Consider the following 144,179-nt stretch of genomic DNA (forward strand, 5'->3'; position numbering starts at 1 on the left):
GTGCCGGGAACCGAGAGGGGGCTGCCAGCCGAGATGGATTACTGGGCTGCCTGAGCCATGGACTTCTATTTCTTTTCCTGAGATACGGTACCCCAGACTGGGCAAAGGGGGGAAGGAAGGACTGTGTGTGTTTGTGGGTGTTTTAAGGGACTTTGGGATTTTGATGAAGACATTAGGTCACTACTTTAAGTCTGTATAGCATTAAATAAACATTTCCTTTCTTTTTCACGAATCTCTTGCATTGAGAGATGTCTTTCTTCTGGTGGCGGATATAACGAACCTGGGGGGTTCCTTTCGGGTAATAGTACATTGCCCTTGGCCCCGCCTTGTTGTTCTGTAACATTTTGACCCAGCAATTCTACTGCTAGGATTATATCCTAAGAACCCTGAAATACCAGTCCAAAAGAACCGATGCAATTCATAGTAGCACAATTTACAATAGCCAAGTGCTGGAAGCAACCTAAGTGCCCATCAGTAAATGAATGGGTCAAAAAAAACTATGGTACATTTACACAATGGAATTCTATGCAGCAGAAAGAAAGAAGGAGCTCCTACCCTTTGTGACAGCATGGATAGAACTGGAGAGCATTATGATAAGTGAAATAAGCCAGGTGGTGAAAGACAAATACCATATGATCTCACCTTTAACAGGAACCTAATCAACAAAATTAACAAGCAAGCAAAATATGACCAAAGACACTGAAATTGAGAATAGGCTGACAGTGACCAGAGGGGAGGGGATTATAGGGGAAAAGGGTGAAGGGTTGGCAGGAACAAGTATAAAGGACACGTGGACAATAACAGGGAGGGGTGGGGGAAAAGGCAGAAAACTGTACTTGAACAACAATAAAAAATGTAAAAAAAAAAGAAATATAAAATTTGGAAGAACACGAGCACCCCTATGTTCATTGCCGTGTTATTTACAATTGCCAAGATTGGGAAGCTGCAGAGGTGCCCATCAGTAGATGAGTGGATAAAACAAGTATGGGACATTTACACAATGGAATTATACTCAGCCATAAAAAGCAAGAAAACTTTACCCTTTGCAACAGTATGGGTGGCCTTGGAGAACATTGTGCTAAGTGAGATAAACCAGTCAGAGAAAGACAAATATATGATTTCACTCCTATGTGGAATCTAATGAACAAACTCAGCTAACAAGCAAAGCACAGACAGACTCGGAGATGGAGAGCAGAGGACAGCCAGGGGGTGGGGGGTGGTTAGGAGGTGGAGTGGTTGGTTCAGCAAAAAGGAAAAAGTACATGGACAACAGCTGGCAGAGAGGGGATATAAGGGGACTAAATGGTAATGAAAAAAATACAATAAAGATAAAACTTAAAAAAATGTAGTGCTTGTGCTGCCTGTGATTCTGGCTGTGATTGATTTGCGATTGATCTGAGAAGGTTTCACAAAAGTGCTAGACTGGAGGGCACTAGCAAGGGCTTATGCACGTGGACAGGATTCGAACAGGAAGACTGCATTTAAAAAATGGGGTCAAACTATAAGCGGAGCTGACTCAGCTCTGTAAGGCTGATGGTTCACATTTTCTCTGCAGCAAGGAGGCTAAATTAGTGATTTTAAAAGACCTTTCCCAAACACTACTGGGCTTAAATAAAGGAACTAAGGGGGCGATAGAATTTGTAAGCAGGTTTTTTACATGATAAAGGAACCTGGAAGATCCACACCATGGATCAAGCACTTGTAAGTCATTGAAAGCCAAATTTCTGAGCTCTGTGAAAACAACAATACTCGAGAAAAAAAAATGTACATTTGATTTAATACAAGTCTAAAAAATACACGACACAAGCTAACACTAGATACGTTTCAAAACCACTCTTTGCTGGATCAACTGGGGGGAAAAGAAAGAAAAGATACCAGCGTTTGACATTTTAAAATTGCTGTTTCGATGCACACTAGTCAAAGGCTACCAGACTGCTCTACCCTCTGAGAACAATTTGTTCAGTTAGAAATTAGAAGTGTTTGGGCCAATGAATCTAAATTTATTTTGTAGTAGTCATTTTTCTTAATGGAAGTGTTTTCCAGATGTTGCCCAAGTCTAGTCGTCTGGGCTCCCTTCCAAGAAATGAGGAAAGTTTGATTTCATAGGCTGTCACTGTTGGTTTTGTCTAACCTTTGGACTAATTGGTTCATCTCAATGTATTTGCACTGATATATAAGACTTCCAGGATATTGGAGAAATTCATCTATCCTTTTACGGGTAAGTGTCAAAGTTAACTTGCTTCATGGAAGTAAATGTGTTTTCGATTCAGTAGAGGGAAAACCTTATTAAAGGTATTTGAAAAAGATTTATACGGACAGCAGTTAGGAAGTTTTGAAAAAAGTTCACATTTATGCAATGCACCTGTTGGAAGCTTGTAAATTTATATTGAGAGTTAAGGGAGAGTTGGAACTCTAACTCCTGTGTTTGTTAAATTAAATTTTACTGAAGCTGGCTATTTTTTTTCCCCAAGACAGGATTTAAACTTTGCACCGTAAGTATGGGTTTTAATTTGAATAGAGTTTCAAGATAAGTTTGTATTCTATTGCGGGGGGCAATTCTAAAGAATTGTAATGTTCCATAACGTGACTGAGATAGTGGCTTGATTTTTTTTGCATAAGATTCAACCCAATGGTCAAATATGTACTATAGAATTAAAACTGATTACTTGTGAAAGTCTATTTTTCAAGAAGAGGATGGCTTTATCTTTAAATTGCATTTTAAAATTACTGAAACGCTATATGCAGCCCAGACATAAACGAGTGGTGAGATAAAAGAATAGTTTTCTGATACTTTTTTTTTTCGTTTCAGCAAAGGCTTGGTACCTGAGAACAACCATGGAATGGAAGATGCTTCCCGTGTGCTTGCTGCTGCTTTCTGTTTTCTTGGTTCAGCAAGTGTCTTCTCAAGGTACCTTAACTGTCAAAAAGAGTTTTATTCCACAGCCATTGCTGATCACTCAGTTCTGACTTTTTTTATGGCAACAAAAGAAATAGATTTCTAAAAATGTCTATTTGCTTAAGTTTAACGCAGAATGAAAACTTGTAATTATGTAAAACATATGGATGATATTTACAAGCATTTTGAAATTCTCAAGTTTTTCCCTGGATTACAACATTTTTCAAGATGTTTTGAGCTTTCCTATAGGATGTTTTTGTACTCGTTATTCCCATGTTGTCCCGAAAGTTAAAAAATAGGCAGATGTTGCTGGAAAGACACAATATTACCAGATAAATTGATAAGAACAATATTTAAATAGCATATAATTCTTATCCATGTGTTCACAAAGAACTCTAATCTCTTACATAAAGTAAATTAGTGATAAATAACTTACTTTGGCATAATGTAGATATAGATATCATGTTGCAGTGAACATTTGCAATGTTTGAAATGGCATTTTATTAATCTCGAAAATGCTCTCTCTTTCTTATAAGGACTGTTCATCCACAGATGGACTTACCCAGGTGGGAATGTCATTGGGTCTTAGGTGCACGGCTGTTATGGTGAAATCACATTGATAAAATAAACATTTCCAGTAAAATAATTAAAATTATTACATACCTGAGAGAACTGCTTATATAAGAAAAGATGGAAATACACGAAAGCAGATACAAATATTTCATGAGGGAGGGTGACTGTTTCGGGCACCTCCAGACCCTTCTGTGCTCTCAAAATAAAGTTACAGGGTTCCCAACACTTGGGGGCATTTCCTAATCCACCTCTCCTCTGAAACGGTGTCGGTTGTTTGCTGAAAGGATTTTGCTTTCCTTTAAGTAAGTGCATTTAAAATCAGTTGTTAAAATGAATAGTAAGAGTAGGACAGACATTCAACCCATGAAAATAAATTTTCCTGTAAAGACATTTGATTTCCTGTTCCAGAAATCTGCTAACTGGGAAAGAAGAACCTTTTGATGTTGTCTTGACTGCTTGTCTCGCCCTCTCAACCTCTTCCCATTCCCTTTTTTCTTTATATATGTATTTATACACATGCCCTATTTATGCCTTTTTCTCAGCCTCTTCCCATTCCTTTTTCTTTATATATATGTATTTATATATGTGTATTTATATACATACGCTACTGATGCCTTTTGTGTGTATTGTGTGCATACGTCTGAAACTTGTCCTAATATTTGCTGTTTTATTTGCATATTAAGACTTTAACTCTCCTGGACTCATCATTCTGAGGTATTTTTCAGCGTGTTTCCACATCTCTCTATAGATTTAAGACATTGCACCTGCCAATTTCTTTTCCAGAGATGGATTCGGTTGTTTTGAGCTTTCTTGTAGAATAATCGGTGACTGGATTTCTTCTGCTCAAGATTCAATCCAATGGTTAAATATTTACTATGGAATTCAAGCTGATCACTTTTAAAAGTCTTGTGTCAAGAAGGGGATGGCTTTATCCTTAAATTGCATTTTAAAAGTTACTTGATTTAATATAAGACATCTGTGGTCATCTCTCAGGGAGGTTTTCTAGGTGTTTTCCAAATGACTTTGAAAATATGTATGAGGATAATTATGCCTTTGTTTGGTTTTACCCAGAAAAACTCTGTTCATGACCTTTATATTCATGTCCAGATGCTATTTCAAGAGTTACCTATTTTGCATAGTCACAGCCTTGAAGGTTGTGACCATCTGACTTCCCCGACACTTAAAGAACCTGGTTACCCCCACCAATTAAAAAAATAAAAAAAGGAAGCCTAGGAAAGTTGGAGCTGGTGTAACCAGCTTTCTTTAAACTCATCATCAAAAAGAAGAGACACTATTGGTGGGGTGGGGGGGTGATGCAGACAACTGTAACTGAACAAGAATAAAATAATTTCAAAAAAATGAGAGGCACTGTGATTGGCTGGAACGGGCCTGGCTTCAGAATCATGTATAATCATGTATATACAGTTCTAGATGGGCTGTTGACTTAAATGGCCAAATAAGTTAATCATCCAAATCAGGACACTTCTGAGAGTGAAAGAAGTCAATTTGAATAATTAACAGAACTGTACTACATGTATATTGGATCTGTTCACTAGCTGGGTGCCCTTGAGCAAATTATTAAAATTTCAATGTTTCAGCTTTCCTATCTCTAAAAGAGGTAATCCTATCTCTTGACAATACTGTCATATGCATTATTCTAATGCATGATTCAGTGCCCAGCACAAAGATGCTCAAATGCTGGCAACGAACCCTCACCTTAGCAGCAGCACGCAGCTGTAGCTGGCACCCCCCTCCCAGGAGGGATGCAGAGCTATTAGTTTGACTGATTTTCCAAAGAGTGTTGCTCTTCTCAGTCTAGGAAAAGGACAAAGAGGACCTCGTAAAAGATCGGGCCAAGATCACCTGGATCTATTGCTATCATTCCCAACTTTTCCCAACAGACAGAATTCTCTCTCCCCAGACGGCTTTGTCCTCGTCAGCTCTCTCCCTTTCTGTCAAGTGGATTGGCCATGTTTACGTTATATTGTATAATTTTAGATGTGTCAAGCTGTGCAGGGAGATGTGGGGAAGGGTATTCTAGAGATACCCCCTGCAGCTGTGACTATAACTGTCAACACTACATGGAGTGCTGCCCCGATTTCAAGAGAGTCTGCACCGTGGGTAAGTCCTGAGAGCCGCTGTCCCCTCCTCTGTCATCACCGCTGTCCTCCACAGTCCCCTTGCTGTGCTGCATCCACCCTGCTTCACTTCTTTTTGCTCAAGTGCCTTTCCCTCCACTTGCCTGCCTGTTGCTGTGCGCTGTACCTCACGACGGTGTCCAAGCCGTCGGGAAGCCTGACAGTCTGTCGGCTTGCACAAGAACTTTGATCAGAGCCAAGTAAAGTCTCTTGATGTAAATAGAGAGTTAACACTCTGGCTCTAGAGTCATTAATAAGGAAACGGTAATGAGATGTAATTGCGTAGTGGTGAGGCCCTTCAGTAATTTCATCAGAAGAATACATGGACGTAAAATGATCTTGTCTAGCACTTGATGTTCTTTTTTATATTAACCTGTTTCTAATGTACCTGAAAATGGCACTTGAAAGATGAAGAATTAGTGTTTAGTGATGAGTTTCAATAAATACCCAAAGGGTCTGAATTTTCAAATGACAGTATTTCACTTGAATGTATTTTGGGCCATTCTGTTGTCAACATAGAAACATTTCATACTTACTCTGTATGTGAAAATTATCATTAAAATTGTCTCATAGTTATTTTTGCTTTAGCATTTGCTCGTGAAGGTGATAAGTATATTGTCATACAATGTGTGTGTTATGTAGGGAACCCTTTCAAACAGGCCTCGGTGGGGCTCACTCCCACCGAAGCTGTTTCTGATATGAGCTGGCCTGTCTTACACGGTCCTGCCCTGGGTTCAGCCGAAATCTTTCCACGCGACATGGTGCCCTGTTTGTCGTCATGAAGGTCTCTGCGTTATAAATAATTTTGAGCTGAACCATTGGCCCACTTGGAATTTATTGTTGTAGAATGTGAATGTTAACAAAACATCTATTACAAAGCAGTGGTATGAGGAGAGAAGATGGAGAGATTTCATACGAAGGGTGATTTATCATTGAGACATTTCCCAATTTTCCATTGTCCATTCAGGCAAATGACTCAGGTAGCATTGGGGTGTATCTTTTGAAGCCTTGAAGGGCAAGAAAAGTTTCCCTAAATCACCACGTTTCTTACTGGGGCCATCTCCACCTGGGACACCACCCATTTTCCAAATTCTCAATAGAGGCCTTAAGGAAGACACTTTTGGAGCCCTGGGCAGCTGGCAGGTGGGCATTGCGTCTCCACCCAGGGGTGTGGCCGCATGTCAATAATCCGAGATGTCTTGTTTTGCTCTGGGTAGAGCTTTCCTGTAAAGGCCGCTGCTTCGAGTCCTTTTCCCGAGGGAGGGAGTGTGACTGCGACGCAGACTGTAAGAAGTATGGCAAGTGCTGTCCGGATTACGCCGCTTTCTGCGAAGAAGGTAAGCACCCCGGGGCCAGTGAGCGCGTCTGGGCACCGCCGAGCCGTGCGCCTGCCTTACCTTCTCTGATGACGTCTAACACACAGCCCCTCCGAGGTCTTGATTTTACTAACACACAAGCTATGTCATATTAACTTTGTTTCCTGAAGATGAACTAAGAATAAAAGCCTCTTCCAACAGGGCTCCCTGGCTCTGCCAGGCTCCGGGAGTGCGGGACATTGCCGGCTGGGGCATGGAGAGAGCGCGGCCTGAGTGTAAAGGCTGCTTTCTTCAGGTGTGGGTTACAGCCACAGGGACCCACTCACGTGATGGTTTCTCGTCTCTCACCTGAGTGGTGCGGACCCCACAGATTTCCACTGTCCTTTGAGCTATCTCTGCTTTCAGCAGTAAAATTCTGTGTGTTCAAGGAGGGAATCGACACTTCCAGCTTCTTTGAACCAGTAAATGTATGACTTAGTTTAAGGCACGAAATTCACAAACCAACCTACCAAGGCTTTCTTAACTGTCCATTGTATGTCTCTTCCCACTTGTTGGCAGCTGCCCTGAGAGTCTTGTGGCAAGTGCCTGTGCGCGACAGTCCCACTGAAAATCTCCTCTGGTTCTAGGGCCTGATGGAGTACTCCGAGAGCGTAATAAACCCCTCTGAATTTTACCAAAAACCCCACAAGATTTTAAAAATATGTTTAAGCAATGGACTCCTTTCTTTCACCAAATGTTCGTTCTTAAAGCCTACTTTGTTAAAACAAGAATGTTTGTGGGAGAACGTGAAAAGAAGCATTGCTTGCATAACCTTATCATTTTATTTAAACAAGGCCACGCCTGCTGCTGCTTTCAAACGGTGGAGAAACAGAGTGGAAAACTGTTAAGCGGCAGAGCGGAGGCACATTTCTTCACCGCTCAATGTTTTCATTGGAAAGCGTTCCAAAAATAAGGGAGGCAACACCCTTGCAATCAAAAACTCAGAGTGCAGAGTTCCTGCCACTTGCAGAAGGACCCACGTGGGCGGGACGTGTTTACTCACTGCCCTGAGAGCTGTTTTGGCTAAGAACGCATGTCGGGCAGAGCATAGGTGGGGAGTGAGGATGGTTAGAAAGTGATGAAGCATTGAAGAATCTGTTGGGGAAGAAGACGCTTTATGCTACTAAGGGGCTGGTCAGATTGCCTGAGGTCAGAGGAGAACTCAGTGGAAAAAACTGAGGCGGGTAACGCTTCATGTACAGAATTCACAGGTAGCACGGGTCCCATCTGAAAATTAAACAAACAAACAACCAGAGCTTCGATGCTTTAAAAATCGTGGTGTGACTCACCACATAGCTGGCTCAAGATCGCTAGAGATCCTGCTTGTAGGCATCTGTGTATCTCAGTGTCCTAACATTTCAAGAGTGGAACAGGAATCAGATGTCCAGCTGTGAATGTGGGTGAGAAAACAGTCCAAGCGGTTACGTGTTTTGCCGAGGATCCCTAGCTAGCAGTAGGTGGCGGAAGAGTTTCTCAGACTGAGTACTTGTCGCTTCGGTTGAGAGGAGAAGGGGAGGGAGAGAGGGGCTGCGGCGATAGAGGTCTGAGACGCTCGGGCAGCGCAGCTGGATTTAGGGACGACGCTCCGCCCGCCGGGGCGTCCTTGCTGTTCTCTGCTTTCTGATCTTCAGAAGTCCTTCTTCTTTTCTTCTGGCTCTTACTGATCAAACCGTGGCTTCGCTTCCAGACGGGGAAAGAGGTGGGCGGAGGGGGGACACAGAGTTTAGAAGAAACACGGCAAACCCCCAACAGTTGTGTAACGTGGGGAAGGGCAACGAGTGTCGAGAGAGGCATGATGTGAGGCCGTGGAAGTTTCACAAGAGGGAAACATTCATGTAGACCTTCCGTAATGAAAAAATGATTGAAAGGTAAATTGACATCATTTAGTTTAGAAAAATATGAAAATAGCACAATGTAATTATATTTCCCACCCACAAGCAGTCATTATTTTGAACATCATGAGAGGCAGACCCAAGGGTGGGGTTTATAAATCATAAAGTCAAGTATTTTGAGACAGACACAGACCTCCAGGATAAACATCTCAGTTTGCAAACAAGAGCTGAAGTTCAAAGGGGATTCGCCCATTTCCCCACGGTCAGAATGGTAGAGCCTAGGACTGGAATTCTTCTGACTCCTGAGCCTTGGCTCCCTGTCATAACTTACAGCAATTCGGGAACCAATGTTTTATAGCGATGTGCCCTCAGAATTCATTGGTTTCAGTCGTTCGTTAGTGTTGGCTAAAGCCTGCCACGCTGGCGGTCACCAGCATGCCTGATGCACCACGGCTTTCGCAGTTACGTTGCTGACACGTGTGAACAGATGTTAACCCACCTGTCTTGCTTGGCCTCAGTGCATAACCCCACAACACCGCCGTCTCCAAAGACTGCGCCTCCGCCCGCGGGAGCACCTCCGCCCGTCAAATCAACCACCAAACGTTCACCCAAATCCACAGACAAGAAGAAGACTAAGAAAGTTATAGAATCAGAGGAAATAACAGAAGGTAGGAAGATGACAGGTGGAACAAAAGGAGGTTTCTGAGAATGAATAACCTGTAGGTGACGGCTTTTTTAAGACTCCTCATAGGACAGGGTCACCTTGAGTCATTAAAGGCTCATTACACTTTTTGTTTACTTGTTTGGAGTTGAAGTTTAAGCTAAAGTATAAACCCTACTCAGATATTTACTTTCCTTATTTACTGAACCCAGTAAGGGTCCATGTTAAAGTAATCATAAGAAACAAGTCTAAATGTTACCAAAAAAAAAAAAAAAGACCACGCTGCAGAATAATTAGATTCTGCTGAGACATGAGAAAGTTATGGTTCTATTTCTGGTGTCTGTGCTAAGCTCAAGTGCCTAGCTTTTAACTGACAGATTAGAAGGGCAGTAGACCATGTTACTGATAAAACCAGAACAGACTTTTATAGACCGGAAAACAGCATTTTTTTTGGTGTATTTAAGACTGGCGGTTCTTTTTTGCTTTAAATCACAATTGGTGTGATCAACCTTTTTATTTGATTTGTAGAACATTCTGTTTCTGAAAATCAAGAGTCTTCCTCCTCCTCTTCCTCTTCCTCTTCGAGTATTCGGAAATTCAAGTCTTCCAAAAACTCAGCTGCTAATAGAGAATTAAAGAAGAAACCCAAAGGTTTGAGCATTGATAAAGATCAAAGACTATATCAATGCCATAACAATAATTACCTAAAAGTATATGCGTGTGGGTAGAGTGATTTGAGGATGTTTCAGTATTTGGGCGGGGGTGGAGCGTGGGTTTATAACTTCACAGATTATTTTAGAAGACACCAATGCAACCTTATTATAGGAAATTAGTGCCAAGAAGCTCAGAAACCACTCTTTAAAGCAAAGGTTTAGAAGACGCTTAACAGAAACCGTGGATCCACAGGATGGCGCCAAAGATGACTGTGGTTCCTTCTACCCGATACCGTTTCCCTTTCTCCTTCCTCTGTCTTCCTCATGTTTTCATTTTTCTTTCCCCAGATTTCTTTTATTTAACAAACTTTTTATATACTGCGTTAACATGTTAATTTATTAAATCCTCATACACCTTCCTGGGAAAGACAATTATTATTCTCCACATTTTTACAGGTCTTATTTCCCTAATAAATTAGGTGTCACATCTGGCTGATTTTTCTGTAGTAGAAAATGTACTACAGAGTAGGCTGTTACCTCCTGAAGAGAGGTTCCCTTTGCTCTGCTTGTTGTTTTCCTGAAATTCTAAACTATATTCTCTTTCTCCAGGACAATACTGGATTTTGGATACTGGAGTTTTAAAGAATTATTCCCTGGGTGGTTGTGATTTCCCCTGAAGCCTTCTCTCTAGCTGAATAGCCAGATATTTAGTCTTTGAGTCATCCAGAGGGTCCTGCACACAATGGAAATGCAACCTGAGTCTGTTCAATGGAACCCATCTCAGCGACATGCCCCTGGGGCTCTAGTTCCTCCCTCAGGCAGCTGCTAGGGCAGATCCTGCTAAATAGGGTCCTTTTGCTGCCCCAGCATCCTAATCTCCTCCCCACACTCCCTGGGATTGGGCAGAGGAACGAGAACAGCTAACAGCCCCATGTATGGAAACCGGGCTCAGCAGGGAGCATGCAGGGGGCTGGAGCATCCTTGGATGTAGTTGTAGGGGCCACTCAGGGAACTGATGCAGAGAGTCTACGAGACGCTGGAACTAGGTTTCCAGGAGGCAGGGAGGGGCACTGAGCAACGAGGACTACAACAGTGGGGAGAGGGAAGGCCCAAGAGCTTTCATGTAAAGACACGGATATTGATCATGTTGGAATTGCAAATTTGCCACTTGTCTCCATGTGTTAACTGTATAGTTTTACTTGTCTCTTCACTCCTTATCTCCTTCACTCCCCCAGATAGCCCAATAAGATAGCTTAAGTATTTAACATTTTACAATACATTAATAGACCTGCTAGAGGTTGGCAGCCTGCCTAGAGACACAAAGCTAGTCAGCGGTGAGAATGGGATCTTCTGTTGTTATTAAAGATAGGAAAATTGCCCCCAAATAAAACGTGTATTTTTTTCCTCCGGTAAAAGATGACAAGAAACAACCTCCTAAAAAGAAACCTGCTCCAGAACCACCAGTTGGAGACGAAGCTGGGAGCGGACTGGACAACGGTGATTTCAAGCCCACCTCAACTCCGGACCTGCCTGCCACTCAGCGCAGTCAAGTCACCACAACCTCCAAGGTGACAACAGTGACAACGACAAATTCTAAACCCAGCCCGTCGCCTGACTCTGAAACATCCAAACAGACATCTTCGACAGCCAATACGGAGACAACAGTTGAAACTAAAGAGACTTCTGTAACAACTAAAGAGACTTCAACTAGTGCAAAAGAGAAAACTACTTCAGGCACAGAGACACGAAGTTCAGAAACAACATCTACTAAAGATTCGGTAGCCACAACAGTTTCTGCTAAATCTACAACCGAGGTTGAAACGACAGCCAAATCTGTTAATCCCACCACCACCCAAAAGCCTTCTCCCACCACCACCCCCAAAAAGCCTGAGCCCACCACCCCCAAGAAGCCTGCACCCACCACCCCCAAAAAGCCTGAGCCCACCACCCCCAAGAAGCCTGCACCCACCACCCCCAAAACACCTGAACCTACTACCCCCAAGGAGCCTGCACCCACCACCCCCAAAAAGCCTGAGCCCACCACCCCTAAGGCACCTGAACCCACCACCCCCAGGGAGCCTGCACCTACTACCCCCAAGGCATCTGAACCTACTACCCCCAAGAAGCCTGCACCCACCACCCCCAAGGAGCCTGCACCCACCACCCCCAAAGCTCCTGAACCTACTACCCCCAAGGAGCCTGCACCCACCACCCCCAAGGCACCAGAACCTACTACCCCTAAGAAGCCTGCACCCACCACCCCCAAGGCACCTGAACCTACTACCCCTAAGAAGCCTGAACCCACCACCCCTAAGGAGCCTGAACCCACCAGCCCCAAGGAGCCTGAACCCACCAGCCCCATGGAGCCTGAACCCACCAGCCCCAAGGAGCTGGCTCCAACTTCTCCTGAGATACCTGCTCCAACCATCTCAAAGGCCTCTACTCCTCCCACTCCTCCCAAGAATCCTGCTGCATCAACTCCTGAGTTTCCTATAGAACCCACACCAGAGGCTCTGGAAAACAGTCCCAAGGAGCCTGCTGTACCTACAACCAAGGCTCCCAAAGGAACCAAACCTGAAATGACTACCACAGTGAAGGATAAGACAACAGAAAAAGCCACGCAGACTACAACGGAAATTACAACCGCTACATCTAAGAGTACAACAGCAGATACAGCAACGCCAAAAGAAGAAAAGGCTACTGAATCCAAAAAAACTACTACAACTGTGCAGGTAACCACTACCACAACCAAGGATGCCACGACATCATCCAAAGTTACTCCTAAGGAAACAACTCCTGCTTCCAAGGTGACGATGACAACAAAAAAGACAACTACTACAACTGAAGAGTCTATGAATACACCCGAAGAAACGACGACGACATCCGAAGATACAGCTACTAATTCTAAAATAACTCCTAAACTCCCAAATCCAACTAAAGCACCCCGGACACCCACTTCTACCAAAAAGCCAAACACAACACCTACAGTGAGAAAACCGAAGCCGACACCGTCTCCTCCGAAGATGACTGCATCCACTGTGCCAACACCAAACCCCGCCTCTTCAGGGAAAGCCACGCCCCCAACCTCCACCAGCTCTCACCAAGCTCCCAACTCAGAAGCGGTGGAAGAAAATCCAAACGATGAAGATGCAGATGCTGCTGAAGAAGAAAAACCTCCTGTGATCCTCAGGCCCCAGGTGTTAACTCCTATCATCATTCCAGGCTCTGATCTCATAGTGCAAGGACCCAACCAGGCTATTGGCATCAACCCCATGCTCTCAGGTAAGGAGGATCAGTGGCTCTCATTTTTTAAGTTGGGCATGTTAACGTAGTTCTGCCAGAACCAGAATGCCCTGATTTAATATCATGTGTATCACCTAGAACCCTGAACTTGTTGTTTCACAGCTTCTCTGCAGGTAAGCAGAGAACTAATCACAGTAAGATTATTTAGTTTTTGGAAAATGGAGTCATGTCCTATTGTTAGGAACTTAACGCGTCCGTAAACAGAGAGTGCACAGAATGCCAAAAATATTTAATTGGGAGTCTATCCTTAAAAGAAAGTACAATGCAAAGCAAAAATCTGCAGTGTTGTTGTTTTCCAAACCAAGTCCAAAGGGCAATCAGAAGAGGAAAATGGAACGTTATGCTGAGATCAGGAAAATAGTGTACTTGAAGATTAGTTAACATAGCCTATTCCAATTCTTCACTCCTTTTTAAAGCTTTTATTTATTTTTAGAGAGAGAGAGGAAGAGAGGGAGAAAGAGGAGAGAAACATCAATGTGGGGTTGCCTCTAGCACACCCCCACAACCCAGGCCCCGCCGACTGGGAATTGACTGGGAATTGAACTGGTGACCCTTTGGTTTGCAAGCCGGCACTCAATCCACTGAGCCACACCAGCCAGGGCTCTCACTCATTTTTATATACTTTTTGAGTAGTATCACCTTTAAGTAAAACCAATTATGAAATATACCATTTCTCTTTCACCTGTGGAATTGACACTCCTCAAACTACATACCCTTCAAGAGCTTGGGAAGGGGTAAACAGAAGAAATGGAACTCCGGGAGGAATTGAAAAAAAAGCGAACACTTTTCTCGTTTTGTATTGACCTAACTTTTTGTTACTTTGTTTTAGATGAGACTAATTTGTGCAATGGTAAGCCAGTAGATGGACTGACGACGCTGGCCAACGGGACATTAGTTGCATTTCGAGGTGAGCTATGCGCGTACTTCTTTTTCTGCCCATCATTCTGCTCTCGGCATTTGTGAGAACCAAGCCACAGGAGACGGTGGTTTGGGTTGCGCGTTCTGAGGGAAAACCTGATTAATGATCCTATCTCTCACAACTTAGGAAAACCTGAAGGGTAATTACTAAAATGGCTGGATTAACAAAATTAGACATATTAAAGTAAGGAAGAGCTAGAAATGATACTGAGTTTTCCTACTCTTAGGAATTAAAAGGTTAATTCAAATTTTAACTTCATATCAAGTAGACGACATCAGGACTTGTTTTCCCTGCTCTCACTGTACTTGAAAACACCCCCTTGATTTTGTTGTACTCGTTTCCCCTCTTTGTGGAGGAGTCACCTGCCCTGGCTTCTTATACTTAGATTAAACCTGAAAGGTGGTCAGTCATAGGTTGTTCAGTGGAGGCTGAAACGATTTTAGTAGTCCTTTCATTGTAACTCCTTAATTCTGAACAATAAAGAAATTGGGAGAAAATTGACTTTCTCTCAGTCACAGTCAGAAGGCTCTTTTAGAGAAACTGAGAAACGAAAATATTTCCAAGGTTATGCTACATTTCAGACTTGAGAAATGGCGTACTCTCTTGAGGTGTTCAAATACTGCATTCTCTACCAGCATAGTCCGCACTGAACTTCTGGTCATATAATGCTTGTTAACCCATTCAGTGTTTTTACGATGACTAAAAATTTTTTCACTTTGGTTTCTTTTGGATAGGTTTTAGTATTCATTCGGCTTGTAGGCTGATCTATCGCTTTCAATTTTAGGTCATTATTTCTGGATGCTAAATCCATCCAGGCCACCACCTCCTCCTCGCAGGATTACTGAAGTTTGGGGCATCCCCTCCCCCATCGATACTGTTTTTACCAGGTGCAACTGTGAAGGCAAAACTTTCTTCTTTAAGGTAAGAAAAGGATCCTTCTGAGAGAAATCAGCAAACAGTTATTCTGTATTATAAAAACAAATCAGTTTAACCTCCACTTCAGAAGGGTTTTCCATATTTTAACGAACTCTTCTACCCTCAAAATTTAGTAAACCACAAGTTGGTAACATTAATGGCCAACTTATTTAAACACTGAAGTTAAAACTTTCTTCCTATACTTAAATCTAAGAATAAATTCCTCACCTTTCCCCCCAAAACTGTTAACATCATTTCCTCTTTTAAACTGTCAGGATTCTCAGTACTGGCGTTTCACCAATGATGTACAAGATCCTGGGTATCCCAAACAGATTGTAAAAGGATTTGGAGGGCTAACTGGAAAAATAGTGGCAGCTCTTTCAATACCTAAATATAAGGACAGACCTGAAGCTGTGTATTTTTTCAAGAGAGGTATGTGTTACACAATCGACATTATACAATTTTCAAGAATTGATGTGCCAGGAAAATTTTATTGACTATTTTCACTTACTACCGGGTTTACTATCAAAAGGCATCCTTAATGGCTGGGTCAAAAATTTAAAAAATAAATAAATAAATAAATAAATCGAGGGCACTAAGATGTTATTTATATCTCCCAACATGCAAACCAAAATTTCACCTGAGTTTCTGGTCCTCATACAAAGAACATCATCATTTACTTTCACACAAAGTTAAGTACACAACTGTGTGGTCTGTTGGCTTTACTCATTCGAGTATTTCAAGATGTAGTAGTCAGTTTCACAGCACCCTTGACTGATCGCTATTATTAATGTCTGTACATCCTTTATGAAAAACATTGTTTCTCCCACTTGTAAAACCTCTTTTCCATCTTTTCTTGGGGGGGAGGGATTAAAATTAATTCCATTGACGTATGATTTTCTAATACACGCCAGGTGGCAGAGTGCAGGAGTATACTTACAGACAGGAACCCAACAGAAAGTGCGCCGCCAGGGCGCCGGCCATAAACTACCCCGTGTTTGGAGAAACGACCCAGGTCAGGAGACGTCGCTTCGAGCGGGCCACTGGGCCGCAAATGCACACCATCAGGATCCAGTACACGCCCATCAGAGTCCGTTACCAAGACAGAGGTACGATTCTTCCCGTGTTAAAATTCTTACACGCAAAGTAGATGTAATAGAATTTCTTATAAAGTAAGGCTCATTAAATATAAATACTGACTGAACAACCCTAACACTTTAAGCTTATTGATGCAAAACATCAATCTGCCTCCTCATCCGCTGTGGGTAAGGAATGCAGTTTGAATGTCTGTGGATTATAATAAATACTGCTTATCGAGTATCTCTTACCAACAACATCATACACAAATCTGTAATGCTCGAAGCAGTGACCAGAGCAAGCCTTCGCACCCTGTCCGAGCGGGCGAAGCGGGAGCAGCCCGTCTGCCCGACTCTCACGGCTGCCCTCGCCACTGTCCCCACCCACAGGCTTCCTCCACGACGAGGCTAAAGTGAGCGCCCTGTGGAGAGGACTTCCCAGTGTGGTCACCTCGGCCGTAGCGCTGCCCAACATCAGGAAGCCCGACGGCTACGATTACTACGCCTTTTCTAGGGGTGAGTTAAAGTCCGAATAGCTTCCCAAAGAAGTGCTCTAATCTCTGAAATACAAATGTAATCAAAACAAGAACACCAAGTGTTGAATGGTGACTGAAGTGAGAAGTTAAACTGTACTATTTAGAAACAACATTTCACTTCTGCCATTGGTGGCACTGACTGGAGGCCCTGCTTGCCACCGTGATACTGCTCTGCATCATTACAGTCGGTAGGATCAGAGAGAAGGTCCTGAAAGTAATTTCATTAATTAAATTATATCACCTGAGGCACTTTTCTTTGAAAAATCCAGAAATCTGTTATCGTCTATGTAAATGACATCAGAATTAAAAAATAAAATGAAACCAAGCAAAATATTATTTTTAAAATTGACTTGGTTTTCTCAAATTTTCACTTTGAAAAGGAGTGTTAAACCTAGTTTTACTAAAAGGTGGTGAAAGGTTAACCTGCCAAAGGCAATTGTTTTCCTTTTCGTCAGCAAGTTCAAATGAATTAGAAACGTATCTGAGAGCAAAATGATGAACACTGCCTTTGAGTAGCATAATCAACATAATCTATTTTTAAATCCAAGTGCTTTTTCCCTTTAACCAACGACCTCCCTCTCTCTGCAGACCGACACTACAACATCGACGTGCCCCGGAGGACTGCCCGAGCCGTCACCACCCGCTCCGGGCAGACCCTGTCCAACGTCTGGTACAACTGTCCTCAGGCCGGTGAGCAAGGGAAGAGACAATGAAAGTGAAGAAGAGTGATACGTTTTGACAATGAAAACAAAAAAGGATAAATTTTGACATTGAAATACATTTTATTAATAAAGAATGTTGAGATAAGCATACCAATTTAAATACAAAAATTTTTTAAATTCAACGATCATAACACTAACACAGATTGAACAATCTTATTCACAGTTATTACAGGCTAAGGGACATTTAGTTAATATTTCCTCTATTTATTCCTCCTCTCCCTCCCATTGCATGGCTCACACCTATGAGAGAAAAGAGAAGAGTCAAACTGAACGTGTCTTTCAAGAAGCTAGCCTGAAGCTAGTATATTCACTCACCCTAGTTCATTCTCAAATGTGTTTTCAAAAATTATTAATTTAAACATTTCACATTTTCAATACAATTAGATTAATATTTTTATGACATGAATTCAATCTCTAATGGTTACATGAGAAAACATGGAGATGTTAAAATTTTACATTTTTTAAACCAGCTAAACAAAGCCACCAAGCTTTATTCTGTTATATAAACCACAATGGGCAGAGACATACCAAATGAATACATAGCACTAAAACGCTTCAGCCTTGCTAAACATCACTCTGGATTCAAGGAATAAACAAATACATAGAAGCATACATTCATTACACACCTATGGCATACATACGTGTCTACGAGACGTTTATAGATTAGTGAATGCCACATACTCAGTGCACAATTATTTAATCAATTCTTGGAACATTAAAAAAAAAGATCCAGATTGGAAGCTTAAGGATTAGAAAAGTTGTTCTGTTTACCGGCCTCCCCCATCATGTGGTCAGTATGTTAGAAATTTACCTCTCTGTCTGTTAAACTGACGACCACGGACGCCTTGCCTCAGAGTCGTCTGAAGCCTCACGCGTCGGAACGGCTTCGGCTGACTGCTGCTAGTATCTAGGATGAGAGACAGCAGACACAAGGAAGCAAGTCAAAAGGCAGAAAGCAGTGGTAATGGCAAAAACTGAATGCAGGGATGAAATGCAGAGGAGTCCATTTGTTTTCAGTACTTAAAAGTTTTTTAAGAGGGCATTTTTAACAAAAAGGATAAAAAGACAAAATTTTGTTGGAAAGAGTAAGTTCTTGACTTTTTTCATTCATTCACTCAGCGAATGTAGTATTTACCTGGGGCCTACCCACGTGCCACACATGGGCTAGGAGGTGAGGAACACAACGGAAAACAAGAACAGGAAAAAGCCAGCCCGTTACAACACACTGTACGTCGCCCTGGATGACTCTCCTTTACAGACGTGCACACTCAGTCGTCAGAAATCCGCCAGCTCTCCTTGAAACACATATCCTGAATCTGACCTCCCTTCACAACCTTAGTTCTGCCATTCTGTCTAAAACACCATCTTTACCTTGAATTACTGCAACATCTTTCACATTTTCTGCCTATTTCTGCCCACAACCCATTTTCAGTCCCTTCCCTACACAGCAGCCAAGCTGGCACTGCTAAGTCTTTAGATCAGATCAGGTCACTGCTGCTTGAAGCCCCCCGAAAGCTTCCTTTGCCATGGAAGTCAAAGCAATTACAGTGGTCTGTCTACCAGGTTTACCCTCCCCACAGCTTCTGTCACTGTAGTCTCTCTCTGCCTTACTGCAGTCCAGCCACACTGGCTTCCTTGCTGACCTTGAACAAGTGACACTCCTGCCTCATGGACTTTGTGTCTGCCACTTCTCTCGTCCTAGAACACCCTTCCCCTCGTGACTGCACAGCTTCCCTCCCGGACCTCTTTCAGGTCTTTACTTAAACGCCATTTTCTGCCCTGGCGGGTGTGGCTCAGTGGACTGAGCACGGGTTGTGGACCAAAGGGCTACTGGTCTGATTCCCAGTCAAGGCAGATGCCTGGGTTGTGGGTCAGGTCCCCAGTAGGGGCCACACGAGAGGCAGCCACACATTGATGTTTCTCTCTCTCTTTTTCTATTTCCCTTTCCCTCTCTCTAAAAATAAATAAACTTAAAAAAAAAGTTACTTTCTTAGTAGTGCTTTCAGTGAAATTGCCTGGCACATGGCTGGCACTCAAATATTTATTTACTAAATGAATAACTGCTCAGATGGGAAAGTTTTGTGTTTCATATTATCAAATAAATCTAAAGAGGCCCTAATTTCATAATATACTGTAAAACGGAACAAGAACAGTATTTTTTCATGCAAGCTCTAGTAAGAAGTTTCCAATTCTGCTGAGAAAAGACAATTCTCATGGGCCGTCAGAATAAAATTGGGGTCACAGAACTTCACTGATACTGTATTACTTATTTATTTATTTTCAGAGAGAGGGGAATAGAGGGAGGAAAAGAGGGAGAGAAACACTGATGTGTAAGAAAAACATCAGTTGGTTGCCTCTCGCACGCCCCTAACTGGGTTACTGGCCTGTAACCCAGGCATGTGCCTTGATAGGGAATCAAACTGGCAACCTTTTGGTTTGCTGGCCAGTGCTCAATCCATTCAGCCACACCAGCCAGGGCTATTACTATGCTTTTAATCCTCACCCGAGGATAAGTTTTTTTTTTTTTTTTAGTATGTTATTGATTTGAGAGAGGAAGGGAGGAAGGGAGGGATCGAGGGAGGGAGAGAGAGGAGGGGGTGGAGGGAAGGGGAGAGAGAGGGAGGGTGGGGGGAGTGGGGCAGACATCAACCTGAGAGAGAAACATCAGTCTGTTGCCTCCTGTACATGCCGACTAGGGATCGAACCTGCTACCTAGGTATGTGCCATGACCAAGAATTGAACCCGCAACCTTTAGGTGTATGGAGTGATGCTCCAACCAACTCAGCCACTTGGCCAGGGCATTAACTATATTAATAATAAATATGGTAGTTGTAATTTTTGAGCTTTACTATGTGTAAAGTATTGAGTTATGGAATTCATACACATTATTTCTAGTCTCGGCTGTGAGATTAGTTGTGAATGTCCGTATTTCCTAACGAAAGGTGCAGTGGTGTAGAGTCACCAGCTGCTGAAAGGCGGATATGAGATTGGGAAGCAGAAACGCTGGCTGACAGGTCGATGTGTCACAGAGAGGCAGCTGAGAGGGAGGAGACCCGGAGGTGGCCATGCTCCACGACTGAAAATTGTCAACAACCCAGTGTCTCTTCCATAAGACCCGGCACGGTTTGAGAATGGCCGCTATAATGATGCAACGACAATAATCGGAGTGGATGACGGTACTACGTTTCTTTGATAACACAAGTAGCCCCATCCGTGAAAACTCTGAGACGGGTAAACTGGTACGGCACGTTAAGGCGGGAGGCTCTGGAGCCCACCTCCACGAGCGCGCAGCCGCCCGTCCTCTGCCAGCCCCGAGCCCGTGCAGGAGCCCCGCACCGAGTCCCGTTTCAGCGTCTCAGCCCCCATGGCTGTAAAACGAGGATGCGTGCTCAGGGCTCCAGGCCGATGGGAGAACTGAATGAGTCAACGCACGCAAAGGGCTGAGCACAGTGCCTGAAACACAGTGAGTGCTCAACAAACGTTATCTTTAAAAAGCACTGCTGTGGAAATAATTATATTCTAGAAAAAAGACATAAAATAACCCTTTTCAAAGTTAAAATGTGGAGAGTCACTCTTTAAAACTGTTTGTCAGTAAACTCCAAACCTTTTTTAAAAGACCCCCTCCCCCCCAGATTTCATGTAGAGCCCTAATATGTAAGCCAAACATAAGTGGAGCTGCTCCGGGTTAAACAGAGGCAAGAGAGAGAAGCCGGGAGCACTACTCCTTAGCTCCCTCCCAGGGACCCACCCTCAGCCCCTCAGCACTGCCAACACAACCCAACCAATTCCCTCTGACATAAACCACGTTCCCTGCAATAAAAAAAATTTCCATTTTCAATAAAGCAATTTAAAATTCAGGAGAAAAGACCATTAAATTGTTACTGAAAAAAGTGTCTGTTGCACACAGGCTCGATGAGTAAGGCTGTGCTGTGGTCAACGGCAGGAACTGACCTGCAGAAGAGCTGGAAGGAGGGTCCTGGCTGGTGGAAGGAAGATCTGACTCGTCAGATGCCTGAACGGGCTCTTCTTCCTGCTGGCTATCAATTTCCAGGCCTGCTTCTGAACTAATACTAAGAAAGGAAAACAAAAATTCGTTAGCAAATACAGAACGAATCCTAACGTGCATCCTGCTGTTCCCACACTCTTCGATATGGTTGGGCAGTTAATGCAGACAGAGCTCTACCCCACCCGCAAACTGCAAACTCGGGGACTGGCCGCCAGAGGTGCTTTCTCAGAGGGCGGGGCAGGAAAGCGCAACACGCTTCTCCCCCCTTCCTCTTCTTACCCGTACACATCCCAAACTTTCCCCCCTCTTTTTTGTTACATATTTTCTCTTTTTGACAAGGGATGTTTATACTCATAAATATGTCATAGGGGATATATTTACCCAGATTTTGATAAATCTCAAAACCACTTTCTAGAAAAGTACAGTACTAAAATAATTCGCAACGGTCCCAACTACCGATAACAGAGCACTGACTCAGCAGGGGCTCTAGCTGTGGGTAGCACCCCGGCTCCAGTGGTAATCCACCCCTTTCCCATTCCGGAAAGCAAGTGAGGGAGAGGAGAGTACAAGACCAACTGGAATCTGTTCTAGTTTTCATTGCCTGTGAACTTCAGCACAGTCACGAGTAGCAATGCACGGGAAAGACCTCCCGCCTGACTACTGCGGGTGCTGAACAGTGCCGGCGAAGTGTGAAGCACAGAGCACGTGGGCCAAATCGGTCACCATGGTGGGCGCTCTGACTCTGAGCTTTCTCATTTGTAAGATGGAGATGACACTTCGCAGAGGTATTGTGTGGGTCAAAATGACACATACGAAGGGACCAGCATACATGGTATGGAATTAATGGCAGGTTGTCTTCTCAGCAGGGTCTACGACCTCCCTAAATTAAGTAGCACTGTGTTACAGCATAATAATAGACCTGCTTTACCCCCCGTCCATATACTAGAACTGGCCTATAATCATGCTAAGAAAACACTGCTAAATAAAATCTTTGAGCTCTACCAAGGAAATGGGGGTTCTACTTCTAGCTTTGCTTCTGACCATAAAGTAGTACAACTTTTTATTTCATTTAGAAAGAAGTAGGTTCCATCTTGAAAGTTAAACTTCTCTAATACCACTGTCCACTAGTTCTTCCCAGTAAATTACTTATTTTGGCTTAAAAAAATCCAGATGATTTGTCATGAAATACTTCCTTTGTTAAACTCTGTGTGTAACACATGTGTTTAGGCCTTGAAAATTACTAGATAATTTCTAGTTTGTAAGAAGTTCTAAATGCACACAAATAAAGGGTAAGCGAGGTTTACTGGAAAGCCCACTATTAAATGGAAAGTTGAGTCATTTCCTGATATTCCTAATTTTCAGAGAAAGACTTCTTTCTTGGGGAAAATTTCAAGCAGTTACATTAATGGAAGGACACCAGTGATTTTAAAGACATATTTTGTTCTGGAATGAGTATTTCATGCAATTTTCAGGAAGCTAACATTTGTCCTCTGTAATAACCACCTCCAAGTCCCAAAATGTTATTATACGCAAACACCAGTCTTTCAAAACGTATGGCTCGGTTTACTTGAGCAGCAGGAGGCCACTGAAAACACGGCTCACCAGGCTGTCTCCCGGCCAGAGGAAAAGGAGGGCGAAGGCCTGGCAAGTCTAAAGCGAGCAAAAATTACGGAGTGAACACTTGCCCTTCGGACTCTGCCTCCACAAATACTTCATCGCCATCGTCTCCGGCTGCCGTCTCGTTGGTTGTGGACAGCGTGCCGGTCGACGTCGTCACCATGGGGACAGACTGCGAGGCGTGCTCCGAAGCGTCAGAGGTGGTGCTCTCAGTAAAGACGTTCACTTCAGAATGAAAGACCAGAAAAGCAATGGACACTTTAACTTTGCAGTTTACCTAATTTTTAGCCATAAGATGCCTTACAAGTTTCCATTTTACCAATAAAACACACAATCCACTAATCTGCCTTCGACACCTACCTGGAGCCGCTACTTGCAGAGGAGTAGTGGGGACACTTCGGCCACCTGACTCTTCTTCGTGAGCCAGGAAGAGGGGTGTTTCATACATCCCCAAACCTAAAGACAGTTATGAGTGTTAGCGAATGACAGAAAGAACAGGGTGTCAATGTGCAAGGTACCTGAAGAAAACAATCAGCAGAGACACACAGCTCTGTTAAGGTCCACAAGTAGCACATCAAGCAAACATCAGTCCCTTAAAAATGTAAATACAATTTAAACATATCATTTAAGCTCCCTAACACTAATATAAAGTATCCTTAAACAAACAAACAAACAAACAAACAAAACCAAACCCAGCTAAAATGCTGCTCTTCGTTTTATACAAGCTAACTTTATTGAGTACCCAACTATGAGCTAGGTACTCGGTCAGAAACCACCTGTCACCCAAACCGCAAGGTATTATCAGTCCCCTTTCTGCTAAAACCAACCAACCAACCAACCAACCAACCAACCCTGAATTTCAAGAAGGTTAACTAACTGTCTGAAAGTTACAAAGCTAGTAAGTGGTGGTATTCTAAATAAAATTTAGGGCTGACTTCCAAGTCTAAAAATTTGAATTTATATGAAGTCAGCTCACAATTTCAAACTGGTAGAGGCATGCAGTGTTAGAACATCCTCAACTATCAGGCACGAAGATACACTACATGAATTAAATGAGGACTGCAGGTTAATCTTTTAGTTCAGGGCTTATTAGCTTGCATTCCATATTCACTTATAAAATGCTGTACAGCTCCCGGGAAATATAGTGGGCTATCCAGGTAGCAAGTGAAGGTTAAAAGGTAGTTAATTCCAGAAAGAGCAGGATTCATGTCCAAATAACCCACTACTATTACTTAATTTAGGGGTCACTTTATTCCACAAATTTTTAACATTTTATTTTTCTCATTTTTTAATGTTAATGAAAAATGTCTAACTAGTTTTGTGCATTTAATTAGAAATGTTAAATGTCAAACCAACAAAAAATATGTTGCATTCCTTCCAAAAACTTTATTTTTTTTATCTTTTAAATATTTTATTTATTTATCTTCAGAGAGAGGGGAAGGGAAGCAGAAAGAAGGAAAGAACATCAGTGTGTGGTTGCCTCTTGCGTGTCCCCTACTGGGGAGCTGGCCTGCAACCCAGGCATGTGCCCTGCTAGGAATTGAACCAGTAACCCTTTAGTTTGCAGGCTGGTGCTCAATCCACTAAGCCACATCAGCCAGAGCTCCTTCTAAAAACTTTAAAACATCTGGTAGTATCTGCGTATATTTACTGGTTCAGGAAATATTTCCGAGTACTAAGTGCATGTATGATGCTAAACTAGGAGCCGGAAGAGATGTAAGAGCCAGCCCTCCCACATTTTACAAATGTAAAAGCCAGTCTTTATGTTCAAAGAACTCAGAACTTTCTCGAAAAGGTTAAGATTTATATGCAATGAAATGTTTATTAAGTAGTAAATATATTATAGCTTTTCCTAAAAATCAGCATAGGAGTCATTTTATATCAACTTTTAAAATATTTATAAATGCTTACTTAAATAAAAATCACATCAGAGTAGTTTACTACCCAATACATGCAACCCCAGGAGATCTAAGCGTTTCTTTGGCAGTTTACCTCCTTGAGAGGCCAGCTGGCCGAGGTCCGAGTGGCTGGAGCTTGTCTGTGGCATGTCTTCAGGTGGCCCAAACCGGAATCTGGGAACACCAGCGACCTGTGGGGAACTGGACGAAAATTAACTTAAGATGAAATTTAAAGTCACCCTGTTTAAACCACAATGATATAAGGAATATAGAAAAAATGAGCATAAACAAAATGGGAAGGAAACAGATTGAAAATAAAGTTGATAAAGGAATTCTTACTTACATAAACATTTTCAAAATATTAGCAAAGAACTGGGTAACAATATGAATCTATTCACACTACATGTGATATATACATGTCTCACATTTCTTGAATCTGCTAGGAATCTCTACGTAGGTCTCCTGAAAGTGACACAAACTCAACAGGAGACATAACCAAGTTACAATGAGGTCACGAGACAAAACTGTCTTTTCAATGTTTAGCCAGAGACAAAGCAGATTGCTGCTCTAGCCCATTCCTTATCTGAAAGAGTTCACCAGATGACTCCCAAGGTCATGAAAAAAATCTAAGATGACCAGAAACTTGTTTTCCTGTCCTAATACCTCTATCACCCATCTTCCTGCCCACAATCCAGGATATAAAACAGCATCATTTCATTCTTTGCCCACTCCTTACCTTTCCTTCCTTAGCTAGCCAGCTGCTAATGTTTCTGGAGTGTACCTCTATGATAACCCTCGAGTATTTTCTTTTCCATTTCGACACTATTACTTTAGTTAAGGACATTCTCTTTCAGGTGGATTTTTAGACTTATCTCCATCATGTTGTGATTCTATGGGAAAATCCTGCATTCTTCTCAGCCATGCCAGAACAGTGCTGATGGGCTGGCGCTCAGAAGCTGTGTATTGGGGTGAGTCTGTTTCTGCCTGGCTGACTTTCAGCAAAGCGGGGCCAACACCGACTGGTTTACAAACTGTTAGCTGAGCGAGTTTCAAACTGGTGCTGGTGCCATGCATCACCATACTATAGAACAATCAATCTTTTCCCAGTCTGTGAAAACTTAAATTCTGATCTTCAAGTACATCCTGTGAGGCAACTAACACTTCAGCCACAATTAACCATGATTTTCACAAACGCTCTATCCTTTAAGTGGAGTGGTAGAGCACAACAATTAACACAGGTTCTGGAGCCAGACTGGTTTGAACAAAAACTGCCTCTCGTCTGGGCTGGCTGACCTCTGGCAAATTCATTAGCATCTCTGTGCTTCCTTTTCTGTAAAAGAGCAACAGCAACAGTGTCGACTATCTCACCCATTAAGATTAAATAAACTGATTCACGGACATGCTCAGTAAGTGTTGGGAATTCTTTTGCATAACTCCTGTTCCCATTAAGTCCTCCGATTCTTTCCTCCTGTTAAAATAATCACTTCACTTGTGTTAATAAACCCTATGCTTATGCTTCTGTTTTCCTAGATTATTAGGGTTATGGTAATTTGCTCATAGGCTAGCTTTCATAATAATGCCATCCACCATGATCACTGTAATTACCAACACCTTCACCAACACGCATAAAGCATTTTACTGTGTGCCAGGTAATAATCTTAAACATACTAACATAAATTACTTAATTCTCACAAGTTATAAGGTAGGAACTACTGTATCATTATTCCCATAAATAAAATGAGGGTACTCAGGAACAGAGAATCTAAATAACTTGAAACACCTAGGTTTCAAATCCAGGTATTCTGACTCTGAAGTCCATCTTCTTAATCATTATTATATTGGAAGCAACTGCATTTCATTCAGCTTTATATAATTTTTCCCAAACTACATCCTCAACCCTCCTACCCTACCTCCCAAAACTTAGTATACAGTAGAAAAGGACTCAACAATAACGAATCAATCAAATGTAAACAAATTAACAAGAAAACAGGAAGAATCTGATCAGTCACAAAATGGTCCTTTCAGTAACTTACTGAATTGCTTCGGCAAACCCATCAGTACGATGCGGCACCACCAGGGTTGGGGTACTCGGAACCGTTCTGTCTTCATCGTCAAAAAAGTGCTGCTGCTGAAACAAAAGCGGAAAATGGGAGCCGCGCAGGGTGACAGGAGGTCACACCCGCCCGCACAAACACCTGCTGAGCCAACGCACTGACTGCACGTGGGGGGTGGTGCTCACCATGCTCCCGATTCCTGGAGTCAGCTGAAGCCCACGCCCCACAGACTGCCTCCGAGTCATCTGAATCCTCTGCGTCAAGAAAGGAGTTACATTTGCTTTAAGAAATTAGACAATGAAGCAAACACTAAACATGCACAGACAGAGCTTATTATACTGGTAATAAAATAACCAAGACGTTAGCAGATGATATAAAATAATCATCAGGATATTTTCACAGAAAAAAAATCGCTACTAATCTTGAACTACAGAAATCAGTTTTAAACTGTGTCAACTTTTTAATTATACTGACTATATTAATCAGTAGATAAAAATTTCATTAACCAATAAAACAAAATGTTAACCACTATTTTATACCAATCTTTGATCATATCTTATTTCCTTGTAACTAATTTATTTAATTAGTAAGTATGCTTTTGGATCTTATGGCTTAATTATCCTTTGGAGTTCAAATAGCAGTACTAACTACAAATAAACCGTTTCTCAATTTACACAATTCTAGATTGATACATTTGGTATATTTTGCAGGATCCACATACAATCTCTCAATATTTTATATTTTCCCATAATGCAATTTCCTTCACCAGTGGTAGTTTAGCACAAGCTCTACCAATGGGCTTAAAACTCCAGACGGATTACTGATAGAGCCTTCGTACCCTCCCTCCTGCTTCTGCAAGATCTTCCGGTGAAGAGAGGTCCAAAGAGTGCTACATGTACAGGGTCACGTGCACTTCCGTTAGTTTTCAAAGTGGAAATTAACATGTGTGATTATAAAAAAATGAGACAAAAATGTCAGCAGAACAGAAAGTTTGCTTTTTTAGAACCAAACTTGTGCACCAAACGGATGGTCAGATGCTAAAATACATTTTACATAAATTAAAATCCAAGAAAATCTTTTTCCTTTTGTAACCTAGTAGAAAGTGACCAGGCTTTTTTGCTATGACTATAATCATTTCAACTTACAAACAACTTTTAGTCAGCCCTCCCTTTTTGGGGAGGAGAAATCAGAGAATAACTGCAGTTCAAAAAATTTTATAAAAATATGCCAAAATAATGAAGAGTTTGCTTAATTTCTAAAATAATATTTAATAATAATAATAATAATAATAATAATAATAATAATATCATCTAATGGAAAGGGAAACAAGATTCTCACAAGTTCATTTTTCAGAATGACCAGTACTTTTCATACCTGAACTGGTGGTCCCAACTCTTGCGGCGGGGCGTGAATGGTCAGTCTTGGGGGCAGGGGGTGTGGTGGGCGTCTGGGTGACTGCGGAGCTCGGGGGGTCTGTCTTTCAGATGCCGATGACGGCTGTTCTCTAGAAATCTCCTGGGAAAAAGATGACTCGGCAGTACCCGAATTTCCTTCACCTGTAAAAAGAAAGAAGCTTATTTTGAACCATGAAATTTACCACAAAATAACCTGGACAATCCCTAGAAGTATAAGTCTTGCCACCAGGAACGTCCGCCTCACTAATATTTCCAGAAGGAAAGTAGTGAGGCAGGGTGGACCCAGAGATGATGGGTGTGCGGCTGGCAGTAGTATGGCTTCAGGCAAGTCCCTTAACCACTTTCAGTCTACTTCTCTGACTGGTTAATGGACCAAATGTAACCCTATAAGAAAGGTTTTTCTGAAAGTATTGAAGAACCGACATAAAGCTCTTAACCTAACGCATGATAAAGTAAATATTTATTAAGTATTGGCTCATATTATTTAAATGGGCAAATTACCTAAAGGTCAAGACCACTGTAGTTATCAGTATCATTCAAACAGGGTAAGAAAATTGGGGGAAAAGCCTTATAATGATATTCTTGTATTTTGATTGTCCTAAATTTTGAATTTAATGGTTCTTCAGATGTCTGGGTCTTCTACATACACTGTAGAAACAAGAGAAGCTGTTCCCTATTTTGAAAGCTGAACAGGACACCACAGAATTTAGTAGTTTAAAACCCCGAGGTCTAAAATCAGATTCTTGCTCTGACACGTAATAGCTCTTGCTCCTTAACTAACTGAGGTTGGTAAAGTTACTTGGCTTGTTTCTGCTTCTGTTTCTCAGATTCTATACTGGTACTTAAACCTGATCATCTCCTTGAGAAAATGAACTCAGGGCAAGTGTGTGTGCTCAGGAAAAGCATTTTTATACCATTGGCAATGTACATAATCTACCCACTAACTTAATCTTATCCAGACTGCTAGGCCTATTTTCACTTGACCGTTAACAAAAAAAGAACACAACTCTCTAACAAGTATTCAATGGACATCTGTTACATGCTTTGTATCTGGGAAAAACGGTTGTGAATGCTTTCCCTCAAAATACTTAACTTTTAGAGATAACACCTACAGAAGCAACCACAGAATCAGCTCAAAATGGTCCTATCCTAACGAGACAACAGACCCAAACCGCAAGTCAGAGAGAGAATTACGCAGAGAATCTTGTCCTCCAGCTGCACCTGGAACCGAAGTCTTGCCCCTCACCCCGCCAAAACAAAGGATCGGGACATAAGCAAACTTGAACACCGGAACTCTTCAGATGCCAGGAACATGTTGTCCAGGAAGCTTTGGCGTTGATACCTCATTACCATACATGGCCAAGTTCAAGGGTCTCCCAGGCATTAAAACATGCCCCGCCAGCACCGTTTCCCCTAGTCCCTCCCTTAAAAGCCCTTAACCTAGTTCAGTGAGTAAGATGAGTATGAGGTACCATTAGGTCTCCATCTTCTTGGTTGGTGTCTTCTTGATCAATAAACCTTTCCTTACTCCGGCCTCCAATGTTTTGAGTGGCCTTTTTAAGTGCTGGCACACCGACTCTGGTTTCAAATTGTTACTCAATTTGGCAAGCCAGCGAGGAACTGGTGCTCTTGGATGGCCAACCCTGGCTGGGGCTTCCCTCTGTGAGTCCTGAACCACCACCAAGGATGCTTTGCCTTAGGGGCTCGGAAGGAGCTTTCCCCGGCAGGCGCTGGCCACCCGCTGCACACAGGCCATTTGGAATAAGAAAATGCTTTGGACTTCAGTCTACAGTTGATTTTGTTTTGGTAAGTTGTTCCATTTTGGGGGTAAGTGCACAGTCAAGAATCCTATCTCAGTACATGGGCTTCCCCTCGGGGCAAAGCCATTTTCCTTTAAACTCAGCTGGGGGGCGTCCCTCTGAGAGCAGGATCGAGATTGTTGGGCTCTACCCATTTGTTGTTTTGGGTAGACCACGTTAAAGGTACATGTGTCTCTGCGAGACCCGATGGGCTCGATTTGGAAGTAGGGTAAGTCACCCTGGGATGTACCACTGGGAGCTCCCTTCTCCTCCATTTTCCCTTGGAATAGCCAAATTGTTTTGATTTGGGGTACCCTGCTGGTGAGAGGAATAATCGTAGGATTTTTACCTGATTTTTGAACCAGTTCATTTGCATTTGTTTGAGCACTCGAATCTGAAATGTGTAACTTGTCTAGTTTATCTGAGATGTGGTCAGGAGAGCACTCAGTTGTCGGGTTTGTGTGTCATTTGTGTGTTGATCTTACTCTGTGTGTACTTTGTGCACTGGCTTGCAAGTTAAGAAGTAATACTGCATCTGTGGCCTCCTCCCCTCCCACACCTGCGTCTCCAGACATCTGGCGGCTGGTGTCTGCGCTCAGGCCCGAACCTGGCGCCGTCCTCCTCCGGGTAAAACTACCACGTTTAATTCCGGCCTTCCGGAGCCAGCCTTTGTACCTTCCGAACTTTCTGCCTTTATTGCACACACTTGCTTTCCGTTTTCTGTCGTTTGTACTTGTTGACAGGTCCACATTAAGGGACACCCTTGAAGGAGAGGATCCGTTTTACCTCTTGAGTTTTTCATGTATCTGGGCCATAAGAGCTAGTGTCTTAAAATGAAAGCTATCAAGTCTATAGGTATAGGATATTTCTACCCTGAATGGCATTGCTAATTTGTATTAAATTAGCTTGAACAAACAAGCTCTTATATAAGAATTCTCAAAAAAAGGAAGAGATTAACCCAAATGCTTTTCAGAATCACGTGATCTGGGAAAATATTTGACACTAAAGCTGGTTTTAAGTTGGTTTGGTTAATAGGCATCTCTTCAGAATCATCAGCATTAAATAATACTTTCATTCTACCTTGATTTATTAGTCAAATAAATTCATGTTATTTCTGTTGCAAAATCTGTCAGCAAGAAAGTAACTTGGTATGATAAAATTTTCATACCAAGTAAGTAATCTAAAGTTAATTGTTAGAAGCAAGTAAATTAAATAAATGTAAGTAGAATTAGAAAGTTTCTTTTAGGTTAACTCTTTGGCAATAACTACACTGTGTAAGTGTGCTTAAAATGGTTTTCTGAATCTCTTTGGTAACTTGGAACTTTAAAGTTTTGTTAGCTAAATAAATTAAATGATAGATATTCACTGAATATCTAAGTCATTACCAAATAAGAATCCTAAGAAAGTTAATCAAGTAAGTGAAGTTAACATAAAAAGAAGCTGATACAAAATGAGTTAGGTTTTCTCTCTGCTAAAAAGGACTACTGGTCTACTATACTGTGAAAAAGCTTTCTACCTAAAAAGCAAAAATTCTGTCCTATAACTTTTGTGCTATATAGTCTCAACCAGGTACTTGATTATTTAAGAAAACTGAATCTCCTGAATAGTAAGAACTAAAGTTTTGCCATATAAATTTCTGGGTTTTTTTTCTTTTTTCAAATTTCTGGAACTTTATGGGAAATTTGAAGAAGGCTCCCAAGACACACACTTTTACGACAAAGAAAAAAATGTACATACTTTTATATTATAGGCACAAAGAACAGATTATCTTCCAAAGCAAACTCATGTTGCTTGCAAGTTACAGCAACTTTCGACCAAAGAAACAGTGAGACCGGGGTGGTCACGGCTTCGGCCAGGGCCCGACCGCAGTGCTCGCGCTGTCAGGGCCGCCTGCACGCCTCCTTCTTTACACGAGCAGTTCAGGACTGCGTCGTAATTACTTATCATTCCAGCCAAACGCCCAAGCCTTTGACATATTTTGACAGACGTCCCCAAATTTAAATTGGAAATAGCCAGGACCGGGAAGTAACTGAGGTATTCCAGAAAGGCCCCCGAAGCATCTCAGGTTTGCTTTCTCTCCTTACAAAAGAGAAATACTAAACTAGGCTTATTCTGGTGTGTTAAAACCACATGGGCAGCACTGTCAAGTAGAAACTAAGCCTTCTTTTTGTTGTATTTGTGTATTATAAATGTCCCAGAAATGTACTTGAAACCTGAGATATCCTGACGCAAGAAGTCTGTGATCCAAGCTGAGGGCCACAGTAAAATGAACCGGAGTATCAAACTGTCACACAGGCAGATCAAGTCCATTCTGTCTTTGCAAAAATGACTCATTACCAGACCTTTGCCATCCTGATGTTTCTGTAACATGGCGAGTCTGTTTCCAGATCAGAGAAACTAAGATGGGTAAACAATGGCTGTAAATTAAATGAACAGTTGGGACTATGGGAAACCCCAGATGCCTGCTTGGTTAACTCGGCTCCCTGGCATTTTTCTGGTCTCTGCACACCTTCGCCCACCATGGAGCATTTCAGCTAGACTTCATTCAACTGCCACTTAATATGGGTATCAATATGTTCTTCTTTCTGTGAGTGTTTTCTGAATGAGCTGAAGCGTTCTCCTGCCACAAGGTGGGTGCCCTTACAATGGCAAAGAGATGGTTAGAAAACGTGTGTCCCACGTGGGGCAGACCTTCCCAAATGAAGCTCTCGTGACCGAGGCACTCACGTCACTGGGTGAACAACACGAACCTTGAGAGACAACCTTGCAATTATCAGGAAGATCTGGATTTGAGGAGAACAAGTTTAATTTCATAGCACTGCATGAGCTGATGAAAAGTTATAATTTTTATAATTCTTACATTTGAGATTGTTGACTTTTTAATCTTTTGGTTTCCAGATAAAAGGAAACTTGTTTAACAATGACTTCTCAATTTGGTAAATTACACTTGTGTTAGCAGAACTGAAACATTTATTTTTTTTGTCCTATTTGATCCCTCCAGAATCTAGAAACTTTTAAGGAATATTTTTATTTTCATGGCAAAGTGATTATTTGCAAAAGTTCAATAGGAATATGTTCTCTTTGCAACAGGATACAATTAGAAACTGGTTTTATTACCAATGTCTGCCTGTAATGTCATTTTTGAGAGAGTCATGCATAAACTTGGATATGACCAGAAAGCCTTAGGAATTAAGATTAATTTTGGAAGCCAATAAAAGTCCCTTGGAAAAACAGCCTGGTACCTTGTTTATATGATTCACAGGGGTCTTAGCAGGTGAGAAACTAAGGCTGTTTCTAGGAGTTGCAAAGAAAGAACCTCAGAATATGTTGGGACATCGAGAAGAGAGAAAGTCACCCAAACCTATAGGCACTGCAGGAGTCTGACAACTTGGCTTCTGAGTCTTGAGAGGCTATTTAAAGATCAAGCTGAATATTCCGTAGGACGCTTCCAGCAAAGCAGATGTAAAGAAACCTATATGGTTAATTCCTGCTGGACTTAGACAAATAGGCCAAGTTTATTGAAACCAGACTTACTCTGCAGGTAAATTAGTCTTAATTTGACTATTTTTGGTAAATATAAGGATGATTTTAGACATACTGAAATTATGTTTCAATAGGAACTACAATGTGCCTTTGTGGATATTAGATTCCAGTGCTGTCCACTGTCCCTTGAGTTTTGCTTTCTACCTGTAAACTGGCCTGGGTCCTGAATCCTTCTGGTGACCTGAAATCACCGAGAACTAAAACTGCCCTCTTTCTGAACTTTGCTGGCTCATCATGGTTTGGGTCCATACGTACATGATAACAAAAGGTACTCTTTAGTCTTTATGTCATTAGGGTACAGGTATCCTGGCCTGCTGCTGCCTCTGTCATTGCTGTGGTGTCTGCTTGGAAACTGAACACCCTGCACGCCCCCTCTAAGGCTCAGGGACCATCGTGGAAGAGGCAGGCTTAAGAGCTGAGAGGGACACAATGGGAAGCTCATCGTCCCACTTAATTGAACCTGAAATGTGCCCTATTTCTCTTAAGATTAAGGGGGATTGGAAACCACAGAAACAGCTCAAAATGGTCCTACCCTATTTAACAAAATACTGAATTGCTTTTCTGAGACAACAGACCAAAACCACAAGTCACAGATAAGCAAAAGCAGAGGAGAGAACTTTCACCTCCAGCTGTACCTGGAACCGAAGTCTGACCCCCACCCCCACCCAAGATCCGGGACATGACTGGAACTTGAGCACCTGAACCCTTTCAGATGGTAAGAGTCCCTTACCAAGGGAGACCCTGTGTGGACCACCCTGTGTCATAAACCAAGTTCCAAGGCCCTCCGACGAAAACTTGCCCCACTAGCACTTCCGCATACCTGTTCCCCTGACCCCTAAACTTAGCCCCGCGAACAAGATGGATCTGAGGTACCATTAGGTCTCCCACCTTCTCCGTTGGCATCTTCTGGATGAATAAACCTTTCCCTACTCCAAAGTCTGATGTTTGAATTTTGGCCATTCAAAGCATCAGACACAAACTTTGGTTTTGACAAGGTAAAAAATTTTCCTCTAGATCTCAACTATGTGATACACAAAAGATGCGCTTTATATCTATAAAATGCTTTGTAAATGTAAATTATTACCCAAAGTATCATTAATCAATCCCCACTTCATCTCCCTTAAAAACTGTTTTTCATTATATGGTTTTATAGTTTATTTTTCTCTTAAAAATTTGAAAACTGTCCTTATTTTCCTTAATTTGAATGAGTATATACCTTGTCCTTTAAAATACACAGGCCATATGAAAACTCAGAGACACTGTTTTCCCACTAGCCTAAATATGTAAGGTTTTCACTGTATTACTATTAATGATTTCGGCTTAGTATTACCTATAAAGCCAGGATATTATACTAGGTATCACCAATTCTTTAAAACATACTTTAAAATGATACTAAATTTTTTTTCCTATGAATTTCATAACCCTTTACTGCCTATAACATTTCAGTGGCCCTCCAGGACTCTCATCCTTTCGAAGATTTAACAAAAAACATGCTATATTGGTCAAAAAGTATTTTATTTATTGGATAATCAGACAATACTGCGCAAGTCCAATGCCCACAACTCTTGAAACGCGTGGCTTGATTAGACTCTTCCGGGTGTGACCTGCTGTCAGAAGTTCCTGACCTAGTTTTTCCACTTAATAAGGACAGCAGCAACACATGACACGGGTCATACTTTATCGCCTTCCAAATGCTCTAACCTTACAGCAGATGAGGTAGAAAAGACAGCGCAGCGAGTGCACTTTACAAAGATAAACACAGCAGACTTTAAGACAATAAAATGACAAAACTAGAACAAGAGCCAATCTTTTGCTTGCCAATTTAATAACCAAATTTTATTACCTATGTGATAATTAAATGCAATCCTAACTTAGAAAATATTACCAGAAATGTTCAATGGAAAAGACTAAAAATCTCACCACTGTTTTGAGAATCAGCAGCTCTCTGATTACTTTCACCTCCACCCATACTTTCTTCTGTCTCTGTACCCGGGTCAGTCCCGTCGCCGCCCTAGAAACAAAACACGAGCACTCAGTGCAAATAAGTTAGATGGAATCATCTTTAAAAATACTAACCGAGCCAAACCACAGTAAAAACAAACCCGAGGTATAAAAAGTTTCAGTGTGCTGAGAATACAGCCCTCTTTATACGCTTGGGGAACTGTAAGTTTTCCAAGGAAGCCCTTCAAACAAATGGTCAAAATCCTAACTGGTTACCTCGGCATCGTCAGCTTCATATCCATCATTGCCATCCGCACTGCCGGTGCCTTCGTTACTGTCGTCACCCTCGTCTCCCATCCCTGTGTCATCTTCATCGTCATCATCTTCCTCCTCCTCTTCTTCATAATCCTAGAAAAATTCCCCAGGTACAAATAAAGATCTCGGATCCAGCACTCGCGTTCTGCACATCTAGGTACCATGCTCAGACGTTTACGCGACACCCTGCCGATCAGACACAGGGCTGTCCTGCAAGTTGTCATGGGTTAGTTCAGTGGCAGCAAATTACTGTGAAGGTTACCAGAAGGAGCACAACACCAACCAATTCTGAAATTTAACTGTTCACAGGAGATCAGTCAGAAGGTTTAAAAGCACACTGTCTGGTTAAGGAAAGGACCGAAAATGCGAAGCTGTCAATACAGGATTAACTCAACTCAAACACAAAGTTTCACTTAAAATACACTTGAATTACTATGATACTTCAATTTCTTTTGAAAACAACTAGGGGACTCCATGAAAAAAAAAATCCTAGTTTATTCTATAGTTTCCAGAAACCATAGATCTTACAATTAAATCCACAGTCATTTATCAATAAGATTTAAGTTTAAGTAATCTAATAAATCCTAAAGTGCTTAGCAATCACTTAAAAAACAAACTGGGATATTCTATCCCTTTCTCAATTTCACTATAGAATATTAATTTAGGAGCTAATCAGGATAAAAGAAAGGCAAAAAACTCATTTATACTGATAAAGAATCAGAATTTATTGGCTGATACATTAGTAGTCTTGAGGATTTCAGCATTTCATCCAGGAATGTGAAAATAATGGGTGATTTCAAACCAAACTTACCTCATGATCTCCATCATTTTCATCATCATCGTCTTCTTCATCGTCACTGTCTATTACAATGACATCATCTCCTTTGCCTTGGCCATCTTGGGATGAAGTTGTCTGCTGCTCTGACTGAAGGGCTCCAAGGTCTATTTGTAAAGACTGAGAGGTTTCTTCACTGTCCTCCATGGGTGTGTAATCTCCCTGGGTGACTCCCTTTAAAAATTATTTTATAAAAGAATTATAAAAAGTGAAAATGCCTAAAAACTATCAGTAACATACCACGGACCCAAGTAAAGACTAAAGAATGCTTATGGACTACTAGCATTTTATTTTTAAAAATATGGTTTGCAAAAGCAGAATTTAAAAAACAAATAAAAGACGCTAAACTTCTGGGTTTCTTTACTGTCTTCCTAAAGAAGAATTACAGAAATATAACAAGTCACAATGTGATTCACATATGCAATTTAAAATTTTCTAGTAGCCACGTAAAAAGACAAGATACAAGTGAAATAAATCTAATAATATACTTAATAGAGATATAGAGACAAAACATTATTTCAACATATAATCAAATCTGCAATAAATCTTCAAAACCCAATGTGTACGTTACATTTACAGCATATTTCAACTCCCGGAACAGCCAGCGGGTTAAGTGACACTGCAGTAGCAGGCCAAAGTCGGGGGAAACCGCATGGACCCCGCAGCATAGAGATTCCCCCCCACATAAGAAACAGTCTGGAAAACACACTGAATAAGCTATCGTTACTGTCTTTTTACAAAGACACTTCCACCACCCCCAAACTGACTATCCTGAGCCTTCAAACCACATAAAAAAATCAGATATAAAAGTAATTCTTTGCTTAACTTATTCCCTCACAATTCCATTTTGTTAGATGCTCAAATAAACTGTGACTTTAACTTTATTTTTGGTATTCACTATATAAAAAATATCTGTTTTAGTAAGCATTCAGCAAAATCTGTTTTTTATATAAGCCAGAAACAATGTCTTCTGAACTAAATCGTTCATGAAGATTGTTTACTGTAACAGAAAAAAAGAGTAAAATCCTGATATAATTAAAAATGTGCCTCAAAGTGACACGCTTATTTCAAGAAAACCAAGACTTATCAAGAACATCTGTCTCATTGTCAGAAAATCAGAAAAGGGAACTCGTACACACTCAGTCAACAGTGCTAGACGGCAGAATGAAAAGCCAAATGGTATTTTCAAGTCTTAGACAATTTTGCCAGTCACAAGAAAAACTTTGCAGGTTTTAGTACAATTTAAACAAATCTAGCAATAAAATAGAAATTCAGATCTTATTATTTCAAAATTGTTATTATGCCCTTCAGATACTTGCTGAAAGATACATGAAAAAGAGGTCACTTAAGAGTGTTAGCTCTTCACCCTAAAGGTTTACTTATTTTCCTGTTTTTTAATCAAGGAAAACTGGATAAATTAACTTACAAAGTTAATACATCTAAGAAACTAAGTTTACCTGTAACCTATGGTTACTTATGATTAGCTTAAGATAATTCCTTGATTTTATAAAGATAAAATAATTTTAAAATAAAATAACCCTTAAAATTTATCCAGGCAGAACGCATTGTTTCAAGCTTAAGAGGACAATACATCTAGATGGTCTAAGCCCTGGCTGGTGTGGCTTAGTGGATTGAGTGCTGGCCTACAAACCAAAGGGTCACTGGTTCGATTCCCAGTCAAGGCACATTCCTGGGTTGTGGGCCAGGTCCCCAGTAGGGGCCACATGACAATCACACATTGACATTTATCTCCCTCCCTTCCCCTGTAGAAATAAATAAAATCTTAGAAAAAAAAATAGTGTTGTTTTGAGGATTAAATTAGTTAATAAGTGCAAATTTCTCAGAAACAACATGGCTTATAGTAATGAGTTCTGTGTTAACCATTAGCACTACTATATTATGAATTTTCCATTTGTGGGACAGAAGGATGGAAGGAAACTAATAAAACTTTGAGTGCCTAATATGTGATAGATACCACTTTAGGGTATTTTACAATATTAAAACTTACATTGTATTACTCCAACAGGTGAGAAAATTGAGGCTTAGAGAGAATTAACGACCTGCTTATAGTCACACAGCTTCTAAGTGGTAGAATTAGGAATGGAACCCCTGGTGCATCGTTACTTCACTTCTACTAGTTACTATGCATTTCTACTAGCGAGGCTGTCTCTAGGGAGGCTTTAATGAGAGTTCAAAGAGTGAAGAAGTGTATTCATGCATGTCCTTTCACAGATTAATGTACCGTACTTCGGTAAGGGAAGCAAAAAAAGACCAAGCATGGGTTAATACGAGACTCCAGCAGCGCTCATCCTTGCCAGTAACTGAGCGGATCATCTTTCTCATGCAAACTTTCAGCTACTAGTTTTCCATGTTAATCCATGCTAAGTATAAACAAAAGCATTTCCTTAATAAAGCTTAGAGAGCACTATACTAAGTAGGAGTAAAAGAAAGCAGAAAATGCACTGGTAATTCTAATATTTCATTAGATACAAAAGCAGCCAATTACAAGAAAGCCCAAGCAATGACTGAATTGTCAAAGCTAACTTCATTCATTAAAAGCAGCAATTTGTTACTTTAAGTATGTTTTACTTACTTCTCCAATGGAATCTTGAGAATCTTGGTTGTACACTTGAGTCTCTACCTCTCCATCAGTACTTTCTTCTGCCATAACTTCTTCCTGAATCACAACATACCAGGGGGTTAGTCATATCAGTTCATGAGATAAAGCGTTCAACTAAACTAGTTCCCCAATGAAATAAAACTCATCTGTAATTATAAAATTATACATCGCAAGTGTCCATTTATATTTACTTATAAAATATAATCACATACCTCTTCATTGATATAAAGCTATGAGCATTAGTTATGCTAATGAAATTAATTTAGTAGTCTCAATGTGTGACAGTAAAACAATTCATTATAATTTATCCTCAAAAAAAGAATAAAGGAGTACAATTTTGGTTAACCTAAGAAAAAGAGCAGGTAGCAGTTTAAAATGTCCATGAGACTATAAACTTCCTTATTCTTTGAGTTAAAAAAATGAAAGGAATTCAACAGGTTTTCTAACTATATTTTTAGAATTTAAATGGGAGCTAATTCATTTAAAGATATGCAAAGGATATAAATACTGTTGGCAACAGCAATAATACCTGGGCTGTCAGTGGAAACTTTGAAGTAAGTTAAGAGTTTTCTGGATTTGGGCCCCAAAGGCCCATTCACCTCATAACGCTGTAACTGAAGGGATATCTTATCTTAGCCCTATTGATAGAAGAAAACAAAAACAAAAACAAAAAACCACACACAGAAAGACCTTTACACACCTCAGTGCCTACAGGCGTAACACCTTTCAATTTCTTTGGAAGAGGCATTTCCACGGTATCATCCGAGACCTGGTCTGATGCTTCTATGGTGCTATCCTCTTCCTCTTCACGTGTTCGCTTCGGCAAAGAAGAACTTGGGGTAGCTGAAACTTTGAATTTAAATCTTGATTTAGCGCCTGATAATAACCTCAATTTAGGCAAAGTTAACTTTAAAAACTAAACACATTCATCCAGTCTAATACCTGGTAGAAAACAAGTATGTACAAAGAATACGTAAGATATGTATTATATCTAAGACACTACAAATGCACAGGCCTACTCCTAACTTCATTTAAAAATTCATCTTACCAGTGCCAAATACTGCTGTGGAAGTAGAAGGCCGCTCAACTGGCGAACTCTGAACCACCTCTACTATGTTTGGGGACAGCTCTTGACTGGCAGGCTCAATCTGGGGGTGACTCTGCTGAGTGGGCTGCACGAATGCTGTGGCCTGTGTCTGCTGCTGAACGGTTAAGATGGGTTGAGGGATAGAAGGCTGGACGTTAGGACTGGTGGAACGGACAGATCCACTTGTGCTCCCGAAAACTGGAACGTGCTCCACAGGCCCTTCTGACTGCATAGCTGAAAAGTAACGTAATATTTAATATGTTAAGTCTTCTATTCTTACCAAAGCTGAAACTATTGTCCCTGTTGTGTTATAGCTGACATCTTGAGTAGTTATGGGTATACATACATCTCTTACCATTCACTAGACAAAAACAGGAGGTTAATGTATTATTTATTTTTGTATTGTCTGTATAACTGATCAAGTAGCTGAATTAAATGAATATCCAAAATGGTTTTTTACCTATTACCCTATTTAACTTATATAAAATTATATAATATACATGAAATTTAGAAGATCAGAGTCAAATACGAGTTACTACGCATTATTTTGTTTCTAATAGATATAAAATGACTAGTAAAGTTTAACTGGTACATTGATATATTTAATAATCACTGTATTGAATGTAGCTGAAATAAAATATTCTGCTTTTATAGCATATACACATCATTATATATTTCTAAATATTTAAATAATTTACTAAATTCTAACATTTGTTAAGGCAAGAAGCCAAGGAAATTGCATTTAGTCAAGTTTTACTAAACATCTATCTAACCTGGTGTTGAATGAAAGGATTAAATAATGAAAATTCTTACCCTTTCAATCTAATGGAATAAAAAGGCATGTACTTAATGGAATTGTACCATGGAAACAAAGTGGAGAAAGCAATTAAAAGATCAGATAATTTCAATGAAAAAGTGATATGTGGGTTCAACCAGTGCCTCTAGTTTTCCATAGTGGATTTCATATCTTCTTAGCTGTTACAAGTGAAGATTTTGGTCCTAGAAAAATGTGCCATATACTGATAAGGGTGAATTTCCCCCCTTCTTTAGTTAAAGACCCAACAAAGAAAGAAGGGAGAAAATTTGCTGCATTAGTAAGTATCCTGGGAGGTACTCACTTGAAAATATTAACTGCCTTCTTTAATGATCACATCTGACTTTAGTTTTAGTGGAAGTGTCATTTCTCCCTAGAGTTACTGTCATCCTCCCATAACAAATCTAAACAAGCAGCCAGTCCACTCATATCTGTACTGCTTTACTTACCTTCCTGCGACTCCACTTGTGTAGTGGGCATCACTGTAGCTGTTGGGGTAGTAGTAGGGTTTGTAACAGTTGCAGGTGTAACCATGGGGCGGATACTAGCCCTGGGTGTAGACTTATTCCCAGCCATCGCTGCGGCTGTCACTTTACTTGGCGTAGAGACAACAGGGGTTGGCTTGATATTCGCTGTTGGTGGGTCTGATGTGCTGGCACTTACAGAGGGGAAAATACAAGAATAACTGAATTACATAAATGTTCTTTACAAAGTACACACACTCTGTCAAAAAACAAAGCGCATATATTTCCTGAAGTGAGTGCTTCAGACCTTACTACTTTTTTTTCCTAACATTGCTTTGGGTAGACTTTTGGCAGATTAAAACAAACAAAAACAAACAAACAGTGAATATAATTCTATGGTTTTTGTTCACTAAATATTTCAAAACTCTTACTGAAGAGGTTTTGAATTTAAGCATTAACATCTGTGCAGGAAAACTCAACTGTTGACCATTTTACCTAAGTCTCAGCCCAGCCTCTTATATTTGTATGTTTAACATCACAGGGAGAATTAGTAGCCTATCTGAGATGTCAATCACAAACTAAAAGATGGAAGGTGTTTTCTTTGTCACAAAACTCTACCTGATGGGACATACTTTCTGTAGTAGAGTACAAAGATATGTTTTCTCCCCAAAGATCTCTATATCTTCCCGAAAGTTTAAAATAAAAACGGACAGAATAGAAATGAACTAAAACTCACATTCCTCTTTCCCCAGAAGCTGGAGTTGTTTTCAACGTGATCTGTCTCTGCTGTTCTGGGACCTATAAATAAAAGAAAAACTATGGATTACTAAGCCTGTACCACAGGATTCCATCGAACAGTACCATCAAAATATGTTCACACTCTCTGTATTTCTGGTTTAGCCAAAATTCACTGTGATAAAGGCTCCCCAGTCAACAGACACCTTCAAGTAAAATGTACAGAAAGATTTGTCATTGTGACAGAATTAGCTAATCACCTTATTAGTAGGTTCTTGAGGCTCATCTCTCTGCTCAAGGTGTCTCTCTTGATGCTCCCTGAGTTCTCTTTCCAAGCGACTAATTCGACCTTCATATTGTGACTTAAGAGCAGTCATACGAACATCCAATTCATCCTTCTGCTGATCTAAGGCTCCGTTCCTTTGTTTAAGCTCCTCATTTTCTTTAGTTAGCTGATCTTTTACACCTAAAGAGGTAAACATGTGATTCTATTAATATTATAATCAAACACTGAAAATAAGGAATATTTATATACTTAATAGACATTCAAAGGTCATCAAATTCTATTCTTGAACTTTTAATAATACATTTGCAATAATTCTAATACCTGATACATCTCAACAGGTGAGGTTCTAAACATGTTTTTATTGCTCCAGTATAAATTATATTCCAACATAAAAATAGGTGACTTTTCCTAACAAAGATCAGATAAAGAATTCACCATAAACTGCAAGTCCTTTTATATGGCCTTTAATATTTCAATGTATATTATTAAATGCAAGAACATTATAAATTACACAACTTTCATTTCATACCATCTATTGCATATACTCAAAAATAAGTATTTTTTCCATCTTATTTGTTACTGAGACACTATCTTAGGGGTCATTAAAAAATTGCTCATAATAAAACCCAGCTGATTTGGCATTGTATTTACCTACTAAGCAAATGGGTAAGCAAGTTACAGTGAAGCCCAGTGTGTAGCAACACTGGGCTGCTCTGAAACCTGGCATGTTCCCTGAAGGGCTGGAGGGGCCCTCAGTGCAGTGAGGCACAGAAAAATCCCTAGGCTGGTAGGGGCCAGTGTTCTCCAGGAGTCTACAGAGGGCCTGTGGACGGTATACTGTAGACTCAAAGGACCTCCATCAAAAGGTCGCGATAGTTACGCACTAAAGGAAAAAGACAGCAGTACTCCCTATCTATTTACCACCAGTTAACAAGAAAGACTTCATATACAAGTACCACCTCATTCCTTGAAAATTAAGATTGCTCTTGTTGTGTCCACTTAAGTAAACCTAATACTTAAAACACACACTACAGAGAGATCACTTTATAATATTTACTTTTTTCTTTTCCACTTAATGTTAAGCCCACATCAATTAACTAACTTTCACGATCAAGTTTAAACCTTCAAGTATCCAGAAACTTACCAGCTAAATGTGCAATTTTTGATTTTGCTGCCACAATAGCCTTTCTGGTCTTTTCCTCCTTTTCGGTTATCTGCTGTCGGAGCTGCTCCTCCTGCGTGGTTCTGTCTTGCAGATCCTGGCGAAGTCGTGAAAGTTCGGATTGAAGCTGCACAGTCTGTTCCTGGAGATTTCTTGCTTCCGTCTCTTTTTCAGATAATGTCTTTCAAGGAAAACAAAGTATATACTATGTAAATCAATCAAATCAACATACACTGTATGCCCTGCAGACTTAAAATGTAAAGCATTATTTTGCTTGTTTCAGTGGAAGTATAAACATAAAGTGTTGATCAAACCAAGTAAGTGAACACTTGACAATGATCAGACATTACTTACAGACACGAGTTATTAAAAGTAAAAAGGATAAAATACACATTTTCATATGACAAGTGAAAATGTTAGTATTTAACATATATTTCTTTTTTAAATTCCTTTTTATCCCTGAATAGCATTTCATCCTATTTCTTTAGGCATTCACCCAGGGAAGGACTGGGACAGACACCTTCACTCTCTCTCACACTCATACCTTCTGCAGATGCTCCACTTGGCTCTCGAGCGATTTTGACTTTGTTTCAGCTTGGGTAAGGGTTTCTTTGAGCTCCTGCATTTCCTGGACTGACACATGGTGTTCCTGATGGTCTCCAGAAGACAGAGCTGAGGCCTCATTGACCTGACATAACAATAAAGAGGAATCTTAAATAACAATATCATAAATTAGCTAATATTCAAGTTTAGAATCTAAAAGTCAATAATCAAAATTATGAAGAAATAAGATTTTTAAAAGTCATCCTGTTTGTTCAGGTCCTTGGCCCATTTGCCTGATACATAAAACAGTGTGCAAATTGTGTAGATCAAAACTGTGTACCTCAAAAAATGTATTATACACACACACACAAAAAGTATACATACAATAAGGAAGTCACTTCAAAATACCTTATCTTGTTGTGCTTTGAGTTCTTCATATTGAGTCTTGTACCTACGTCCAATTTTCTTAACTTGAGTAATAGTTTTGACTTTTTCTTGGATATCAATTATTTTGGCATCTAAGTCCTTTTGAACACTTTCCTTTTCAGTTCTTACTTTATTTAACTCTTCCTTTAGACTCTGGATTAAGTTCTGGTTGTTAGTCAAAGATGCATTTGATCTAAACAAAAAAACAATCAAAGACTAAGTATATGAGATTTTCAAGTTTTAAAATCCTTTAATTTACATTTTTATTGTTGCGTTAGTAAAATTTTTATTTAAAACTCCTATAAAACTACATATACTTCAAGAGATAATTCGTCAACTTATGAACCCGCGGTCTATAAAAAGATCTTACTTGCTCATTACACATAGGTTGTACACAGCCATGGCAGAGGAGAAAAACTGAGTCACAAGCAGTCAAGTAACATGCACAATTTTACAGAGTAAGCGTCGGTACAGTTTTTAATCCACATCAGTCTGATAGCAAAATCTACACTCCATGTGACCGGGTGTTGAGTAAATGCTAGGTTTTGTAGAGCATATACAGTTGCTCTTCCTTTTAAAAACATTTTAAAAATGTAAACATCATTTTAGCTTATAAGCCATACAAAACGGGCCTGTGGGGTAGAGCTTCCAAACCCTGTACTTTAACATAAACTTAAATCAGATTACCCTGAATTAGGAATACGGGTTTAACAACTACTAACTATAACCTTAGGTACCTTTATGAATCTTAGTTTCCTAAAGCATAATGTAAATAGGGGCTATGACATGGACAAATGACATTAAATCTTTAAAAAAGTAAACCATAAACATTAATTTTAATATTCAACTTATCTTTAAAAGGACAAGCTCATCAAAAACTTGTTACTTATATACCTCACTGAAGTCTCTCAAAATAGGTTCATAAATATATTTTAACCAAAACAAAAATAGAAACCAATTTGCAAAAGTTATTTTGACTGTTCAGAAGATAAACATATTAAACTTTAGACTTGTACCAACTGAGTAGTTTTTTTTAAAAAGTAACAAAATATAGATAAGTAATTTGTATGTGAAGGCATAAAATAAACTACTCCATGCTTGGCTCCTTAAGGTAATAAAGGGAAAAGTCACATGTGAAGGCTCCAGCATTTTCTATTCTTTCTAAAATCAGGAAGGACACAGGGCGAGTCTTATAAAGAGTGGAAACAAACTTCTTTAAGATTTCACATTTCCTATACAACTCAAGGCTTTCTATGTACCTTGCAATCTCAGCTTTAAGTCTCCCAACTTCTTCAGTTAACTGTTGAATACGCTTAGTATGAACTTCCTTTTCCGAAAGGAGCTTCCGATATTCTTCTGTATCTGGATCTTTCTGTTGATTTATTAGATGCTAAAACAGCAAAAATGCATAACACCATTTTGTAAGTTTTATCAAATTACTGTGCTATAAAGTAGAAGAACATCTAATTATTTTTATATTAGGTATCTTGCATACACAGTAACAAAACACCAACTACAGGATAATTTAAGATCAAAGCTTTAATCCACTTAGTTAAAAAAGTCTAGCCAAAATGGAAAGGGAAAATAAAATGTCATTAACTATTCATTATATAGATGTGGCAGTTGTTCATATGAAAAATAATAATTGATAAATAATAATACAAGAATAAATGCTGTATCGTGTACTCCCAACTGTAAACCTACTTTTGCCCCATCCTGTGTTTTCATAGTTGCAAACAAACATTTCAGAATAGTTACAACAGAACCAAATAAAGAGACCCCAAAATCTATAAGCTTTTAATAGTAAATAAACACCTAATTTCATTAAAGTAACATTTACAAGTAAAAATGTTTCTAATATACTGTAATCTAGAAAAAAATGAAAATCCTAACTATAACTGCCTAGGAAAAGCAGAAAAATTAATGGTCTCTTAAACTCTACAGTCCTACTCAGATAACAATGGTGACCACTCAAAACCACTCATTTTTCTAGGTAGCAGGTGATGGGTGACCTGTTTTACATTTATTATTTAATTTTTGTAACATGGAAATTAGTATTATAGCCTCATTTTTACAAATGAGGAAAATTGGCTCGTAAGACTAAGGATGTCTCACGAGTCACATAACGAGTACATGGTGAGGCAGATTTTCATCCTTCTGACTGAATACACAGCTGGAGTTTCTAACCATACTATGCGATACGGTTTTGTCCCCCCTTCAAAAGGTTTCCAGGGAACAAATCTTCTCAAAGTGCTTCGATAACCTGTATAAATCCATTTTCTCATGTACACAAGTATTTCAGAGATAAAGTAAAATCCTAAATTTGTAATTAAAAGACATAAACTAGCTGTTTATGACCAAAACAAAACAAAATATGACCAAAAAATTTAAAAACTAAGTTGCATGTACATGTAACATATTAGACTTTCATGTTAAAAACAGTAATTTTCACCAGTTCTTCAAATCATTTATCCCCTTAAACTTCATCCTGTTTAAAAGAAAGATGTTTCCATGTTCAGAATGGGTTTAATCACACTGACCTGATTGCGGGCTTTCCAACGTTTGACATCTTCTTCCAACAGCTTCTTCTCTGCTTGCAGCATGCCACTCTTCTCACTGAGCTCGGCATTGGCTTCTTGTAAAGGTAAGATATCTAACTCCAGTTTCCTCACCTAAAAACAACGCCGATTCGTTTTTAACACCTGATGGATAAATCCACTTCATTTTAACAAAAATAACATGCTTCTACTCTTGACTAGTAAGTTACAAACCTTTGCTTGCATCTGTTGTAGCTCCTGCTCTAGCCTCTCCTTTTCTTCCCTTAGCATCTTATTGGTCTCCATAACCACGTTCATTGTCTCGGTTTTCTTCATCAGTTCTTCATGCTGGGCCATTGTTTTTGCAGTTACCTAAAGATTTGAAACATGGGTATACACCAACATCCAACAATAGGTGAAGACCTATCTTTTCCTACCAGTTCTAATCTTCCCTAGAGAATTTAAATGTCAACTTCTAAAACTAAAATTTTGAAAGTTTTATATGTTTATCTTTCTGTGATGCTTGCTAAGTACAAAGAGTTTAAACAAATGCAAGAAATCACAACGATGAAAGTGAAAAGGTACTGCAAACCCCACCAACAAATAACCCATTCTACCATTAGGTAAAAACAACAATCCAGATCTCTGTCTTTCTCTATCCTTTTTCTTGGTGCACTGAATTTAATAATCATTCTAACATGTTATTTTGGTCCTTCTCCAACCTTTGTTCAGAAAATCTTTCTCATTTCATTCAGTTGTTCCATCAGTTTGGCTCTGAGCACTTTTCCTGAGTATTTGTTCAATTGTAAAGAACTTTTTTCTGGTTCTCACTGAGTGTAATTATCCACCTTTTACACATGCACTTAGTAGTCCTCTAGCCATTTTTCAAAACCATGGCTCATGGTTACCACCCAACAGTGTTCACAGTGGATAAACGTTCCGTTATTTCTGACATGTGTTACTTCTTGACTTTTGTTCACTGTATGTTAAGAGCTGGTTTTTCCCCTATAACTTGTTTGTGGGCTGGGCATCTTGTAGTATTATTTGTCTTCCTATAACCCAAAAGAGCAGCAAAGGAAGCAGGAGAGATTGAGTGAATATGTAACCTTTGTTAATAACCCTGATTCTGCTGCTTTTCCTCCAAGTGAAATAGAGGGTCTGTTTATTATATCTATGATGGGACATATTTGAACTTGGATTGCTTCCTCAACATGATGTAATTCTGGAACTTTTAATTTCTTTATGAAAACATATATTCTAAAGATCTAACTTCACTTTCCTATTTCAGTGTTTTCTCTCTAGCAGTCATTCCAACTACCTATCAGTTAAAAATAGAGAAATGATTCAAGGTCTTAATTGCCTCCCTTCCAGATGTGGGGTTTTGTTACTGCAGCTCCTCAGAATGAGGTCATGCAGTAAGTTTTTGGGTGTTAGTGAGGGTTAGAGTTGAGCTTTGTTGAGACCATCCATTCATTGTAGAACCTTCTTTTCCTTTCTTTGGTTGATAGATGTTACAATTTTTTTTTTGCTCCTTTGCTGAGAAGAAATATTCTATTGCAGTCTCTGTCCACTACATTACCCTAGAATGTCCAGATGCATATATAATGACAACTACAACAATTCAGATAACTAAAATGTAAGCACTTATTATGCACCAGACATGATTCTAAATGTTTCACATGTACTAACTCAATCCCAGTTATCATCATCTCCATTTACAAATGAGGAAATTTCAGAGCAGGGAAGTTAAACAATATATCTAAAGTACACATCTAATGATATGAAGCTAGAATTTGAAACCACAATCTCATTGTGGTTTCTCACTGTGGTAATCTCATTATCACTAGCCTGTTAACACTAAACTGTATCAGTGTTTAGTAATGTTTAATGAATGGATGAGCTTAGGAAGACTACTCATTTCTAATTAAATTCTATGTCATCAGAAACTACAATCACTTTTCCACTTGATTTAACAACTGCTTTCTTAAATCTTGGACACACACCTGGACCTTCTCTCTTTCAGCGTTCAGACTGTCCTGCAGCTCCTGCAGTTCCCTCTCCAGCAGTTCCACCCTCTGCCGGTAACGCAGGCTCTCGACCTGAGCCACCTCAAACCTCGTTTCAGCAATTTCTTTCTCTCGTCGTATGAATCTGCAAGAACATATTAAGATTTTATTTGAATAAAAAAACGACAATACTTCAAAACTTGGGTAATTTTAAGGCAACAAGATCCATTCACACTTTAATAACTATGTTTACATTAATAAATAATAAGATATTTATTAGAGACGGTCGCTTTGGAAATGTGTATCTTTAAAATGATCTGAAAGGCATTTAGTTTTTCAAAGAATCCACTCAAGTTCTCACTATCAAACTCAACTTAAAGCCATTTACCTAAACTGGCATGTCTGAATGTCAGAAGCGACCACTATGTGGACGGCAGTGGGTCTGTTGGCCAGTAAGAGACAGTGTGAGCTGTATAACTAAATAGCACATAACCCCCACTTCTCTAATCTATACATTTGTCGTTAACATTTCAGTTGTCACACCACAGAAATAAAGCATTAAGAATATACTGCATTTACCTGAGAATTTCTAAAATTTGTTCTTGTGATTTTCCTTCTTCACTGAAAGATACATTCAATGGGCCTTGTACACCTTCCTTCACAGAGGCAACCACCTTGTCACTTAATTTTTCAATCTGATCATGAAGTAATCTATTCTGTTTCTCTAGATCTTCACAGCGAGACATAAACTTGGAAACTTCATCCTGTAAAAGTCAAGACTCTGTCATAACAGCAGATTTCCCCATGGATATTGAAAAGAAAAACCCAAACTTTTCAATTCTCCAGAACATTCTGTGATGATGTACAATAATACCTTTAACATTCTCTCTCTTTCCTCCCAAGAGGCTTTACATTCCAACAACTGTGACTCGGCCTTCTGGGCGGTTTCTTCCAAATGCTGCCGGACCGAGGCCATTTTGGAAACCTGCTCCTTGACGGCCTGCAGAGCTTCGACGTCAGCCGCGTGCAGCATCAGCTCCCGCTCATACTTATTCTGAGCTTCCACGGCTATTTTAGCCTGCACGCAATCACATTCCCCACACACAAGTGATTAAAACCCCGATTTATTCAGTACAAAAGAAGATGCACATTGCATTATGTAAAATAATAGAAGTGGAGACAATAAAAATGCAGCAAAATAAAATAATTAAAAGTTATGCTACTTTCTATTTGATGAAAAGAGCTGGCTCAAATGAAACTTATGAAGACTATGTAGCAATTTGGGACAGATTTTATAAAATAAAAGCTAAATATAACTCATTTATGTAAAATATATGCATACACATGCAAAAACTTAGAATGAAAATAATTTGAAAACTGTATTATAGATACATTGTCTGATTTTAATTTCCAATGTTATGCTGTTTGGCAATAAGAAAAGGACAATTCGTTTCGTCTCATTTACCTCTGAAGCATGTCCCCCTGCATCCCATTTTTAAAGCAACTGTGATATATATACATGTTATGTATATGTAGTAAGCAATAAAGATGAGACCAAATAACTGGCTATTAATATACCAATGAACTCAAAAATCAGAACATTAGTGATATTCTTAGATATTCATTTCCCATTCCACCATTTCAATAATCCCCTGAACTGTGTTTTATTATTTTTTATTCATAAAAAATATGAAAAACTTTATCACATAGGCATGTGTGGGCGTGTGAGTACACATACTTAAATAATTTCATTCTATATTTCTTAAGCTTTAAAAGAAGTGGTGTATAAAAATCTGTAACCTCAGTAATGTACTAAAAATGTTTTGCTAAGGAAATTATCTCTATCTCATCCATAATATAGTTTCATAATCAGAACTAGTAGGTTACAACAATAAAAAAGTTTGCAAATGAGAGCAAGTATACATTTACTGTCCTTCTCCTACTTTTATATTTCACCATGTATCAAGATTGTTTTGTTAATGAATATTATACTATTTATGTTTAGCCTTCCTCTACACTTTTCAACTGATCTTAGTCTAAGTTCCACAAAAGTGGAAATCGCCTTGTATTTCCACTTGTAGACCCTACGACTGCTCCCTAGGACCAAAGCTCACCTGTCGGTACTGTCAGTACAGAGAGTCAGAGACACTTACTTGCTCCTGACAGTCACGTCTGGCTTGCTGTTCGTTGCTCAAAGCCGTGCTTGCTCTCTGAAGAGCTTCTTGTACTTCATTCTGGACACTGCTGAGTGTTTTCTTTAATTCAGATAACTGAATTGAAAGAACAAGATTAAAGTCACAGTTAATTATAAACTTACTTTTAAGATACTGAAGGACAGATATTTTTTAAAACTCAATTAGACCTTCTTATAAGTAATTTAAGATAGTTACAACCTGATATAATCTGCAAACTTACAGCTCCATACTCCCTCCCTACTAATACTTGCAAAAGTCTGTTCTCAGGCAGAGGTTTGTAAAAAGCAGCACTGAGACCTACACCATAATGCAGTCTTAAATAATCAAAGGAAACTTGAATAGATTTCCAGAGCAATGTAAAACATAAAACTGAAATTGTTGGGTTTGGGTTCAATCAGTATCTGTTGAGATGAATCAAATGGTAACTAATACGCTATTTAAAAGAATTCAAGTCCGTATACACACAAAGATTTACATGGTTAGTAACATAATTTACCTGTTGTTCCATGCTCTCTATGGCTTTTCTCTTGTCATCCTGAAGTTCCTGTTTTTCCTTCTCCACTTCCATCAACTTCTTTTCCAACTGTGTCTGAAACTCAGCCGACTCTTTTAAACGAACTTCAATATTCTTACGTACTTCCTCTGTCACCTTCACCATCATCCCAACAGTAGGATACACGTATTATACACATTTAAAATTAAACAAGTACTTTCTCCAAATCTAAGCTAAATTTGAAAAGTACTAACATTGTTTGTCTTTAAAAAAAATCCATCAATAGTTGACTAATGAGTTCAAAAACATTTAAAACTATAAGCATAATTTACCTCTCAACTTGGCTATTGGCCATTTTTCTCTTTTGAAGGGAAATTTCCAATTCTCATTTCTCCCTCAATCTGCATGTCCCCTCGCCAACTCTGTCCTTTCTATGAGTGAAAGGATTCCCCCACCCCCACCTGTTTTGATTTCCATGATGCCAACTACAAAAGGATCTTTTAAAACTGTGGCCCTAGACTACTGCTATGGCCTCCCAAAATGAATTTTGTATTCTTTAATCTGCTATATTAATCTTGCTATTTAAAACAAATTATATGTATAATATGTTGGGGGGAATCATTTAATCATTTTACAAAGCATGACATTCAAAACACTTCACTTTTGGTTCTGGACCACACTTTTGATTACATGCCTCAGTACTTCACACTAGCCAAACTGTTATCCTCTTGAAGCCTTCCTGTCTTGGAAGAGGGTTCCTGCTACACAGTAACTTTCTCTGACTGTCCAAATGATACTTCCAAGACTGTACAAAAATGCCATCTATTTTACGACATTGTCCCTGGTCAGGAGACAAATACCCTCACATACCTCCCACTCACATCAACATCTGACTTGTACCTTTCCTACAGAGATCATGCCCTCCCTGGTTTTACAAATTTTGTGGGTTGTTTTAATCTTGCTGATTACACTCAAGCACTTTTTAAGAGGTAAGCAGAAGGACATCAGCTCAACTCACCCTAACCAGCGTGCCTTACACACAGCAGGCTCCTTACTAAAAGGAAATGCTAACAAGTGCATTCAAATTTTATTCAAATTGTGTATACCTGTTTTTCCTTGTTAAGGGATTCCTCTAAACTGGTAACCATGGCTCGATACTGCTCCACGTTACTAGTGCTTGTTCTGAGTCTCTCCTTCAAGTCATTCACCTGCTCTTCCATCTGCCGCAGTTGACTCAGAAGATCATCCACATCTTCCTTGTTGCTGGGCTGACCTAAGAGATTTGACATTAACATTCACATTTTAAATGATCTAAGAGACAAGTGTTATCAAAGAGTTTGTAAAACTGGGATTAAGGCTCAAATGTACAAGTACTTAACTACCTAGGAAGTATGTTTCAACCCATGCTGAATACCAAAATAAAAACAGCTATTTAGTCAGTATGTCTTAAAAAAAAAATCAAATATCTGAAATCCTCTGTTACGGATAGTAAGGATATTTCACAGAGAAAAATACAACATATTTCCACTAATCTGAGGAGGTGCTTGAGGGAATTAGCAGATTATTAACTTATTATCTAAACACCGCTTACTCTAAAACCCCGAATCTTAATCATTTAGCCCAAATCCTTGGAAAGGGGAAAAATTGCACTAGAAGTATTTCTTATCAAATGGGATCAGTAAGAGAAGACTTTTAGGTAATCATACACACACTACATACATCTATGTATTTATGTATACATCTATACATACATGTACACATCTATACATACATGTACACATACACAGGCAATTCTATCATGCTTTATATTTCTTTTCTAGTAAGAAATAACACCATATGGAAAGATTATACGGACACAAAAGCTTTGCATTTAAAATGGTATATTCCCAAAATAAACAAAATCTAATGAAACAAATCTTTTACCTGAGGCAATCAACGAGCAATACTCAGGAAGACTGCTCTGAATGACAGCAAAAAAATCAATTATTTCGTAAATGAGCCTCGCTGTTATATATTTAACAAGAACCATTATCTCAAAAGGGAGAGTTTAAAATGCAAACATTAGCCTTCAAAAGAAATGTTTTTCAAGCGTCAATAAGTGGTTTCAACAACTAGAAAACTGATAGTGCACCTTGGTCAGATGCTTGCAGAACCGCTCTGAACCTTCCGAGTCTGAAGCTCTGCTAATCTAGGCCTAAAGCTGGGCTTTACTACATGAAGTGTTTCTTATTCTCTTTGCTAGTACCCACGGAGAAAAAAGGTTAGTTATTGACAGATGTTACAAATGTTTCCAAAGAAACACTTTATTACCAGTCTAATCACTTATTTACCTTTCCCAGTTCTCTGTGAGGACTGGGAAGCAAGCTGGGCTTCCATATTACTGAGGTGCTGTTTCAATGTTGCAATTTCCTTTTGAGCATTTTTTAATAGTTCTTTTGTGTTGTTATGAAGATTCGTCTCAGTATCCAGCTGCCTCTTTGTATCTAAAAGTTGAACCTATAAGAAAAAAATACATTAACCCTACAAATACTGTTTTTAGATTCTTAAATAATTCGAGGCTCAAGTTAATCTTTTTACAGATTTTTAAAACTCTTGCCAAGATAGAGTAAGAGAAACCAGGTTCACCTTCTCATCTGAAACAACGGAACACACAAACAAAAATGGATACAACACATACAACAGTTTTACAATTACGGGTTGACAGGATACAAGAAAAGCTAGCTGTACAATTTCCCTAGCTTATCGACTTAAGAGTGTCCACAGGCTATGGCACAGGGAAAGGGAAATGAGGCAGGGGCCAGCACACCACCTGAATTGAGAAGGCAGAACTGAGAGTGCAAGAAGGCTAAATTAGCTCCAGTTCGTAAGATACGCTATTAGAGAGAACAGAGGTACACAGGTAAGAATACCCTGGTGATTTGCAGAGGATCCCTCTGGAATATTCAGCAAAACTGATCAGTTTATGCATGTGAAATTACCCCAGACAAGGTAAAGAATCATCCAGAGAGACTGGGGTGAAGAGTATCTGGCGTGCACAGAATATCAGGAATAATGTCTATTCCCAGTAGCCAGACTGAAAAAACTCACAAATCCATTGAACACTAGGGACCAGTACTCAGGAAGGTCTAAACTCAGTCATGGAGAACAATTTGTTCGAGACTGAGCACTGCTTTGGGCCTGCCTAATAAATCATAAAAAGTAACACTCAAGAAAATCAAACTTTTTCAAGTAACTTTCCCATATCCCAGAGTAAAGTTCAATATTTTCAGGAACAGAAAAATAACCATCACCCCAGTGGAGAAAACTCACAATGTATGGCACCCAATAAATATTATTAGGCATAGAAGGAGGCAAGAAGAACTTGAGTTTGTAAGAAGTCTCATCAAACATAAGACAGCCGCGTGTGCACACCCGTCTGACTGTTGACCACAAACCTACAGATGCTCCGAACCCTGACAGACTCACATCTAGGTTTCTGGTAAGCGTATGCCTTTGTTCCACCTCATTTTCCAACTTCTTTTTTAGATGAGATATCTCATGTTCCAACTTTTCTATCTGGTTACTAAGCCTTTGTTTGGTTTCTGTTTCAGATCGCTCCAGTATTCCCTATGGTAAAGAAAAGATTTTTGGTTATGTTAAAGAAAAAAGTCAAAAAAGCAATACCAATTAAAGGATATAGGGAATTATAGAATCGAAACCCATTTCTACATTAAGATCTATGACACTAAGAAAGTTATTTTGACATTTTACATATTAAAACATCTATTTAATAGGAAAAAAAGAAAAACATATTACAATAGCCATTCAGATTTCTTCAAGTTTTAAGGCACAAAATAAAAACGACAAATTTATTCTTGTAAGCAATTCAATTGCACAGCCCTTTTTAAATACAGACAGACCTGAAGATCGAAACTGCCAACTGCATGAATTTCAGGTCTTTTTCAAAAATTATTTAGAATACTGACAAATCTTAGTAAACCTCAAAATTCAATGATCATCATAATACATGACAAAAATGGCAGATAAATTTTCTAATTAAGATAACTAAGAAAATATAATGTTAAAACTATTTAAATTGTTTCTATATGTGCCTTTTTATTTAGTTACCTGAATTGTTTGCAGATTAGTTAGCAGTAAGTTTTGTCCTCTTTGTTCAGCTAACAAAGACTCTCTTTGCTGAGAGAGACGAACTTCTGACAGCTTAAGCATTTCCTTTTCCTTTTTCAAATTTTCTGCTCTTACCTTGAGGAAATTACAAAAGAAAAAAATGTTGGAAAACAATGTGTCAAATGCAATAATACAGTTATGAAATGAATATGCTCCTCCATCATTCCATATTCCTTAATGCTAATTAGAGACTATATCTTCTGTCTACGGCCATACCACCCTAAATGCGCCCGATCTTGTCTGATCTCGGAAGCTAAGCAGGGTCGGGCCTGGTTAGTACTGGATGGGAGAGACTATATCTTTTTTTATATACGAAAATAAAACTTAGTTACATGTGTTGAAATATGGAGCAAAAATAACTGGAAACACCAACAGATCAAAGAAAAAAAATCTTGCTTTTACCACAAATATTTCCAATTTCTTTGCTCTAAAAATAAGGCTTTAAAACAAGTAACAAAAATCTAAAATGTCAGAGTAAAAGAAAAACTGCAAAATTATGCTCCAGTCATACCTGCATGCTATTAAACCATGCAAGTTGTGTGAGGTAGCACGGTTACTACCTAAAGAGTGCTGACTGATGCATTTTAACTTCTTTGTCCCCCATGAAGAACGGACTCTGCGTCTCAGGGCATCTGGGAGTGTGACTGGAAGATCAATATCCTCTAAGTATTCATCTTTACATAAGTCATAAACTATCAATTATCAAACTATCTCCACCATTTTGAAAAAATGCATTCCCCAAAAAGGAACGGGAGCAAGATAAAAATAAAAGAACATAGCCGTTGGATTCAGAATACCTAGGTTTAAGTCCCAACCAACTCATATTGCATAACTGTGCCAAAACAGGCAAATTACTTAGCTTTTAGTTTGTGTTTCAACAAGTAAAATGGGGGACAACTTCACCTAGTTCAACAAAAGTTGAGAGATAACTTAATAAAAAAGCAAAATACTTCATAAAAATTAGTCATCAAAGAATTCAGTATTTAGTTGAATGTACTGTCAATTTCTGGTAGACATTTACATTCACGGTGAAATTAAAAAATATAATTCAATGCTAATAAAATTTTTAATTGTCTCTTATTAGAAATGAGCAAGAAAAACATTCATTTGTTTTTGTTACAACTACAGAAAGAATGATTTACAAATTTATTTTGAAATGGAAGACTTATAAGGAAATCTTAGTCCAGAAAAACAAACTTCTCCTTCAGTTTGAACAGAAATAGTCACTCAGCTGATACACAACTGGATATAGCTGCCCCTTCAACAACGTAGCAGTGTGGGGCACCAATCAGCCACACAGGGAGGTGGGCCCTCCACATACAGATTTCCAACCATGGATCTAACTACTGTCGACCCTTGAACAACATAGGCTTGAATGATGCGGGTTTACTTATACTGGGTTCACGTATAAGCAGATTCATGGGCAAGTGGACCTGTGCAGTTCAAACCTTGATCAAGGGCCAACTGTATTTGGAAACTATGTAATAAAAACTTATAATACACAAACCTCTCAAATTCTGTCACACCAACCAGTAAAATCAAAGTAATAACTAAAAAGTCAAATGACAAATGCAATTTATAAGGCAAGTCAGATGAGAGAAATTGGTCTCACTTCTGCAACAGCCAGCTTTTCGTTTGCTCCTCTCAGGTCTTGCGTCATTGTGTTGATGATCTGCTCCTGCTTTTGAGTCGTTGCAGTGAGCTTCTGATTTCTCTCCTGCAGGGATGTTATTTCTCGGCGATATCCTTCAACATTATCTTGTAGCATCTCATACCTTATAGAAAAGAAGGACAATTCTGTAAGACACTGCATCCTAGTTTAGTTCCTTAAAGAATTTCACATTAGCTTAATTTTAAATAATTAAGTATACTTTAAAAAGTGGCTTTGTAATGTGATACCTTTTTTCTCAACTTCAAAGTTAGCAGTTTAATTTAAACTCTAAATAAGCACAATATTTCAAGTTGAATTAACTTTTTAATCTTATTCATTTACAAGAATTTTAACCATATTGAATAATGCCAAATACAATGTTGATACACTAGACACTCACCAAAATGCAGTATCCAATTTTAGATATTTATGCAGCTAGTAACAGATTTTTGCCTTTCTATTTTCCACTATAACTCTTCATCTTATTTTCTTATGTGCTTGAAATCTTAGCAAATGGCTAGCTAGAACTATGAACGTAGGGGGAAAAGGATGCTTTTATTTTGAATATCAAACCTGAAATTATATTATAGAGGTTAACTGCCTGCCATATCCTTACAAAAACATGTAGTACAGCAAACCTCATTTCACTATGCTTTGTAGATACTGCTTTTTAAAAAAATATATTTTATTTATTTACTTCTAGAGAGAGGGGAAAGGAGAGAGAAAGAGAGGGAGAGAAACACGAAAGTGTGGTTGCCTCTCCCATGCCTCAAACTGGGGACCTGGCCTGCAACCCAGGCATGTGCCCTGACTGGAAACTGACCTGGCAACCCTTTGATTCGCAGGCCGGCACTCAATCCATTGAGCCACACCAGCCAGGGCTATAGATACTGGCTAAAGATACTGGTATAGATACAGGGCTAAAGATATTTATAGATACTGCCATAAATATAGATATTTATGAACACCAAGGCAAGACCCTCCACCATCAAAAAGATCATGAGTTGTTAAAAGGCTCAGATGATGGTTAGCACTTCTAAGAAAACGTTTTGAAATTAAGGTACATAATGTTTTAGACATAATGCACACTTAACATACTACAGAAGAGTGTATACATAGCTTTTTTATGCACTGGGAAACTAAACAATTTGTGTGACTCGCTTTATTGAGATATTCATTTCATTGCAGCAGCCTGGAACTGAACCTGTGATATCTCCGAGGTTGTGCCTGTATACACAGAATAAAATTCGCCCTACTTGTTAAGCTAACAAGTATTCAACGGATCTAACAAATAACTATGGAATGAAGTTTACTGTTACTCCTTTGTAAGTGACCAAGAAAGTGCATTTCCCCAAAATTAACTCTCTGGAAGACCTGTGTGTCTTCTACCTAAAATAGAAAGGGCTGAATAAAGGTGCTCACCTCATGCTTATCCTCTGGTGCACTTACAAAATAATTATGTCCTACAGAAACCATAGGCCTTTCACTGCCAGGAAGGAGTTCTAGCAACACTTCTTACATCAACTTCAGTTTTAAATAACTATCTGGATTGCTCAGCAATGGCCCAAGGGAATCATTAACCAATATTAGAACACAGCCCCCATAGTTTCTCATCTGGATTATGGTCCACAAAAAAGTAATACGAATGCAAATTAACCCCTGATTTTGGTTCACTGAAGACTGAAGTATGCCATTTGGACTTCATTACCTTTTTTGGATAATCTAAATGTGATCTATTTTTAACATTAAATTTATTGGGATGACACTGGCTAAGAAAACTATATAGGTTTAAGTGTACAATTCTGATACATCACCTGCATATTGTATGGCATGCCCACCACCCAAAGTTAAAAAACATGGAATGCTTCACAAATTTGCAAGTCATCCTTGTGCAGGGACCATGCTAATCTTCTCTGCATCACTCCAATTTCAGAATATGAACAAACGAAAATTTACCGTTTAGAAGCAAAATCTAGCTGTGTAGATATTTTGGTGTTCTGTGACCGCAGATCTGTGACTTGCTCCTGAAGTTTCTCGAGCTGCTCATTTTGGAGTTTTTCATTATCTGCCTTTTCCTTTTTGTAGTTCTCAAAAATTTCCTGCAACTAAGTATCAGAGAAATTTTTAGAAGATGACACTGTTATCGAAAACCTAACCCAAAATAAAGGTGGGAAGGTGGGATCTGTACCTGTTTAAGGGCGGCCTTGGCTTCTATAGCCTCTGCCGACTCAATGATAGGCACCGAAGTAGGAGTGGAAACAGTCTGTGATGTACTTGAACGTTTTGGAGTTGAAATGAGTGAAATATCGTCCAAGCTTGAAGCTTCAAAAATGTGGGAAAAAAAGATAACATTCCTTCACAAATATGGTATTGCCAAAATCAATAAACTAGACTTAAGAGATCATAGATTACAGAAATTATGAAACAAGGAATCTACTAAATAACCTATTAAAATTATTTTTGGTTTCTGATCAGATAAATCTGCAGACTAAATGTTAAAACATGACCAAATATAATCCATTGATTTTAAGATGCACTTTTCAACACTGGTCAGCATTTCTGCTTTCTTAATAAGACCTAAAACAAAAGTATGCTTTAGGATTGAAGACCTGTTATGACCAACCACATACGGTGGTCAAATACAGTGCATGTTGCTTATGTTGCAGAATCCATTCTCTAATATCCATTTCAGAAAAATTGCCCCAAATACTTGGATACCTTTAAGATAAGAGATAGAAACCTACCTTGTAAAGGAATGACAACTCCTGTTGTCTGTGACAACAAAATACGGTACATATCACGCTGACGAACTATGGAGTCAACCAGTTGCATCTGATGCTGTCGGGACCCACGGAGTTGCTCCAATTCAGTGAGGGCGCTCTCCAGTTTGAGCTGCAGCTCAGTAATCCTACAAAAAAACCCCAAGTCTATTTCACTGACATTGAGAGGCAGTTGTAATTTCTACTGTGTAACACAGACCAAGTATTTTACCATCTGTCATTAAGCATCCTATTTTTCTCTCTTACCCTTTCTTTCTTCTAAGTGACATGTGTAATAACCACTTCCAAAGCCCCACCATAAAGGACTCACACACTCATCACTGTCACCTGAAAAATCTGTCTGCAAAAATAAACCAATTCCACTCAGGCTAAACTCCAGAAGTTTTGCCTTCATAGCCACTCCTCCTCCTTTAGCACCAAACACACTAAAAAAACCAAACCAAAACAACTTTGCCTGAGTAATTCCTACGCATCTTCTCTCCGAAGTCTGGTGTGTTCTCTAAAATCTAGGCAAGGTCCTCTACCTCAAAGTTCGCATGAGCAGGTTTTTATCTATTACAGCACTGACCATGCTGAACTAAAATTATCTCCTTATCTAATTACCAAGCTCATCCACAAACTGAGCTCCCTGAGAGAAATTTTTTTTTCTTGGTATTGTTGCTCAATTCTTTCTCTCTCCCAAATCACTACATTCCCAGGCTGGCACTGCTAGGGGATACATCAGGAGTTTTCAATAAATGTTTGCTGAACAATCAAGGTAGTCCATAACTTACTTGGATGAAGTTGTTTCTTGTTCTTCTCTTTCTCTGGTCTCCCCAAGTTCCCTAAGAGCCACTAACAGACGCTGATTTTGCTGTTGAAGCTCTTCGATATTTCTGTAAGATACTAGGTGCTGGGATATTACTTCAGATGAACTGCTTATATCAGCAGAGCTTACTTCCTCATCACGAATTACATGGTTACCCCTTGCTTCCTCAAGTTCCATCAAAAGCACTCTAATCTAAAAAGAAAGTATTAATATCATCAAATACTGAAGAGCACTGGCTTTGATTCTGGAAACATTTAGAAGAAAAATTTTCAAATAAAAACATTACTTTATAAACACCATCGACTTGTATTACATTATCTTAAATGCCAAAATATCAAACATATTTTAAATATTAAGACCTAAAAATGTCTAACAAAAAAACTATTTTCATTTCTATCAAGTAGGTAATGAAGGCTGTTACTTTTACAAAGCAGCCACATTATAATTCCAGAAGCATTATTCAATTTCTGTACAACAATGCTAGTACTGTCATCCTTATGTATGTACTATCTAATGAAGCAGAAAAAGAGAGTGAAAAATAGATTTTAAACCCATTTAGACAAAAACTTAGTGTTGTTTGTGTGTGTAGACCCACAAACATAAATTAGGGTAAAATTTATGACCAAAATAGGTCTACACTTCCTGACTAGTTCAGCTAAAAAGTGGCAGAGTAATGAATATGGCATCGTTTTGTATCAGTAAAAACACAGAAAACTCATACATGTTTATATTTGCTCACGTGTTTATAAATGTAAAAAGAATGACATGAAAGAATATATAGAAGTCTGTTATTTGGTTATACCCTGGGACATGGGCAGGGGAAAGAAATTATATTTATATTTGAATTATTTCATTTATTACAACCAGTGCCTGTAATCTGAAAATTTACCAAACACGTAAGAAAAAAGGAGGGGCTATGGAAGATCAATGACTAGGGTGCCATTCTCATGGAGTAGTATTCCTAATTGACATAAATTTCCTATGTGGCAATTCTCTCTTAGATTCCTGGAAACAAATTCAAACATTACCGAGTCATCAGTTTAGGGGAAAAGAAAATAGGAAAGGAAAAAACTTCTAACCTGCTGTGAAAGATCTTTTATTTGAATTTCCATTCTCTGATTGTCTCTTTCAAGTACAGAGGAATGTTTGTTGGCTTTATCAGTGTCCTCCTGTAATCGTTGAATCTCCTATAAAATGTAAATTCAAGTTAAAATTCTGTATTTCCTTATAAGATCTATATAGATGAAACAGTAAATGAATAGAGTGCTCAAATACCATAATAATCAACTTATAAACTAAAAATATCCAATTAACATATTTCTACATAATAAATCCTAAAGAGAAATCCTTTGTAATTATTGGCTTGGCCAAAAAGTCTATTTAGTTTTTTCCGCAAAATAAAAGACACATTTTTCATTTCACTAATAACTTCACTGATTTCGGTATTTTGAGTATGTTGGCTCTCTCCTGCTATTGGCTTCTAGTGGATAGAGGCCAGGGGTGCTGCTAAACACCTTCCAGGGCATAAGACAGCCACAGCAAAGTTATTCGGCCACAATGTCAGCAGTACCAAAAAACTTTGCAAATCACTTTTGACACATCTGATCAGTCACAGTACATTTTCCATATACTGTACAAATTATATTTTGTGTTTCAGTTATGTTTTTACCTTTCTTGAAATATGAAAGAATATGCCAAAAATGTTGTGTACTTTCTTCCATCTTTAATATTAAAATGGCTGCACAAAAATTCACCAATTTTATTTTTTTTTTTAAATGAACACTAACATGACAGTTATCACAGTAGTCTAAGAAAATTGTTTCAAATGAGGTTAAAGACATTACCAGAGCCATCATACAGAAAAAACTAAACAAACATTTTTGGCCAACCCAATATGAATACATGTATTTCTTAATTATCTCAATGATTGTTCATCATAATGTTCATCACCACATAAAAACGATGGGCAACATGCCCCCTCTCTCCAACTGTCACTTACAATTTTATAGACACACCAACATGTTAAATAATCTCAAAAGTTTTGTTACTTAGACAAAAACAAAGGATAGTATTACAATGATAATCTAGTACTCTGGTTACCTGAAAATAAATACCGAATAAGTAAAAAATGTTGGGTAAGATGCATAAAAAACTTGATTTTGTAAAAAACACATTAAGAATTAATTCTAAATAATCAGTAGCAAATGTTACAAAGCTGTAAAAAACCACAAAACAACAACAAAAAACACCCAGTGACATCTGCAGTGCTCTGCCAAGTTCCGCATCACAGCACCAATAGGGATTCAGAGGCAGCTTTAAGGAGCCTCATATGAGCACAAAATACCTGAGACATTACGTGTTACTTCATATTCATACAAATTTGGCTTTATAATGTATTGTTTTCAAGTAAAAAATCTAAAAATACTATTCAAGTAAAAGACGGCTCATATTTATCCTGGCATTTTAAGTAGCGCGCTGCCCTAATGCTGTGTCTAAACCAGTTTCAAAGACAACTAGTATATGACAGAATGAAGCAAGCGAACATTCATGAGCTATTCCAATAATACAAGTCTACTGAATTCAAAACGGGATCAATTAAGACGCCTAGGAAGGAAGTTATTAGTTAGAAAACCCTAAAGCTCTCACGAATAATCATCACAGAGTCTAGACTGAAGGACATCTGGTGTACATTACGGACAGAAGATTCAGTTGTAAAAAAGAGCCACAGTAATTATTCTAACACTCTTTGACAGTTATGAAAAAATAAGGGATTGCTGGTACTGTGCCTGTACATTAGTGAAGAAGAGCTTTCCCCATCATTAATAGCTGCTTTTTCCTGATTCTTAAGCCCCTCCACCTCACTATCTACCCCCTTTAGACAGTAAGCTCCAAACAAAGCTCACCCTCCACAGTGGAGAAACTCCAATTCTAATCAGATCTAAGGGATCACTTTTCAAACCAGATGAAGAAAGGGGGTGTCACAAAGCCAATATTCTGTCAAAGCAAAACTGGCAGATGTCATTTGATTCAGGGGAGAAACAGTAAGATATATCCCGATTTAAACTGCTATCTAAATTGTAATAGTAATAGCAATAAAAGTTTAAGTTTGAGTGAAGGATACAATTTATTTGTACTAGGAAAGGAAGGGTGGGAGGGAGGGAACGAGGAAGGAAAGGAAAAAGACAGAATGAAGGAAATTCATCAGTAGAAAGGCAGATACAAACTGACTTAATTGAATTTCCTTAAAAAAAAAAAACAACAAAACATATTTAATAAATCTTAAAGATTTCTCAGTAATATTAATAGTTGTGCCCTAAAAGTAAAATTACCAGACTATAAATACTCTTATTTCATCATTATGTATTAAAAGGGAATCTTAAGAGGTAAAAGACATTTATGAATTTCCTTGGTGGTTCTGACATGTAAAGAAACAGTAACAAAATAATATATATAGCCTGGGCAATGTGGCTTGGGTGGTTGGAGCATTGTCCCATAAACCAAAAGGTTGTGGGTTCGATTCCCAGTCAGGGCACATGCCTACAGTGTGGGTTTGGTCCCTGGTTGGGGGCATGTTCGGGTGGCAACCTACGGATGTTCGTCTAGAATCAATGCCTTTTTTTTTCTCTGGAATCAATGGATATATCTTTGAGTGAGGGTTTAAAAAAATTAAAAAACAGATAATGTATATGAAGATTTGTCAGATTGTCAAATGGTATAAAAATGTTCTTCCCTAAGGTGAAACAATTCTATCATTTCTAGAAACAAGTATCACAACTTTTTTTTTACACTGTACTAGGATAGAATGGACCACCTCAATAGCTTCTAAGGCTAATATATTTCTATCACCACAATTTAGCAAACCTGTTTCCCCTCACTTTGGCAACACCATGCAGAGTTAGTGAACAAGTTTGCACCACAATGTTCGACAAAAACAAACAAAACAAAACAGTGCTGTATTTAGGAGTGCTCTATTACAAAGATAGATCTCAAGTAGCCACGTATCACCTCCTAAGGAGCCCTACAGAAACGATCCTAAGTGTTTTAGAAAACATAGAAGGTTCTCACAATTTTAGCCCAATGAAGGTAGAACATTTTGTGATTACAGGTGTCTCATAATGTAATGACACACTTTAATATGTCGAATCACTGTTTCTTACATGTTTTTCCCAGAGCCCAAATTTAGGACTGGAACTAACCTTCATAGCTTGTTCAAGCTTAACTGATAAACTTGCCACAGCTTTCTGTGCACGTTCATACTCCTCGCGCTGGCGTTTCAGAATCGGTGCTTTGGCTTCAACTTCTTTTACGATTTCATCTAAGTACTTGTTAATTCTTTTGTTCTCTAGTTTCTCCAAGAGCAACTGATCCTGAGTTTCCACATAAGCATTATACAACTGAAAGCAGAAGAGGGTTTGTTTCAAATGTAAGCATGAGAATATAAGTGTACGTATTCTATCTATCTTCATAATAAACACTGATTAGCACTTAAAAAGATGGAAATATTTACTATATGTTACACAGAACTAGGAATCAAGAAAGCCTTTCCCAGTATGACACATTAATCTTCAGATCATTTTAAGAATAATTTTTCTTAGGACTGAGTTTCACAGAGAGCTGAACACTTCTGCTGAAGGGAAAACAACAGGATGTACCACCACTCTTACCTCAGTCAGTTTCATGCCGGGTTTCACGATCTTAGCTACAGCTGCCGCAGTGGGAGACATGGCTGTGAGCTCCTCTTCGGATAGTATGGCTCCTGTGCCAACACATAGAAGTCTACTGTACTTTTTGAAAATTTCAAAATAAAGGCGCTAATGTGTTTTTCAAATAAGTGACACCTATGATACATTACATGTAAATTTCTGTGAAGATCTAAAACTGACATCAAAGAGTACTGTAACATAACTCAATTCTAAAAATCATTCAATATAGTTGAAAATATTTTGAAAAAATGACACATAAATTACATGTGACCAAATAATACTTCTGACAATACAGTAAAAATATGCATAAAGTACTAATTTTAAACTAAAAACACATTCTAATGCTATTGCTCAATGGAGTTTCCTACATCACAAATGACAGAGAAATTCTATTAGTAAAACTAAGTGAGACCCATGTAGGGAAGTGCTAGGATTTCTAGACATTAGTAAGTATCTTAATCCATACCTTTACGTTTTGTGGCAGAAAGCAGGTCATTTGCATTCTCTAGTTCTTTCTCCAATTTACCTAATTTCTCAAGCATTTCTTTTTCCATTTGTTCTTTAGATTCCTCTACCTCTAGAAGATGATCTTGAATTGCTTTATTTGCTAAAAACATTTTTAAAGACAATATTGAAATATATAGTTAAAATGCTGGCGCTTATAAAATGTAACAGAATAGTCATTTTTCCCTCCATCAGACAATACTAAATTTTAGACAGACTGCAGTTGACAGTTATCATTCACTGAAAGCTCTTGCTCTAATTATAATTCCTGAAATGTTCTGGCCTGGCAAAACTATTTCTCCTTTTGATGTCTCCTATCCCTAGGGAAAATAAGGGAACTTGAATTGTAAAAAAAAGTGCCTCTCAGTATCTCTTTGGTTTTATCTGATCTTTAGTCTAGAGCATAGGAAATAACTGAAAAAAATCACACAAAAATAAGTTACATTTAAAAATAAAAAAAGTAAGAATATAAGAGAATCAGACTTCTGGCCAAGATGGAAGTGTAGGTAGATACACTGTGCCTCTTCACACAACCAAAATAAGGACAATTTAAAACAAACAAACAAAACAACCAGTACTGACAGAAAATTGAACTGCGTGGAAGTCCAACAACCACGGAGTTGAAGTAGATACATTCACCCAGAGCGGCAGGAGAGGCGGAGGCAGGAGGGGCGAAGATGGGTGGCCAGGAGGGAGAGGGCTCGTGGCGGCTGCTGGACACTGGGTGCGCAGCACAAAGAGGAGGCAGCGTGTGGACCCAGAGCGTGCAAAGAGGCAGCTGGCGGAGGCGGTGGATTGTGGAAGGGTGTGGCGCGCAAGGCGGCTGGCTGACTAGGCAGTCACACAGCGGCAAGCAGATAAACCAGGCTAAACTGGGGAGGGAGACATACCTCGCAACCCAGGGTCCCAGTGCAGAGAAATAAAGCTTCAAAACACCTACTGAAAACGGCCACGGGGGTTGAGGTGCCGGGAGAGACTCCCAGCCTCACAGGAGAGTTCGCTGGAGAGACCCACAGGGTCCTAGAACGTAACACAAGCCCACCTACCCGGGAATCAGCACCAGAAGGGCCTAGTTTGCCTGGGGGAAGCAGCGGAAGGGACGGAAATCCGGCAGAGGGCGGAGCAAGCACCACTGTTCCCTCCCCAACCGTCCCCCACATATGGCGTCACAAACCAGCAAGGTGGGTTGCCCCACCCTGGTGAACACCTAAGGCTCCGCCCCTCACTACGGGGTGACAAGACAAAAAGCCCTAACAGCTGAACAAAACTCCAGAAAAAATTCAACTAAGTGAAGAGATAACCAACCTATCAGATGCATAGCATAGTTCAAAACACTAGTAAGCAGGATGCTCACAGAACTGGTTGAATTTGGTTGTAAATTAGATGAAAAAACAAAGGCTACGCTAAGAGAAATAAAGGAAAATGTACAGGGAAGCAATAGTGATGAAGGAAACTGGGACTCAAATCAATGGAGTGGACCAGCAGGAAGAAAGACACATCCAATCAGAAAAGAATAAAGAAACAAGAATTCAAAAAAATGAAGAGAGGCTTAGGAACCTCCAGGACAACTTTAAACATTCCAACATCTGAATTATAGGGGTACCAGAAGGGGAAGAGGAAGAGCAAGAAACTGAAAACTTATTTGAACAAAAAATGAAGGAGAACTTCCCCAATCTGGCAAAGGAAACAGACCCCCAGGAAGTCCAGGAAGCTCAGAGAGTCCCAAAGAAGTTGGACCCAAGGAGGAACACACCAAGGCACATCATAATTACATTAGCCAAGATTAAAGATAAGGAGAGTATCTGAAAAGCAGCAAGAAAAAAGGAGACAGTTACCTACAAAGGAGTTCCCATCAGACTGTCAGCTAATTTCTCAAAAGAGACCTTACAGGCAAGAAGGGGCTGGAAAGAAGTATTCCAAGTCATGAAAGGCAAGGACCTACATCCAAGATTGCTCTATCCAGCAAAGCTTTCATTTAGAATGGAAGGACAGATAAAGTGCTTTTCAGATAAGGTCAAATTAAAGGAGTTCATCATCACCAAGCCCTTATTTTATGAAATGTTAAAGGGACTTACCTAGGAAAAAGATGATAAAAAAAAAACATGTACACTAAAACGACAGCAACTCACAATAATTAACAATCACACTTAAAACAAAAAGAAACTAAGCAAACAACTAGAACAGGAACAGAACCACAGAAATGGAGATCACATGGAGGGTTATCAACAGGGGAATGGGAGGAGCACAGAGGGGGAAAAGGTACAGAGAATAAGTAGCACAGATGATAGGTAGAAAATAGACAGGGGGAGGGTAAGAACAGTATAGGAAATGTAGAAGCCAAGAACTTTAAAGTATGACACATGGACATGAACTAAAGGGGAGAAATGTGGGTGGGAGAGGGTGTGCAGGGTGGAGGGGAGTGAAGGGGGGAAATGGGACAACTGTAATAGCATAATCAATAAAATGTTTTAAAAAAAAGAAAATAGAAGACTTTAAAATACACTATTTATGATTTAAGTCAGTCTTACTCATGGATTAAGAGAGTACCCAAACTATAAACCCATATGTATTAATCAGAAGTATTTTAAAGATGGAAGAAAAGCTTTCTACTAAAGATCATATTATACATAAGGTTATTAGCTGAACAAAACAGAAAAACACTATATTTTTAAATACACTATTTGCTGAAAATCCAGAATTTTATACTAAAGTTTGTGTCCCTATATAGTTAATCTAACTTCGAAATCCAACAAGCTACAAAAAGGTAAAGGAAAAAGTACCTTCCACCTAAAAACAAAATCATCTTCCTGTAACTCAAAAGTTACCTTCTCCAGCTTCTTTCAAAAGCTTGTGTAGTTCATCCACTGCTCGGGTCAGTTCATTGCTCTTTGCCTCTGAGTCATCTGCAGCACTCTAAAATTCAATCTTAAAGTTATCAAAATGTGCAACAAAGTAACATTAGGGCACTAAAATGTGTGGTGGGGTTCCTACCTTGTACAGATTAGAGAGTTTTATGTGAGCATTTAATTCATTGTGGAATTTCTCTTCCATACTGGCCTGTTGTTCCTTGGCCTGAAACAAACAAACCGACCAATTATAGCAGACACATTTGAACTGAACTTAGAATGATTCAAACACCAAGATAAAAAAAGTACATTTTAAGCCCTGAATCGCGTAGCTCAGTGGATTGAGCGCAGGCTGCGAATCAAAGTGTAGCAGGTTCGATTCCCAGTCAGGGTACATGCCTGGGTTGCAGGCCATAACCCCCAGCAACTGCACATTGATGTCTGTCTGTCTGTCTGTCTGTCTCTCTCTCTCCCTTCCCTCTCTAAGAATAAAGAAAATCTTTAAAAAACAAAGTACATTTTTATAAAGAAATAAAATTAAAACCTTAAATTGAAATCAGTTTTCATGATAAAGATGAATTACTTTAAGGATGGATAGTAATGATTTTTTATCTAAAAGTGGAATACTTAAATAGTATTAAAATTAATGACACTCCTTTTTAGACATTACTTAGGATACAACATATAACTGTTATGTATGATTAGGTAAGTGTCCTATTTTACAGTGCCAGGAACAGTGCAAATCATAAAATGGCTTCATAAAGAAAGTTTCATAACTGCTGTAGTGTTTTTGTAAAACAGACATTTTAAAGTGGTCACTATACCTCTTTCAGTTTGGTCAACAGATCTTCTACATGCTTTTGAAGATTCTCATTTGATGTTTTCAAGCTGTTCATCTGTTCTTCCATTCTAGTAACCTAGAAAGAAAGAGTAGAGTTGGACAGGGGAGAATGCTATATTAACTGTAATTAACTTGATATGGAGTTTAGCTGTCAACTAAGCACAAAATAATTCCCCACACCCTGAAAAACATTTCATATAAAATATGGATATTTATGGATATAAAATATGGATAAATGAAAATATGGATAAATGAAAATAATAGCTCACAAGCACACATGTTTGGATTTAGTTCACAAAAACTTATCACTACTACTTAAACATGTCTTAGGAAAGATATACCATAAGATAGTAGTACTACCAAAATTCACCAAAGATTTTATCATAAATTTTATTTAAAAGTAACTGATTAATTTCCCAGGCAAACTGTTTATCAGTTATGTCTTCCATATTTGACCCTCAATCCTTCATTTATTGGTGCATGCCACTAAGTAACTGTTTAATAAACTGCCACACAAATGTAAATTGTAACTAATATGAAGATACAATTTTACTAACATACCTCCTCTTTTTTGTTTTCAAGGTTACATTTAAGCTCTAGAATCTCATTTCCTTTTTCTCTGCCAAGAGCCAGAAGTTCATCAGTTTTGGTTTTCAACTCTGTATTCAGCCACGTATTCTGATTTTGCAGTAATTCCTTTTCTTGCTCCAAACGTTTTTCTCGATACTAAAGAAATTCCCCCAAAATAACATTTATATTTATAGTAAAGGACAATATATCATTATTTAAAAGATTTTGTCTACAACCAAGGAACAGAATTTTATCTTACAATAGAAATAAGTATCTGCAAGAATTCTTAACAGAAAACACAACCAGATAAGAACAAGAAACTTAAATCACATAAGCAAGCCCTGGCTGGCATAGCTCAGTGGATTGAGCGCGGGCTGCGAACCAAAGCATCGCGGGTTTGATTCCCAGTCAGGGCACATGCCTGGGTTGCAGGCCACGGCCCCCAGCAACCACACATTGATGCCTGTCTCTGTCTGTCTGTCTCTCTTTCTCCCTCCCTTCTCTAAAAATAAATAAATAAAATCTAAAAAAAAAAAATCACATAAGCAAAACAGTTCAACTAAAACTGCCTTAATCCTTAATTCCTGACATTCAAAAACACAGCTTTAATTACCTTATAGATACTTGCCTAAATTTAATTTAGGTGAATTTTAAGCAAAAATTTTATGTTGTGCATTAGAAATTATTTGTTACTTGCCTTGACAGAAACATCAGAAGCCTGAAGTTCATCCAATTTTAACTGAAGTTCACCCTTTGTTGCATTGCTTTCTTTAAGTTTTTCAGTTAAACGTTTAACATCCTCTAGAAAGGTCAGACGAGAATTTGAAAATAATAATTATTGCTGAGAGGAACCAAACATCAAAAATGCATTATCTAGGAATATAAACATTTAATACTAAGCAAGCACCCATATTTTTTGGGCTATAAGACGCACCCCTCCCCAAATTTGGGAGGAATAATGGTTGTTAATGCTGCTGTTGAGTTCTGTTTATATTTACATTGGTGAAATACTACATCATTTATGTTATTAAATATTTTACCACATTTTTTGCTTCAAATATTTTCCCCTATTTTCCTCCTCTAAAACCTAGGTGTGTGTTATGGTCCAAAAAATATGTTAGTTTTCAATTCCTCTAATTTATTTCTGCCATACTGAATTATAATTGTTTTGAATAAATAGATGATAAAGAAGCCAAATTCCTGCACCCAAACAACAATTTAAATTACACTGGTTATTTTATTTAAATGCAGCGTCTTAAAGTTAAATATACAAAATTAACAGTAACTTTTCTGATATATAATGAAAGGTCAATTAAAATTTCACAAATGGCTTACCTGTTAAGTAAAAGGAAAAAAATGACGTATATACATATAAAGACCTTCCATTCAAAACTATCAGAATATATGTTTACTTTTATATTCCTTACATCAAGGTTTTTATGAAAAAAAAAAATCTATTAACTTTTACCTACCCATCAGCTGATCATAATCAACAAATACTTTGAAGTAACTTTTTTTCTGAGACTGGAAAAATCTAGTTAAATGTTATATAACGTAAATATTCAAAAGTTTTTCCTTTAATAGCAACAGAACTTTTCAAAACTCTTACAAAAAGTAACCAAAGGGAACTTGATACCATTAAACTGAGAAGAGTCATGTTCACCTGAATATATCAACTGTATTATACAATATAGTCTATATGTTTACACATTTTGTTCTCCTGCCTCGTGACTACTTCAGTGTATGTCTTTAAATATGGGCTTTCCTTTTAGGTTCCTATACTGAATGGTCGTGGATAGTTTATATTAGTAAAGGTTTATATATAAAATAAAGTTCAGCCTCTACAAACGAACATTTAAACTGCCAACTTGATATTATTAATACCATTGTATTAAGTATCTTTGCATGTCACCCTTGGTTCAAATCACTTCTTTGAGATGTTTTTCATTTGTGTACTTGTCTATACAGTTCTTTTAATCCTTGATAATGACTTAAAGATAAGTAAGTGGGAGAAACAATAGGCTATTACCCTGAATTGTATTCTGAACTATGATAAATAAATACCAACAGGCGTGGACAGGGAATTAATTCCTAGCATTGTCAGAAGAGAAAGGAAAAGAGCAGAGTTAGAGGCTAAAGTGCTGCTTCATACCTGTTACATATTCCAGTTCTTGAGATAGTCTCTCATTGGTCCTAATTAAGTCTCTTTTCTCAGCTTCTAATTCTTCCTTTGTCCTTGTAAATTGGCTCTGCCATACAGAGGAGTAAGCATAATACATAAATAAAAAAATCAAGCTGATTAATCAATATAGGAACTTGAATAAGAAACTGTCACTTTAGTTAATGATAGCTAAGATTTAAAGATTGTTGGTTTTCTTTATCTTATAACTCACACAGCAAAAAGTTTAAAAATTACCTATACTCTTGACATTTTTGTTCATGTTTTGGATTTTTAAAACTTATTTTTCCTCGGCTCATGAAAAAATTCCTCATGTCACTGTCATTTGGAAGTGTCCTACTCAAACATGCCATGGTTTGTTTTTTTTTTTTGAACCAATATAAATATGTATTTACACCTTGGATCAAGTTCTAGTACCCTTTCAATTTCTGTTGGAACAAGTCTATTACCCTTTCTCAATATTTTTTACATATCAAGTACCTTTCAAAAATTAAAACAAACAAACAAACAAACAAAAAACCCCAACAGAGTCTAAGGTTCAATCTGGCTAAAGATTCACGGGACACCCCTAACTGGCACAGCTCAGTGAGCTGGGCATCCTCCTGCAAGGTGAAAGGTTGCTGGTTAGATTCCTGGGCAAGCACATGCCTGTGCTGCAGGCCAGGTCCCTGGCTGGGGGGTGCATGAGAGACAACCAATCATGTTTCTCTCCCTCTCTTCCCCGTCTCTAGAAATAAACAAAATCGTTAAAAAAAAAAAAAAAGAAACAAAGAAAGAAAAAGAATCACTAGGTATAATCACTTTATTAAACAAACTGGTCAACAGCCCTCATTAATTACATTCAATTTGTTATTCATATCACTACTCTAAGGAAATGATTTCTGATGTGGATCCACCCATATCCCCAACAGTATCACAATACTTGAAATAAGGGCTAGGCAAAAGTGATCATTAAATAGATAATTTCTAAGAGGAAGGAAAGATGAAAGGCAGGTAGGTAAGGGGATGAGTGGGGGGAATGGAATTATAAATATCCTACGTCTAATTATGTGGCACTTTACTTACAAAAGGAAATCAATAAAATTAGAACTTAAGAGCTTCAAAGCTAAAAACAAGTGTTTAAAATATCAAGTACCAATATATTCTAATGAGTAAAAGAAATGTGCAATCAATAAAACATATAAATATCCAATTAAGAAATTCATGTATACATGTTTTTGTTAGTAGCTTCTCTTAATAGAACATATTTCACCTTCTCATTGACTATATAACTAATAAACAAAATCAGAATAGAAAAATTCCTCAAGTATCATGTTTACAATTAGTTTTATTCATAGGAATAACATTTACCTGAATGGCAACACTGCGATCCTGAGCAAATTCAAGTTCTTTGTTTTTCTCAGTTAGTGCCTTCAGTTGACTGTCTGGAAAAAAGGAATTTTATAATCATATACGCCAAGGCTTAAAACTTGCAATGACAGGTTTTATCCAACTGCCACCCATACACACTTTAAAATTAAAAATCGGAGTCTTAGAAAGGCTAGGTTATACTACATGTATTCCACATTCACAAATACACCCCCAAATTTACTATATTTCTTGACCAAATTTTAAGATATGCTATCCTGTCTCCAAAATTGCACTTGTGATAATTCTAGCGAACATTTATGGTAAAAAGCATATGCAATTATGAATTTTCTTAAGCAATGACATCTTCCAAGTCAGCTATAAAAAAAGAGTCAATTATATTTATAAACAAGGAAACTGAGTTTAAAAATATCAAGAAATAACATTTAAACTACATAAAATGTACACAGAATCACGATAATACTATATTTGCAATTCAGCTTATTTATCACTCCAATATCCACTTATAATGGGCTCTCTCTCCTTATATAGTTTCTCTTCTGAACAGGTAATTAGGAAACAGTATACTTTCTAAAGCTTTCTTCCATTAAGACTCACCTGTATTACATGCTAGCAATTGAATGGGTAAAGACGTTATCACTTACTATACTTCCAGTCTTAAGTTCTATTTGAACAACTAGCTGATCAAAAGAAAAAACCCTGCTAAATTCTTCTAAATTTTCTCTTTTGTTTCAAGGTTCTTTACTGCTTCCAAACTTACTGCTTCCAAACTTACAGACCCAGAATGATAAACCAAAAAAATACAAATGTAACTGCACAGGTCAGATTTCCGTGTAGGTTTATCCCCAACTTCCCCTCCCTGTCACTTTTCCAGATCTCACGCAAGCAGCTGCAGTCGAGTCATTTTTCTGAAATTCTTTACCATCACTACTGTACAGACCATGTCGATTATGCCAAGGCAACACAACATATAGATAATAAACGTGATCTAACTACTCGGTATTTATGCCCTTATTAACACATATCCATACCATACCATTTATATGTACATCAAATGTTTTAAAAATGAGTTGTGCCAAAATTAGCTGGAAAAAAGTTATGACCCAAACAGCCAATGAACATGAACCTGGTTAAGAAAGAAAGTTGGAAGTTTTTAACCATTCTCGTTATTACCTTTCTTAATTCCCAAATTAAAATCTAGCTGCATCTACTAACAAGTATGCCCCTATTCTACACAGGTCTTCCCTGACATTTGCTTTCTTCTGCTGTGGACAAAGTAACCAATACATATCCTCCACCCACAAAATGTCAGATCCTATGTACCTCCTAGGACTTAATGGTGTAAAAAAACTAATTAAGAAGGAAATAAGCTACTCTTTTTTGCCTGAATTAGGGTGAAATAGGAAATATCCTGGGATTAATAAATATTTATAAAAATTATAACCGAGAGTTAAAACACAAATAAAGGTAATGGAACTAATAGATTTTAAACTTTCAACACAACAACATAAAAACAAGTCACTCTCTTTACCTTTTCAGGTGTACGATTGCTTTAATTTTTTCAAAAAGCTTTCTACCATTCAGGCACTGTTATGAGTTAAACGTGGCAAAAGTGTGTTAAAAAACAGCACTGAGTTAAAACCCAGACCTCCTGACCATTAAACTTCTGTGTTCTTTTACAGTCTTTACCAGGAATGAAAAATCAAAATATTAACATACATGAAAACGATGATACTTGATCAACATTTTTGTATCAGTAAGTAAATGTTTCCAAAGCACACAAATGTGTCTGAAGAGTGTAATCCTCCAAATATTATAAAGATGTCATTAAATACTTACTGAGCTTCTCCAGCTCAAGCCGCAAGCTTTGGCACTCTCGGGTTTCACTCACAAGTCTCTCCTGACTGTGGGACAGCCTCTTCTCAATCTCAAAGTACTGTTGTTCTACAGGACAGCGGAGAAAAAAAATAAAATCAAACACAAATCTTAGCATAAAGCAACCAAGAAAGCTTTATTAAATGGAGAAAAACCATGTTTAAATTAAAAGCTGCTTTGCTTTAGAGACTTGTAATAGTCAAAATAATACCTAAAAATATTAAATGACTAAATTTATGTAAGAACAAATGTGTTAAGGTACCATGGGAAGGGGCTTGAGTATGTACTGTTCAGCACAGTATCACACCCTCAGACGCTACTCAATATTGTCTCAATAAATGTTGAATATAGCACACTGAATGCAGTGTACTATAGTCACTTTTGGGACTCAGAAAATTAACTTGCAACATAAATCTTGCTTCATAATGACATTTTCGGAAGTAAAAATATATTCAAACTTTTCAATCGACTTAGCAAAGACAAGCCCCAATGCCCCCCAAACAACTGGTAAACCAAGGCACACAACAGGAAGTTAGTATTTTGCTCATGGTAATTGCTATGCTCATCTTTTATGAAGGATGTTCAAGCCAATATTGTATCTTTTCTAAATTTGAGGGTCTACTACAGGTATTAATAATAGTTGTTAACATATTTTCTATTAAATTCCAACTTGAGAGGCAAGTCCGATATAGTCAACTTATTCACTGCACGTGCACTTTGTAGCCAACGCCCTCCTGAGCACCTCTTCATTTCTGTGAACTTCTATCTCGTCTCGTTCGTTACCGGACCAAGCGACACACGCCCAAAACAAGTGCACAGACGGTCAATTTGACAAGGTCTCGGAATGCCGGTGAGCAGACGGCAGAGCGGAAATCACCCTTATTTCACATGCAACTTACACACAGGCTACTCCAGGCTTAGATAGGGGTTGCGGACTCTCTTCAGTCCCGTGTAAATAGACCCAAATCTTCCCAATTCCTTATTACGAGACTACCCTAATTACAAGGAAAACGGACCCAAATGTGGATTCAGACTCACAATAACAAACGAACAGAAAGGCTCCTTCGCATCAAACTCTGAGAGAAGTAGGAAGGACAAGGGCTAGGGTGCCCACGGTACCGAGCAAGCGATGCTGCCAGTGAAATCGGGGACAGGGCGAGCCTTGAAGGGGAAAAGACCAGCCACGGCTGCGGACTCGGGCCCAGAACTAAGGGCGGGAAGTGGGTCGTACTCACCGCTCTCCACCTTAAATTTCTCGTGCCGCCCCTTCAGGCCATCGATCTCGGACTGTTGGTCGGCCAGGAACTTTTCGAGTTTGTTCTGGACGGACTTAGGCAGCTTGTTCAGTTCCGATCGCTCCAGAACTTGCTGCAACACAGCCGCCATGTCGGTCGGGCCGGGGGCCACAGCGGCAGCGGCCGAGGGAGCAGAAACGGAGAAGAAAGGCGGAGGCCAGGAGGACCCCGAAGCCTGGCCTGCCACCTCTGCCACCTCGCTCGCGGGCTCCCGCGCGCCTGCTCGCCGGAGACTCCCGCGGCGGGACCCTGGGAAGCCGAGTCTCGGATTAGCGGCGGCAACGGTAGCGCCTCGACGCCGGGACCCGGGTGCGCGCGCAGCCGCTGGAAGCTGTGCACCCTGGGAGTACGAGTTCAGAGGAGGCCTGTAACGCGGACTGGCACTCGGATTTCCGGTTCCCCCTACCCCAACATCCGCTTCAAGCCTCGCAGGATTCTGGGAAATGTATTTTTTTTCCTCAATGGCCCCGGTGAACCCAATCGCGCAGAGCCGCTTCAGCTTCCTCCTTTCTCCCCGCCCCTTGGCGCTCCGAGCCCGGCCGCGTGACCGCTGTCCGCGCGGTGGCGCCCTAGAGTACTCGTCAGCCCACGTCCCTCCCCGAAAAGCAGGGCAACCTTACCGTCTAAGCTTCGGGATGCCATGGGGAGTCCTCTTTGGCGGCTTCTAGACACTGAGCCACTAGAGGGCATTGGTCCCGGCAGGGCCGGACCGCAGGCACCGGGCTCACGCCAAGATCTCAACGGTGCCCGGAAGGGGGCGGGGTGGCGACCGCAGTGGCTTTGGCCGAGGCGCTGCGGTGAAGGCAGGGGGGCAACTGGCGTCATCAAGCCGCGCCATCCGACTCGGAGGGAGACCCTGGGTTTGGAGTGGGAAGTGAGGTGTGGGAAGTCCGTCGCTTTCTGATGAATTCATTGGCCGCTGGAGACTGGTACTTGAACCCTAAACTCACTTCTCAGGTGGGTCTGTAGACCACGCGTGCAGGTGAGTCAGCTTAAAGGTGTTTGTAATTCGTGTGTGTGTGTGTGTGAAGGTTGTGTGTGTGTGCACTTGGACACAGCTTTCTCTTTGAAGGAAGAAAGAGACTGGAGAAACATATGGGCAGACACTACGGTCCAACTCCAATCAAATAAATGGCAAACTCACCTTATTTGAAATGGTTATTTAGATGCTGTGTGTGTGTGGACCAGTGATATGTAACAGGAATTTAAGGAGCCTGGTTCATTTGTAATTAAGAAGGTTTTTGAAAGAAGCCAGGACAAGTTTGAACTCACAGAATCATGAAATTACATAGGTTTTCAGACCTGTTCTGATCCAAGATCTTTATTTTGTAAACTAGGTAGTCAGAGTGCAGGGAAATTGCATGGCCTTGTCACAGTGTTTGGACAGCTTGCAGAGTTTCTGCGGACGCACCGCATTTCAGGAAGAACTGAACTGCGTAAGGCAGGGGTGTCCAACTCGCGCCCGTGGTCTGCATATAGCCCAGGGTGGCTATGAATGTGGCCCAACACGAAGTCGTGAATTTACTTAAAACATGATGAGGTGTTTGTGTGTGTGTGTGTGTGTGTGTGTGTGTGTATATGATTAGGTGTCGCAGTATATTTAATGTGTGGCCCAAAGACGTCAAAAGTTTGGACACCCCTGGAAAGAAAGATCTACCTTTTTAGTAGTGCACTTTGTAAAATAAGGTTTGTTACATTTAAAAGTTTTAGAGGAACATTAGGGGGGAAAATCTGACATTCAACCAGATTTTAACACCCAGTACATTTTCATCTTCTTATTGCATTCAGCTTCTTATACATTATCATGGCTGGTAGGTGACACCTTGGAAGAAATATGATTAGAAAGTTACATACCATAACTTTGTGTTCACTGTCACTGCTGTTTTCTGCAAGGATTAGGAAGTTTTAGGCCAGAAGAACAGGGGTAGAAGAGTGTGATGAAGCAGAGGAAAATTTAATACACAGAAATGCACACAGACCTTAAGGCACTACTAAAAGTCGGAAGCTCTTCCCTGTATAGAGGCATTAATGATTTGGACAGATGGTACTGTCTAGACTCAAATCTAAACAAAAATGGTGTGCAAACCCAACTTGTTTGCACAGTTGTCAGAAAAGAGGTAGGAAGTAATTTAATGCCTTTTGAGGCAAAGCTGAACAGGCTCTTTGGAAAAAAACAAAACAGCATCCAGTAGGCCCTTTCAAACTGGAACCAATTCCCTGGGCTTCGGTGTTAGACAACGCAAAACCATGGCAAGCGGCAGTTTCCTGGTGTCGGACCTGCCGCCCCAGCACGTCCGCAGTCACCTTGACTGTGCTGCACTGAGACTGAAATCATTCGTAGAACTCAGATGACTCTCATCTCCACTCACAATGCTGCATCTGTGTTCCTACAGTCTTACAGCTTCTACAACATGTTTGAATATCATCTCTTTACATTTCTGTCTCCCACAGTGAGTGTGAACTCCTCGAGATCATCATTCATTACTGCCTAGCTCTTTTAGTTGGTACCTGTGGTTTCTAGCTGCAGAAAATCAAATCGAAGGAACATGAGCCAGTAGGAGGAATACACGGGTCCTCATCCGCAGTCAGGAGTTACCCTTTGGTATGGTTTAGTGGGGAGGCTGGGTATGATTCCTCAGCACGAGCATAGTTTTTGGGGGGTAGGTTCCTGTTTCAGAACACAGCACATTTTTATTGACACAACTTCCAGGATTTGGAATGAAGCCTAGATTCGAATTTGCTCCGTGATACAAGTCTCTTGGCTCCTTTGCTTTGTGTTTTTCAACTCCAAAGTCAGAACATAGAATTACATTAAAGGAAATCTAGAAGAAAGTGGTTCAATAGTAAGGTTTTGGTCAAAATAATTATTTGGTAAGAAATGGATTTTCGTCACTTTTTTCCTCACAAACTAGTATCTTTGCAGCATCACTTCAAGAAGTCTTTGAAGAGGAGTGTTATAATGTCTTGACTTTTTATTCAGAATTTTTTGTTGGTTTTGAAGGATTTTATGTTTGTTTTATCCCTTCAATTTCATTGTTATTCAAATATTGTTGCCCTCCCCTGCTTATGTTAGTCATATTAAGTTATTTTATAAGTCAATATGCCTGTTGTACACAAGAGTTACAAAATAGATGAGCACACTAGTTAAGGGTGTGAATTCTAGAAACAGACTGAGTTTAAATCTCAGCTCAATCCCTTCCCAGCCTTGTCACTTGGGCAAGTTACATTACCTTCCTTTGTTTCAGTAAAAGTTATTTCTAACTACTAAGAAGTTATTTCTAACAGACGTTTGCTATTATTGCACGGCTGTTTGTCTATGACCTTTTGTTGTGCAGTGAGTTCCTCAGGAGCAGAGATCAAGTATTATCTTTGTACCATCCCACTAGGCACACAGTTTCTAGCATGTAGTGAGCAGTTCTTCCTTGTGTGCTTATCGAGTAGATGAGTTTCATTCTTCTCACCTCCCAGTGAGGAGATTAGAAGTTACATCTCTGTTGGAGGAATGAGTGTGCTGAGGCTCAGCCATAGATTATCAACGATAACTAAGGAGCCGTCCATCTGAAATGAGAAGTCAAGTATACTGACTGCTAATTTAGGGTCCTCTCCCTGGTCCTCGGTGTGTAAGTAATTCTCATCTCGTATCAGCTCTGATTAGTAGTCATGTACTGCAGCACTGTGTTGAGAATTCCGAAGCTGCATTTGAACTTTGCAGGTAAGAAGACCCTATTTAAGAAGCAATCACTGCAAGTTTTGTGATAGCATCGAAGTAGTACCACTTCGCTATACTCCCTCCACGAGGAAAACATTGAAAGTTATATTTTTTCCCTAAAAATACTATGTGTGTGTTTTTTGTAATTTAGGAGATTGAATTAGTTATCAATAATGGGAAGAACCTACATCGTAGAAGAGACTGTTGGCCAGTATCTTTCAAACCTGAATCTCCAAGGGAAGTCTTTTGTCTCCGGTCTTTTAATAGGACAGGTATGTGTCTTTTACTGTGTATTTACTGACAGAACAAATTACCTGTTTATTTAAAGTTGAAATAGAAAGAAAGTCGATATGCGCTGTTGAACAGTAAACTCAAGGCTGGGGGACGGAGGGGCAGACTGCAGAAGGAAACTTAAAGTGGGTTTTCAAGGAAGATGTGGGGCAGCGGTGGGGCCGGCCCAGTCCAGGTGTGCTCAGGGCAGCGCACGTTCTCTTCCGACTGCAAGAATGATTCATGATGTGAAAACCCCGAAGTTAGAATTTTTACTGCCCACATTATTTGTATTTGTGCGCGTGTGTGTGTGTGTTTCCAAGTGTATCGTACTCCCTTCTAATCTGTATTAATTCCTGGTTATGCCGTTTTTTTACGGAAGTAGCTTTTGACAGTTTCATTCCCGTGCCAGTTTGTCTGAACTCAGACTGGTGCAAGAGTGGTCATATACTTTGTTCCACAGTGTAACACCTACCTCGTGGACTTTAAAATGTTGATTCAAAAGAGAGCGTGGGGGGGGTGAAATTTGAATATTAGTCATTTCTATTTTCCTCATAGAGCTAAGCCTTAAAAATCAACACACAATGGAACAGAGATTTGAACAGTTACTTTAAAAAGCATGAGCACCAACTGATGTAATAAGCAAGGAGGACTGGACAGCAATACAAATTAACAGCAACGACGACAAAAAGAGTTACATAGACAAACTGCCTAGAGCGCACTTAGGCCCAAGGACTTGGTTTTGAGGCTTGGTAGCAAATAAAGCTCTACTGTGACAATTTTCTTTCTGGACATTTATTTTCTCACGATGCCGTAGAACATTCAAACTGCATAATTAACTTTGCTTGTTTTGATTCTATCCACATTCCCAAGCTACCTCCTTTTGTACTTGGATGCCCCGTGTTACCTACTTATAAAGAAAGCACTGTCCAGAGGACTCACGTCGCCACAGGCCTTCGTGGTCACAAATCTGATTCCGTAGCCTGTAAGACAGAGGGCAGACCCTGCACAGGTCACCCAGGGGTGCCGTCCGGTGAGGCCTCTCACTAGAGGGCCGGCTTGCCTCTCTTGGCAACAGTCTGAACTTTTTCATTCAGGATTGTCAGTATCTAATATAGGGCTCTTTTTGCTAGGAACTTTTTATGTAAGGCTTTTCACTTCCTGTCATTTAAAAAAAATGTAAAGGAAGAAGCGCTGTAGAGGCAGATGGGATCTGTAAAGATAAAGGGCCAGAGAGAAACCACCCCCTCCGAACCTGCCCCACCCCCACCCCACGCGCGCAGACTCCTCACAGACCAGTCCCCCGAGGTCCAGGACAGTCCGTGCGGCCTCTCTTCTGGCTGCCTTTTCATCCCTTCCACCGTTCTGCACGCTTTCCCTTCCTCCTCACTCCGGGGCTCCCCACTGTCCTCTCCTTCCCCTCCAGCCTGTCTGTGTCCTGCTCCTCCTGTCATTTTCTTCGCAGAGTCGTAGATTTTACGAGAAGGAAGAGTTTTCTTCATCAGTGCCTGCCTTTTCCTGTGTCCATTGGGATGCAGCTCTCTGGAAATAGTTTTTGTGGGAACAACTTCCTGTGTTTTCTAGGCCAAGGTGACACCCGTGATGGGAATTTCAGGGGATGTCTGGGGTGACACCATGTTAACTTGTATTATCAGCTTTGTTTTGACTCTTTATAGGAAACCTCCAGTGTCATAAGACTGAGTTATTAAATGTGCCCTAAGTTTATCTTTGAGTTCCCCACCTTTGATTACCATTTAACTGCTGCTAAAACTGGGGAACATAAATCTGATGTCACTTTAATTTGGACACGCATGTACAAATTCCCCACTGTTATCATTTGTTGTTGCTTGTTTTTTTTTTCTTTTTTAGTTTGTGTTGACATACAGTATTCTTCATTTCAATGAAAGTAAGATGCACAAGGTCATTTGTTGCTTTATTTTACAGAACCACCGAATCTGTTCAAATTATATAGGAAATAAATATAATAACTACAAAATTGACCGAGCATATTTATTATCTTTTGGTTTAAATGCAGTTTATTCACCCATCCAGGAAGCCATTTGCAGTGACCATTATGTGAACTAAATAACAGGATGATATTAAACATTGAAAGATAACATGAGAAAAGCGAGGCTGTCCATGAAAATTGGTTTCTGTAGAGTCCATGCAATATAGGTATTAGCAGTTTAAGCTGTTACAGATGTTGCTTAGTTTTTGCACATCATAAGAGTATTATGATGTGCATAAGAGTATACCTCAGTCAGGTATCACTCTAATAAGCTTTTCTAATCTGTTTTTAAGTGTTCTTCACAAAAGGATTATGTGGTTCTTGCCACTAGAACACCACCCAGAGAGGAAAAGAACGAGAGCCTCAGGCCTCCCGGAGATAAGCTGGACGACGTGGATGAAGAGTGGGCCACAGAGCACGCTAAGCAGGTCCTCACGTTGTCTCCTGTGTGGTTCGGCTTGTGTTTGTTGACTGACAGCGTGAAAGCACTTTACCCTCAGATTACTGGACTAGGACTTCAGAGTGCTCATTCTTAAGTTTTCACAACTTGCATTTTCTTTCTTGAAGTTCAGGAACCTGCCCAAGATCACAGAATAGGTTGTGGAGCTGGGACTCGGCTTCATGAGGAACAGGGCACAGTTTTTCATGGTCTTTAAAGAAAACTCCAAAATACCAGATAAATGAATAAGCTAAAGCAATGAGCTAAAACTTCATTGCCAGAGCATTTCAGAGGAAGAGTCAGCACCAGGACAGTGCAGTGACAAGCAGATCGGGGGTGGGGAGGGACTGTGAGGGGGCCGCTGAGCATTACTGAGGTTTCTAGCCTGGGTTTCTGGGAAGGTGGTGGTGGTACTGGACCACAGACAGGAAACAAACTGGGGTTGGGTAAGGAACGACGCTTAAATTAACTTCCAACTCGTTACTGAATGGATTACGTCATCTAATAAAGAATGTTAGAGTAAGGTACAAGTAGGATTATTTCCTTCTCTATTCAGCTTTAAGTCTTTTAAACACACACACATGTTTATTGGTGTCTGTGTGTCTGTGTTTGTGATGAGGGGTGATGTGTAGTTATAAATCAAATCAAGGAAATATTTAATACCATCTTCTAACAAAAATATTAAATATTTAAAATTTTAATTTCCCAAGGGGGTGTCTGTGTAGAGAAAGAGAAAGATGTATTTTATTTATATATGTATATATATGCACACACAGAAACAAAATTTATGTAGCAAAGTACATTCACATTTTTTCCTCTAGAGAGAAATGTTTAATTTTATGTCGGTGATTTTGAAAAGATATGCAGGTGCCCCATGGTAAACATGAAAACGTCATTCTTTGTATTTCAAGCTTTTGTTACCACAGTAAACAGAATTTGTGCAATCAGAGGGAACAACCAACAGATACTACACCAACATACAAGGCATTGTACTATGGTATCTGATTTTCTGAAGGCTCAACTTTATGATCAGTTTGTTCACATATTAACTACACAAAAGATAACCAGAGCACTCTTATCACTGGGTGTAGATGGTATAAAGAAGGCCACGTGACATTAAGAAGTAGCCACAATGGTGTGAGGGGAGATCACAGATGTTACGGAAGACAAACTGGTAGCGCCTATCAGATACTTTAAAAATATGCCTAACTTCTTAAACTTGTAATCCACCTTCAGAGATTTATCCTGAGCAGATAATTCATTACACACAGAAAGACTTGCTAGTATTTTTATCTAATATGAAATAACATAAATGCTCAATTATATCAATAAATAGGTTTAAAAATTTGAGGTAAACCTCAACAATAGCAAACAATGGATTTTCAGGTCAGACTCTGTTCAAATTCCAGGCTTTAGTATTCTGCTAAATACTATAGGGATAAAAGGGTAAAAGGTAGTTGTGAATTATTTCTTCTCTTAAGGATCCCAGACCAAGTAGTAAGGTACCCAGAATGCAGGAAAAGGTCCGCTCTGGCCGAGGGACAGCCCGAGGAAAGCTGCAGAGTCAGAAAGTCCAGGCACGTGTGTGAAGAACAGTGAGAGGTTTCTGAGTGGCATTTTAACATTTCACAGAAAGTAGTGTCAAATGAGGGATGCTCTGAATATCAGATTAGCCAGATTTTAGAGTCTGAGATAGCACTTTAAGACAAAATTGATATTTTATTTAGCTGATAGTGGAAGCCATTGAAAAAATTTTAGAAGATATTTCAGTCTTTGATGTCTTGAGAAAGGGGTTTGCTTATTTATGTGGCTAATTGGTGTCATTATTAAATGGTTTTATTCATAAGCTAACTTTAGGTAAAAGCTCAAGATACTGTAGGAAGATTATGTACATGATGACACCCCATTTATCTTGGTTATCATACCTTTCTCAATATTTTAACCATTTTTCAAAGCCCCTGCCTCAGTGCCGTGCAATGGTACTCAGAAAGTATTTGCTGATTTAATATTTAGCTTCTCAAACACAAAGCCAAATGTTAATGTAAGCTAATGCATTTCTACTTCTAGGTATCTAGAATGCTACCTGGGGGGCTTTTAGTTCTTGGAGTATTTATTATTACAACTTTGGAAATGGGAAATGATTTTCAAAACGTTCTGCGCAGGGTAAGTCTGAAATGTAATAATTCTTAATAAGACCACAGTTATATCTTATTTTAATTGATTTTATGTATATTATTATATTTTATGTATCCTTATGTGTTGCCTTAAGTCTTCTGTCACATTTAAATAAGAGATGCCAAATGGTGACATACTTCATTTTTATCAATTCTCATTCTAATTAAAGTCAAGTCTTTAGCCCTGGCCTGGTGGCTCAGTTGGTTGGAGCATTCTCCTGGACACCAGAAGGTTATTGGCTCTGTTCCAGGTCAGGGCACATACCTAGGTTGTGAGTTTGACCCCCAGCTGCGGCACATACAGAAGGCAACTGATGTTTCTCTCTCACATCGCTTTCTCTCTCTCTCTGTAAAAATCAATAAGCATATGCTCGAGTGAGGATTAAAAAATAATAATAAAATAAAATAGAAGTCTCTATTCTATATTTCACTTAAATGTTACTTGCCCAAAATTAGTTTTTCACATCCAGTTAATTCTTAATGATGGTGGGTTGTATTTTTCTACTTAAAAGCCAATTGTTATGTAAATAGAATCCAAGTGATTAATAAACAGTTTTACTCTTTCTTCTGAAGAAAAGATAATTTATTGGTAGAATCATGGAATTTTAATGCTAAATGCTGTTTAGAGGCATCATTGTTTTTTTCTACACTCACTTTTCTTCTTTCATTTTGCATTCAGTTGCTCTGTATTTTCCTCTATTCCAGCTAGTATTTGCTATGGAAAAATCTATGAGCAAAAAAAGACTGTGGAATTTCACAGAAGAGGAAGTCTCAGACCGTGTGGCACTTCACATTTGTTCTTCTACAAAAAAGTATCTTTTATTTAAGTGCTTGTGTCTTGAAAGTATATGATACCAAAATAATGTTCCTGCAAGTTTTCCCCCCAAACATTTATTTAAGTCATTATTTAAAAAATAGGCATAGTTTGTAAGTTTTTCTGCCAATAACACATAATTGGGACTGCCAGTAATAATAGTAATCATGGTTGTTGATCACGTCTCAGGGTTGCAAAGAGTCTGACAGAGGTGGCGAAGACTAGGGACTGGAAACTGCTTGCCAGCCGTCTGCTGCAGTAAGCACGGTAGGGCCCCCACAGAGATGGAGACGCCCCAACTGACAGCTTTGGCCAAGTAGTGCTTTTATTATGGTAAATTTTCACTTCCAATTGGCATTGACAAAATGATGAATTAAAAGCCCAGGCTCTCTGAGCTGGACAGTTAGGACATCCAAGAAATTTTTGTCTTTAGCCAAGATCAAGTGACACTAAAAGCCACTTTTAGGGCCTCCTTGGCCTCATTACCGTACATGTTTCTAAAGCGAGAGAATGCCTCACGCAGGGGGTGGAGCAGTGCAGGGGCCCGGTGAGCGAGGACTGGCAGAAGACAAAATTCAAAACGGGATTTCTCCTGCAGAAGCTGGGCTTCTAACTTCTTTGGATATTTAGCTAAAACATTTCATGTACAGGGCCCTTGAGCCGCTAAAATTCTCAGGCTTGACTCCTCCAAAACAGCGCTCCTATTTGTTATACAGGGTGTGTATTTGAGGAAAATTTTGCAAGTGTTTTAATTCTATTTGTTGTGATTAGCAGCATTTATAAGTAGTAAGAAATAGTTTAAAGCACTACAACTATAGTCAGAGCAATTTCAATACGTGTGTGTATTTGTACAAACATATGCATATAGATATGTATATCTTTAAGTGTGTAAAGTGGTATGATTTTATAAAAACTCTTGGACACTTACAGTTTATTTTATTTTTATGTTTGGATGCTTTATTTTCTTTTGATTATGAAGAATTAATTCTCTTTTAGGTTATTTCTATCCTTAATTAGTAAAGAATATTTTGTCGAACTTATGATATCCACGATCCAAAGGTAAGAAAAATTGCTCTTTAAAGATTTTTGTGTTGCAAACTATTTTAAAAACAAAATTTAATTCTTTATTTAGTTTTATCATTTTCAATGCTATCTTCTGCTGATATCCACAGCCACCAGTTTTTTAATTTTGAAATATTAATTTTGTTACAAAGACACTTTTTTTAGTTAACGTATTTTTATTAAGCTCCCCTACCTTGTGTATGTGTTTAGTGTTATATTTGAGAGGCTCGTAGTAAAAGTGTGTGTGTTTTTGGTATCTACAATGCCTACTAAGCAACTAACTTGTGCTCAGCAGAATCCGTAGTAACATTTTACTAAGATGCTTGAAAGCAGTGTAAAAGGAACTGTGTAGAATTCTGTTAGCAAGGATGGGACAGAGAGGAGAATGTCCGGCACACGCCGTCACTCGGCAATTATTGGCTTCACGTCAGAAGCTGACGAGTTAGCATTGTCGAAGCTGCAGATGGGAGCAAGGGGACGTGTCAGAATTCTGAACACGGCCTGTCTGGTCCTTTTCCAGCCAGCCGCTGGGGGGGTTGCCAAGTGCAGTATCCTGAAGATTACCAAAGCTAAATGCATGCTTCATTTTTATTTAATTCTTACCTATTGACCTTTAATGAGAGAATGTGGCCAGATTTGTTAGCTGCATATTGTATGAGCCATTAAGTCATGTTATGACCTAATAATGTTTTATGTTTTTCCTTCTTCCTCACTGGTAAAGAGTTCAGCAAAACCAGCAGACTGGAAGTATCAGAATGGACTCTCAACCTCATGGCATTCTTTAGAGTGTACGGTTCACATTAATATTCACATCCCACTGTCTGCTACTTCTGTCAGCTATACTCTGGAGAAAAATACAAAGGTACCAGGGTAAAATGAATTTTCTGTAGTGATTGCTGAATAGATAATCTGCTTTTCTTCTGGTTGTCTGCCATTCATTTTATAAACCTCAAAAATTGCATTCTAATTATAATGATACTGTTTGGGGTAACTAATTTATTATCCCAGATTACAATGTCATAATACTAGTATACTCGTATTTAGCATAATAGGTGCTCCATAAGTATTTATTAATTAACGTAATTATGTACATTGTGAAATAGAGTTATGTAAGAATATATACTCTTTGGTCTTTTTGCTTTCTCTTGGTTTTCATGGGTTTTTTTCTCTTTTTCAGTCCTTTTAAAAATTTCTATATCATTCTTGTGTTCATATCTTGTTTCCAATGGAGGTTGCTGCTTTTTCCCCTCTAATACCGCTTTATATATTTCAGGCTTTCTCTTTTCTCAGATTTTTAAAAGATAATGGAAATTACTGAGTGTATTGACTGTGGCCATGCAGTTACTAAGCCTTTTAGGTCTGTGATATGAATGGTAGTTTGGGATAAAGATTAGAAATACTATTATTAAATATGAGTAAGGTGCCAAAATTTGGGGCTACACATTTTTTGTTGTTGTAAGACTGAGTTTCCATACCACATTACTGATACTTGGTGATTTTCACTACTTAAGTGTATGAGAGGGGAAAAGTTGACTCTAGGGAGTTTATGTGAGGTGGCATCATGTCTGAAAGCTACTGTGTTGTGTTTCTCTTAAGAACGGACTTGCACGCTGGGCCAAGCAAATAGAAAATGGGGTTTATTTGATTAATGGACAAGTTAAAGCTGAAGATTGTGACCTACTCGAAGGACAGGTGAGTTAAGAGAAAATCATCTTATGAAATTATTTGTGTTAAGGCAAAATAAAAGATGACTATTCTTAGTTCTTTAGTCCTTTTCTTCATGAAAACAGTTTTCATCTACTTCTTATTTCTAAGATATTTTAAAGTAAAGGGCAGATGTTTCCCTCGGAAAATGATGGGGGATTATTTCTGAAATAATTGGAATTCTGCCCTGATAGCAGTTTGAAGACTAAGTTTCTCCATTTTAAAGGGGGGTCTCTTATGGCCTTCTAAAACAGCTTTAATTTGAGGGGAAATTTTGGTGAACTCTCTTTTCAGAGCAAGGGTCAGTGAACTTTATGGAAAAAACCAAATGGTAAATATTTTAGACTTTGCGGGCCATTTGGTGTCTGTTGTAACTCTGATGCTGTAGCATGAAAGCAGCCATAAACAGTATGTAATTGAGTGATCTTGGGTGTGTGCCAGTCAGACTTTATCTAGAAAGACCGGTGGCAGTCTGAATCTGACCCCTCGACCACAGTTTGCCAGTCCTTGCTCTAGAGGAATAAAAGTAGGAAATAATGGTTTTTAACAGTACGTATTGATTGCTGTAGAATACACAAAATAACATGTCTGTAGGAAAAGCTAAAATAAAACAAATAATAAGGTTTTTTTCCTCTAGGTTATTTAGTGTGTGTAGGATAGTTCCTAAATCATCTTTTATGTTCCACTCTGATCTCAATAACATAGTTTTTTAACTTTTTTTTTCCAGAAAAAATCTTCTAGAGGAAATGCTCAAGCAATTAGTCATTCTTTTGATGTCAGAGTGCTCACACAGTTGGTAACTATTTTAAAATCCTACTTATCTAAAATAAGTTTTTTCTAACAATAACCTGCATGAAATTGTTTCTGTTTTTATGTTTCTAATTAGAGAGTCAAAAATTTTAGAGACGTAAGAGACTAAAAAATGTCCTGTGCTAGGAAAGTTACTCCCAAGAAACACAATTTCAATACAACCTATTTGGGTCTTTTAGCCCAAGACTGCTAAACTTCTGACATAAAGTAGACAGCATTTAAGTGTAAATGCACACAAATGCAATAAATGCACACACATAAACACACATGCGCGCATGTGTGTGTGTGTGTGTGTGTGTGCGCAGTATTTGGGGTTGTATGCTTTGTGAGCACAGATGTAATTCTTAGCAACTTAAAGGTAGAGTATGTGTGTGCAGATATGCCAGGAGTTGTCATTTACTTAATATGAACTAGATTTGTACCTCTTCTCATTTGATAAAAATCACACATTATCAGCAATTTTTTATTTTTTATGGCTGTTTTAAGTTACACATCTCTTCAGAAATTGAAAGTTGGGCATCTTGAAGAATAAGAAGTTAAAACTGCTAATTATTCCTAAAAGTATGTGTGCTTTTGATTTAGATACTGCTTGGAATTTTCCTTGAAAACAGGCAGGGTATAAAGTATCCATGTTTTTAGAAAACTTAATTTCAGTATTATGCTGGAAATGTTGAAACAAAAACATTACTAGGACTTGCATATTTTTTAGTAACAAACTATAGAAATGATCCCTGAAAGTATAGTCTTAGGCTTGCATATTTTTTAACTGAATAAAATAGACTTATGAGAATGTTTTAATTTCTTCTTTTCATTCTCTGTGTTTAGCAATAGAGCATTGCTAAATTGTCATTGGATTTATGCCAGTGAACATTAGTTCTTAATTTCTCTTCTCAGTACTTTAAAAGCACTTTTAATCTTTTGTTTGCCTTCCTTTTTCTTTTTTTTTTTTTGATTTTAGAAGTGTCCTTTGTTTGAAGGTTACTCCTTTACCTAAATGATTTTACTAGTTATGCTTATGTGACCTTTAGTTTATCAGACAATTCAGTTAAAATTATTTTAGTGATAAAATTACAGTTGGAAGATATGATATAGAGTGGAAATATTGAGAGAAGAGTGGAAGACAATATCATAAATTATCATAGGAGATAGTTTGTTGTAATGATATTTAATAGTATATAATATAGTATGTTTTTGTCAATCATTCCATGGTCAGTCAGCTGGAAACTTTAAAGTCAATATATAATAAGTAGTCAATAAGTACTTGATGCTGCTTTCCTCCCATTCAGCCTCTATCCAGTCTTGTTGATTCTTTCTTTGCAGTGTTAAGTTCATCTTTTATTTTTCTTATAGTCAGTCCTAATAGTTAGCCTTGCAACATTATTATTTTACCTATATTACCTCAGGTAACTCGGAAATGGTCTCTCTCCAGCTCTTCATTTTTGTCCAAAGTGATTGTGCTTCTGAAAATCCTGATTCTTTTATATATATATATATATATATATAATTTATATATTTAATATATATTAAATATATAAATAAACATATAAATATATGAATAAATATATAAATATATATAAATATATTAATATATAATAATATAAAATAAGGAATATATAAATAAATATATAATAATAAATATAAATAATAAATATATAAATAAATATATTTATATATTTATATATAAATTTATATATATTTATATATAAATATATATATATAGGGCATGTTACAGATTATCCTTTTTGTTTTTTGTGGGGGGTTTTTGGTTTTGTATTTAAAGATTTTATTGATTTTTAGAGAGAGGGGAAAGGAAGGCAAAAGAGAGGGAGAGAAACATCAATGTGTGGTTGCCTCCTGCACACCCCTAACTGGGGACCTGGCCCACAACCCAGGCACGTGTCCTGACTGGGAGTTGAACCAGTGACCCTTTGGTTCACAGGCCCACACTCAATCCACTCAGCCACGCCAGCCAGGGCCAGATTATCCTTTTTGAGTCACATTTATTCACTTGTTCATTTACTTACTTTTTTTTTTTTTTTCAGAAAATACTTATTGTGTATAAGGATCAGACACTAATTATCATTCTCTTTGCTTAAAATTCTTTAGTTGCTCTATATTGACTAGTTAGAAAAGTCTAATTCCAGGCTTTTCATAGCCTTAGGGTGTCTTTTCATTATTTTCTAATTTACTCTTCTAGGATATGCTTTGTGTTCCTTAAAACCCTGTGTATGTCCTGAGCCAGGTGTCTTGCCAGCGCCGTCTTTTCCGTCATCCAGTCTGTCAGGGTCCTCTCTGGACAGTGAGATCTCACCCAAATGCTGCCACTCCTGTAAGGTTTCATTGGGCCACTGCAACCAGAGGGACCTTTCCTTTTCCAAAATACCATGTCGGCATCACAGAAGTCTCTCCCTTATGAACAAGTTAGGTTCCCACAGCCTTTTCATAAGCCAGTTTGTTCCTAGGTCCAAAGAAACCAAGAGGAATTGACATTTGTAGAACTCAGATACATTTCCACCTAAAAGGAGTGAGACGATTTCCATATCTTTTAAAAACTCTTCTCCTTGATATGTGTGTGTGTGTGTGTGTGTGTGTGTGTGTGTGTGTGTGTGGTCCTGTATGTATAGTCTCATTTAGTTTGGAAAACAATGCACTAATTTATACATACATGGTTTATATGTCATCATTGTGTTACACACCATAAGATACATATTAAAGATAGATACTGGATGTGTGAATAGGGTGTTATCTGCCAAAATAGAATAGTTTCATTTCCAGTAAAGCTCTGCGCACTGGATGAGGGAAGCCCGTTGCTCCTCCTGCACCCCCACCTTGCCGGTGTCCCGGCGATGTCTGCAGGCACCATCGAAGCTCACTCCGGATGTGCGTCAGCATTGTCCCCCTGCTGCTCGGCTTGTGAGCGTTTCTGAACGAACCTGGAGCGTTTCGAACTGTTTGGTCTACGATAGATATTTTACCACCAAGACCTTTACTGTGTTAAATTTAAATTCTTTAAAAAATAACAAACCCTAGCTTTTGCATGAATTACATTAGACATTGACTATTAATGCTTTTTCAGTAGCTAAATGTTGAAGTCATTTGATTTCATTGCCATTTTTTCTTATCAATTCCTGATTGTTCTTTATTGCACACGCACAATTAGCGCTCTTCATAAGTTGCATGATTTGTTTTTGTTCTTCAGAATTGACCTTATTGTTGCATGATATATTCCAGTTGTACTTAGAATGTATTTTATGTGTCCATTGTGTGGGATTTTTAAACATCGCCTGTGATTTCATAGACCGCTAGCAGTGCTGCCCATGTTTCAGGGCTCTCCTCGTCTTGGCCCTGGTTAAACTGATAACAGTTGAAATGTCTGTGAAACGTCTCAGCACCCAGCGTGAACCAACACTCTTTAGACAAAGGTGAATGAGACTGTGAGACGAAGATCACTGCTTATGACCACTGGCACCATTTCTGGTGACAGGCACAGCTGACTCGCTCTTTGCCTGCTGCGGAGCGTGTAGCATTACTTCCGTCTCTGAAAGTTAGGAGTTGAACTTGTAGGAGTAAATGAGTGTCTGTACCTTCCTTATGATTTTGCCGTATTTGTCATATCCTGCTTTATATGCTGTGCAGATATTCCATTGCATGCCATGCAACTCCTGTTAGATCATGTCTTCTTTGTACATCTTTTCATGGTAATAATACTCACCTGAGTCATCTGCAAATTATATCTATTTTAGTGAACATGATGACTGAATATTGGTGTTCTGGATCACATATCAGTAAGGAAAATTTAAATGTAATTGTGTTTAATTTCACACTATTCAGAATTCTCAGAAAATAATATATCACTTATAAAGAGAAATATGAAGGCCTTTTAATAATAAGTTGTGGAGAATATTTTCAAACACTTGATTCAGTCAAAAATTTCTTCTCACTTTATGAAATGGCTTCTATAATGTTTAAATATTCCATACAGTTAACAATGTAGTTTATATGGTTAATAATACAGTATTGGCTATGAGAACTTAAAGTGGTTTTTGTCTTTCAGCATTTGAGTTCCGACCACAGGTCCACGGCCACTGTCCAGATCTGCAGCGGCTCCGTAAACCTGAAGGGCGCCGTGAAGTGCAGAGCCTACATTCAGAGCAACAGACCCAAGGTTAAAGATGCTGTGCAGGTACCGAGGGGGCGACGGTGCGTGAAAAACAGAAGCCCGTTCACATCATTACTCAAAAATGCTAGAATTTTATTTTTTCCACTCTCAGATTTCATAATTATTAGTTTCATTTTAACTAATAAAGGTCCAATCGGTTGGGCAGTACAATTATACCATGTAATTGGTCGCAAGAGTTTCATATGTAGAATCTGTTTTGTGACTTTTTTAAAGTAATGGTTATACAAATTTATTAAGTGCTCCACAGTTGTGATTTGAGTTATCTGTGAGTTATTAGTACATTGGAAGTCATTTCTTCTAAGGGAAATCAAACTTTTTAAATAACAGGAAAAACATTCATTTGGAGAATTGTTAGGTAGTGTTCTGTAATCTCTATAATTCAGAAATTTTAAAAAGGATAACTGGCATTTTTGTCATAGTTACACATTTCCTAATTTAGAACGCTAGCATTATTTGTTCAGATGCAAAATTTCATTTATTTATTTGGTTTAAATTTATTATTTAGATGAGGTAGGCAGATTTGCTTTTAAACTATTAATGTTAGTAAGCATGCTAAGTAAGTGGACATTTAAAAAAGAATAATGTATCAGTTATTTTAGTGGACATGATTATACAGGGAAACCAGTTATGGGAGGGTTTTTGGTAGTAAAATAATGCAAATTGAAAGTAACAGTCTTTGTTTCTTATTGTAATTTGTTTTCCATAGGCAGTGAAGAGAGATATATTGAACACAGTTGCTGATCGTTGTGAAATACTATTTGAAGATCTGCTTTTGAATGAGATTCCAGAAAAAAAAGTTATGAGTATAAAATTAAGTACTTTTCTTTGCATGTATTCAGTTGATAGACTGTCAAGATATACATGTCATATTTTATAAGTGCCTCTATCTGTCTTTAACAATAATGTGCCGTATTTTACTTTTCTTATTGGATGAAAAATTGTCAGTTGCACCAAAAAAGGTTTCTGAACACCTTAAAATAGCAAATCTGTCAACATTTAACAATTTCTGGGAAGATTTTTTAAAAAATTCTTCATGAATTTCTGAATTCTGAATTTTCACAGACTAGAAAACTGTGGTAACATTTTAAACCTAATTTAAAAAATTAATATATGTTAGATTTCTTAAAATAATTTGTAATCAAAAATTTTATTTGTGTTTAGTATTATGTAATAGATTCTTTAATAGGTATTAATGTGTGGTATATATGCAATTGATATCTTATTCCTACCAAATTTTTTGTGTACTATTTTCTATATTTCTTATCTATTACTCAATAGACTTTGTTAGATTTTTAAAAAGTCTGGGTTATCATGTTATAACCTATCATGACTATTATATTTTTTGAAACATAATTTATACCATAATTTATAATTTATACCATTTGTAATTTGTATTACAAAAAATTATTTTATTCAAACAGAAAATTTTAATATTGAGTAATGCTTTTTAATCTACACTTTCATCTTCACCTTGCCACCATTCAGATGTGAGTAGATTAGCAGTTCACAGTTGAATATCCACATAATTGAAACATACATATTGACCCATTAAGGCAATATTTTTATATTTATAGAAGAAAACATAGCTCCTCTATAAAACTGACTTCTTTTAGTGCTACTGATAGACAGTACAGTAGGTTTGGTAGGCGAATCATAATCTTTCTTGTATTCCTAGTTTGAAAGGTTACTGGAATTGCCAGGTTTAACATTTGTCCTTCCTGTACTTCACAAATAACCCTGAATTTCTATCCACTGGTAGTGAAATGTATAGTTTTTGCTGAGTATCTGAGTATAGTTTTGCTGAGAAATGAATTTGAATCTTACATGTAGCAATTGGATTGAGACTTTTGTGTGAAACCTGGTCACTTAGCCACCCATTCAGCCTAACAGCCTCATCTCACTGCGGCTTATCTTTGCTCCTTGACTTTGGGCACGGTATAGCTCTCCTGGCGCTGGGTCCTCACTTTCTGAGCAACTGTGGTCCTCTGCCTGTGGTCACGGTTCCACTCTCTGGGCCGCACCTCTCGTCCCTTCCTGCAGAGGGCTGCGTACCTTTTAAGAGTCAGTTCTGCTATCACCTATTTTACAAAAATTGCTGTAATGCTTGAGTATGAGTTAGGATTCTGTTAATCAGTAGATACCCAGTTCTTATCATATTGGCTTAGATTTAATTTTTTTTCTGTTTTGAACTTACTCAGATAGTGTTGAGCTATTTACTCTGCTGTGGGAATATTCCTAAAGGACTCTTTTTAGAATAGTTTTTAAGATATGTCTTTTAAAAGGTTCGCCTTTCCCGATTTAAACTTCAGACCAACTAGAAAACTTGGTCTTATTAAGATACTAAATGGCTAATTTAGCTTTTTAATTAGAAAATGATGTGCTTTTTCTTTTTTAATGAGTAATTTAAATTCATTGCAACCAATACTTTAACATTTGATTTTATAGCAAGCATATTTATCTTTTTTAGGCAAAGCTAGAATGAATGCAGTTTGAAATAGTTTTTAAGTTTTGAATGGCAGTTAAACATACACATTATAGCCATCATTGAAAATTTTGAACTTAACCTATTTAAAGAAACTGTGGCCCCAAATAAAATAATATATTCCTGATTTCAGTGTGTGAACAATTTACGTGCTACAGCACCAGTTGCAGTAATAGAGTTTTACAGCTAGACGGCAGTCTAGTCACAGAGTAAAATTGTTCTTCCGGTTCTCTTCTGGAAACAAGATGATAAGCAGAATATGGCAGGGACATGTAATTCAAATCATTGCATTTCCCCTGACACTTAAGACATTCTTCGTCTTCTCTTTGTAGTTATATAAAGCTACCACTCATTTCTTTGCAAGGAAATGCAGGTTACTATCAAAGTGAGCCTACTTCTACTTGTTCTGTGTATCAATAGCTTTTTAAAACACGTACATAGCTGGAAGAGGTCATTCTTTACACAAAGTCTTGGTCTTTGTTGATAGTTCACTAGAATCCTGGTGTTGAACCAAACAAAACTGTGTTTATGTGGACCCATGATGATGTTAGAAATTGGGACAAATATATTTTACTTTGTGAGTATTCACAGAAGAATAAAACATAGCTCTGCATTATTTATTTAGGTCCAGATTGTTTTTTCTAAGAATTACTTAACGCTGTTTATGACAATATGTAGTACTAATTGTTGCCCCAGATTTTTAATTCTAGTTTACAGCATTTAGTATGACTGTGTATTAGATATTCCTTAAAGATTTGCTCAGTTCAAGGCAACGTGATAGATACAAGTCAGTGACCAGATTCGTGTGCTCAAGAACCCTATAATCTGATTTGAAAGATAGAGTGTGTATGCCTTATTAATTATGGAGAGCATGTAGTAAGTTCCTAAGAGTCACTAAGAACTTAATCAAGATTAATGGTCAGGATAATAAATACTAGTAATAAGAATAAAGCAAAGGGAAAATGAAAAGAAAGCAAGGTGGAATGGGTAGTGAGGTTAGCATACAAAACAGCTTCATGTCCTGTGCATGTTGGACATAGGGGGCTGCTAGCATCTCATAAGATGAAGTCAGCAATGAGATTATTTTATACATACATGTACAAAAATGCATGCTGTCATGTTCTATACCCTTGATACAGATTGGCTACTAATTTGGCTGTGACCTTTCATGAAGAGGGGAAAATTGTTTATAAAATTTATTACTTGTAAAGTTAAAACAAAAATAGCAATTTCTGAGATCAGGACCAAAATTTTCTCATGGATATTCTTTCATAGGAGGGTGGATAATACAAGACTATGTATTCAACAACATCCTCATATTGAGGGTGGTGATGAGTTCATATTTCATGGGAGTATAATGTAGGTTCCTTGTGGGGACCAGGTGTGTTGAGGTACCGGAGGATTCAGTAAGAACAGTCTTGTGCCAGGTCAGTTAGGAAATGAAAATAACTTTTAGGTTTTATTTCTATTACTATATACTTTCATATACTTATAAAATATATATCACTGATGCCAATGACAGACCTATCTAAATATTGATGATATTTCTTCTCCTTTTAGATTCTGAAAAGGAGTTTCACATCCTCCCTCACCGGGTTTTCGTCCCCATTCCGGGATCCGCAGTAATGTTATGTGATTATAAATTTGGCGATGAGTCAGCTGAAGAAATCAGAGACCATTTCATAGAGATGTTAGATCATAGGATTCAAATAGACGATTTGGAAATTGCAGAGGAAATAAACACAGGTAATTATGTGATGTTATTTAAGAACCTGATTAGACTACTGCTAAAATTACCTACGAGAAATCTAGTTAAATAACACATCTTCAGATCTCCTTAAAGCTGATTATGTTTGATACTTCCAAGGTTTTAAAAACATGTCTAATCTCTCTCTATATAAACATGTAGTCGGTGTTTTCCTGGAAAATTGTGCCAACATTTACTGTACTTCACGTTTTTCTAAGCCTAGCAAGTAGATCTTTATAAAATAACTGTAGCCTTAAGTAGGTGGAAATAATGGTTTTAAGGTATTTTTCTTAAAAGAAATTTTCCGAAACCCATTATTTTGATTAATCATCTGGTTAAACATCTTTACAGAGCTTTTAAAAGTACTTTATTAAACCTCTTCTCCATACTGTTTTCCTACTTCCTTTATATAATTTGGATGCTAAGCTGAAATGGAGAGTTCCAAAAAGTAGGTCAGTATTATTTTTGTAGGGCACAGATTCACCATGCTATCTGAATTACAAGATACGTTTTCTTCCCCTAGCCATCATTTTCACGTTTGACCTTACATTTTAGAAGTCTGTTTTTTTTGTTTTGTTTTATTTTGCTTTGCTTTGTTTCACGATTTGCTTTTGTTTCTAGTGAGAGCTGGCTCTCTTAATTCTGTTATTTAAAAATTTTTTTAAAGTAGAGTGTTTTTGTTTTTTTTTAGATTTTATTTATTTATTTTTAGAGAAGGAAGGGAGAGAGAAAGAGAGAGAGAGAGGGAGAGAAACATCAGTGTGTGTGGTTGCTGGGGGCTGTGGCCTGCAACCCAGGCATATGCCCTGACTGGGAATCGAACCTGCGATGCTTTGGTTCACAGCTCGTGCTCAATCCACTGAGCTACGCCAGCCAGGGCTAAAATTTTTTTTAAAACTTAAATGAATAATGTTACTTTATCCTGGTTTAATTTCACCTTGATTATGTCAGTATAATTTTTCATGAGACTAAGATTTTTTAAAGCAAACACCTGGAATATTTATTTCCCTGAGCTCCCTGCCTAAAACATGATAGGTTTTCATAAATGTCATTACCAAGTAACTGAGAGATGCTTATTTTATGTGTGAAAAGTTATAAGCTTGTGCCTAGCCACACAAAGTTCTTAAGACTTGTATAGTGCACTACACTGAACACGATGAAGATTTTAAAAGAATGTAATAGTCGTAGTTCTATGGCTCCATAGTTCAGAGCATATTAAGGGGTGAAGAACATTTAAAGCATTGCCCCAGAAATATTTGTTCTAGTTTACAGCATTTAATATGTCTAGTTATCAAATATTTGTTAAACATCTGCTGTGTTCAAGGCAATGTGATAGATACAAATCAGTGACCAGAGTTCTTTCCTCAAGACACCTGTGATCTGATTTGAAAGAGAGAATGTGTGTGCATTATTACTTAAGCAGAGCACGTAGTAAGTTCCTAAGAGTAACTAAGAATTCAGTCAAGATTAATGACCAGAAGTGTAGGGTCTCTAGTGATTTGGTTTATAATTTGATCAGAAAAAATATTTTGACTTTTGCTCAGCAATAACCTATATTCTATAATAGCAAAGTTTTGACCATTAGTATTTTTAAATTTTAGTAAATTCTTTCTATTTTTAAATTCTTTATTACTCCTCTCCTTTTATATTTCATTTTAATGGAAAGCATATGTATTGCATAAATTGATGCTCTGTAATATAATGCTACTATAATATATAAAGTACAATCCCTAGTCTATTAAAAGTCCCATGGTTTTAATGATGGCTTGAATTCCTTGAAATATTTTTACAAATAATTAAAAGACTTATTTTTAACCTCAAGATAATATACTTCTCATCTATTATCAAATTTAAATGCTATTTCCTGATGAATTATTTTTATTATTTATATATAGTAAATGTCCTGTTTCTCAGCTTTCCTTCATGAAGTTTTATCATTGCCTTGTTCAATGTTAGTATTTACTAGTAGCTATAAAGTATTTTAAAATAAATTTTTAAAATCTTAGATGACAAATATTAACCAATTTATCTTTTTTGTAAGTTTTTATTTTTATAAGCTTTTAACATTAGCACTTTGTTGTACATTTTGCGCTGTGTTTGAAAATTATTTCCTATTTTTGTTTATTTTGGCAGTCTAGTATAGAGATGCATTAACTGAGTAGGAAGAGTTTAATATAAGGACAAAGGAAACAAAACAGCAATTTGGCAAGTTTAGGTGTGTATACTTATATACATGGTGGGGCAGAAGTAGGCTTACAGTTGTATGTGAAAGGCAGAGTTTATTCTTATGTTATTTATGATTTTCCATACAGACAACTGGAAACCTGCTTTTGCCCCCACCCTGTACACACCATATCAAACTCATAGTTTCTAGATAGTATTATACGTTTTTCTAGTGTCATGTAATGTGTTGAAGATACTACTTCAGTAAAATAGGTATGCTTCTTTTAGGACTCTGTTTATGAAACTTAATGTATCTCTGCTGAGTAATTGATTACTATTTGTGGATTGCCTATTATGCATTAGGCATTAGGGGTCTAGAGATCAGATATATAGTTCTGACTCTAGAAGCTCATACTATTGTGGGAAATGCAGAGAAATGGGTTATTCCAAAACAAGACAATGAATTCTATAATAGAGGAACAGAGAATTATCAGAACACTTAGCACAGGCACCATATTTATAAGAAATTCAAGGAAACTTCTCAGAGCAGGTAACATTTGAGTTCATTCTGAAGGATGAATACAGAAAAGTAACCCTAGGCCTTTTAGGAAATGAACAGTGGCACCAGTTGTATTATGGCCAAGAATATGACTTTTCTAGAATTATATTAGTTGTACTTTATCATATATTTGTTAAATTAGGAGAAATGATTTAGTAGTTAGTATATTTTTAATAATGAAATGACTCATTCCGAAATTATAGGATAAGATGAAAACATACATTTTAATAGAAAAATTACGTGCTTTTAAATAAACATCCTTTTGGTTTAGAATCTGATTCACTTAACTCATTCACTCATTTGTTCATTTATTAATTTACTCAAAAATAGTAGATGCTTAATTTTACTGAGACAGTATTTTAGCAGAGTCTGGGCCTGCCGCTTACCGCTGTATAACCTTGAACAAGTTCCTTCTGAATGCCAGGTTCTCGTGGGGTTGATATGAGAGATCAGTAAACGTGTTAGGGAAAATACTTTCTAAACAGAAAAAGCAGCGTGATATTAACTAGTATTATTGGCTTTAAAATAATGACTCCTGAATTATCATGAAAAACATGAATATTAAACTATGAAAGTGATATTTCATAGTATACAGATTTTTCTAAATATTTTAAATTAGTCTTTTCATATAAAATAAACCATGAAAAGTAGAGTTAAATATTTAAATTTAAAAATTGAATTACTATACAGTCAGCATTAAATTTTTAAGTATCTGGCTTTATTTTCTAAGTATTCAATGTTATTTGCTTGATTATTATTTAATTACTTCTCTTCTATACTATAGTTGCCAAGTAGTTGCTATGTTTAAAATACATATTTTGCCAGGTAAGTATCTTAAAATAACATGCTTTTAAATGACTTAAGGGATGAAGAACAATTTGTTTGTCAAAATGACTCACTTAAGGTGAGGGATAACTATGGCTTTAAAGTTTCGTAGATGCATTAGTCATCTCCTAGTAGATATTAACTTAATAATTCAGATGTACTGCATCCACAGTATCAGCTAAAATTTTGGAGACACACCTTTAAAATCTGATGAAACTCATTTTGCCAGTTTGGTCTTGATACCTGAACTGAAATAAATTTTTGCTGTTTGGCTAAACGTTGATAATTTAATTATAAAGAAAAAGTAATACTGAAGATGTATTTTTATGGCTAAATCACTGACTATAGTGAAATCTCATTAACTTAGGATTCAGAGTTGAGGAAGAAGACAACTAACCAGTAGAGTTCAAGTCCCAACCTATAATTTTAAGCTTCTAAATAGTCCTGCCCACCTATCAACAGCTTGGAATAAAATGGAACACATCGCCAACTTAGCGTGTACTCATGATGGCCCTTTGAATTGCTCGAGAAACTTGTTTTCTTATTGATCAATTTGGGATTTGTCTGAAATTAAATGACCGGTTTAAAGGAATAGTTAAGATCTAATTTATTGAATCAGATGTCACTTGCATTTGATTTTCAGATAACATATTAAAGTTTTGGTAAAAATAGTAATAGTGTGTGAGATTTGAATTAAAGGCCTACAATTTCCACCAAAAGTAAACATGAATAAATTGTCATGACAAGCCAAGGCCTAATTCATTATTGAAAAATGCTCTGCTTCAGTAAAATCATCTTGCATTTGTGTTAAATCACAAGATTTTGACAGATTAAAAAATGGAAATAACAGAGCAATAGAATGTCTTTTTTTAAATGAAGTAAATTATTTGTGCAGAGAACTTGACCTATTAGAGTATGATCTTGACATATAACAATTCAATATTAGATGTGTAACATACCATGACAAATAAAACCATTTTTGTGCTCTTTGTATACAAGTGCTCAAGTAAAAAAACGTCTGTAGCAAATAGGTGTAACTCATGCTTTAGTCAGTATTTTTGTTTACTGGTGACCTAATATAAGGATTTAGGTACCACCGATACCTATTTCAGGAAGTTTATGTGTCATCCTCATGAACCTGTGCTACTACGCTGGGATGCACGCGTGTCTGTAAGGACATTTACAATCCATGCAGGAGGCTATTTTACTTGGAATTGAAACATCAGTATTTACTGTCTCTCACTGTGGTTCTCTGTAAATAAAGGGATCAACATGAAGTAGTCACCTTCACACACAGTTCCCTAGAGTTCTGGAGAGCAGCAGTCCGCCTCCGGCTCTGGGAGGAAGCAGGGGCTCTGGGAGAAAGCAGGGCGTGGCTCCAGGAGCCCTCCCCCTTTTCCCCGACCAGAGGAATGCCCCTTCTCCTTTCACCTGTTGTACCTGCTGGGATTTTTGTCCAGCTCTTTAGTACTCAGGGGAAATGAGACCCTCTGGTCCGTGTGATCCGTAAGAATGTTTTCAGTTCAAATACTTCTAGTCAGTGTTAACTAGATTCAGCTAGGCAAACCTGCACAAGTTGTCAGCACAATTGAGAAGAAAGAGAACTTGGACCCGAATCTGCAGTCTGCTGCCCATGACCCTCACATATGCACTGACTTCTCAGGTACCATGTTCCAGCTGTGAAGTGAGATAATGTGCTTCCCTTGCTTGACATTGAGTCGTTTTAAGCTCAAATTTGTGATCATATTTTGCTTGTATATTTCAAATACCAGGTTAGATGAAGAGTCAGAACATATTTCTGTATGGGGCCAAATAGTATGTTAGCCTTTGTGGAGCACAGAAAGTCTGCCCAGTGAGCTCCAAGGTTGGCCCGTGGCCTGCAGTTTGCTGATCCTACCTTTCTTATGAAAACCTACTTGTTTGAAATCATTAATTGCCAAAACCACAATAAGAATCATTATTGTCCTCTTGCAGCTTGTATAAGTTCCTCTATGAATACTGAACCTTCATTGGATAACACGGATGATGAGCAACAACCAAAAGAACCAATTAAAACTGCAATAGTGTTGAAAATTCATCAAAACATAGGTATTTTCTTTTATAACTTGAAGATGGTATTTTGCATTTGAGCTTTCTTGTTACTTTAAAATTACTGTATTTTATTTTACTGAAAAGTGCTAGATTAAGCCAGTATCTACTGAGTGTTGTGGAAAGTGCTAGGCCCTGGAGACAGAAACATTTATAAATAATGCGTTATCCCCCGTGCCTGCAAAAATGACACTTCCTGCTAGTTTTTTGTGTGTTTAGAAGAAAAGCATGTTGAGTTTTGGGAATCTGTTAGTAGAGTAGGAATGGTGTTTCCCAAACTGGTGTTCCCAGGATTGCTAATGCAGATTTTGATGTGTGTACTATGAAAAAAAGTCCAATTCCAGTTTGGAAATTTATAATTCTCCTCAGTGTGTCAAAGGCTCCAAGGTCATGTGGCAGTCACTTTCAGATTTTCAAACTACTGATTGAAGAACATGTACGCTATTGTTTCGTGGAATGCCATTTTGAGAAATGCTTTATAAGTATTTGGATTTTTGACTGAGAGCCATTTTCAGTTGTTTTTCTCGTCACTTATTAGATAAACCTGCTAATTATGTGAATTCTTTGTATGTAAGTGTGGGTGTGTGTTTGGGATACTCTGGTCCATTCTGTTGTAACTGAACAATAATCGGGGTAAAAATGAATTACCAACCTAGAGAAACTAATTCTTAGAATGGTGCAATCTGGTTTCTGTAGTTTTCAATAGCTACGCAAATGGCTTTGCATCTAAACGATCGAGGACCCCTACATACTGGAGCTGTCTTGTTTGGTTTACGCCAAGTAGCATGAGATAGCTGAATGTCAGTGTAAATTATAGAACCTTTTTGAAGTGTCTGTCAGTTTTTCCCTTAGATGTATGTGAGTGTGCACATGTGTGACAAAGACACTGTTTTTGTGGTTAGAGGTTCTGTTAAGGTGTGGAAGTACATGATTCCCAGTTTAACATTTGCAGTCTGTCTTTTTCAACTTACTGCTATATTTTCCACTAAGACTTTGTCAGCTTTTAGGACATAGCCATATGTGTATTTGCATTTGTATCTGAATATGTATTTGTATTTGTGTGGGTGTGTCATTGTGTAGGTCCGTCAGTAACCTACATGTCAGAGGCTAACGTCAGTTACGCCTTACTTTTGCTCATTCCATCTCCACTTATTTTGTGTTCGTTTACTCTTAGGCGTGATTGCAGCATTTGCAGTTGGAATCCTCGCTGCTGGTATCTCCTTTCATTACTTCAGTGATTAATCAGGGTGCAGCACAGAGAGCTTCCTGATCATCCGGAGAACACTGTCCAGCAATTATGAATAATAACTGTGCCACCAAGCCATCTGCATTTAAGACAGTAGCAGCCAGATCTGTTGCCAAATGCCTCTTAGGTGTGTTTCTAACTTAATGTGAAATCACCAGCTGCCTTGTTTAGCCCTGCTTCTGTCTGCTCAGGCTTCCAAAAATAAAGTTATTTATCTAGAGGAAGCTGCATGTAACAAGTCATTATACCTATTTTTTTAAAGGTTTGGAACAGTCATTTATTTTCACAGATTTTAGCCCTTTTGATGTGGACCACATGTTCATCAGGACATTGACAATGTGAATAGTCAGGGTTGGCTGAGTATCTTAGTGATAGAACAGCAGGAGAAATTTCTTCCAAGTGGGGTAACAACCTGTTGGGTGAGTTCGTGCTGCAGGACCTTTCTAATGCGTACCCAGTTCCAAAATACTGATCAAGCTCCAATCAAGAGGTAGGAAACCTTTCCAGGTTTGAATCAGTAAGGAGTGCCATAAATGATGTGCTTTCTCACATTTGTGTGTCATACTTGTTTTGGTATGTTAAATAAGACTTTTTCTTGCATCAGTACTTTCAACTAGGTATTGTAAAACACCTAGATCCCGAATAAAAGTTTACCTTTGAATGCATTCATAGGCTCAGAGAAAGTAGGGGAAATCTCCAAGACCCATACCTTTATTTTCCTTTCCCTACAAAAACAAGCACATTTTGAGGTGGGAACCGTGCGTACTGTATTACGCATACAGGTGGCCTGTGGTTGCTGGGGGCAGACACCAACTGCAGCACTGCTCTATGTAGTTTACCTCGGGCCAGAAACCAGGAGATTAGTCTGAGTCCGAGATGCTTCCCCAGCTAGCATAGTCCCTCAGTTTGTAGTGACCTCTGACTCCTGGCAGAAGCAGGATACAGGCCCAGGACTCTCATAGAGCAAGATAAGCAATGTTATTTCGTGACTGGAGATCGCCAAGCACAAGTTGAAACTACGGAGCATGAGAAAGAACCTATGGAAAGAACCAGCTGTGGATTAAATTCTTTAAGGCCTCGTCGCCAACATACATGAAGGATGGAACCACTGGCAGATAAGCAAAATAAAACAAAAGGAACTGCTAGAAATGAGAAATGTTACTTGAAGTTTAAAAAAAACTTAGACATGTTGAATATATCAGACTCAGCTGAAAAGACAATGAATAAACTGGAAGCTAAAGCTAAAGAAAAGACTCAGTTTGCAGCAAGGAGAAATGAGCTCCTGGAAGATACAAATTCTAAGAGTTATAGAAGGAAAAATTATAAAAACCCGAAGCACCAGGGAGAGAGACTAGAGAGGGTGGAGGAGTGATAATATCTGAAGAAATAAGTTTTCCACTTTTGCCGGAAAAATATGAATTCAGGAAGCACAATATATCCCAAGCATATATAGATAAAATTCATGCCTAAACCCAATGTCATATAATTGCAAGATACCAAAGACTTTAAAGCAATCAAAGGAGGAAAGAGATGAATGAAGGTGAGACAAATATCAAGTAAGCTTCTTAATGGCAACAGTGTACCCAAAAGATGGTAATTTAATGCTTTCAAAATTGTGGAAAAACCTAATAATCAACTTAGAATTTGTACCAAGCAAGACTGAAATAAAGGCATGCTCAAATGAAAAACAGATTTTACCATCAACAGACCATTAAGAGACTGCAAGAAGATGATCTGAAATGGAAGAACTAGTGAGCAAATAAAATGATAAACGTGTAAAATTGAGTGTTGTTTATGGAAAACCATCATAATGAAGTGTTTATAAGAAGTTGTAAGCAAATGTAAAAATAAACATTTTATGCAACATTTATGTGTACTTTTAAAATAGGATGTAGTTGAAAAATTGGACAATAGTTTATAAGATGAGAGGAGGGTGATTAAAGTTTTCTGAGGTGCTTTTATTATTCAGAAAACGGGTAAGATTATTTATATGTTAAAAATATATAGTAAAATTTCAAGTGTAACTGCTAAAGAATCCATACAGGATGAATCATTCTGGAGGAAAAGAAGTTTAAAATACGGAGTAGGAAGTCAATAACTCAGTCCAGAAAAAGGAGAAATTATGGGTGGGAGGAGGGGCAAAATTAGAAAGATAATAGGAAGAAGTCAATTAAAATAATTATGAATGGACTAAAGTAAATTAACCACAAGATTGATTTTTTATAGGGTGGGTTAAAAAATTAGGCAAGTAGCAAAAGAAAATGTAACTTTAGTGATATTAAATCAATATTAGACTTTATGAAGATGGAAAAAGCTACTAAATGGTAAAAGGATCAATTCACCAGAAAGAACAACTTATTTTATTTTTATTTTTTTATTGCGTTTTTTTCCATTATTCCCCCCCTTATACTCCTCTCCCCCACCCCACAATCACCACACTGTTGTCCATGTCTATGTGTCCTGTCCTTCCGTTTTGCTGGATAAATTTGCAAATCCTTTATAAAATGATCTGAAAATGTATGAACTATAGGGCTAAATCAATACCTCTCAGTTATTGATAAAGCAAGCAGACTAAAAATGAGTGAATACACATCTGAATATTGATTCAATGAACATGTTTAGAATACTCAACAACTACAGCATATTCTTCTTAACCATTGTATATTAGCAAAAATTGACCATGTACTTACTAGGCAGAGTAAATTTCAAAAAGTTAGTGTTAAATGGATAATCGGAAGTTAGAAGTCAGTAATAAAGGTTAACTTTTGAAAATTATACACTTACAAGTTTAATAAATCTTCATAGATGAAAGAAAACATACTTAGAATCTACTTATGAGTGCAACATTTGGAAAATTGGGTGGTGCAGCAGAAACAGCACTTTGAGGGAGATGATTGTATATGCTTAAATTAAGGAAAAAGGCTAAGTGTCTAACTTAGGAAAAGAATAGAACAAGCAGTGTAGAAACAAGGAGATACAGGCAATGGAAGAAATGAGTGAACTAGAAACCAATCACAATGCCAAAGTTGTTTCCATGATCAAATTGACATCATTTGAACAAGAATTAAACAGGACTGAAGTTCTAACCTATACATATAGTAATGAAAATAATAAAAGACTACCAGAAGCATCTTAAATGAACATAGACAATGGTCTAGAAAAATGCAGTTTTCTTAAATTGACTCAAGAAGAGATTACCAGTTAGATAGACTTAATAGTTTGAATAGTAAACAATAATTTAGAATTTTTTGACAAAGAGAACATCTAGCTCACATTTACAATGTTTTACTCCTCTTTCAATGACCATATTATTTCAACATTTTATATAAACTTCCAAAGAATAGGTAAGCTCATTTTATGAGACCAGTATAACTTATTGTACTAGAATCAGACACATTCAATTCAGTAGGAGAAAAGTACTGACTAACAGCATTTGTGAACATAGATATGAAAGTCAAAGTACTATTAAAGTTATTCAACATCATGGAAGAAAGGATAATGTATAATGATTAAGTTATATATATTAAAAATCAGGAACATGAAACTGCCTGTTATCGCCACTTCTACTCATCATTGTCCTGTATAAAAGGAGCAAAGAACAGTCCTGTCTGGTGTAGCTCAGGAGATTTCCAGCTGACCAACCAGGGGGTTGTTGGTTCGATTCCCAGTCAGGGCACATGCCTGAGTTGTGGGCCAGATCCCCAGTTCTGAGCATGTGAGAGGCAACCACACATTGATGTTTCTCTCCCTCTCTCCTTTCCCCTCTAAAAATAAAATCTTAAAAAAAAAAAAAAGCAACAAGAGAAACCAGGTATTTCTAAAGAGTATATGATTAAACACATGAAAAGATGTTCACTCTCCTGAGTGATTGGGACCACAATGAATACCGTTTCATACACAATGGGTTGAAAAATTAAATACAGTATTATCAATGATGAAGATGTGCATCAAGAAGACCACTACAGATGGAGTTTTAAACTGACACATTGGAAAGCAACCTGGCATTCTCTTGTAAAGTTAAGCATTCACATTCTCGAATACCTAGCTATTCTGCATATGTACTGTAGCAAAATTCTTCATTTGTGCACCGGAGTACACATGTGAGAATGTTCAAGTCAGCCCAGTTTGTAACCACCCAAGTATCCACTGACGAGAATAAAAATAAATTGTAGGTTTTGTATTTAGGGCCTAATGTTTACTGGCTGTGTGTCCTGGGCAAATTACTTAACCCCTCTGTGCCTCTGTCATCTATAAAATGGAGGTAATAGTATCTATCTCATAGGGTTGAGCATTAAATTACTTTGCATATATAAAAAACAGAGCAGTGCCTGGTATGCAGTAAGCATTCAATAAACTTAGCAATTATTTTTTAAAAATAGGGTTTTTTTAAATTTTATTTAGGAGGGAGAATTACATGAGAAAGTGATAAATCAAGTCTCAGAAGCCTACATGCGCTGTGATACAATTTTTATAAAGCTCCAAAACAAGCACATTTAGACTATGCTAAATCTGTATTACTTAATGGCATTAATGTGTGTATTTTTTTGGTTGTCTATTACTAGCACACCATTCCCAAACTTAATTGGCTTGAGACAACAACCATTTCTTTTTTTCTCACAATTCTAAGTAGACAGGGATCAGTTGGGTGGTTCTGCTCTACATGATGTTGACTAGAGCTACGGTTTTTCTGGGAGCGTGACTGAGCGTGAAATGTCTGAGAGAGCTTGTTTACATGGCTGGCAGTTGATGCTGGCTGTCGGCTGGGAACTCAGCTCACACCCCACACCGCAGTCCTTCTCCGTGTGGCTTGGGGTTCTTCCTGTCATGATGCCTGGGATCCAAGAAGTAGCATCCCGAGCATCAGCATTGCATGAAGAGAAACACAGAAACTGCGTCCTCTTTCAGGCCCTGGCCTGGAAGTCTCAGAGCATCATTTCCTCTACAGTCTACGTGGTCTTGGTCAAAGTAGCCTACAGGACCAGCGTGGATTAAAGGGGAAGGGGAAAAAGAACCTTTACCTCTCAATGGGCATGCAGATAACAAGAAGAAAAGGGCTTGAAGGGAACCAGGTTTGCTAAAGTACTTGTGGTGATACTGAGGTGGTCCATTCTATCCTAGCATGGTGTGAAGAAGAAGGAGGAGAAGAGGAGGAGGGAGGAGGAAGGAGAAGAAGAAGAGAAGAAGAGGGCTAGATGGCAGCCATATTTAGAGATTAGTTAATGTAGTCTCTGACCATAACAATGTACACTCCTGACATGTGGAAAATGCACTCACCACCTCCCAAAACACATTAAAATTGTATTGCAATGTGGCTGATTCAGGTTCAAGGCCTATAATCTCATCATCTAAATCAGTTTCAGGTACATATAATCCATCTGTACTGCAGCTACTCTCAAGCTGAGGTTACATGAACTTAAGAATTCTTCCCCATACTCATTTAGTATAAAATGACAAGATAGGCAATAGACACATATTCAAAAAGAGGAAAATGAGAAGCACAACGCTGTGAATTGTCTGTAGCAGCTCTGAATTCCAGTTGGGCACATGTCTCTAATTCATCGTGATTCTAGAAGCAAAGAATGTATGTTGATTGGTGCCTAATTCTCCCTGAGAGTGGTTTTCAACTCTAGGCTCTTCCCTAGGAAATATTGAGTCTATTTTTAGTTATTCTTATTCATGAGAAATGGCTTATGTTTGAAGCTCAGTAGTTTCTCAACCTGGTTCCTAATTTTTGGTTCATAGTCATGTCACAGGTGGGCACAGGTAACCAGGTTCTTGGTGATCAGGACAAAGAATTGAACTGAACACCCAGAGTTTATAGCAGAGAACATGGGAGCAGGCCAACTCCAAGCAGAGATTGACCTCATGGGCTGGAGGGACTCTATTTTTATAGGGTGGATCCTTCCTGGCTAGTTTTGGTGGCCTTTTACTGAGCATGTGCAAGTAGTTGTATTACTTTAAAGCTACTGCACATGTGGTCTCCCATGAATTTCCCTGATTGACCACCAGGGACGGGGGTCCCACAATGCTACCGAGTTGACCCCCCGCTTTCTCCTGGGGTCCCCCTGTACTAGGTTCACCTTTCCCTTCACCAGAGAATTATACCTCTCCATGTTAGAGACTGGTGGAAAGGAAAGGAATTATTTATTCAAGTTATACAGACTTAAGAGTAATGACTTAATGTCTCCACCAAAATCCCAAAGTCCCTTAAAACACCCAGAAACACACACAGTCCTTCCTTCCCCCTTTTGCCCAGTCTGGGGTACCGTATCTCAGGAAAAGAAATAGAAGTCTGTGGCTCAGGCAGCCCCCGGTTCTTCCCAGTAATCCGTGCTTGGCTGGTAGGCCTCCCTCGGTTCCCAGCACCATCAGCTGTGTCACCGGGGTCTCCAGCTAAAGCCACGTGGTGGTTCCCTGCTGAAGCCACATGGTGATTCTTATCATGGCTGGGGGGGAGGTTCCCCACTCTGCCGAAAGCGCTTGGTTCTCCTCACTGCCACTGCCGCAAGGTCCTCTCTTCAATGGCTGCTGAGTCTGGGTTTAAATCCCCACGCCAATCTTCCTCTGCAGCCCCATTTCCGACTCCTCCCACAATCAGCTACACTTGCCAGCACTCCCATATCCTTCCAGCTTTACTGGGCTGCCATCATGAGTTTGGGCAGGGGTGGCCCCATGTGGTGGAGCCAATCATCTCCAAGCTCTCACGCAGGTGCTATAACTAGAGGGAGTTGCTTTCCAGTTACATCTTGGGGGAAAGTTCCTGCCATCCCCCTGGCTCAGAGCATGACCACAGCTATTTAATGTATCTATGCAACCAGTCAAAAGTTATAGATGTGTTAAATGACCACAGCAGAGGTTAGCTGCAAAGCTGTTGCTATTCAAAACAGCCCTCAATGGCCCTATTCCATGTGTCCCTTCCCCTAACTCACACCTGTGGTGGAGGGTGAGGACATCCTATATATCTTTCTATTATTTCCTGGACACCTTGAGTTCTGGACCCCATTACAAATCTTTCTTTTGGGGCCCCCCTGGCTGCACCCTCCTACAGTTGGGCTCACAATCCACTGAGCCATACCAGTCAGAGCTGATCCATATTTTTGAAGGTTGAAGGCCCAGAAATGCCTTTTTATTTTGAAGTGTTTTTGAAGTGTTTCTCCCTTTTAGACTAAATTTATGGAGTTCTTTTAAAGATACTGTGTCTTTTGAATAACTCAAATGATAATGTGCTCCATTAGACAAAAGCCACACCCACAGACCTGTTCAAGACAGGCCTCTCTGCACTTTGAGCTGAGAGGGTGATAAAGAGCAGTCCTCTCAAGAATCTTAGGGATCCATTGTCCAGCTAAGTACACTGCAATGAGGGCTCGTAAGATTCTTGGAAGTCTTTTTGTCTAGTTAAGAGGTCTTTCAGGCCCTGATTTAAATATTTCTGAGGTCTTAAAGGGTATTAGAGCTACTGTCCCTGATCCTAACCTACCGTGATGCTATGTTTTACTGATAATTCCCTGGATTTGATCTTTATCCAGAGGTCATTTCATCCTTGGGAATCTCTTGCTGGCTGAAAAAAAGTGTTCTCTGGGTTCTTTATATTTCCTATAAAGTTTGCTCCAAAATTGAACGCTTTCTTACTTAGTTCATCTCCTGCTTCTCACATCTTAGCCAGCTAATAGAAGTCAGCTGGCATTTTCAATATTCTGCCTGGTAATCTTGGTCAGATCCATAAGTTTAGTAGCCAATTATTTTCCCATTAGTGATTTCCATAAGTTTATTAGTTCTATCTTTCATATTACCGCAGGGGAAAGTGTTGCTGTTTATAACTAGGGCTGCCTTTACATAGCAATTTCTTCCTTGTTCTTTAGCCACCAGTTTCCTGAAGGCCCTAAAGCCTTCATCGTTTGCTCAGTTCCAAAGTTAAGCCTGCATGTTTTGGTTTTGGCCCCGTAGACCCTATTTCTAGGTACCAATTCCGTTTTGGTTAGCACAGGGCCTAGGATTCTCACAGCATGCAGTTGAATTCCAAAAGGAGGAGCCCCAGGCATCAGTGTTCAAAGAAAGAAGTGGAAGTTGTTAACCTCCACTTCTGGGGCTCAGATGCCCCAGAATGTCATTTCTCTGTATTCCATTGGTCAAACAAAACAAACAGGGCCTAGCTAGTTTCCAGGGAAGGGGGAAAAAAGCCCATTTCTCAATGGGGGAGTGGGAGCACATCCATATAGGGAGGAAAAGATTGATGGCATTCATCACTGGAGACTTACTACATGTATATTCTTCAGTGCCTGTCATGTTTTGAAAAGGATAAAAATACAGGGGAAAGGAAGGACAATTAAGTTCCCTAGGGGAATAATTACTATTATTACTCTAAAACCATATTCTACCTATGGCCCTTACCAGTTTGCCTCTTCCTATAGCACCTCTGTCTACCTCCTTTCTGTTGTGATATTTCTGCGGATACATGAAATGTCTTTTCCTTTCACCTATTCTTACAATGTCAAAGTTCAATCGGTTCGTGACTATATTACCAAAGTAGTTGGGAATAAACAAGTTCTATTAAAATGCTTATCATGTTTGTTATCGCTCATCTAAATGATTTGTCTAAATATAAATTAGCCAAAGTACAATAAATATCTAGTAACTTGTTCTCATTTCTGACCTTAATAAGTAATTATATTGAGAATGTCAAGTATTTTCATGAATATATTCACTAAAGGAAGTCAATGAATTCTCATATAATTCATAACCTATAGCCTGCTACAAGGTAAATTAATATTTTAATAAGTTTTGATTTACAGATTAAGGACAAGAGATAAAAGTGGAGTTATGAAATATTTGTTTATACTCTTGCCATTTCTGAAGTGTTTTCACAGACCCCATCTCATTGGATTTTTACAACACAAGTGTTGTAAGCAGGGCAAAGATTTGTTGAATGGGTTCAAATTAGCACCATCAAATGAAGCTAGACTTTATACTGCACTGCGAAACTCCTGAAATTCTGACCCTAAAAAAGCCCTGTACATCTTAACTAAAAGTGATGGTCTTTTAGGAAAAGATCTTTCATTCTATTTGCTCAGTTTCTTAAGGAGACCTTTTGTTTACAGAATTGTGAAGGGGACCTTAATGATAGGGATGAAGGTAGTTTAATCAGCTCTTACGTTCTATTTTAGTCAAATCCAATTTAGTTGCAGATACACACCAGATGCTTGTCCTCACGATTAAACTTCTGAATGTCAATCAGCTAAGATGCTAGACTGTAATATCTGTATGTAAACAAAAGTAGCAAGCCTTTAAAAAATATTCCTATGCTTTCAAGTTGGCACTATTGAAAATATTTTTTTTAGATTTTAATAATAAATGGAATAATAGCCAATAATAATGGAGGACTGAGTAGTCATACCCTAGATTTTTCCATGAAGAAACAACAAAACCTTGGGAAGTTGCTTAAGTCCTTTGATTTTTAGGCTGGAACAAATTTGAACAATACTAAGCTAACTCATTATTTAGTACAGTGCTTTACTGTTGATAATGTATTTTTATTTTTATCACGTCCTTTTAATACAGAGGCTAAGATTCAGGAAAGTGGCTTGCTAAACCTAGCAGCCAATGGGGCATATATATGTGTATTAAGGGGATAGACACCAATGGAAAGGAGTGATTAATGGAGCATGTAGAGCATGAGGGATGGCTGCATAAGAAGTGAGAAAACATGTTTGTCGTATTCCTAAGAAAGTGGGAGGGGACAGTTTCTGAAGCATGGGCGGCTGCCGGCCACGTGAGAAGGGACATCTACTGTAAAAGCCTGGGGAAGAACATTGGTGCAGGAGTGTATGGGCTTGCAGGTTCGCTGTGGAGAGTTGAAGGTGATTTCATCGGATGCCTTCGGATTTGCATGAAGTTAGCAAGGCCATCTGCTAAGAGTGAAGAAAGAGTAAAATAAAGATTTCAAGTAATTGTTGGAAAGAATGGGAGATCAAGTTGACCAAAGAAAGATAGTGGGGTTGCCAGACAGCGGTAAAGCCCCTTTTGAGGTTAATAATAATAAATGAATGAAACCATGTGATATCCCCCCCAATAGTCATTGTCATCTCAGATTTAAGAATAGAAAAATTGAATAGTGATATTTGAAAATCTTGTCTACAAAATAAGGTGAATGCAAAGAAGGGCTAGGAAATTTATGATATTGGTTGAAGAACATCATTTAAATCATGAACCATGAAATCTAAGTTAAATAAAAATGGAAGTGAAGAGAGAGAAGTGGGGAAGGGGGCAAGAGAGAGAGAATTCTCTGATGAATTGTAAATGGCATGTAAAGGCATCAGTGCAGTGGAGAGCTAGAAAAAAATCAAAGACCCAAAATTCTGGTAGTAGTTGACAAATCAGGAGATGTGATTGTGATCAAAACTAAGGATGCTTCAAATAGTGATTTGGGAAGAAAGAATACAGACATGACAGCAAATGAAGACAATGGTAGAGCTGAAGTAGGTTATGGGAGGTCAAGAAACAGCGCCCAGGTTATGGACACATGGTCTGCTAGAATAACATGGTGATTGAACTTGGAGGAAGGCTGTGTGAGTTAAGTAATATCTAATTTTTTATAAGCGAGAGAGAGCAATTAGAAGGTCAGTAATGGACAATCACAAGGGTGGAGGAAGAGTGACACAGACAAATAGTAAGAGCCTTTTAAAAAGTACATAGACTTTTTACTAAAGCAAGTGGGAATGATGACCTGGAGTGAAGGAGAGTGTCAAGAATGGTATTTAGACTTTGGAAGAATAAGCAGTCACCACTTGAAAGCAAGAAAGGGAAAGTGTATCTTCTTGTAGAAGAAGGGTTTGGTCATGGCCAAGATGTGGAAGAAGTGCTTGGAGACAAGGATGAAAATAAAGGGGAGTGTGCTGCTTTTGCAGAGAACGGGGAACGGGAAGGGACAGAGATGACCGTGCTGGGGAGTGTGATGGCGGATGGCAAGCTGGGAGTGGGCAAGCGTGGTCAGTGGGAAGAGGTGGGGAGCTCCCACTTTGGATGTTGGCTGGGTGAAGGCAAGGTTAAGGACCACGGCAGATTTCATCAGTTTTTGAGGAGACTGGATTCTGGACCCAATAAATAATCAGAGGACTTGGCTCACTCGACCTGAGTGAGTAGCTCCTGCAGTGGCACTCAGTTTTGGTAGCAGCACCGGTGCATATACAGCTTGGAAGTGGGGAGGGGAGGGGCTGGGGCAGTGATGCCTGCCACGGAAGACATCGAGGCAGGGCAGGGGCCTTCGTAAACTGCAGTTACGAAGCTTACACGCTCAGCCTTACACTCCAGGCTTCAGCCCAGCCTGGCCGTGTTTTATCTTTTACATACACTGTCGGACTCTATTTGCTGATATTTTATTTAGGATTTTTGTGTCCACACAAATAAGGGACATTAGCTTGTCATTTCCTTCTCTTGTTAACTGACCTGGTCCAGTCTGGGTATCAAGATTATGCTAATGCCATCAATGAGTTGGAGATTATTCTGTTCTCTGGAAATGCCTACAAGAAATTATCTGTTTCTTATCAGTTTGATAGAATTACTGTGTAAATATATCTGGACCTTGTGTTTTCGTGGAGGCGTGATGATATTTGTAAATACTTTCCTTGTGTCTTTGCTTGTTACAGGATTATTCAGACTTTCTATTTTTAAGTCAATTTTGATAAGTTATATTTTTCTAGAAATGTTTCTTATTTTATTTGCTTTCAAACTTGTTGGCATCAAGTTCATCATAATGTTTCATAGCTTTGTCATCGCAGGTATCTCTATATATGTTTTAAAAGAATTCCTGATGTTATTTATGCCCTTGCATCATTCTGGTGTATATTCCTCTATTCTTTCAGTTTTGTTGTTTTTTTCTTTTTGAAAGAACCAACTTTGGCTTTTTGGATTCTATCTATAAATAAAACTTATATTTCATTGATTTCTGATCATATTTATTTCCTCGTTTTCTTGCTTTGTTGGTTTACTTCTTTTTAAACTTACTAAGTTGGACACTGAAGTCATTTATTTTTTTCTTTTCTAACTTATGTTTTTAAGAATAAAATTTTCTCTGATATAGCCTTTTTGCTCTACCCTAGAAGTTTTGACATAAAGAATTTTTATTATTTTCCAGTTTTAATAATTTGAAATTTCCAATGTAATTTTATTCCTTGACACAGAAGTTGTTTAGTATTGTATGTATATATTCATCTTTTATTAGCAAATTTATATCTGTTATTAATTTCTACTTAATTGCATTATAGTCCTAAAATATAATCTGTCTTCTAGTGTCCTAGTTATTAACTTTTGAAAAATCTTCTTTGTGTGCTAGAAGGGGAAAATGGTTAGTTTACTAATTATTGGCTGCAGTGTTTTACATATGTCTCTTAGACCAAGCTTGTTAATTATGTGGTTAATATCTACATCGATGCTAAATTTTTGTTGCTTAATCCATTAAGGATTGAAAGAACTGTACTGAAATTCCTGATGATGGAATAGTCACCTTTTCCCTCTATTCTACCAATTTGCACTGTATATACTTTATGACATTTTATTAGGCATATGGAAGTTTAAAACTGATAGATCTTGCTGGTGAAATTTTATTATCTAATGACAATTTCTGTACTTAATAATGTTATTTTCTCTTTAAGTTTATTTGTCTGATATTAATTTAATGAATCTTGCCTTTAAAAATAATTAGCTTGTTAAAAAATAAATATAAAATAAAAATTCAACAATTTAAATAAAATTAAAAATAAAAAATAAATTAAAAATAATTAGCTTGTTATAGATTTTCATCACTTTACTTCCAACTTCTCTGTAACTTTATGCTCTAAATGTATCTCTCTTAAACAGCAAGTAACTGGTTTTTTAAAAAGTCTAATTTGACAATATGTCTCTTTTTACTAGTGAGCTTATATCCCTTAGGTTTCTTGTTATTATTGTTATATTTAGAGCTACTTATACTTTAAATTTCCACTGTGGAGCTGAGAAGAGCAGTTAAATCACTTCTGTTTCAACTGGAGAGCAGTTCACTGATGATTGACCCCAGAATAAGTCAAATGGAGGTTTGAAAGTTCTCCCCAGTCACCCGCCAAAACAAAAGCAAAAACAAACTAAAATTAAAAGTCCTTTTTATCCTTAGATACTTAAAGCAGAAAAAATTCTAGGCAAAAATGGCATCTGTATTGATTGCCAATAAAAGGTAAATATAACAATATACAGACATAGCTTTATACTTCTGAACTTCTGTGAGACTTACATAATTTATTACATGAATCTCATAATTCATTACCTAGCAAGTTCAGTCTCACATGATTAGTGTTGCCTGTAGAAAGTGCATTAATTTGTTAGAACAGGAACTCTGTATGGGAGATAATTATGTGTTGTCAGCAATGAATAAATGTCAACCTTTAAAAATGAATTATTGTTTTTGAGATAAGATGAATAAATCAAGCTAGTATGTGTTTTCAGGGATTGGGAATGGGGAGTGGACACTCAGAAATAAAATTGCCTGGGGTGAAACACCTGGTTTTATGAAAACTAAGTTTTAGTAGACTTGTCTTGTACACTATGGCAAAAAATTAAAAAATGAAAAAACAACCAAAACCCAAAACAAAAGTAAACCTGAAAGGTAAAAAGACTGATACGAGTTATAGCTAAGAGCTTCAAGTAAAGATAAAATTCAATGTAGTTTTTTAAAACGCTATTGCCCAAATAAGGAAATGCCATCATTGAAAAGTGAGATCATTCTATACTTAACCTTGTTCTCTCTGCCAGAGCCTCGCGCGACCACTGCATTAGTTGTTGGAGATATGAAATTTAATGAAACTTTATCCGGTAACTTTGTGATGATTTTTCCCTTAAAGAATTGATGTATGGACATGAAATATACTAAGAAGGATCTTCTAATCTTAGAAAAGATGCCCAGATTGGGTTATTAACATATTCTTTGTGTTCGAGACTGCTAGGAAGGGAGTATGATACAACGTGAAGACCATGGGCACTGGGATTGGGAGACTCAAGGTTAAGTTCGAACGCGCTTCATGTTACTTACTAGCTGTATAAACCTGGACGAGTCAACTAACCACAAACACTTCAACTACTTCATTTCCTGTGTTAATTCATCCAACTGGGAAGAGGGTGGAATCCTTTCACAATGTATGTGTCCATCAAATCATCATGTGGTACACTTGGATGTCTTATAATTGTATTTGTCAGTTATATCTCAATAAAGCTGGAGAAAAATTTTCTCCATCCTTGAACTGGACATGTTAAAAGCATTGTCCTGCATACCTCATTAGGCAATTGTGAGCATACAATGAGATCACGTATGTGAAATTATATATATATATTATAAAACGCTATGAAAATGTTGGCTATGTCATTTGCAGTTTCTACAGCCGCTGTTTCACAGTACAGGGGGTGCTGCCTTCACGTGAATTCTTGAGAAATCAGGACTTGCATAGTGTTTGGGCTCCAAATATGTTTCAGGAATTTAATATTTAATTTGTTTGAGAGGTGTTTTGTTTTTGTAACAGGATATACAAACAACTCATGACTAACGTATTTATTCTTAAATAACTTTTAAAAGTTTTCTTACTAAAGGCACTAGGGTTGTTGAAACAAATGTAACTGCTGTAAAAATAATAACTTTTGTCATAAAACCTACATATCTTTAAATTTATGTGAATACCATGGCAGCCTCTATAATCTTTTCAGATTTTAAACTTTCAGTTAGAGATCATACTCTTGAAAATTGACTAGAGAAAAGTTGCTGTTAAATTCATGTTTTTTTGAAGGAATATATTTTTCTAGTAATGGGAGGTACAATGTTTCTGAACACAGCCTCTTAGCCGCATGTCATAGGTCATCAAGAAGAGTGCCTGTATCCCCAAATGTTTCAGAGTGTATGTCAAGAAAAAAGAAGATAAAAATATGAACAATAAAATGACAACAAAGTCACAACTATCAACAAATGAGTGTAAAAGAAAAGAAAAACAATGAGAACAAAAATTAAGCAAACAACAAGAACAGGAACAGAATCAGAGAAATGGACATCACATGGAGGGACTTCAGTGGGGAGGGAGGGAAGGGAGGAACAGAGGGTAAAGGTACAGGGAAGGAGAAGCATAATTAATAGGCACAAAATAGATGGGGGGGATAAAAAATGGTATAGGAAACAGAGGACTCAAAGAACTTACATGTACAACCCATGGACATGAACTAAGGGGGGGGGAATGCTGGAGGGTTGGGGAGCAGGGCAGAGCGGGGATAAAGGGGAAAAAAATTAGGAAAACTGTAATGGCATAACCAATAAAAATACTTAAAAAATTAAAAAAGAGTCTTTAAATTCTACTTTTATTTGTTTCACTGATGTTCCAAGGGACCTTCAGTTGTAAGGCCTGACTGCCTTGGGATTTTCTCACCCACCCACAACCTTTTATGGATCATTCTGGTGTCAGTGTGAAAACTGGAAGTTGTTACATCCAGTTAGGAAATAATTATAGTGGTACACTTGAGGGATGATGGGTGATTAAATTTTCATCAGCATGAAACTCAGGAGACAGAAGAGTATGTTTTATAGGTAAAGGTAAGTGGCTCTTGCCAGGGTGGGGAGTGATTTGGCCTTCCAGAGAACACTCAGCAATGTTCAGTGTTTGAGAAAATTGTCAGGTAGTTTTATTTGTCACAACTGGAATATGGGTGCTACTGGCATCTACAGAATACAGACAATGGATAGTGCTAAACATCCTACAATGCACAGGATGTATCCCAAAGTATCAATAGTAGCAAGGTTCCGAAGCTTTGGTATAGGTGGTACCTGAAGCCATCCATGTGAATAACAGAATACAAAGGGCCAGGAAGCTAATCCAAGAAAACATCAATATGACAAGAAAAAAGACCAAAAGATAAAACTGAGAAACAATGGTTTCAGAAGCATAGAAGAATCTGGATAGTGGTATCATGGAAACCAAGTGAGGAAAGGATTTCAATTTGAGAGTGATCATCAGCACTCAATGGAGCCCAGAATCAAGTAAGATGATGACAGTAGGTTCTAGTGGTTTGGTGATACAGTAGTTATATTGAATATCCTCCATTTGCCTCTGAAGATCCACTCTGTGTCCTCTATCCTGCTTTGTCCCAAGAAGGCTGACTCAACACATTTCACCAACAGCATCCTCTCTGGCATCCATGTCTTCGTATTTTTCAGTGTTCTTTTTGTGATTGATTTCTAGTTTCATAGCATTGTGGTCAGAGAAGATGCTTGATATGATTTCAATCTTCTTGATTCATTTTGTGTCCTAGCATGCGGTTTAGCTTAGAAAACGTTCCATGTGCACTTGAAAAGTGTGTATATTCTGCTGCTTTGGGGTGAAATGCTCTGAACAATCAATCAAATCCATTTGATCTAATGTGTCGTTTAAGGCTGCTGTCTCCTTGTTGATATTCTGTCTGGAAGATCTATCCATTGAAGTCAATAGGGTAATAAAATCCCCGACTATGACTGTATTTCTGTCAATCTCTCCCTTTGCGTTCATCAAGATTTGTTTTATGTATTTAGGTGTTCCTATTTTGGGTGCATAAATGTTTACTAGGGTTGTGTCCTCTTGTTGGATTGTTCCCTTTGTAATTATGTGTTCTTCTTTGTCTCTTACTATAGACTTGGTTTTGAAGTCTATTTTGTTGCATGTAAGTATTGCTGCCCCAGCTTTGTTTTTCCTTCCCACTTGCATGACAAATCTTTTTCCATCCCTTTAGTCTGTGTGTATCTTTCTGAGATGGGTCTTTTGGAGACAGCTTGTATATGGGTCTTGTATTCTTATCCATTCAGCTACCCTTCATCTTTTAGTTGAAGCATTTAAGCCATTTACCTTTCAGGTGATTATTGATAGGTATTTAGTAGCATTTTATTGTTAGACTATTTTCCTCTGTTTTTTTTCCCTCTTCTTCTTCTTCTTCTTAAAGCAAGTCCTTTAACATTTGTTACAGTACTGGTTTGGTGTTAACAAACTCACTTAGCTTTTTCTTGTCTGGGAAGCTCCTTATTTCTCCTTCAGTTTTAAATGATAGCCTTGCTGGGTAAAGTAGCCTTGGTTGCAGGTCCTTGCTTTTCATCACTTTGAATATTTCATGACACTTCCTTCTGGCCTGCAATGTTTCTCTTGAGAACTCAGATGACAATTTAATTGTAGGTAACTATCACTTTTCTCTTGCAGCTTTTAGGATTCTCTCCTTGTCTTTAAGCCTGTCATTTTAATTGCGATGTGTCTTGGTGTAGGTCTCTTTGGGTCCAACTTGTTTGTGACTCTCTGAGCTTCCTGGACTTGTGAGTCTTTTTCCTTTGCCATATCATTGAAATTTTTGATCATTATTTCTTCAAATAGGTTCTCAATCCCTTGCTCACTCTCTTCTCTTTCTGATATTCCCACGATGTGGTCCACTTGGTTTTGGACAATTGCAGGCATTGAAGAGAAAGAAGAGAACAGGAGGAGAGAGAGATCCCATTATTTATTTTCCCATCTCTCTCCCTGCTGGGCCACAGTATGGCAGGGACAGTGTTCTCTCCAAAACACTGGAGCTCCTGTCGGTCAGCTCTTTTCCCGTAGCTACACATCTCACTGGTCTTGCCCCTCAAGGCCTGTGGGGTAGTAGTCCTTTTCACCTGCTGCTGGCCTTGTGGTCCTCACCACGTCTTATTGTTTTCCTACCTGCACCCTTGTAAATAGCCTCTTTATTAAACTCCCTCCAATCATACCTTCTCTGTTTGCACTCTGTTTCTTGCCAGAAACCTGCCCAACAGAGGCCATTGTTGGTTGTTATCAGAATCACTTTCAGTGGAATGGTTGAGGAAGATGGGTGAAGAAGCAAATGGGAAAAAAGGAAGAAAAGATTACAGACATGGATTTTTAGAAAATAGTAAGTCAATAAAGGAAAGGGAAATGCTAGAGAACGTCATAACTAGTAAAAATTCTGAAGAACCAGAGACTTGTTTTTAGGTTGTGAGTAAGAAGCTGATGCAGAATAAGAAGATACAATTATATGATATAATTAAAAAACGTGAAATGTGAACGTGATATAATCTATTTAAAAGCACAGATGGCAGAATTAGCCTTGTTCAAAGAGACATCGTGTACAAGAACAATGAACTAGAGGATTGGTGGGTTAATACACGTGGGGTAAATAGGGAACCTCATGCTGTGTGGGCTCAGTTTTTCCTGAGACATTGAAGGCAAGGCCCTGTGTTCAGAGGGGAAGGATATGGGAGAGAAGGGGAATAATGAGGGTTTGAAACAGTGACTGAGGGCAATGAAAGAGGGAATTGTTTGCTGAACAAGCTACATACTCTAGTCGAAACGCTCAGAAAGCTGGAAATTTAAGAGAGAAGTGGTTTGGAAGAATAAGGTGACAAGAATATGGACTATGCTAGCAGGAAAGTGAGTGACATGACCCACCAAGTATCTAGGCTGCACAGGAAAGACAGAAACTGAGCAAGTGCAGAAAGTATTAAAAAGGGGAGGTGGAGAAATGGCAGGACTTAAAGACTGTGTACTGGGAGTAAAGGGTTGAGAGTGTTGAAGGGTAGATGGCTATTGTCAAAGAATGGTGCATTAAATTTGAAGATTTCAAACAGGAATGTGGTGGTGAAAGTAAGAGCTGAATATATAATGACAGAATATGTTTACTAATCAGAGGGGCATGAGAGGATGACAATTTCTTTCCTGAAATCCATTATCAACTGAGTTCCAGAACATAAGCCTTCAAGCAATAATTAATAAACAAAAATAAGTCCCCATTTCTTTTCATTTCAAGGACGTGTGTGTTCCCTTCCTAGATTGTGAATCCCTTGAGAAGAAGGAATGACTGTATCTTACCTATTTTTATCATTCGCCCTTTATTACCTAACATAATTCCTGTGTATATTGAACATTCAAACTTTTGAAGAACGTTTGAAAAATAGAACAGAGAAAAATAAACAAAATTTTCATCATCACATAACAGTTTACTAGATATATTTGAACAGCTAATTATATGATCACAATTGTATTCTGCAAGAAATTCAGTATTAAATTCAAAATTCTACAAATTTCTTATTTGTATATTAATGTTTATTTTGCACTGCTGTTTTCAGAACTAATTTCATTTATATTTATTGTGGTTACTTTGGAATGGCAGTTTTTTAGTATCTTTCAATTTAAAGATACAGAATTTTAATAAGGTCCTAAGTAAAGGAATGTGAGAGTTGTGTTTTAGATGATTACATCCCTTCTTAAATTGCCTTTAGTTACATAATTGTATCTTTAAGATCTTATATCTATGTACTCTATGCATCCTTTTGCTTCATATATATCTATTAGTAATACTAATAATAATATTTGCGTAAGACTAATTTTGTGACAGGCACTATTACAAGTTGTTTACATGTTTTCTTTTTCACATAACAACCCAGTGAGGATGAGCACTTATTATTATTACTTTACAGATGAAGAAACAGGTACAGAGAGGTTAACTAATGGGCCTAAGATCACAAAATTAGTGGGTGGATTCAATCCTAGGAAGTCTTGCATTGTGCTCAAGATACCAGTTACCACTGCTAACCTATAGATGCAAATGTAGGTGCATTTAAACCTAGTGCTTGTTTGAGGGTCTGTTTTCTTTACCTTGTGCTCCCTAAGGTCAAAGACTCTGCATAGCACATTGCAACTCGTCAATAAATGTTTCATGAACAAATGAAGGAATGAGCTTCGCACTTTCCAAGATAATTTTGTTATTCCCTATGGATTTTTCTACTATTTTTGTATTATTTTACAACTAACACTCTTGGCTTTTCTTTCAAGTCTATTCCAGTATTATTTGTTATGAGGCATGTTATGACTCTTTAAACTTTTACATTTAAGATGTCATTCTTCTGCTGAGACAAAAATGAGCTCTTCATCTCTTCTTGCCTAATAGCAGATGGAGTGTTTACAATGAGGACAGTTTGTAACCCAGGATTTCTGAGGCAGTGGATTTCAAATATTCTCGTCAAATCCTGCCTTTGTCCGACTCTTGCTGATGAGTGTTACCGTCAAAGCATCACTCTGGCATCCATTAGTCACCAAGTGCTTATTTTGAGTGCGGTTGCTATCATCACTTACTCCCTACAAAGGTGCCACCTAGTTACTTTTGTTTTGACAATTACGGGTTAAATACATTTCTGGGTTTAGTCCTGCTGAAGCTTGCTAGCTCTCTATTTTAAATTAATGTACAGTGGGTTATTTCTTACGAGAGTAAAGCTTTCATTGAACAAGAACCTTTCAAAGCACTCATTTTTATTCTTGTCCATAGGCGAGAGCCTTTGTTCTCTGTTTAGCTAGCTATGTCTTTGACCTACAAAGCTGTACTACATTGTGGTTAATAATGATTAGTGATTGAAAAGATCTTATGTTTTATTCTTAAAATATTGTTCTCTTTTGAGATTCCCATTTGACTGTCCTCCTGAACTGCCTTGCCATCATCTTTTTAAGTATTTCCTACTGGTCCAGGGAATTAATGATAATCTAAAGAATTGTTCTATTAAGGAGTTTTTAAATTATAAATATCTTGTATAAGGCTCCTGGTTTTTTTTTTTGCTCTGTTTTATTTTTAAGCCCAGTAATTCCCTAACGGAAGACTCTGTAAAGGATTAATAAATTTGTTAGCAATTACTTGATTGGAGAAATCATGTTTTTTTGGGGGGGTTGTTTTCAAGCTCCTTAATTTATACATAATTATCTTTCATGCCTCCCTCTTAGAACTTTTCCACCTTGTGTTTGGTATTCATCAACTTATAAATAGGCCATAGAGTATTTAAAATGCCTTTCTCAATTATAAAGAAGAATAGAAGACTGAATTTTATATTCATGCACAGAAATAGTACCTATTGCAGCAACTGTGTGTCAGCGACTGGTCAATAAGAAGGCCTGATTGATGTGGGATGGAAACATTGGAAATGAAGAATGAAGACAGTACTTTAGATACTTCTTTCGGGTTATGTGACTGCAAAGTAAAGCAGAAAAGTGAGGGATAGCTGGAAATTGAAAATTATTGGTGGGCATCTTTTAAATAGTGGGTAATTAAAAACCCATTGATAAGCCAATACAAATAATACAACAAAGAAACAGATGGTGCCGAGAGAGGGGAAATAATTTAATTGCAGGAGAAAAATCACTGCGTGACTGATAGGATCCAAAGCCTAATTTACTCGGTTGGCCTTGGCCACTGTGAGAACACTTGCACGGTAGCGTCGGTGGTAACAGTATTTACATGCCAGTGCAGGTTTCCATTGGGTGATGGAGAGTTGATGTAGGATTCATCTGATAGCATCTCCTTTCTCAATGAAGTAAGAGCAAAGAAAAGTGTTTAGACCAGGGAAGAAGGATAGAAAAGGGTTAAGGAAAGAGGGAGAAGCCACACAATAGTGATTTAGAAGAGCAGAGACTGAAACTTGTGAGCAATATTTGGTGTCAGCATTGGTCCACCAGGGAAAATGTACAGAGCTCACTTCTCTTAGGGAGTCCATCTTTGGTTACTTATCCAACAGCATGGATTCTTCCTTTACAGGCTGTGTGGCCTTAGCTCTCACTCACCCTTCTTTTCCACTCTGATTCAGACACCCAGACGTTTCTTTTCTCTAGCTCTTCAGCCCATTTGCATACTTCAAAACACTTTTCAAGCCTTATTTTGTGTTTTCATGTGTTTGTGTAGGAGCGGAGGTTTTGAAGTGTTTTCAAAGGAATTAGAACTTTTATGAATTTCTGTTTCATCATTTACAAAGTGAGAGTAATATTATCTCCTTGCAGGACTGTATTTAAGAATTAGACATGATATGTATAAATTACTAGCTCATATTTGGCAATCAATAGGTGGTAGTTATAATTATAACCACTAGTAAATTTTATTCTTTTGTCCAAAAAATAAGAAGTCCTTGCTTCTACATGGCCTTCTTTCACAGATAAGTTTAACTTCTGAAATTTTATTTTTAACAAATACTTTCTTTTTGCAGTACAATGCAGTACTTAATGCAGTACAATGTTTCTAAGTTTCTTGTGCTTTAGTTTGGTTGGAATATAAGATATCTTTCTGAATTATTCTTTTCGTATTTTAGGTTATATAATATCTTTAGGGCCTTGATGTTGTAATGCTTGAGAAAGAATAGATTTCAAATAGAATATTTATTTCCTCATGAGACTTTATTCTTATTATGTAGGCAAAATGATAATTAATGATGTACTTTGAAAAGTCCAAATAATAACACTGCAGAAAAAAAAACAAGGAGTAAAAAAAGCTAACACATAACATGAAAGGGATTTTTGAAAACTGTCACAATACAACCCACATTCTCATTGTTTACTAACATGTTCCTGAAGACTACAGTGTTTTGGAATAAAGCCTTGTAGAAATTTGAGTAGCGAGAACTGAACAATGCTAATCGTGTAACTTCAGCATCAATCTGGTCTTGTTTCCGCGTGAGAATAGCCATGTCCATATTTGATATTCTCCAAAGGAACATGGATACTACCAAGTCAATCAGCATTCAGTATGTGAAGGAGAAATCTGAGATACTGAGGTGGCGAACCTTTACTCAATATCTTCCTCCACGTTGGTCTGCTCCAGGGCGGGCATCTCTCTTTCGGGTAGTAACCCATACTCATTCAGGAAAGACTCCACATCCCCAGCAAAAAAGTCTTCGGAGAACTGCTCAGCCACACTAATAAAATTGCTTATGAGTTCCCCACCTTTGTAGACAAGCAGCGTGGGGAGCACATCCGCGGAAAAGCGGTCACCAGCTCCCGTATTAGAAGCTTTCATTTTACAAAACTTGACCATAGGGTATTCGGCCGCAAGGCACGTGAGGCTACCGTTCAGAGCATCGCAGCCTTTAACGCCGTCTTCATAGATGTGAACCACGATGGTGGTGCTTTTCTGCTCCTTTTCAATGGTTTCCAGGAATTGCTCCCCGGTCTGCAGCTCATACACGAACCCGTACCTGGGCCCGAAACTCAGCTTCTGGTGCATGTCCTGCATACACTGCCTGCGGTACTTACGAAGGCAGTCTTCATCCTCTTTGCCTTGGTGGATTAGCTCATACTCTTGAATGCTCATCTGAGAATAAATGAAAGAATGACAGAGGTCATTCAGCCGGAGACTTAATTTTTAGACACACCAACCCCTTCCTCAGCTCGAAGCGTTTGCATGTGCCGTCCTTCCTCGATGTGGTCTCCCCTTGACCTCACTCGGGCTTTGGTTCCAATGTCACCTCCTTTGATTACTCTACTTAAAAGAGTCCCAGCTCTGAGCTTTCTATTCCTCATACGATTTTAGTTTTTCTTTGTACCAATAAACACTCCCTGCTATTGTATGATAAATTAAGTCAATTGCATAATATTAGTTTTCTAACCGGTATGTTCCATGGGAGCAGGGATTTTATTTGTCTCAGTCACTACTCTTCAATGTCTGCCATAGTGTCTGGCACATGACAGGGTTCAGTAATTACTTCGTGATACAAACACATGCATGAGTACTGCTGAATACAGTTGAGCCAGGAGACAATCACAATCTCAGTCAGAACTGTGTCACTTAACCTCCGATCGCTGTGGGTAGAAAAACACAGGTCCCACAAGGCCTACTTTATAAGCGACTTTCATAAACACCCACACAGGCACATGCACTCGATTTAAATGTATCCTCAACAGATGCTTTTGGACATTAGCCTCTCCTCCACACACACAAGTTGTTAGAAAGATTTTATCTCATCCCTTCCTGATTCTTGAGATATGTAGAATAGGAGTGAGCCAAGGCAGCTTTTACTACTGTTTAGGGTTCGTCAGATTAGCCAGGAGATTTGTGCTGTACCGACAGTATCGCCATCACCTGAGAAGTTCTGGGAAATGCGCGTTTTGGGGCACCGCGCCAGCTCTGTCAAATCACAACCCGCCGGGGTGGGGCCGAGTGAGCTGTGTTTACCCAAGCCCTGCAGGCAATTCCTACCCAGTGTCTTAGGCAAAAGTGAGAAGGAGCTTAACTTTCTTCTTCCAAGACAGCTACGTATCACTGCAGCTAGAATATAAATTATTTGCAGAACCTTTCTTAACAGCTACATTATGACCAGCTTGTTCAATAGAATGTTAAACTCCACCCCCAACACATTAAAAAAGAGAGAGAGAGAAAAGAAAGGGTAGAAAAAGCAATGATGGGATGTGGTGTGATTAAGAGATGGGGAGCAGCCCAGCGTCAAGGAAGGAGGCCAGTTTCCGAGGGGGACCCATCAGCCTTATCGTCAAGCAGCCTCTCCAACAGCCATTGCTGACAATACTTAAAGTACGTGACTGAGAAGGCACGGAAGTGGTATTTATGAAAACTTTATGTCTTAGGCAGTTGACATAGATTATTTTGCTTAATCCTCATAACACATCTATGCAGCAGGCACTGTTACAGAACTTTACAGAAGATACTGAGATTCAGGCTCGTAAAAGCACCTGATGCTCTCACATATCCTTCTCCTGTTTCTCTTATATTTGAGTTTCTAATGTCCTCGTCCTTGTCTTATCATATTTTTTTCTGCTTTAAGATTATTGTCCTGGTTTAATTTGTTTTAACCTTAAAAATTGTTAGATATGTTGTATAATTTTTAAGTTTCTACTATAATTCTGCTAATTGAATAGGCTAAGCCACACAAATATTGACTCATGCATTTGAGCTTTTTTATAAGAACTTGTTCTATTCACATATTCGGGCAAATAGATAGATATGTGGACACTTACATATATGTCTAAAGCTTAGTCCATCTTTAATAATTATAAGGTCTCGCCCTGGCTGGCGTAGCTCAGTGGATTGAGTGCGGGCTGCGAACCAAAGTGTCGCAGGTTCGATGCCCAGTCAGGGTACATGCCTGGGTTGTAGGCCATGAGCCCCAGCAACCGCAAATTGATGACTCTCTCTCTCTCTCTCTCCCTCCCTTCCCTCTCTGAAAATAAATAAATAAAATCCTTAAAAAATAATTATAAGGTCTCATGTTTGTGTAGCATTTTACATGTTTCAAACACTTTTACATTTATTTTCTCTTCACATGGCTTTAAAGCAAGTGGAGGAGGTGCTGTTACAATTCTTAAGATGGAAAAAATGTAATTGTCTCATCTGCATCATATGACTCAGTGAAGGAACCCGATCTGAAAATAAGATCTGTGACTTGAAAATGTTTACAATGACCAGAGCCTAGAAGCAAGTCTATTTCTGAAGCCCTGTCTGTTTGTTGAGAATCAATACACAACTCATATAGCCTGGTTTGGAGATAATCCAGTAAAGTGATTTTTCCCCCCACAGTGAAAATCACTTTATGGCTTCCTTCATTAATATTTTTAAAACATTTTTTAAAAGACTTTATTTATTTATTTTTAGAGAAGGAAGGGAGGGAGAAAGAGAGAGAGAGAAACATCAATGTGCGGTTGCTGGGGGTCATGGCCTGCAACCCAGGCATGTACCCTGACTGGGAATCGAATCTGCAACACTTCGGTTCGCAGCCTGTGCTCAGTCCACTGAGCTATGCCAGCCAGGGCTATATTTTTATTGTCATATAAATTCATCATGCTGATTATAAAGATTTAAAAATGACCTAAAAGCTAAAGGAAGAAAGTAATTTCACCACTCTGATACTCTGGGATAATCTCCATTCTTATCATACAGATCATCTGCTAATGTATCTCTTTATGCACATGGATGTACACATTATATAACAAGTAAATAAGTGAGATTAAAAAGATGGTGCTGTGAAAAGTGTGATTTCAGCCCTGGCAGGTGTGGCTCAGTGGATTGAGTGTGAGCTGCGAACCAAAGGGTCACAGGTTTGATTCCCAGTCAGGGCACATGCCTGGGTTGTGGGCCAGGTCCCCAGTAGGGGGCATGTGAGAGGCAACCACACACTGATGTTTCTCTCCCTCTGTTTGTCTTTCCCTTCCCCTCTGTCTAAAAATAAATAAACCAAAAAAATCTTTAAAAATGTGATTTGGAAAAAATGTGATTCATGTTTACACTTTGTAAAGTATTTATTATTGATTTTTCTTTAGCTTACCTTTCTGCCGAATCTTTCTTTTGAGTCTTTGTCATCCCTACTCTGAGGAGAAGACATTTGTCTGAGAATTTCCTTCTTGCTGGGTGGGACTGAGTCACCATCTTCGCTCTCTAATTTAAACTTCCTCCAATCATGTATTACTCCTTTTGGTCCTGGAATAAAATTAAAAACAAGTTGTTTCTCTTTATTTTCTAAAGGCCTTTATACAACTGAAATTTGTATATAAGTATCACCATGGGAATAGACTTGTGTTCTGTTTCAGAAATAAGCATCTTGTTTGGGCTAGAAATTTCTGACTGCCATAAGTCAGAAAACAAAAATGTTTTCCCACATTCGTCTTGGTAAATGGGTTTTGGCTAAGAATCTTTCTGAAACGTCTGCATTGATGAAAATATGGATTATGGACTTTGAACTATTCTCAAAATTTGGGGGTAAAGATATTTTAAGTTGGAGTGTAGAGAGGAAACTAGAGTTTTAGAAAAATACCACTTGTTACATAAGACAGAAGCTTCAGCAATAAACTGAAACTGGTGCAGCGCCAGTAACAAAGGAAACTAGGATTGCCGGATAAACAAATGAAAATGTAATCAAGATCCAGAAAACAACCATAACAATGGCACATAAAAGAAAACCAGTGAGAGAGGCCTAACCTCAACTAACAAAGCTAAAATGACCTTCAAAAAATCATTACATAACCACCCAATTCTTTTTAGGATTTTGAGAATCTTTTATAAATACAGAAAGGAAAGGATTTGCAGATTTAAATCAAGGATGCTCTGAATGGAATTCTGATATTCAGTTGCCCTGATAAATAGTAGCAGTGCTTTGGAAGAAGGTCTAAATTCTTGAAAACATGCAACTTTACATATTCTTCACTAAAGCTTAGCCGTATCCATACCTTTAATATTGTATTATATATGTGGATGTATTTTTCTTTCTGTACATATTTCCTAATAATTGTTATTTATATAATTTTAATGTTGTTGCTTGCAATTGCAAAGAAAGTTTATACTGTGGGAAATTAAGACAGAGGATAGTGGCTTGATTTTAGTGCATATGGAGAAGTCTTACGAAAGCTGGGTGGCAAGAAATTCTCCATAAGTAGTGTTTTTAATTAAATTTCTCATTACTTAACATCTAAATAAAATGGTTTTAAAAGTATTTGATCTCAAGTTAATTACCCACTCAGTTATTTTTAGATGATTTCATCGGACCACTCAAAGCTATAAAAAATTTCATATTGAATAGTGGCAGTAAGAAGAGTAGAGATCTCCAGATTTAATTTTGATTTAATAATTAGTTTTCTTCCTATAGCTTTGCTTACCTGTGTGTGTGGCCTGTCCATCAAAGTCTTCTTCCAAACTTTGGCTTTTGGCTTCTTCCATTTTAGAGATTAGATTTGGTATAATCTATAAGATGAACAAGCAAATAATGACAAATGAGAAATAAATAAATAGATAAATAAATATTCTTTCACTGTCAGGTTCCATGGATGCTAAGGATTATTACCAAGTGATAAAGTGTTTAGTATGTTTCTCTCTGCTGGTAAAAGAACATTAATATCTGTGTTATTAAAGATATTTGGGCCTAAGGATTTTACATAATTCGTAGTTTATCTTCTTTTACTTAAAATATCTTCAGTTTAGGTCTATGTACTTAGCAAACATTATTTTTTACTGATTTTATCAGTTACTGTTTGTACCAAAGTTCATAAAATTATATCTCAATATTTAATATAATGAAATGTTTAATTAATAATAATTATGTACTTACTTACTATGAACATTTACTATGTGCCAGGCATTGTTCCAATTATTTTGTGTCGAAATCCTTTAATTGTCACACATCCACGTGTGGCTGGGACAATTGTTAATGCCGCCCTGCAAATGAGGGGGCTGAAGGGCAGAGTTTAAGTTACTTGTTCAAAATCTTATAGTAAATGGTGGACCAAGGTTTCGAACCTGGGTTTGACTTTCAGAGCTAAATCTTAAACCGTTGCACTATCGTGGAAGTTAACAGACCGTAACAGAGCCGCTTTTCTCAACGCGGTTTGACAGGTTCAGCTTCTGAAGTGCATTCAAGAGCGACGACCAAAGGAACAGTGAGTGGTATGCAAAACCTAGCACCCTGTGTCTTTTTCTCTTAAAAACGTCATTTCCGTTTCATTAAATTGTGAAGTAGCCTTCTGAAACAAATGTTATCATTCCCACTTTAAAGGTTAAGAGGGAAAAACAACCAAACATATAATATTCAGGAAAAAAGCCCAAGAACACACGACTGGGTGTTTGGTGCAGGGGTCTCAGAGCGTTTCAGTGCTGAGACACTAATCCTCCCTTTTACAGTCTGGAAGTCAGGTCTTCAAGTACAAAGTGCAGGGAATCACTACCTCTTTCCTTCAGTTCTCCTTTCGCTCAGAGGGAGGACTGAAGAATTTTAAATTTCAAAAGTAATTCTCTATTCATAGTTTTATTTGACAACACATTTCTAGAATTATTACACTCAAAATTGTGTGTTTTCTCTGAGTTTACATTAGTGAAGATATCTCGTGCAAATCACTTTAAGGGAGAGAGATGCACAGTATTTGTTTTTATGGTAAATTATTCCTTACTGTCACCTTGCACTGTATCAAAAGAACCCACGTTAATATATAAACAGTGAGATCATACTTCTTTCCCTGAAGGTAAAATTTTAAAAATTATATTATCAAGAATAACTGCGACTCACAATTTGGTTCTCTGTGCCCGGTGTCCTTGATTATGTTCAGCGGATAAGAATTCCTGCATTCAGAGCTCCTGTTGAACTTGGACAGGTTTAAGCTCAGATTTAAGATCCCTGGATATTGATGACCTTTGCAGAAATAGCTCTGAACAAGTAATAGGATTGACATAAGAGAATTAACAAATCCTATTCATTAACAGTAAGGCAAAAACAGACAACTAACCTTAAAAAAAAATAGCTTCAAGTCCTACGGTAAATGCAATCTTTGTCAACTATTGTATGATATTTGTGAAAAAAATATTTATCTTTTCAGTATGGACTGATATCTACTCTTGCCATTTTCTGAAAGAAAAATTAGTTTAATAGGAATAAAAACTTTTTCTTGAGGTAACTGTAATAGCTATCTGTTTCAGTTTCAACAACTTTTGGCATGGTATATTTTTCCTCTTAAATTTACCAAACAACTGCTTTCTTCTCCCCTTTTAGCACCTTGAAATGTCTTATGTATTAAAATTTCTACTGTTCCTTATTATTATATTTTTGGCAAAAAAATCCCAGAGGAGTTTGAATACAGTCTTTGCTGCTATTAATGACTTCTGCTTTATTGTATTTTTTCTAGTCCTTGTTTGTTCTACTATATTGGTCATTTTGCTTTTCTTCCACGTGCCATTCAAAACAATGAGCTATTAGTCAACAATAATGTATTGACCGCCTACCCTTTACTAGGGGATGCTTACCAAAAGTGATATTGCAATCTTCAAAAATTAGATGTTTGCAACAGACCATCAGTTAAGGCTACCCCTAGAATGAACATTTTATGAAGTAAGAGTAATCAGCTTAGTTTAGAGGATGCATCAACTGGTCAAGAGACAGCAATTACACCAGTGTTTTGGTTGTGTCAAAAAGAAACACAGGAAGGAAAAGCTAAGAAGCCGGTAAGATTGGCTATCTGTTAGGAATGGACAGAAGTGAGGAATTGGGAGTGAGGGAGGGCGATTCACCTCCAAGTATAATGGTTGTACAGCTTGATTTTTGTAATGATGATAATATTTTTACACACACAAACTAAACCCACAAAGTGACGTAAAGCCGGTGAGAAGGAGGGGACTTAAAGTGGAATAGAACTAGAAGCAAGTGAAACTAAATATTTCTGATGAAAAATACAACCACATTGAACACATTGAAGGTGGGGGACAATGAGCCCAAGTCACTTTTGAGTACAATAGTCTGAAAACTTAACCTTAGATTAATGCCCTGAAGAAGTGCACCCAGATATTGAACTCTAGTCAGTAGTACTGTTTTTCGCAGTGCTGCGGTGAGCACTCTGTGCCTGATGTGTGCGGCATGCTCATAACTGTGTACATTAAGGGTAAAAGAAGTCTAGTTTCGTACTATTGTTGATTAGAGTACAGCTATGCCCTGGGAGAAGATTGGCGTGAAGCTGCTTATTTTGGATTGGGATTGGAAGTATCAATATGAGTTCACGGCTTGTTCTTTCTGCCTACCTACCTACTTATCTGGGTATGTGTACATAAAAACACACACATACAGCTCCCAGTTCTGTGTTCTGAGGGCATAGACTCCAGCAGCAGTGGGTACACTTAGTAGCCAAATCTTGGCTTCTAAAATAAAATCTTTACTAAAAGGAACCAAGGATTGTTGGAAAAGAAGCAAGAGCTGGACCAGGGAAATGATAAAAGTAGCCTGAGATGTCATAACAAAAGTTAACGAATGCTCAAAAATCACAGAGATGTGTCAAAATGATATAGAACAAACTTGAAAGGGCCTCACTGGTCAAATTTTGGACACCTTATAAGTGGATGGTAAGTATTGTGTGACAGTTCGATGTGGAGCAGGGTATCTACACAGTCTCCAACTATCTCCTTACAATTTACACATTAGTTAACAAGAGCGAAGTACCAAATCACGGTGGAGAAATCTGGTAAAGACCACCTAGGAAAGTCACTACTTAGCACCATCAGCATGAGACAAACCGACATCACGTGCTTTCTGATGCGGAGAAAGACACAGGCAGCATCACTCCTGTGGAATTCTAACCAAAATTGCACGGTCTGCTTCTAATCATGAGGCAATATTAGACAAAACCAAAATTGAGAGATATTGTACAAAGTAATGGGCTTTTCATGAGGAAGTTGTGAAAGATAGAGAGGGAAGAACTGTTCCAGATCAAAGGAGAGTAAAGAGAGGTGGCGGCTGAATGAAGCATGTGGTCCTGGATTACAGGACCCTGGATTACGATACCTCTGGGCTCTGCTCCTGGGTGTTGTTGAGACAATTGGTGAAATATGAGTACAGTCTGTAGATATGATGATAGTATTATAGCAAGATCAGTGCTCTGCTTTTGACAACTATACTGTGGTTATGAAAGATAATATTCTTGTTCTTTCCCAGAAATTTACATTGAAGTATTTTAAGGTAACATGGCATTCATATCTTCAAACTTACTTTCTAATAATTCTGATTAAGAAAAAAATGGTATGTAAAAATACACACTCTTTTAAATTCTGTAGCTTTTAAATTTGAAATAATTTCAAAACATTGGCCTGATTACTACAAGTAACTGATATATCCTTCCCCAGACTCTCCAACTGTTCATATTTTATCACATTTGTTTATGTATATCTCTCTTATCCTATTCTTTTCCTTCTTTCTGGAAAAGATTTTTTCTCTTTTTTAAAAAAGATTGCATTTATTGGAGTGACATTGGTTATTAAAATCGTACAGGTTTCAGGCATACAATTCTGTGATACATCGTCTGTATATTGTAATGTGTGTTCAACATCCGAAGTGAAATACCCTTCCATCATCACAAATCCTAGGGGTGCTTGAAATTATTTAAAAGTAAAAAGGCACAAAAAATTAAAAGAGTGAATACTTTCTACTTCTTTTTTGTTTGTTTAAGTAAAAGAACAAGCAGAGTAAGAGATGCCCACAGAGCCAAGCTCTGGCTCTTTGGACTGCTGCTGTGACAATCTTCTCTGAGCTTCTGTTTTCTAATGTTAAATGGTAAGAACCCTGACCCGAGGGGTTCACTGGGAGAATCTCGTGAACATGAACTCCTTCACACCATTAACTGTCCCACAATAAGCAGATAATAATTTATTCTTCTTTTTGCTTCCTCTGTTTCTCTCCTTTCTATGTATCCTTTCTCTTCTCCTGATGTAGTTCAAATTATTTCAGTGCTGACTTTGAAAACTCTGTCCCTTTTAAAACTCCAGGACTCATTTCTTTTGTGGGAAACTAATTTGCTATTCTAAGACATCTCTATATATCTGGCCTTTGAGGCGTAGAAATACATACTTAATGAAAGTATTTATGTTATTTCTCTTTTGGAGGTCTTACCCAAATTTTTCATTTTGCATTTTGAGTCTACAGTTTGGAACCTATTAGTAAAATTTACATTATTTATAGAACGTGCACAATTGAAAAGTGAAATCTTGAAAAATAAGTAGGAGATACACTATTTGTTTTATTGGGTTGAATTGTATTTCTTTTAGCTATTTGTTTATTTTTATTCTGGCTTAAAAATTTGACAAATATAAAAATAACATTGGAGAGTTATTTCATTGGATTAGGCAAATATTTGCTTGTTATTCCCTTTGTAATAGATTGTTGGCTTACTAGGACTTATATTTCCTTGACCTTCAGATCGCTGCTGGAAACCCTCTGGGAAAAGGGCTTGTCGCTGCTGGTACAAATGCTGCATTCCGCTGGACACTGCACCCAGATGAGGCGAATCCTCCATGTTAGTAAAAACACTACTCACAAAGTAAGAATGGCTTTGTGGTTCAGCTCTCCGGAACTGAGCAGACAGTACGTGTAACATGAGTCTGTAACGCAGTTACTTTTACCATAGCAATCTTTTCATCAAAGTAACCATAAGTAAAACCATTAATAGCCTTTAGGTTAAATTGTCCAGTGGTTTCTTTTTCTCCTTCATAGCTTTCTCCTTCTCTTCCTCTTCCTCCTTCCTTTAAGCTAAATTATATGAGTCGTTTTATTGAAACAACCATGGGTAGTGAGCAATTGATGAAGAAAATGTTAGATAAGAAAACAGGTTTGTTTTTTGACCCAGACAAGGATGGTGAACTTAAGAACACATGTACACTTGATGCTGTTTTATAATGTGTAAACTCAATGAATAAAGGAAACATTTACAGGACTTGGAAATGATTTATCCAAAATTCTCTCTATTGCACTTATTCAGTGTTTCTTCAAGTAGCTCTGTCCTTCAATGGTGCCTTGTACACAGCAGGGTCTTGAGTATTTGGTGAATCAATGCATTTTAGAGAGAGTGATCTCAGTTATGTTTTACTACAATGGAGAACTCAGAATTGATGATTGTTTCTTAAATCATTGGCCAACGACGTACTTATAATCCTCACCACCAAAAAATTAGTGAAGAGCATCAGGAATGGTTTTAGAAACATAACAAAGCACATCATTTTGCTCTTGTATAAAACCACAGTACAGCCACATCAGAAAAAATGAATTCAGTTAAAAAATAATAATAACAAAGCTGGAAAACTTCCAGAAAAATGATAATATCAAAGTAATTAGAAACATTTTTAAGACAGGTTATATGAATTAAAACAAACGTTTTCAATAGAATCTTAGGAATTGGGAAAATATTACCTTTAAATAGGCAATTTAAATTACATTTATAAATGTAATTTATAAAATATCGAAGGCCATGGGCCTTAAGAATATGGACTCATTCAACATAACAAGAAAAACACCTTCTTAAGTTTGAAAGAAATAAATTTAAGCAAATTAATGTGAGAAAACTTCTTTACACAGAAGTTAAACATTTTAAGGAATTCAATATCAGGGGATGATAGAAATTTAGAATTTCAAATACAATTCATTTTTATTTGGAAAAATCATAACAAATTTGGATTAGAAGTGTTTACAAGGTGTAAGTTTGTCCTTTGTAAACCTAAGTAAAGATGGTCATTTGAATTGGTAGCTCAAACTGGTACCTCAAAAAAATAGCCAACTTACATGGACAGTGTTTACAGGTAGGGAAGAAAACAGTGCATTTCCTTTTTAGAGTCCACTGGAAACAGCCTAGTGCGTAGGGGTGTGGACTCCGGAGCCAGGGCACCTGGGCCCTCCACGTGTGTGGCTTTAGGAACTGGGCATCAGGAATCATTGCCTTAATCCACTTAAATGAGTCAATCCATGTAAATGAATTTACACGTGGTAGGTGAGCTACGTCTTAGGTGTTGTTATTTTTTTCTCCACAGTTATGCACTGTGTTACTGACGGGAACCATTATTTTCCTGTGTAGGTGTAGTCCTTTTCCGCCATGAATGTCTCTTACAATCACCATCTCAGCTGCAGCTGCAGTTGCTGCGTGACCATCTCCGATATTTTGTGGCTTCTGATTCAAGAAACGATCTTAAAGATTGAACTACGTTGTATGTTTCCTGATTCTCAGGTGTTCTTTTCTCATGTTTGCATTGTATTTCATTTATATAGTTTTGTTTGAAAATATTTTTGCCTTTATGGCTGATATAAAAATATTGTTTAATTTTCCTGAATATCTCGATTTTCTTTTCTCAATACTTTAAATATTTCATTCCACTCTCTTATTGCTTGCATGGTTTCTGAGAAGTTGGATATAAATCTTATCTTTGCTGCTCTGTAGTTAAGGTGTTTTTTCATTTTGCTTCTTTGGGGTTTTTTTTAACCTTTGATTTCCTATAGTTGAATATGCTATGACTAGGTGCAGGGTTTTCTTTTTCTTTTTTTTTTCATTTATTTTGCATTTGTCCCACCATTTTTAGATATTCTGCCTTTGCCACCTCATCCCCAAACTTGCCCAGTTTTTTCTCTTTAGTTTTTGGTTTTGAAAGTTTCTATTGACATATTCTCAGTATCTTCAGCCATGTCCAGTCTCCTAATAAGCCCACCAAAAACATTCTTCATTTCTGTCACAGTGCTTTTTAATTTGTAGGATTTCTCTTTGATGCTTTTCTAGAATGTTCATCTTTGTACTTGCATCATCCATCTATTCTTGCATGGTGCGTACTTTTCCCATGTAGAGCCCTTAGCTTGTTAATCATGATTGGGTTAAATTCACAGCCTGCTAATTCCAATGCTTCTGCCATATCCAAGACTGGTTCTGATGCTTTCTCTGTGCTGCCAAACTGGGTGTGGTTTTTACCATACAGTACACCTGGGGCTCGTCCTACACCTAAACCAGAATACGGCATCTTCTATTTGTTACAAGAGCATTGCTCCTCTTCCATATACACCCTTCTGGACTGTGTTGCCACTTTACATTTAAACTTTAATTTAAATAATTTATTCAAATAAAACATTCTTGGACAGAATATATGACTTGCCTAGGACCTTAACTCCCCTTGGAATAGCTCTAGACTTTCGTGACTCTAGGTTTGGCCAAAGAATCAGAAATACAAAGCCAGAAAGGATGAAAGGGGATTGGCCCCGAAACATAACACTTCAGAATATTTAAGGAAAAAAAAGTGTCTTTTAGTGGGTATCTCTGGCGCTTCAGGACGATCATTTACGACGCCTGAAGAAACAAGGAAAATAACTTCGAGCTTTATGAGTAGTCAAAAGTTAGGTTTAAATGAAAGCTTTGTCTCAGCTTCAAAATATTGAATTTGGCAAGAAGAGCCTCTAATTACTGTCCTCAGATGCTGGGGCCCCCAAAACCACCACCACGTTAAATTAAACCCTTTCTGTCCTCTCTCTGCTTCTTTATGTGGTGGAGAAAGGGGAGATCAGAGACAGTGATGGTAAAACCTGAGTGTGCCCCTTTGATTTCCGTGAGCAAGTCCAGCACAAAGTTTATAACTTCAATTCTCTACAGAGGAGGGAATTTTCAAGTGAACAGTCATTTACGGGATCCTTTTAAGAGTGAGAGCCCACGTCATGAAGAAAGTAGTGATAGAGATCAAATTAGAAAAAGAGAATCTCTAGGAAAACCACAACACAAATATGTAAATGTAAAGACTGGGCCCTGTTGCTGACTTGGGAGAAGCTGAAGTTTTTAAAATACCCTGTTTGACCTATCATGGACCTGACCTTTGTAGAGAGCAAGATAAAGATGTGCCCAGAACATATCACCACACCACAGTGACGTGGTGTGAACTTAGTCTGCCCCACAGTGATGTCACTCCTGGTTTCAGGCCATTTTAGGGAGAGACTGTGTGGACAGATAAATGTACGTGGAACCTTCTGGCCTTACGGTATCCGAATTCAGACTACACAAATTATAATTTGTTTATGTCTACTCTTTGTGTTGCATTACAACAAGTGGGATTTCCTAGACAATGAGTGTTTTCCTTGAATGAGTTTTTAAAAAGAAGCTAGTATTTATAATGCAATGAATCACACTAAAATTTCCCTTTATAAAAAAGAAAAGAAGTCAAAGCAACGGTAGATTACAGATGGACTGAAGCAGACCGAATGATTAAGAGGCTGGGCTCCAGAGTCAGAGACACACACACACGCTTAAATTCTGGTTATCATTATGGACAGCGGTGTCATTTTGGGCAAATTACTTCAACGCTTCACGTTTTGGTTTTGTCATTTAAATAATAATAATATCAACAAGAAAAATAACAGCAAAACCAACATCTTAGGTGTCTTCTGAAAAGTAAACGAGTTGATACATAATTTTTCAGTGAATAGTACAATCATTGGTATGATTATTGTTGCTGGAAGAACTTCATAAGACTTCAGAGCTCTCTTCCTGGGAAAGGGGGCGAGGAATGCATTGTGGGAGATCCCATCAGCCTCAAAAGCTAAGTACGTAGATGTCTTTGTAATATCATCTATGAGACCATCAGAAGTTTTTCCAAACAATTTTGTTAATATATTTATATTTTCCATCTATAGCATATATACTAAGAAATGTTTAATACATTTATGTTTAAAACAGTATTTCCTTTCATCTGACATTCAAGCTGCTGTGAATTTAAAGCATGTCTCCTTGACTTCGGACTTCATGGTTTAGGGAGCAGTTTAAGTATACTTTCTATAGTATTCTCACCTGAAAGACAAACAATCTTATTTGAACTCTCACTCTGTTCCAGGTACTGTCCTGGGCACTTTACATACTTCACTTTATTTAATCTTCAACGTAGTCTACGGCGCCAATGTTCTTGATGTTTTTGGTCAGTATTCACATGGAAGCCTTTTTATCTTCCGTAGTTTTTGGGGGAGTTGCAGGGTTAACAATGAGCTATCCAGAGCTCTATATTAAATGCACAAGCTGTAAATTATGAAAGAACTTGGTTGCAACCCTGACTCTGCCCTAGCGTTGACTTTAGGGAAGTTGCTGAACTTTTCTGGATATTTGTTACTTCCATTATAAAATGGGGCTGATGTTACTTCACAGATTTATTTTAAGGATTAAGTGACTGCAGTGTGGTGAAAAATGTTGGACATAGAGCCTGGTACATAATAAGCACTCATTTAATGGTAGTCATCGCTTTTGATAAATGTGCAATGAGCTACCGATGGATAAAACATACACACACTACTAGAGACCATAGGAAATACCAAGCTAAAAATAACATGCTGACTGGATTGGGATTTACGTTTAGTGAGAAAACAACATGCATGAGTGAAAGAAGGGCTTTTTTAGGAAAACAAATAGGACTTTATAAAGGTTTGGGGAATAGTGGTCAATTCTTAGTGTTGCGGTATAGCTCAAATGAGAGAAGGCGGAAAAGTACACCTGAACTTGGTTTTGAAAGATAAATAGTGGTACTATTTGGAGAAGGGAGAAAAGAGCTTTGCAGATGCGGGCAACAGCATGACTGACAGCCCTGAACTCTGAGTGTACAGCGTCCGAGGAACAGTAGCGGTGTGTGTGTGGCTAGAGGATGGGGTTTGCAGAGATAGTCAATTTAGAAACGTCTGAAAGACAGACGTGATCTAGGTCATTAAGTGCCTTGCAAAGGACTCTTAGTCTTCCCGCCTGGCTGTTTAGATGACCCTCCACTAGGAATATGAAAAGTATAGGAATGAGGAGACAGCAGGGGGGAGCAGTCAAGACGTTGTACAGATGATGCTGCTGAAATTTGATAGCTTCCTGGACAAGGGCAGTGACAACAGGAATAAAACAGGGAACTGAATGAA

The 144,179-nt window shown here is 38.0% G+C and overlaps 4 protein-coding genes, 2 non-coding genes and 1 pseudogene across 11 annotated transcripts; 2 read left to right on the top strand and 5 right to left on the bottom strand.

The window, feature by feature from the left end:
- The first annotated feature begins 2,115 nt into the window (after nucleotides 1-2,115).
- PRG4 (proteoglycan 4) lies at nucleotides 2,116-17,669 on the top strand. 3 transcript variants are annotated; one of them, XM_045838491.1, is made up of 13 exons: nucleotides 2,116-2,218; nucleotides 2,810-2,908; nucleotides 5,468-5,590; nucleotides 6,825-6,944; nucleotides 9,313-9,462; nucleotides 9,984-10,106; nucleotides 11,525-13,390; nucleotides 14,241-14,318; nucleotides 15,115-15,251; nucleotides 15,521-15,677; nucleotides 16,160-16,354; nucleotides 16,712-16,837; nucleotides 17,446-17,669. In XM_045838491.1, the coding sequence occupies exons 2-13, from the start codon at nucleotides 2,836-2,838 to the stop codon at nucleotides 17,568-17,570; spliced, it is 3,273 nt and encodes a 1,090-aa protein (XP_045694447.1). In that variant the 5' UTR covers nucleotides 2,116-2,218; nucleotides 2,810-2,835; the 3' UTR covers nucleotides 17,571-17,669. The 3 variants fall into 3 exon arrangements, with proteins under 3 accessions (XP_045694447.1, XP_045694446.1, XP_045694448.1); XM_045838490.1 differs by lacking the exon at nucleotides 2,116-2,218 and adding an exon at nucleotides 2,346-2,492; XM_045838492.1 differs by lacking the exons at nucleotides 2,116-2,218; nucleotides 9,313-9,462; nucleotides 9,984-10,106 and adding an exon at nucleotides 2,347-2,492.
- Nucleotides 17,625-78,802, bottom strand: TPR (translocated promoter region, nuclear basket protein). 3 transcript variants are annotated; one of them, XM_045838488.1, is made up of 52 exons: nucleotides 78,578-78,802; nucleotides 77,898-78,206; nucleotides 76,627-76,731; nucleotides 74,770-74,843; nucleotides 73,393-73,489; nucleotides 71,938-72,041; nucleotides 71,232-71,396; nucleotides 70,654-70,746; nucleotides 69,975-70,055; nucleotides 69,809-69,896; nucleotides 66,946-67,086; nucleotides 66,441-66,532; nucleotides 65,973-66,170; nucleotides 62,856-62,963; nucleotides 61,742-61,968; nucleotides 60,933-61,096; nucleotides 60,377-60,510; nucleotides 60,145-60,293; nucleotides 58,150-58,312; nucleotides 56,478-56,612; nucleotides 55,836-55,976; nucleotides 54,701-54,866; nucleotides 53,477-53,643; nucleotides 52,374-52,526; nucleotides 51,836-51,952; nucleotides 50,557-50,760; nucleotides 50,262-50,446; nucleotides 49,680-49,827; nucleotides 47,911-48,048; nucleotides 47,680-47,811; nucleotides 46,399-46,529; nucleotides 45,122-45,332; nucleotides 44,715-44,858; nucleotides 44,153-44,351; nucleotides 42,983-43,188; nucleotides 42,724-42,785; nucleotides 41,973-42,181; nucleotides 40,671-40,943; nucleotides 40,323-40,471; nucleotides 39,596-39,679; nucleotides 36,979-37,176; nucleotides 36,129-36,260; nucleotides 35,832-35,922; nucleotides 28,529-28,710; nucleotides 27,340-27,408; nucleotides 27,134-27,225; nucleotides 25,195-25,301; nucleotides 23,563-23,658; nucleotides 23,271-23,427; nucleotides 21,531-21,649; nucleotides 18,391-18,486; nucleotides 17,625-17,819 (listed from the first exon to the last, which is right to left on the bottom strand). In XM_045838488.1, the coding sequence occupies exons 1-52, from the start codon at nucleotides 78,780-78,782 to the stop codon at nucleotides 17,764-17,766; spliced, it is 7,446 nt and encodes a 2,481-aa protein (XP_045694444.1). In that variant the 5' UTR covers nucleotides 78,783-78,802; the 3' UTR covers nucleotides 17,625-17,763. The 3 variants fall into 3 exon arrangements, with proteins under 3 accessions (XP_045694444.1, XP_045694442.1, XP_045694445.1); XM_045838486.1 differs by having other exon boundaries at nucleotides 27,134-27,228; XM_045838489.1 differs by having other exon boundaries at nucleotides 27,134-27,228; nucleotides 77,898-78,297; nucleotides 78,578-78,675.
- Nucleotides 60,039-60,144, bottom strand: LOC123818578. Its single transcript, XR_006785649.1, has one exon. It is a non-coding gene; the product is annotated as a U6 spliceosomal RNA (small nuclear RNA).
- Nucleotides 65,562-65,690, bottom strand: LOC123818585. The gene has a single exon (XR_006785654.1). It is a non-coding gene; the product is annotated as a small nucleolar RNA SNORA66 (small nucleolar RNA).
- On the top strand, nucleotides 78,778-106,902 carry ODR4 (odr-4 GPCR localization factor homolog). 2 transcript variants are annotated; one of them, XM_045838494.1, is made up of 14 exons: nucleotides 78,778-78,914; nucleotides 81,818-81,938; nucleotides 84,238-84,372; nucleotides 86,451-86,546; nucleotides 87,263-87,369; nucleotides 88,394-88,430; nucleotides 89,155-89,295; nucleotides 90,030-90,125; nucleotides 90,865-90,933; nucleotides 95,002-95,130; nucleotides 95,834-95,924; nucleotides 99,170-99,355; nucleotides 104,878-104,991; nucleotides 106,166-106,902. In XM_045838494.1, the coding sequence occupies exons 2-14, from the start codon at nucleotides 81,840-81,842 to the stop codon at nucleotides 106,231-106,233; spliced, it is 1,368 nt and encodes a 455-aa protein (XP_045694450.1). In that variant the 5' UTR covers nucleotides 78,778-78,914; nucleotides 81,818-81,839; the 3' UTR covers nucleotides 106,234-106,902. The 2 variants fall into 2 exon arrangements, with proteins under 2 accessions (XP_045694450.1, XP_045694449.1); XM_045838493.1 differs by having other exon boundaries at nucleotides 78,803-78,939.
- On the bottom strand, nucleotides 91,623-91,694 carry LOC123818574 (annotated as a pseudogene).
- A 16,714-nt stretch (nucleotides 106,903-123,616) lies between the features above and the next one.
- PDC (phosducin) lies at nucleotides 123,617-135,118 on the bottom strand. Its single transcript, XM_045838336.1, has 4 exons — nucleotides 135,042-135,118; nucleotides 133,642-133,726; nucleotides 132,318-132,469; nucleotides 123,617-129,355 (listed from the first exon to the last, which is right to left on the bottom strand). Exons 2-4 carry the CDS (start codon nucleotides 133,700-133,702, stop codon nucleotides 128,831-128,833), a joined length of 738 nt encoding a protein of 245 aa, XP_045694292.1. The 5' UTR covers nucleotides 133,703-133,726; nucleotides 135,042-135,118; the 3' UTR covers nucleotides 123,617-128,830.
- Between the last annotated feature and the right edge of the window lie 9,061 nt (nucleotides 135,119-144,179).

The sequence above is a fragment of the Phyllostomus hastatus genome, unplaced genomic scaffold, assembly GCF_019186645.2.
Source record: "Phyllostomus hastatus isolate PE091 unplaced genomic scaffold, TTU_PhHast_1.1 phas_contig_283, whole genome shotgun sequence".
NCBI lineage: Eukaryota > Metazoa > Chordata > Mammalia > Chiroptera > Phyllostomidae > Phyllostomus > Phyllostomus hastatus.

Bases quoted from the DNA above. Each gene is read 5' to 3' on its own strand.
- PRG4 (XM_045838491.1), top strand. From the start codon at position 2,836: ATGGAATGGAAGATGCTTCCCGTGTGCTTGCTGCTGCTTTCTGTTTTC. The intron at 13,391-14,240 runs GTAAGGAGGATC...ACTTTGTTTTAG, and splicing joins CATCAACCCCATGCTCTCAG to ATGAGACTAATTTGTGCAAT. The intron at 16,838-17,445 runs GTGAGTTAAAGT...CTCTCTCTGCAG, and splicing joins TTACTACGCCTTTTCTAGGG to ACCGACACTACAACATCGAC.
- TPR (XM_045838486.1), bottom strand. From the start codon at position 78,782: ATGACGCCAGTTGCCCCCCTGCCTTCACCGCAGCGCCTCGGCCAAAGC. The intron at 52,527-53,476 runs GTATACACAATT...ATGATGGTGAAG, and splicing joins CCCTTAACAAGGAAAAACAG to GTGACAGAGGAAGTACGTAA. The intron at 39,680-40,322 runs GTGTGTAAAGGT...GTTGTGATTCAG, and splicing joins TTACGCCTGTAGGCACTGAG to GAAGAAGTTATGGCAGAAGA.
- ODR4 (XM_045838494.1), top strand. From the start codon at position 81,840: ATGGGAAGAACCTACATCGTAGAAGAGACTGTTGGCCAGTATCTTTCA. The intron at 90,126-90,864 runs GTGAGTTAAGAG...TTTTTTTTCCAG, and splicing joins GTGACCTACTCGAAGGACAG to AAAAAATCTTCTAGAGGAAA. The intron at 90,934-95,001 runs GTAACTATTTTA...TTTGTCTTTCAG, and splicing joins TCAGAGTGCTCACACAGTTG to CATTTGAGTTCCGACCACAG.
- PDC (XM_045838336.1), bottom strand. From the start codon at position 133,702: ATGGAAGAAGCCAAAAGCCAAAGTTTGGAAGAAGACTTTGATGGACAG. The intron at 132,470-133,641 runs GTAAGCAAAGCT...ATTTTATTCCAG, and splicing joins TGGACAGGCCACACACACAG to GACCAAAAGGAGTAATACAT. The intron at 129,356-132,317 runs GTAAGCTAAAGA...ATTTATTCTCAG, and splicing joins AAGAAAGATTCGGCAGAAAG to ATGAGCATTCAAGAGTATGA.